A 144,179-nucleotide genomic window follows, 5' to 3' on the forward strand; every position below is an offset into this window, starting at 1 on the left:
TCTTTGTCTTTAAGGGATTTAAGGGTGAGGTATTGGTTCCTGGTAAGATTGGGGGTAATATGGTGTTGTTCGCGTTCAAGTATTCTGAGGATTTTATGCTTTAACCTTGAAAGTTTTAGATCTAGTGGAATATTATTAGGAGGTGGGTATAAAGGGTGATCAAGCTGAAAAACAGGAAAAGAGGTGTTGTGATTACCTGAGAGGTTGAGAGGGGTGTCCTTGTTATCGTGCGGGGCAAAAGCGTGCAGCCATTTAAGGTGGTAAGCAGTTCTGCAGAACTGCGTTTCTATGTTGAGTTTAGCTTTATCCGTCAGTTTCATTGTGGTGATAAACTTAGGGCCAAGTGAAAGGAGATCCGTTTCAGTTGTGGAAAGAGAGTTAGTGAGGTCAGTTACGAGAAGATGATCTTTAAGGGACTTGTCGGTGGAAGAATCCTGTGAATTATGTATGTGTCTGTTGTAGACCGGTATATTAGTTTTCTGTTTAAGCCAAGTAAATTTGCGTATGAGACGTTTCTGTTCATTGTTGAAGCTGGAATGGTATGCGCGGTCGATCAGAGATTGGATGTTGTTTAGCGAATGACCGTTAGGGGTAGATGAAGTGAGTGAATTCCGGAGGTTCTTGACTGAATTAATATGGCCATGTAGAGTCCGGTGGTGTTGCTTAATGATTATTTTGAAGCAATAGTCATATATAAATTGTCGTGAAGTGTGTAGAACACGGAAACATGTTGGCAGATTTATGTTCCTGATTGTATTAGGAATAATTTTGTTTTTACGGCATTTTTTCAAAAAGTAGATTTGGCAGTTGACTCTAGCGCGTTTTTCCGTAGTTTTGAAGATGCTCTTCATGAGTGCAAACTCTGTCTGGCTGACAAACTCGAAAGACACACCCTTAGTACCTGCTATTCTTATCTCCTTTTTACTAGATATATCGATGACATTTTAATTATCACATACTCCCGCGAAGAAGCTATTAACATTTTCCACAAATTCAATAACGCCGACCCAAACTTAAAATTTACTATAGAACACCCAGACTCTTCGGAATCTCTTTCTCTACTTGATTTTAAAATACAAATAAAAAAAATGGTGCCATATGCACTGAATTCTACAGAAAACCCGCCAGCAGACGCCTCTTCGTACATTTCAAATCTGCGCTACCTCTCAAGGACAAACTAAACTACGCACATGCCGAAATCTCACGCATACAAGACAAATGCACTAACATCTCCGACAAACATACGCACACTAACAATTTCCTACAGACCCTCTCACTAAACGGCTACCCTAATACGATCCTATCCTCACTTAAAAAGAAAAAACGCAACACCCGACCCTTCTCTAACAATTGTTTTCTAAAACTACGCTTCCTCAGTGAAAAAATCTCATCTTCAATCCGAAAAGCCATCCGCAGCGAGGGGCTCAACATTCAACTCATCCACACTGGATCTACTTTAAGACAACAGCTCAACCGAAAACATCCATCGCATACACCTTCCCCTTGTTCACTCTCTAATTGCCCAATATCACACACAGCTTTATGCTTTAAGAACCACGTTGTTTACGACCTACAATGCGCTAAATGCAGTGCATCTTACATCGGAAGCACTACCAGATTGCTTCATCACCGCATTAAAGAGCACTTAAACACTACTGCTTCGCCGTTCTATAAACATATTCGCACTTGCATTAATTCAGAACCAGATTTTCACATCAACATTCTTGCTTCTTCAAGAAACGTAGGTCAACTTCGTATCCTCGAATCTTTAATTATTTAAAAAAATACTCCCACACTAAACAATAGACTGGAATTGAGCTCCGCTTTTATAATATAAGTTTAAAACATAAGAAAAACAATAATTAAAAAAAAAAAAAAAACCTTGCTTGAATAGTCATCTCCCTTGATTCACAAACGCAACAAGTATTTCAAACATCAACTGATTTATTTTAACGTTCTCCTAACGTCATTTTTTGTTCTATATTTCGCGGTATCACGTGGCAAACTCTGCGGCTACTTTTCCAATTTTGAACACTCTTCCGCTGTCTTCTCTTGAAAATGGACTAATAAGTCTGAAATATATTGAGATTTATATCACCATTGAATACAACAGAAAAAAAAAATTACTGTTGTTTAGAGTTAAAATTTGTGTGAAAAAGAAAAAACAAACAACAAAAAAAAAGAACTTTATTTCTTTTGTTTGCATTTAATTTTACTCTATATAAAAAAAAAATCTCGCATTGTTCTTGGCTTTTAATTTTACCTTATAATTTTCTTCAACAATGCTTAAAGCAAACTACAACCTACTTATATATATATATATAGTATATGTTGATATATATATAGTATATGTTGATATATATATATATAGTATATGTTGATATATATATATATAGTATATGTTGATATATATATATATATATATGGTATACGTTGATATATATATATATAGTATATGTTGATATATATATAGTATATGTTGATATATATATATAGTATATGTTGATATATATATCAACATATACTATATATATATCTGTATATCAACATATACTATATATATATATCAACATATACTATATATATATATATATCAACATATACTATATATATATATATATATCAACATATACTATATATATATGTATATATCAACATATACTATATATATATCAACATATACTATATATATATATCAACATATACTATATATATATATATATCAACATATACTATATATATATCAACATATACTATGTATATATATATATCAACATATACTATATATATCAACATATACTATGTATATATATATCAACATATACTATGTATATATATATATCAACATATACTATGTATATATATATATCAACATATACTATATATATATATATCAACATATACTATGTATATATATATATATATCAACATATACTATATATATCAACATATACTATATATATATCAACATATACTATGTATATATATATCAACATATACTATGTATATATATATATATATCAACATATACTATATATATATATATACATCAACATATACTATATATATATATATCAACATATACTATATATATATATATCAACATATACTATATATACATATATATATATATATATATCAACATATACTATATATATATCAACATATACTATATATATATACATATATATATATATATATATATCTCAACATATACTATATATATATATACATATATATATGTCAATATATACTATATATATATATATACATATATATATATATATATCAACATATACTATATATATATATCAACATATACTATATATATATATATCAACATATACTATATATATATATCAACATATACTATATATATATCAACATATACTATATATATATATATCAACATATACTATATATATATATATCAACATATACTATATATATATATATCAACATATACTATATATATATATCAACATATACTATATATATATATCTATATATACTATATATATATATCAACATATACTATATATATATATCAACATATACTATATATATATATATATATATATATATATATCTATATATATATATCTATATCTATATATATATATATATATATATATCAGCATACATATGACATAATTCATAATATTTTAAAAATAATAAATAAATAAATAAATAATACGTTCAAATAAAATTGGGCGACTTTCTAAGAAAATCACCGGTTCCCGAGGCGGAGACATAAACATTACTATCGTTTAAAAAATCAAAACAAAAACCACTTAAACATATACATATATATATATATTATATATATATATATCAACATATACATAAGACACATATATATATCAACATATAAATATGACATAAATATGACATATATATATATATATCAACATATACATATGACATACATATGACATATATATCAAAATATACATATGACATATATATATATACATCAACATATACATATGATATATATATCAAAATATACATGACATAATCATATCAATATATACATGACATATATACATATCAATATATACATATATATATATATCAACATATACGTATGACATATATTTGTATCAATATATACATATGACAATATATGCATACATAACATATAAACATAAATATATACTTATGACACACGCACACACATATATATATATATATATATGGCACACATATATATGACACACACACACACACGCACATATGACCCACATATATATATATTATTCAAACACGGTAGTATTTGAATATATATATTGAATAAGTGACAGTTTTTGTCATTGTGAACTGCTTTAAAGCTGCATTGCTCAGTCATTTATCGACAAAATTCCAGACACTTAATACAGTTTATATATCACCTTCGTAGTTATATTGTTAAAAAAAATTGTAATCTTGGTTCAGTAAAACAAAAGTTATGATGAATTTACTGATGTCCTAAATAGTAAAAAAAAAAAAAAAAACGTAGAGGTGAGCAACGTTTTTTATGACTGGTTCGATAGGAACCACGTAGCTTCAGTGACTACATTTACTACGATTGGGGGATTTTATTGAAATGAGACGTTTACCGTACATTGTTATTTACATATGTGACTTATGTTTATGGCGGCAAAAAAATTTAAAACTGAAATTAAACTAGTGAATTTACTGGAAGCCTAGAAAAATCATGGATTACAATAGAAAAATACGAGAATGAAAAGTAATATAGATAAGCTTAAACATGGAAAAGTAAAGAACTAGTTGTTAAAACTGGAAAAGAAAAGGACAAGATATTCTATTAAAAAATATAATAAATTTATAACTTTATATATATATATATATATATATATATATATATATATATATACATATACACACACACACATGACAGAATATTACAAGGTCGCTCCTATAATAAAGCCTTTTAATTCTTTTTTTTTTTTTCATTCAAAAAGGTGAAGGCGTGCGAAGACGGTAGTGGTGCCGTTAAAACGAGCGACCTTTTCAGTCCCAGAATTTATTGTTCTACATAGTTACCACCAGTCTCAATGCACTTTTACTAACGATAAAAGATGATTGTGAATGGGTGACGGAGCACGTGTTTTAATACGTTAGTTGTTTCAAAATAAAGTCTGCTATTTTTTTTTGGGGGGGGGGCTAAAAATGTTGAAGAGCTACAAAGACGGGGGTATTACTATTGACGCGAGCGACCTTTTGTGTCTAAGGATAATATTTTTCTACAAAGTCACCATCATTTCCAATACAGTTTCGTCAGGAATTCAGTGGCGCATGTCTGCTTTTGATGCACGTCCATCGTATGGGTTGCTTTCTTAGCGTCTCAAACCGTTAATATCTGGAACAGAGATCTGAAACTTTCAGGTCATGAATGAATAAGTTTAGTTATCATGACAATGGAATTTGTAACCTCCTCTGATCGATTCTGGCGGAATAAAAATAGGAGGCATTACTTTTGGAACGCCCCTCGTATATAACTTCTCTACATATTTGAAACTCACGTATGCATCCATGTTCTCTTTCTTCCATTCTAACTCATAATCTCTATCTCCTTCTCTTAATATATTTTGCTATCGCAGATGGACTCAAATTCACACATGTGATGTCTTTTGAACGAGTCGAGGAAGGCAGCTGATGAAACTGATGCATGTTTATCGCACCTGGGTCGTATTTAGTCGCCATCACCGTTCCCACACTGCGATGCACTTAATCGACCACAGCTGTCCAATCCTGAATCGCAAGAATTACATGCAATTTATCAAGCTTGTCACAATATTTATCTTTCAAATTTCAACTGTACAAAAGAAATCGAGTAGGCAATTTCTGAAACGTAGTAAAAAAACATGAAACTTTTCCATGTTTTAATAATTGTTTCTGCTAAATTGAAAACAGCACGAGAATTCCTACTTAAAATAAATGTGATTATATATATATTCTAGCAGTTCAGCCCGGCTTTGCTCAGGCTCTTTGTACTGTTCATAACTTTATGTGCATATGTATATATATATATATATTAAAAAGGTTGACTTATGTCCAGGTGACCTACATCTAAACTTTCAAGTGTTTAGACCCAAAATTGGCGGAGGAGTTTGGTAGAGTCTGCCAAGGTCTCAACTCTTTCAACTTTTACCTCTTGGCAGCCAAATTTTCGCCCAAAATCTGATTGAAAAGCTTGCTGCATATCTGAATACTCTTTATGCAAAATTTCAAATGTTTAGACCCAAAATTGGCTGAATAGTTTTCTAAGGACCGCAAAGGTCAAATCTTTTAAACTTTGACCCCTTTGTAGCCAAATTTTTGGCCAAAACCGATTAAAAAGCTTGCCCTATGTCTGAATACCCTTTATGTAAAATTTCAAATGTTTAGACCAAAAATTGTCTGAGTAATTTGGTAGAGACCGCAGAGATCAATTTTTTTGAAACTTTGACCCCCATTTTGACCCTTTAAAATTTATTGTTTTGGGCTCAAATTAAATTATAAATTTGGATCCATGTCCACGTAACCTACATCAAAAATTTCAAGTGTTTATACCCAAAATTGGCGGAGAAGTTTGATAGAGTTGTCAATGGTCAAATCGTTAATCTTTGACCCCTTTCACAGTCAAATTTCATGCCGAAAACCGATTAAAAAGATTTTCCCAAATCTCAATACCCCTTGTGTCAAATCTCGAGTCTGCAGACTGAAAATTGACAGAGTAATTTGATAGTGAAATATGCACACACAGACACACACTTTCACAGATATATAGATAGATATATATAAGGTGGTAAAAGACACTTTAACCACTTTAGTTAACCAGCTTTCCCTTCTCAATATTTATAATGTTTACATTCTACCTTAGAACCCCCATTATTTCGTTCCTAATGTATTATCGCAAGATGTTATATTTCTAATCTGTTATCTAGTACCTCCTCTTCTGATGAGAAGCATTAGGCTTCGAAATACCTAGGTATACAGCGCATATGTATCTCGCACACCTAATGATGTAATCTCCCTATTGAATGAATGATTAAATTTATATGCATTAGTTTATATTGTCGTTTTTTTTTTTAATCTTTTCTTTCTTTATATGAGCTCCACGTCAAATGTTGAACTTTGTATTATCCCGATAAGGGTATTTTCGAAGAATTTCTCTAATTCTTCTTGGTTCTCTCCACACACACACACTAATATATATATATATATATATATATATATATATATATATATATATATATATATATATATATATATATATATATATAAAATTGTATTATGATGACTTTTTTTGAAAAAGAGAATTTGGAATGTTGATAAGCTATACACAACCTGAATCAGTATTTCGGCGTTCGATATTCTATTAAAATAATAAAACTTCAATTTTGCAGTTTTAAACGTTGCATTTGTATAGAAAAAAACACGTATGAAAGAAAAAGAATTGATATTCAATTACATTTTTATAAATGTTGTTATATTTTAGATTGCGATGTCATTTTTAACATGATCAATCGAATAATCGTATTAATATAGCGTTCTTTGAAACAAGAATTTTGGACAGACTTGATTCTGTTATTGTCATTAGTTTCTCTTATTCTTTCTAAGGAGCCCTAGAGTCGCAGAGGCTCACTACTTGGTCCATATTGTAACTTATGAAGTCCAACATCTTATATGAACATGACCTTCAAAATTCAGTCGTAGTCGAAATTTTTATGGAATTTCAATGTCCAAATTTGATGTATAGATCGGATACTTTTTGATAACTGTGACAATAAGCTTCTATGACTAACGCTTACTCCAGACTAGCAATAGAAGATTTCCATCACATTTAACCAGGGAGAATTTGTGTCGACATGAATGATTTCTTTTCTTCTTTTCATCAATCTTTAGTCTGAAACTCAAACTATAATACATTTTCATGGCATTTGGACTAGGATTGACGTGTAATATCTGTTCTGTCTTCGATTGGAAGAGGGAAATCCTATTTTGATTTGAGAAAGAGATAGAGTGAAGGGATAGAGTGTGAGGGGGAGAGAGTGTAAGGGAACAGAATGTTAAGGGGAGAGGGAAGAGATAGGGGAGAGAAAGAGGCAGAAAAGAAGAAAGATGGGAGAGTATGAGCTGGATAGAGAGAGAGAGAGAGAGAGAGAGAAAGGAATGCTGTACACTTTTTATTACTCTTTTATTTTTGCTATCTGCGTCCACGGGCAATGCCAGATACCCTCCATCCATCCATAGCCTTGAGCCCCTAAGGGGCATAGGCCATCTACAACTTTGTAGATGCTTTTGTAATTCATTTTACAGGGTGAGGGTGCTGGCCCCATGCCCAACCTTCCCAGAACGTACATACAGTGCCTAGCCTTTCCAAATGGTCACCCATCTGGTACTGGTCAGGCTCAACGTTGCTTAACTTCGGTGATCTAGCGAGAACCGGTGTGTGAACGTGATTGTGCCGTACCCAGATACCCTGCTAATTATAATATAAAGCTTAATTGTGTTCTAACGCTACTGATACAAGGGGCGTGCAATAAGTAATGCCGCTGACCCACTTCCCATAGCAGTAGAGCAACGAAACTTGGCACAGTTATTAGTCTTTCTCTACATAGGAAACACCCAGAGTTATGCATTTCTCCCATCGTTTGATGCAGCTCTGGAGACCGTTTTTGTAGAACACCCCAGGTTGGTCCTCCAACCACGACATGACTTCAGAAATCAAGGCTGCATCATCTGGGAAACGCTTTCCTTTCAAAAACAACTTCATGGCTGGGAAGAGATGAAAGTCAGAGGGTGCAAGGTCAGAAGAATAGGGAGGATGGGGAAGGATTTCATAACGACACGCCCATGCTTCCGATCTGGCGACATGCGAGTTGTGGACTGGAGCGTTGTCCTGCAGGAGGAGGGTAACTTTGCTGATCTTGCCCCACTTCTTGATTTTGATAGCTTCCCTTAATTTCCTCAAAAGTGAAGCATAATAGGCTCCTGTAATTGTGGTACCGTTTGCCAGGAAATCTGTCATCACTACTCCAGAAGACTGTGAGCATGACCTTGCCAGCGGAGGGCTGCACCCTTGCCTTCTTTGGAGGTGGTGAGTCCAAGTGCTTCCACTGCATTGACTAGGCTTTGGTCTTTGGATCATAGTGATGGACATGCGTTTCATCCTGTGTAATCAGTCTTTTGAAAAACTTTGACTCATCTTCTTGGCACAGCTTCAAATTCATCCTCGAACACTCGACACGTTCTTGCTTCTGGAATGGTGTGAGCAACCTGAGAATCCATCTGGCAAACACCTTATGCATATGCAAATGGTCATGAATGATAGTTTCCACCAACCCTGTACTAATCTTGACATCTTGGGCTATTTGGCGAATAGTAATGCGCCGATCTTCCAAAATGGCAGCCTCAACTTGACAGACACATGCCTCATCAATGGCAGAAGGGGGGGGCGACCAGGTCTGGGAGCTGTTTCCACAGTCTTCCGGCCATGTTTGAATTCACAATGCCAGCGTTTTACAAGGTCATATGATGAGGCATTATCACCATAAGTTTCTTTCATCAAAAGTCTCCTGTGGTGTGCGTCCTTTCAAATACAAAAACCGGATCACTGCTCGACATTCAACAGGCTCCATTTCACACCTAACTCAGTTCAAACACCTGCAAAACAGAAACCGTAATTAGTTCAGAGCTGTAATTTGCCACATAACCCATAGAGATATAAATCATTGACCATGCAGAATTTCAGCTAGATCAGACAACTCGAAGTGAGTCAGTGGCATTACTTATTGCACGCCCCTCGTAGAACGATCTGATCTTTTCATTTGAAGGATAATGCCCCGCATTTACTCCACTGTTCTTTTTTTTGAAGCTAAGCTTATCTGATGCAGACATTTTCTATTCTTGGCTTTGATTACATTAACAATCAACAATGGTTCTTCAATTAATTTTGGATCAATACACTTTGTCCCATCCGACCGTTTATTTATTACTCACATTGTAGTCCAAATTCTAAAGCAAAATACTTTTTCAGATCAGTCAAATTAAGTGATAAAACATTCCACCCATCCGTGTACATACTTGACATATTGGTCATCTTAAGTGTGCATACATTATTATTGATATCCCACGTTGTCATTGTTATTTCATCAACTTGACTCGAACGCTGAGTTATTTTCAATTGAAGATTTATTAGTAGAGCTAGGACAACAGCATATTCTTTTTCTTGTTTTAACTCTCGAGTGTGCATCCGTTGATATCTTATATGCTTTTATATAGAGTGATGTGGTTCTAGGTTGATTAACTGTGTCTAACTGTATCGGATATATGCTCGAGAGTCAAAACAATGAAAAGAATATGCTGTTGTCATGGACTTATTTATTAGTTAAAAAGGGTGGACAATTACAAGGGGTGAGAGAGATATATAATTTTAAAAGCGAGTTACTGCATCAGAGAGAGAATGTGTGTGAGAGAGATGAGGGTGGTTGCATTCTATGTATTTAGTTAACATAGTGCACCCGTCACCGCATCACCGAAATTTAACATGGCAATTTTTTGGTGCCAAATGTGCACTAGGTGTTACTATTGGAAATAAAATTATAGCAGCTACATTTTGATGGTTTATTTTCTTTCCATCAATTTTTCAATTTTTCTATGTGGAGTAATTGATTAATTATCTAATGAAAACCATGACAAGTAAAATGCACTGCACTAGTGCACTACTGATACATTTTTCCCCCCGCCTCAACATCTGAGTTAGTTGAATTGCATGCCTTGTCCACCTCACAGCAACATGAGGCCCTATTTTAACATTTGATAAAAAATATTTTGTTAACTTGTTCTGATGCTGCACTTAATCTGGTTTGTCCTCGGTCAGTGAAGAAATCTTTCTAGACTGAGGCAATTTTTTTTTTTTTTTTTCCGATCCAGACTATTATGTGCTGATTGGATAACTGGTGGCTTGGTTGGTTGTTATAGTTTTACGGCATATCAACCCTTTTTAGGTTATTTAATGCCAAATCCAGTAATTTTGAAGAAAAATATTTTAATAGGATATATTTGTTTATTTTTTTGTTTTTTCAAGTCAGTTTTTATTTAACCTATAATAGGGACCCTAACAGGTACTATCACTCCGGGTCAGAGTGAAGCTGGGAGCAATGGCAATTAAGGGGTGGCTCCACACTTCCCAAAGCCCACAAGCTTTTATTTTTGCTCAACACACACCTCCAAACACCCGGGCTAGTTTTATATAAAAACATATAAGATATCAACGGATACACACTCGAGAGTCAAAACAATGAAAAGAATATGCTGTTGTCCTAGCCCTAGTTATCATTATCTATTAATACACGTCCATGCATCACAGAGCATGACAAAAGTAACTCGAAATTTATGTAAGGAGTTGACTGGTGATTGGATCCGAAAAAAAAAAACAAAAAAAAACACTCCATCAGTTCTTGTTTGTCTTCTTTTTTTCTTTTCTAAGAAATTGTGCATGCAGGAATATGGAAAAGCTTACAAAACTGGGTGCAACATTGGTGCACCAATTGTGACAAGCTGCATAGTTGACATGGATAAGTGCAATGGTGATTGGGTTCGAGAAAATCACTCCATCAATCCCTATGCATCTCCTTCCCTCACTCATCCGACCTGCGCACTCATCACCAAGGCAGGGTCATGTTGACACACCAGTTCTTGTAAGATCACCAAAGTTAAGCAGTTGAACCTGATCGGTACACGAGGGTTAACTATATGGAAATACCAGGTGTTGTATATGGGAAGACATCGACACCTCCTTGCAAGAACTGCAAAAAGATAATGTCATCATCTCCCCTAATCAGGATACATATGCGACGTGGAACCGTTTCTAGACTTAATGTTCACTTGACACTTCCTTCTCTGGAGGAAACCGGTTTAACTTGCCAGCACCTAATATATAATTATTATTTTTTTTTTTTTGACAAAATTTTACACAAATGTACTTTATGTATCTGGCAATCTTCTTAGAAAGGTTTTGTGATGGAATGCCTCCGATAAGTATTGATAATCAAAATAATCCGATGAAAGAAGGAAGAGGCGATTTTGACCAAAGTTTACACCTTATACAGCCTAACATCACAAGTGCATTTGAGAAGTTTTATTATCACAGAAGCAGAAAGGGTCAGCATATAAAATCAACAGTAGGTTCTTTGATATAACAGGGGCGCATTTGAAATGAATGTTTCTGCTTAGAGCACCATTGGACCCTGATACTTGACGTTTGCATTTTCAATCAAGCCGTTATATATAAAAAAAATAATTTTATAAAATCAACAGCAGGTTCTCTACAGTGCAATGTAAACCAGAATGTATTACAAACAAAGTCACTGCAGGGAGGCATGCAAAACTTTCTTCCAGTGTACTATAATGGGTCCCCAACTAGAGCAGGCAATCAATCGATTTGATTTTAAAAAATGGTCGATTTCACCAATTTCAATGACAATAAAAATATGGGAGTGTGAAACATTCATTGATCCTCATTAAATTCCAGGCAATATCAGGTTTCCTTGTTAGAAAAATTTGAAAGTTACTTGAATTCGCCAATTCAAAATGGCTAACAATATTCTTTTCTACTTAGACAATACTAGCAGAGTTACCCAGTGTTTCCCGGGTTTGAATATGGAATAACATATATTAAAGAGAGTTTACTTTAATTGCAAACTCGATGTTATCAGTCTAATATCTTAACCACTAAGCTATATATATATATGTGTGTGTGTGTGTGTGTGTGTGTGTGTGTGTTAATGCTCTTAAAATAATGTATAAATAGATGAATTTCAATATGAAATGTGTGAGAAAAAAGGCCTTCAGCTCCCATAATAATACAACTATAGACACAAAATTATTTCTTCATGTTTCCAGGATAATTTTACATGTGAAACGCTTATATTTAAAGTACAATTCATAGTTTGTTTTCAGATTAAAGGACATACAGACACACGTACAGACAGACGTTTTCTTTTAGAAAAAAAAAATGTTGCAAGTTTATCTCTGATCTTTCATTATTTTCATGGCAGTTGCTCAACTGAGCTTCAATCTATTGCCCCCACCTTTTGTTAAACATTCACAATAGACGCTTGTCTAGCTACAACCACTATTAGCAATTTCCCCTACTCTATCTGTGCCTAAAACTAAATGCAAATTTGACGAAAAAAAGTTTATTCCTAGAATTGCCTGCCTATGGAACTCTATGCTGCGGAACTGCTTTCCAACTGATTACAACATGGTCATTTTAAAGTCTAATGTAAACAATTTCTTGTTGTGCCACCCTCTTAAATAATCAAGTCCTACCCAATTTCCACTCAAATTGATCATTAGTGTTGTCTCACCAACCACCTGACACTCTTATCCTGGAGTGGCCTTCGGGCCTTGATAAGTGTTGACTCTCTTGTACAAAAAAAAAATTAATAAATAAATAAAAAATAAAAAATATATACATATGAGAGAGAAAGAGGGAGGGGTGGCAGAAGTACAGATGAACAGCAAGATAGACATAGAGTTAGACTTAGTACCTAATTTCTAAGATATTCTTCACTAGAATTATATCTATATATTAATACGATAGCGTGTGTGTTCTTTTGTGTGTCACACTTACATCCGGGTCATTTAATTGTTATGTTCTTCTATTTCTTGTCATAAATAATTTTACCAAGAATTTTTCATAAGCTTTGGTTTCAGCTTTGATTATGGCTCGAATTTTGATAAAAATGCACTTTTGTAAATAATTGAATTCATTCAAAACGTATCGCAAAAACAAAAACAAATAACATCTCTCTCTCTCTCTCTATATATATATATATATATATATATATATTCATAAGTTTTTATTTCGGTTTCGATTCAAGCTAATGCATCCATATGGATATATTTTTTTTATTTTTTAAATTCCAACTTTAAGACATATAAAAGTCGATAGAACATTAACTCTATAATAATATATATGAAATCTGCAGGAATTAAAATATATTTAAGCGTACTTTACGACCGGGCGTTTGTGCTAGCTTAGATAAATACTTTTGCAGTTTTAACAAAAAAGCTACAATAATATCAGCGCGTCTCCATTTACACTGAACATCTACAGAATGCCAACATCAATATATTACATCTGAATGAGTCCCCTGTGGAATTTCCACAGGTCCCACTAGTTGTATTATTAAAACAACAAAAAATAAAAAGAAAAAGAAAGGATATCTTTGGTATTCATGTAAAAAAAAAAAAATCAATCTGAAGCAAGATCGAAACAGCACAATCGAGGTTATCCGAGTCTTTCCCAACTGAGCAACTGGAATATTTAAATCATCTTTTTAAATAACACTCAATTATATTTCTCATGCAAAATGTTAGAAAAGGGTTCATAGAATGCCAGGACTAATCCAATCATGGTCCTAGGAAAATTCTTAGCTCTTATACTCTAGAAAGACAGACGAGAGTTTTCCTAAACACAAACATTCTCGTATTATGTAATCTTTAAACAAACTGATCACAGTAAGAAAAGAAAATGGAAAATATCCTTTTAGTAAGATCGGATTAAAAGTAGGATTTTATATCGCGTTTCCTTTTATTAAAGGGAGGTAATTCTGTCAAGTCTTCTATATATATATAAATCTCACTTGTCTGTTTAAATGTATGTATGTATGTTTGTATATCTCGCAAAAACTTTCGACAGAGGGAACAAATTTTTACCAGATCAGTATCATTTTGACGTTCAACCCGTCGGACGACAAATATTGAAAAATTAGCCAAAAACATAAACTCCTTCGCCCTCAACTGGGAACTTTTCTACAGGGAGGGGTTGCTTTTTCACCAATATTTTCGAAAGTCATTGCCTCTTTTCGATTGTCTAGCCTTAATTTAAACCTACATCACTTCTGGTTTTCCGATGGGCACAGCAGCTAATGCATCACGTTTTTTTTTTTTTTTTTTTTTTTTTTTCCCACATTCTTTTTCTCCTTCACTGTACGGGTTCAAGCCTGCCAGCCTACTACCACTTTTTTTTTTTTTTTTTTTTGTTCAACACACATCTACAAACACCCGGGCAACGCCAGGCACCCAGGCTAGTGTACAATAAAAAAATGCAAATGTATGTCATACTATGTCTTTTGAATTTTTGAGATGAGGATTGATAATTTATATTATTCAGACTATAATTCTCATCTTGGTTGTTATTTTCACGGTTTCTGTCAATATAATCTCTCTTTCTTCAGGTGCATCTAATCGTCTAACTTTGAAAACTTTATCTCAAACTCTGAAACTTATAGAGAATTTCGAACCAAACCTTTTATTTGATCCACGTTCTCATTTAATCAGGTAGAAGTGTTAATTGTTATATTATTTTTGGTTATTAATACTTTTGATAAGTAAATAAAACTTCATAAAACTATCACTAAAAACTATCACTAAAAACTGTTTGTTAATGATTAACATGATGGGTCCGTGTTATGCCAAATTTAAATGTAGGGTTTAACAAGTATTTGTGGACATTAGACTTGATGACACCCATGTTATAGTCCACGGGGAGAACGTCTTGTAATAATGTGTTCCACAGATGAGAAGTTCTAATACTATAAATATTCTATATTGCTTGAAGTCATCAATTTAGTCCAGGCAGAAAGATGAGATTTAAAACAGCGACCCAGATTTTATTGGACGTTGAATCCACATAGAGTCACATCGATATGTTGGAGTGATTGGAAAATACTGGGATGACACTATAGCTTCATGCATGTAAGTGAGAAAAACTATAGAATTTTCTTTTTAATGGAAATTGCTCCAGACAAGGCATGAAGCCACTTGATATAAGGAGCTTACAAGCATGAAAGATGATTATTACAAAGACAAGAGATGCCTATTGGCCTTAGTCTTGAAAAGGCTAGGGTTATAGATAGGAGGAAAACAGTCTGCAGGAAGAAAGTTCCACAAGCCAGAAGGTTTTGGAAAGAAGCTACTGGAATAAGAAGCTGTATTACAACGAGGTATCAAAACAATGAATTGATGGAGACAACTAGACCAGCAAGTTAAATGAGCTGGAACAAAGGAAGCAAGGAGTAGAAGAACATATGTCATAATAGTATTTACCAAAAAGACTGAGACTAGCAAAATTATGTCTCTGACAGAGAGGTTGTGAAGAAGAAAAACAAGGTGGGGGGGGGGGTCAATCAAATTACAGATACACTTCTGCACCTTATCAAAAACCCTCAAATTGGGGCAGAGATTCACCAGTTCAAAAATGCCGACCATATTCGATAAATTGTCCGATATTAGATTTGTAAAAATAAATATCATCAAGTGTTTGGAGTGATAGAGGAAACTGATTTTATGAGAAGCAAAAACAGCAATAGATCTAATGCATCAACTCTAAGATTCGATGAAAAAGAAAAACCAATGCATTTATTACATAGTATGACATGACAGAATAATACATAAACATATTCGCTTTAGTGTTAGAAAAAAATTCCTTATAAAGAAAAGATGAAAAAAAAAAAAAAATTACAATAGAAAAATGAGAGCATGAAAAGTAATATGGTTAAGCTTAAACATGGAAAAGTAAAGAACTAGTTGTTAAAACTGGAAAAGAAAAGGACACGATATTCTAGTAAAGAATATAATAAATTTATAACTTAAAATATTGCAGCTTCAATTTTTTTTTAAATTCAATTTAACATTATATAATCAATTCTTAATGCTGCAATATTTTAAGTCATAAATTTATATTTATTTACTAAAATATCGTCCTTTTTTTTTCCAGTTTTAACAACTAGTTCTTTACTTTTCCATGTTTAAGCTTAACCATATTACTTTTTATGCTCGCATTTTTCTATTGTACCCCATGATTTTTCCAGGCTTCCAATAAATTCACTTGTTCTTTGTTTAATTTCAGTCTTATTTTTTTGCCCCCATAAACACAACATACACACATGTAATAACAATGTATGGCACTCGTCTGCTTTCAATAAAATCCCCCATTTATCTCCCTTTCATTCTTTCATTCTGTCTGTTTCACTTGTTACTTCTCTTTTTGTGACAGCAGTGAATTAGTAGCAACACTAGTCGCTGAAGCGACGTGGTTGCTACGAAAACCAGTCATAAAAAAACGTTGTTTACCTCCTTATGTTTTTTCATGATTTTTGAACACCAGTAAATACATCATAACTGCTGTTTTACTGAACGAACATTGAACATTTTTTTTTTCATAATATAGCTGACAAGATGATCTATAAATTGTTGGAAATTTAGTCAAAACATAAATGAGCAATCAAGCTTTAGAGCAGTTCTAAACGACTAAAACTGCCACTTAACACGGTAGTGTTTGAATGAAATTATTTTATTTTGTGGAATCCTTTGAAATGAGGCTTAATAATTTGTGTATTAATTTTTTTTTTTTTTTTTTACGGATATCCTCATCTTCATATTGTTGTTTCACATTTTGCACAACTCATCATGGTGTTACAAAACACAACGCACTGATTTTGGAACAACAAGGAATAATTTCTACAAAAAAAAAATATATTAAGGATTTATTCAATAAAAACAATCCCCACATTATAACTTTCATATCTTAAAAAAAAAAAAAAATAGCCTTTATCAAAAAATTGAAAAAGAGCCCTTTATACAACAGCTAGAGCAGGGGGGGGGCAAAGACTCTCTGAACCCATAGATACTCGGTATAAAATAACCCAAAGGGTTGACATGCAGTAAAACCCATCAAAAACAAACCAACTCATCTACCCGAAGAAAGTGGATGAGTTGGACAAAATCTGGTGAAACAACTGTGAAGATGCGGATAACAGTCTGCAATATAGAAAATGAATACACCGAGGAAAAAGTTTTTTTTTTTTTTACCCAAGGTTGCATGTTTTTCAAAGGTCGATTTTTTATAGGATTCGGTAGATAGTTGACAATGTTTAATACCCGTCAGTATCAAGAAATGGATGAGTAGATTGATTGGAATGTTTTTCAATGTTTCTAATATTAGAAATATTTTTACATTTTACTAAGTGGTAGATTCGTCAAAGTTCATTTCAAGAAAATACTATTTTGCATGTGTGCCAAGTAACAAATTCAAAACGCTTTTCAAGTTACAACAGTACATTCTGATCGACGCTAAGTGTTATTAAGCTTTCTTGAATGTTCTGATCTTGAGTATTATTTGTGCAACTGCAACGTTTTGATCGATGTAGCCTTCAACCTTTGTCAGGCATGTTGGTTGCCATCTTGGAAAACATGGAAGAAAAGTTACTGGCTCTGTAGATGGCTTTGTATTCTTGGAATTTTTTTTTTTTTTTCACCATGGTTTTGTGTGCACGAAAAAATTTGATTGACAAAGGAAGATAACTAATAAAGTTTGACAGGGGATTGTCTCCCTTTTATTGTTGAAATTTTATGGAAGGTTGTACAATTTTTTTTTTTTTTTTTTTAATAATTAAAGATTCCTATATACTGTTGATTTCTGTATTCAGTCTGCTTAGAAAATTTTTCTTTTTTTTTAAGCATATATGCCGCTTCTTTAAGTCGTCTTATCCTCTATCTTGCATCCCTGTGAATTATTTTGACTTATTTACATAACGGGAAGTGTCTTTCTTTTGCTTTCCATGTAATCAGCTAGTCCCAATTTTCGAGTCCTACCTCCCCAGCATAAAAAACAAAAACAACTCTAAGAATACAAAACCATCTATGGAGCCAGTAATTTTTCTCCTTTCTTTTCCAAGATGGCAACCAACATGTCTGACGAAGCTCGAAGACTACATCGACCGAAATGTTGCACAAATAACTCAAGATGAAAACAATAGTCCGATCAAAATAAGTAATACAATCAGCCCTCATCTAAAAAATTTAGAACTGTAATTTCTTGAATGAATTATATAATGGGCCAACAGAGATAGACTGGCAGCTGTATCCATTGGAATATATAGAACTGAGAATTAGGGTTCATCATTTTAGATTAGAAGTTATGTAGCTGCAGGTTGCTTCCTTTACCAAAAGTGTCATAATAATATTAGAAACGGATCAAACAAGCAGAGCGGTCATCAACATGGCGTTATGTTGTTGAATTCAACATCACGGAACAATTCCTGGAACACGATTTAGGGGATGGAGAGATTCAGACGAGATCGGAAAATCTGATTGTGGGTGTCAGAGAGAGCAGATCAAAAGAAGTTTGTCTCGGAATCTCAGAGAAAATGGATGGGAGAAGAGTTCTCGTAGTGCTACAGGAAGAAGCAAATGGCAGCTAAGATCATAGCAAAATAAAGACCCCCCCCCATCATCCTTCTGAGGGAACATGAAACAGCGACACAACTGTGACCATAGTAAAATCGTCATTGAATAAAACCCAATTGTCCAGAAAAGAATATGTGTTTCCAGATGCAATGAATGGCTGGACACAAGCAATTTAAGGACAAGAGGCACAAGAATAAAATAAAAAGGTACATTCGTTTTCGTTTTTATAAACTCACAGAATTGCTTATGTACCATAACTGTGATAACAATTTTTTGAATACAGCAATTTCTGTTTTGATTATTCTGTTTTGCATTCTTTCCTTACAGATGTTAAGTCAATTTTGTACCTGATATTAACTTGTTCTTTCATTTGCAGCTGTAATTCACTCTTCTCAATAAGTCTTTTTCAAAACCTTTTTTCTCCAACTAATTATCATTTGTAAACCATTCCAATTATTTTTCAAAACATTCATTCTAACCTAATCCTAAATATTAATCCTAACTAGCAGTCACTAAAATTAGGGATTAATTATTAAAAAAAAAAAAAAAACTGTTTACCCTAAAATGCTAGAATGGCACAGAATTGGGTAATGATTTTTAGTTTTATTTATTACGAAACTTATCCCCCCCACACACATACACTAAATTCTAAAATAATCAATGAAAAAGTAGAAGCTCATTTGGAGGGGAGGAGTAATGGAGGGTGTTAATATACAAATTAAAAAAAAAAAAAAATCTTGTCTTATTTTTTTTGAGGAGAAAAAAAACAAAGGTAACACTGTAGTAAAATGCAATGCAAAGATGTAAATTTAGTAAAGAAAATTCAAAATTACCAAATCTTACCAGCAACAAGTTTTAATTCTCTTTTGTCATCCCAATGAGTTTGTATTATTAGATCCATTCAGTTGTTGGCTCAGTATCAAATTCCTACCCTGAAAGCGATGTAAAAATTTGGGTTATAAGCAAGATTGTCTGCACTTTTTGATTTCTGTTATTCATTTGCCTAGATAATTAGATATGGTCAAATGGAGAAGAAAGCTATGCTACACCTGGGAAAAAGGTGGGAGCTTTCACGTTAGCTGAGAGGAAGAATCATTAATCAGAAAGGATCATATTTTGCTTGTCACCAGCATCTCCTGTGTGGAGCAGAAACCAAAAGTAAAAAAAAAAAAAAAAAAAAAAGCAGACAATCTTAACTATAACTAAAAATGTTGCTTTTTCACCATGGTTTCATATGCATGAAAAAAAAATTTGATTGACAAAGGAAGGTAACTCTAATAAAGTTTGACAGGGGATTATTTCCCTTCTACTGTTAAAGAAAGATTTTTTTTAAATGTTAAAACTTAATACTAAACAAGAATGGATTTATCATTTTAATTCTATATATATCAAATACTTACCTTGAAAAGTCATTGAAAAATGTTAATAAGTATCAAATATCTACCTTGAAGAGTGAATTATTAAATATTTAAATACTAAATATGTACTTACCTTGAAGATTAATTAAAAAACATTGTAAATAAATGAAGGCGTGCAATACATTTTATTATTTCATATTTATTCAGTTATCACCATACTATCGACTGAGAGCACTTTTCTCACTTTATCAAAAAAAAAAAAATGAGGAAAATAAAAACAACATAAAAAATCACATTTCAATAGAAAGGGAGGAATGGGGGGCACAAGGGACAATGTTTGTTTGGTTATCGTCTGCCAGTTTTTTGTATGTTATTTTTTCATTGTTTTTTTTTTGTACAAACATGCAGATAACAACAAAAAAAAAAAAATTGTAGAAATTCTTTTTAGTTTTTTTTTTTTCCAAACAACAATAAAATTTAATATATTTTTTTTATTATTTAATTTTTCGATTTTTTTGTTAATATTTTTCTTTTTTTATGAAAAAACACTTTTTTTTTTTAAAGGGGAAGGGGGTCAATTTTTAGAGGGTAGTCTCAACTGTTAAATAGTCTCGTTTTCATCTCCCAATCTATTGCAGTCGGTCAGGTGTCTACTGTAATCTAATTCTAAATATAGCTGAGTGTGCACACAATGTCCCACCAGAACATAACGTGGGTCCATTTGTATTCAAACTCTATAAAAGTTCTGCATTTAACAGTAAACACCCAACAAACCACGACACGACTAGACTCGTTTCTACAATCAAAGTCACATTAGCTTTTTTTTTTGTATTCGTTTGCATATTTTTTTGCTTTGTTTTTTTTTTTTTTTAAGTCCAAACAGAGTCATCTACAGGGAGAGAACGGCTTCTTCCAAGTTCATTCATTTTAATTGTTCATTCCAGTGTTTATTTCCATTGGTTTCGCTTTAACGTTACACATTTCCCTACAAACTTCTATTTATGAAAAGCAGACTTTTCATAGTTATGAATGGCTCTAATGAACTATAACTTCTTTCTCCATCATGTATAATTAATATTAAACCAGCACTGACAGGTGTGGAACATGAAATATAGATTTAAAGAAATTACATCCACAAATATATTAGAAAAGAAAGAAATATGGGTATCAAGAAGAAGCAAGCAGGACAAGAAGGAACAAAGAGAATTGATTGATTTGATTATGTTTTACAGCTCATTTAAGAGCCGAGAAGGTTATATTTACGATATTTCTTTTTATGAAGATGTTTTTTTTAAGACGTGGAATTTTTTTTAATGTTTCATTCACAATGTGGGAATGATTTTATTGAATTGTTGTGAACAATTTAGGATTGTAATTGTTTAGGATTTGTATTAACTCTTCATAATTTGACCCAAGAGGAACAGAGTTTATAAAGCAAGGAGGGAGAAGTACTAAAAGATTGAGATTACATATAGACTTGACTAAGGCATAATTGTGTTAACACACCAGTTCCCATTAGATCATTGAAGTTAAGCATTGTTGACCTTGGTTAGTACTAAAATGGGTGACCATTTGGGAATACCAGATGTTTTCTTCGAAAAGTCTCTCTGCTTATTTCAACATTGTTTCCAATTATCCTATTGGATTCTGCAATGCGGGTTCAGGAAAAAAAAAAAAAAAAAAGGTAAAAATAGAGTGCGAAAAGGAACAAGTGAAAATGACTCGTATAGAAAAATTGAGAGTACATTTGCTGGTTTTTTAGTATTATTTGACTGAATAAGTTTCTAGGAGAGCTGGAGAAACATAAAAGAGTATAGGTTATTAGGGCCTTTCATGGGAAAAAAAGTACAAACTGATTTTCAGAAATAAATCCCTGTAGTGTCCATAACCTTTGGTTGATTAATTTACTGATTTTTTTCACAAGTTCATTTTTTTTTTTTTTTTTTTTTTTAACTGTCTGATTTTTGGTTCATATTTTTTCACAAAGTCAGGATTATAAAACAACAACATTTCTTTTTCAAGGGGTTCAAATAGTCATATGACATGTTTTTAAGAAGTCAATATTTTTTCTTTTCTGTTTTGAAGCATTGAGGGATGAGGGGGCTTGGGTCCAACAATGTTTGTTACTAAAAAAAGCAAAACAAATGAGAAACAAAAACTATTTTAAAAAACAACAAAAACAAACGCTGGAAAAATGAGAAACAGTCTCAGTAATAATGAACATTTTTTGTTATAAATTTTCTTTTTGGAGGGTGGATCACACAAATATATATATATATATATATATATACATACATATATATTTGAGATAAGGATAAAATCTGACAGATTTCATAGTCAAAATAAAATAGGAAAAAAGGCAAACCATAAAATGAGACAAAACTCACATTAGTGAACATGCCATAGACAGCTTCATTCTCTTGAAATTTCCAATAAAATAAAATTAAATAATAATCTACAATATGACTTTTTAATGTGATTTTGTCTTATATTGTGTGGTTTGTCCTTTTTTCCATATACACATATATATGTGTGTGTGTGTGTGTGTGTGTGTGTGTGAGAGAGAGAGAGAGAGAGAGAGAGAAATAGAGATATGTGTATGTTATATATTATACTGCATTTTTCTTGAAACTAATGCTTGCAAGAGGAACATTACTAAATACACCATTTATCTATTCTATGAGTCTGGAGATAAACAAAGAATATCTCAAATTGTAAACTGAAACCTGCATAGGTGTATTAACTCCAGCCTCATGGACTAAATAAATAATTTGTTTAGCAATATTAGCCAAACAGGACAAGAAAAAAAAAAACAGCATAATACATAAAATAATGTCAGAAGTAAATCCCAATATTAAAACATGATACATACACGCACACACACACACATATATATATATATATATGCGTCCATATATACACACAAAATGATATATTTAAATATTTTGTTAGAATTATTCAGTATTCATTCAATACTGTTCAATATATTAATACTAGTTAATAAAATATGGTGAATAATGACACAGTATTTTATTATAATATATAAATATGTGTTTGTACGTTTGTATGTATGAATGCGTGTTCTGGATATGACGTCAAAACTGTACCTGATGATGAGGCCCCAATTCTTGAGTTTGGGAGCGGGAAGTGTCGTGTCAAGCTTTACTTGCCATTATTCTCAGGTCCTCTTTGACCAGAGTGGCAATATCACCAGGGTTCAATCGATGAATCAAGTAGAATCTCATATTCACATGTTTGTGTGTGTGTGTGTGTGTGTGTGTTGTATGCACAAGGACATAGAAATACCTGAGTTAGTGTCCATCTAGAGTGAAAGACCTCTAAGTCCTTGTCGGAATCATCTTTCTGAAAGAGGGAAACTCTAACAGAGTTACTTGCAGTTATAAGTCACCCAAACTTGCATTGCAGCATTAGTGTGAAACTGTCAAGTTACATAAAAGTGAATGCGGTGCTGTGAAAGCTGCACTCCTTGAAATCCTTTCATGCAACAAAAAAAAAAAAAATAAAAAAAACTTCCTGGGTTCAATGGAAATTTTCCAAGAAGTGGCTGTACTAATCAGACAAGTTTACATTCTTTTGTGTGTGTGTGAAAATAATACTGAGGAACGCTTTTCAATAGTTAATATTGTTTATATAAACAATGAAATTTCCCTTCCTAGTGGCTTGTGCTGATAGTTTAGCGATTATAATCTCTGTCTAAAAAGAAAAAAAAAACAATTAGTAATGTTTAAATCACACCTTGAAGTACTTGCTTGTCAACCTATGTTAAAAGAGCTGTCAGACAGCAAAACAATGTCTGTGAATGACTAATATATATATATATATATATTATATATATTGTGTGTGTGTGGGGGGTCAAAAAAGTATTGAAGGATTCTTTAAATGTAGACCTATCAAGATGTTAGAAGCTGAAGGTATAGGTATAAAGAACACTTATAACACCTCTCATTGATGTTTTTCTTATAAAATTAACAAATAAATCTATATATACCAATATATAACTTTCTCTTGTCTATAATTCTCTTCATACACCCATGCATATATACATATGCTCCTAGATCATCACACGACAGATATTCCAGGCTTTCATAAACATTTTTGTATGAAATTTGCAAAAGCATAAAACAGTTGTTATGAGATGATTATATTGACACATGCTTGTATATCAGAAACATAACTATACATGAGGTGTGTGTGTGTGTGAGTATGTGTGTGTCTATATCTATTACACATGTATGTATAAGTATACAGATGTGGGAGTATATATGGTCATTGTTGCAGCATTCACCCTAAGGCAGTTGGGCCAGCTCTTTCCAACAAGTTCACCATGTTAGTAACATAAATATGAGCATTATAATTTTCCTTAATTTGTGGCAAGTGTTATAGTGTAAAGCTAAGAATTCCTCATTGTTGACCAAACTATCAGGTTTTGAATTTAAACTTGAAACATTTGCCATATCTAGAAAATCCGTGTTTTTATGAATCTGCTCTCTGTGAATGATTGCGTGTGTGTGTGTGTGTGTGTGTGTGTGTGTGTGTGTGTGTGTGCATTTTTAATGATAGTATTCTGGTGATGCTGCTGTTGTATATTTTAGAAAATCCAATCAAAGTGAAGGAGATTAAGAAAGTTTGAAAAAGAAGATATGGGACAGAGAGAGAGAGAGAAAAGATTCTCCCTACTCTCTTTCTTTACAATAAGAAAGAAAGGAAGGAAGGAAGGAAGGACATTACAGTTGGATAAAAAGAGATCAGTTATATAAAAAAAAAAGACACCAAGAAGATCCAAAATAGTGAAAAACTGTAAGAATAAAACTGTCTTTTTTTTTTCATGTTTTTTTTTTTTCAGATTTAAAAGTTTTTTTTCTTTTTTTTTTTATATTGAAGCCAAGATTGAGTGAAGATGCTTTGGCAGATGAGGTGAGCGAAGGGCATCATACATTTTGGGGATAAGGCGCAGTGAAGTCTTTCCAGTTCATTTAGACAGCCAGACAAAACGTGAAGAGAGTGCTTGGTCCCTGCTCATATTGGGTATGTACAATTGTTGTGGCAGGGAAGGTGTGGCTGTTAAATAGACTTGAAGCAAGACATGGAGAGACAGAGGCAGAAAGATAGGCAATGAAGGATAAGTCAAACGGTGTGCACATCAATGAGCAGGTGGTCAGATGATGAAAAATGAGAAATATTTTGGGTTTCTTTTTTTTCTTTTTTGCTATTTAATATTAGAAACATTAATAAATCCACCTTATTTAAAGAAGCATTCTAAAATTTGATAAAATGTATTTTAATGGGGAAAAAAAACCATATTTGTAACATTTTTATACATAAAAAAAACATTTGTTCCATTTCATAAACATATCACATGAATTCTAATGGATACAATTTGAAAATAAAACAAAAACATTCTTTTCACGTCATAATTGCACACTATTTTTTAAATTCTAACAACTATGTCCTATTTGAAATAAAAAAAAATCTTTTCAGGTTACAGGATATCAATGTCAATAGTGTTGACCCTATTTTCTAATAGCAAAGGATACTGTTTTCCCCTCAAAAAAGGCTAATAAAATAAGAACATCAACCGATGAACAAAGTTTTGAAAGCAAGTAAGGAAAAAGAAAGAAAACGAACGCAATCTGTAAGGTTAAAAATAAAAGGAAATAAATTTAGTATCCTTCTTAGGAACCACAGGCTGAGAACCCTCGATATATGATGATTTCAAAGTAATGCTTAGAAACAGTATTATTGTTATATCATCAGACCAAAAAAACTACTCAAGCAGAAAATTTGATATATCACACAACCTGAGAGATCTTTATTTTCCTAAAATAATACTTCAATAATTCTAATATTCATGATATCAAAATTTCTTTCTCTTTTAAAAATAAATTTCCAACATCGATCAATTGTAAACATGAGTCCTTAGTTATAATTAAACTTTGTTATATTTTGAATGAAAAAAAGTGTATATTAATTTTTTAATTAAAATAATTCGAAATCTATTGCTCAAAATTTAAATTGAAACACTATATCTTCCAAGCCATAGTTTACTTCATGCATGTTTATTTATATAAGGTCATTTTTTTTTTACTCATCAAAAAAACAAATGGCGTTTCTATATCAAACAAACGAAAAAATATTGAATTTCAAGTATAACAAATGGTACCTACGTAACTGCCATATTGCAAAGAGTAACATATCAAAAATTATGGAAAACGATAAGGTAGAAAAATAGTTATTAATGAAAAACTACTTCTGATAAAGTCTGATTTTTAATTACGTTCACCACATAAGCAATAGAATTTAATTATCTCTCGTTAAATTATTATTTTTTTTTTTTGTAAGCGTAATATAGTGATATTGCTTTCTTTCACAATTTTTTTTCATTAACAATTATTTTTCTACTGTTTTTTTGTAATTTTTAAATATGTTACTATTTGCGACCTGACAATTACGTAGGTATCATTTGTTTTACTTTAAATTTTATATTTTTTTGTTTATGCAGTATAGAAACATCAAACAAAATTATCCAATATGAGAATACGTAAAAAAAAAAAAAAACTATCTTTTTTTACAAAAGTTCATAATCATAAAACAGATGTAAATTTTTATTTATTTACAATTACCTGCATTGCCCAAGATGTAGCAAAATCATTTTATTTTTTAATCTTCATTGGTTTTCACATTTTTAAAACTAATAAAAAATTTTTTTTAAATGTTAGAAACAACTCTTCATATTCTTAAATTAAAAAGGAGTTATTCCCCTTGCTCAATGTTCCTCCCTTGTTTGACTTGTATAATAAAGTCTGGTTTGGTTGACAACATCAAATATTACCAATGACTTTAGCTATTTCTTTAGTTTTTCTTTCATACTTTACACTGCTTTAAAAAGACACAAAATATAAATGTTGATACCAATCTAGTTAAGAAGTGGAACATAGAGTATATTAGCAGATAAAGAAAAGGGGGGGGGGTATACACTATTTACATATTTAGAATTTTTTCCTTATAATCGTCACAAAGTTTTAGCCATTTTACTTTCTATTTCCAAGTGTCTTTTATCATAGCTAATAACATTACCAAAATTTTGACTTGTTGTGAACACAAGTAACTATGAAATGGTTTGAAAATTCAATGTAGGTTACCATTTATGATCAGAAAGGAACCTGAAGGTGGTCAAGAGTACAATGGTTGAAACGTTATGAACATATAAATTATCAAGACGAGGACAACAATCCGAAAGATGTAAATACTAAAAATACAGAAATATCGCCAGAGGAAATTTAGATTATTCAGAGTCAGACTAATATATTCCAATTCTAAAAAAAAAAAAAAAAAAAAAAGTTTACACGAAATGAATAAGAAAAACAAGCAAGGCTATCAAAATCAAAGTTTGTTATGTCGAGACAAAATCAAGTCGTTCAAAACTAAACTCTTTAAGATGTAGATAACACTAAGAAAGCATAGAAAAAGGTAGAAAAATGAAGAATCTAAGAATTAAAAAATATGGGATCTGGTTTAAGAATATAAATAGAAACAAAACTGATAGTCTGGTGCTTCTTCCATTCAAGTATAAAAAAAATGTCTACTTTTGCAAACTTAAACCATTACAAAGATCTTATATAAAACAGTGGAAGAAAAACCTAGTTGCTGTGAATGAACAAAGAGTTTAGATGCTGTCGAAAAGAAGGGTCTAGTTGTGAGAAAAAAATGATTTAGTTGCAATGAGAAAAAAGAAGCGTTTAGTTGCTGTGAAAGAAAATGGGTCTAATTACTGTGAAAAAAAAAAAAAAAATGAAGGGCCTAATGCTCTACATTGAACAGAAGGTTCTAGCTGTCATGAAAAAATATGGGTCTAGTTGTGAAAAAAATAAGGGCTTAATGGTAATGAAAAAGAGGGACTATTTGACAAAAAACAAAAAGGTCTAGTTTTCATGAAAGCAAAGGCGTGCAGTTACTGTAAAACAGGAAGTGTCTAATGCTATAGATACAACCAGAAATTTGGTTCGAGCTTACAAGAGCGTTGTCAATTTTAATAAAACTCTGATGATCCAAGGATGCAACAGATAAAATGCTTTGCATGAAAAAACTAATTGACAGCACTAGGCTGACTATGAATAATGCAAGTATTAATTCCTCAACTTTAAAATCCTCACGGAAAAAAACTAACAATAAACAGCAATAACTATAGGCATTCTTCTGACAAAACTAAGCGGAGGCTTAAGAATCATTTCAGTTTGGTGGATTCTTTGCCTTCATACACTTGGGCCCAGTTTCTACAAAATTTGAACCAAATTAAAAGATTCTATTTGGTTACTGACAGAGAACAAACAACACTTAAGTTTCAACTAGAGAAACCTTGTCAACTAAAACAATCATTGTATTTTACAACATTAAGACAAATCTTTAATTATTACAAACTAGTTGTACAGATTAGGCGTTACACAGGATTCAATAATATAATGATGGGTTAAGATAATTTTTTTTGTTTAAGACGAGAAACACACACATACACACAGAAACATGTGGTCACAGAATTGTACTAAGATAGGGCTGGGAAAAAACATTATACTATAAGGGAGCTCTCATTTTAATATTCAAGTGAAAAAAAATTAAGACTTATATCCCATAATTTATAGGAAAAAGAAATCATGATGCATCTTCTTAGATCAATATTTAAATTTATGTCCATTGTAACAATCTCCCTAGACAGAATAATTATTTTTGGTTCAAGAAACCTAAGGGGAATTCATTATTTTCTTGCAAAGAACATGGTAGAAAGAAAATGAAAACCAATTGGCTTATCATCCAAACAGAAGTGGATACATAGAAGAAATTTAGGATAATCGCCAACACCCTACACATCATTTAGATTCAGACTTTTATTTAAATCTGATTTATATTTTTTTTAAAATATGAGTTGAAAATCATAACATGTTCCTGAAATGAAAACTCAGCCGATATATTATGTACATATCTAGATTTAAGTAAACTATATTTATGTTAACAAAACGTATACCAAGATTTCACAACCAAAATATCTAGAACTACATGGATTTTGAGAAAACACCCACATATATATATATATATATATATATGCACATACGGATAGCTGTGAGCATTGTTTTGTTTTTTTTTACTTATACTTGTATAAAGTGATAGAGACAGAGCTTCATAGTATTTAAAAGGATTATTAGGATCAATTTCTGCTTTGTTATCATTCTTCAGTATGAACATCTGGACATTCTGCACTAGAAGTTTCTGCATGGTAGTTATATTATTTTGTTTTGTCTTCCAAAAAATCTTCTTATTTGTTTAATTATTTATTTTTCCTTTTTATTTGATTTGTTTATTTAAAAAGAATTTTCTTCAATTTCTAGGTTGTGAATCAATATTTTTGCAACAAAGCGAGAAAGGATAACTCTTTTTCTTCATTCTATAATTGGCTAATTATCTTAATTATGATATATATATATATCTAAAGTTATGAAAATGTATGGCAATTAAGCTGCATAGAATTTTCCGCATTTCATCAGGTTAAAATATACATACATAAACATTTTCATAGTTTACTACTTAGCTACCTACTCTTGTACTGAGCACCATCAAAGTAAATACTGAAAATCTATACATAAAATATATTTCCTAATAAAATTTTGTGTGGATGCATAAAATAATAAATAAATATAATCTGAAATCAACTTAAAAAGTTGTTTAGACATAAATTTTAAAAAGTGAGCCAAATCAAGGGAGCAGATATTGACCATATATGATCGTTTGGAATTTCTCCTTGAATTTGGACATTATAAAAGTTTACCATATTTTCTCAAGCTGATATCTATTCTCATTTTTTGAAAAAAAAAAAAATTCATTTCTTAAGGTGTTATAGAATATTTAAATGCTGAAAGATGAATGTATCATTATGTCAACCAACATCTGCATTTCATGCACATCTAAGTATGCAATCAACATTATATATATATATATATTGATTGCACACTTGGATGTGCATGAAATGCAGATGTTGGTTGACATAATGATACATTCATCTTTCAGCATTTAAATATTCTATAACACCTTAAGAAATGAATTTTTTTGAATATATTGATATATATATATATATATGGATCACTTTAAAATTATATTCTTTCTATGTTCCTTTAAAAATATTTTAATTAATAATGTATGTGCTAAAAAGCAGAATTATGTTTATCAATAAAGAAATATTTGCTAAAGACATTAAGAGATTAGCCTTACATCGAAAATCCATAGATTAAGGAAAGAACTTTTCATATATTCCTTGTTCAATTAAGTTTTTGTTTTTAAAATTCTATATTTTACTACAAAAATTTTAAATGTAAAACCTACATTTTATATATATATATATATATATATATATATATATATATAAAGTTAATTTTTTTACAGACATCATAATAAAATATATTAAATAAAAGCGGAATGAGAACATCTGCATCGTGGGATTCCTTTGTACCACTTCTTTGTTCCAAACATATCGAAAAAAATGTCTGTATGGTGCTATGTAATCCACGCAAGACATTAAACTCATTTAGCGACTCAGGCAAGCATGCTAGAGCAGAACAATTTAATACATTGCTAAGTAACTTGGTAGTACTCAAAGCGTACAATCCAAAGTTGTACAATATTCAGAAATATAAACTAATGGTTTTAAACCCATACAGAAAAAGAAATATTAGTTGTAAAGGTGATAGGTTTTTTTATATTCTTCAATGAAAAATAAAAAGATCTGTTCATTCAACATAATAGAAGAATTCTAAATGTTTGCATATATATTTAGGTCCAAAATAAACATGGTCATACCTGTTGAACAGAATTGGCTAAGCAGAGTTCAAATTTCTCTGGATTTATTCCATTCACTTGCACTTCAATACAAACTAGTTGAACAAATCCGATGTTGCCTGGGACATGGTAAATTCATTTTATTATCTAATTTTAATTTTTTAATCTTATACAAAGAAAGGTATATTTTAGTTCTAAGGGAGATAACTCCATTTATATTCTTTAATTAAAAATATGTTATCGTTGAATTGGATTTTTCAGTGATTAGTTAAATTTGTTTATAATCTAAATTGTCTGGTCCAGACTAAGTAATTTTTTCAATAAATTGTAAAAAAAAAAAAAAAAAAAAAAAGTATATTATTGATTGTCAATAACATTGTACAAAATTAAATAAAAACTGGCTAGTCAGAAACGAAGTTTGATTTATTAACTAAAAGGCTATTTTGGTCTAATTTTGAAAATATAAGATAACTTTATAGATCTAGATGGTACAGTTATGAACGCCTTCAATAGGTAAGGGTAAAATAAGAACTTGTATTCAATGAATTGTTTCTCATAGGAATCATACTTTGGCATAAAATAACTCCAAAAAGGTTTGGTTTGTTTGTTATACAAGACATAAAATCTTTGCAGGTTATTTTAATGTTAAAGCACAATATTATATATAATTAACTGAAAATAAACTTATTATTTTACAGATAGAGGTGGGAGAGGATCATACTTTTTTCCAACAGTATTAAGATGTCAATAATATTGGAATATATCTGTGAGGATCTGAACTTGGCATACTGACTCTGTAGTCTGAAGAGGTATCAATTATGTACACTTTGACCCTATCAAAAGTTTTCATATGTCATAATAGACAAACCATAGTTTACCAGTAGAGTAAATTTAGCATCTAGTTTTCTTTTTACTTTTTCAATTTCATAAAAGAAAATTTCATTCATACATCATATATACAAAGGTGTTGTCATGAGCTTCAACGATGCCGACAAGAGTTTCAAATTAAAGGAATGAAAAACATAACAATGGCAGTGAATATGTAACAACAACTCATGTTGAGTAAAGCTGCAACTTTCTGGAGGTGGAGAGTCGAGTGTAAATATCCAATTCAATTTCAAAAGAGAAAACCACGACTTCAGATATTTGCAAAAAAAAAAAAAAAAAAAAAAAAAAAAGCCGACTTCCAACTTAATTCTCATCTATGAGGTTGTTCAAAAAAAAAAAAAATTTTGAGCAAGTTCAAAATAATTAAAAGAAAATGAGTCCAACTCCTTCAAAGGTTGCCAACTCTGCACAGTGTGGAATCAGCTGGAAAAAAAAAATACATTTTATACTCCACACTCCTTTAAAAATTGCTAATCCTCAACTCTGAAGTTGTTTTAAAAAAAAAAAAAAGTTGAACTCTAAAATTCTGCAAAACTCTTCAACTGATAACAAAAACTTGACTAACATATCATGACTCAACCGTTTTTTTATCATGCACATAATTCAAATAGAAACTAACAACCATATACAAACTGAAAGACACATTTACACAAGAAATTAAAAAAGTATATGCCTGAAGTAGAAAAAAGAAGAGTATAAACTCTGATGCTAAATATTTGAGAAGTTGAACTGTGTTTCTGGATTTTAACAGCCTCTAAGAGCACACATTCAAAAGGATGGACAGATTTCGTGTGTAAGAGCGAGAGGTGTAGAGTGATTAGAGAATACACAGCAACAACTCAAGTCCAGTGAACTGCAACTTAGAACAATGAGGAATTTATCAATATTATGACATGGCTAGCCCTCTCTCTTCGGGAGGGAGGGGGGAGTAAGAGAAGAAAATGGAAAAGAGAGAAACAATAAAAAAAAGAGAAGAGTAAAAAAAAAATAAAAAGGAAAAAGAAAATCTCAAAAGAAAAATGAAAAGAAAAATAGAAAAATGTGAATGAAAGAAAGACATGCTAAGACAAGAAAAAAGAAAAAAACAATAAAAAGGAGAAAAAACAAAAAAAGAAGTGAAGAAAATTGAAAAATTCAATCCTACAAAGTTTCAAGTGGAGCTTTGCCTAACGGCCATGAAAGGAACCAAGGAATTGTTATGCAAGCAGATGAAATTATAGTCATCTGAAAAAAGTGACTGCCAACTTAGTTTCAAAAGACCTCACTCCTGACAATTCATCACCCATAAATCTTTTATCATGTTCCAATAAGATATCCATATTATTATCACCAAAGATATAGCATGTATATGATATCACACAAAGGCACACCTTTACAAAAAATGGCGATTTTCAAATCAAATTGCTTTCATAATGAATTTTTTTACAATAATAAAAATTTTTTTGATAAAAAATTCGTACTTATAAATTTTTTAGCAAATTAAAAAATAAAATAAAGTTTAATCATTTTTCATCAAGTCTCATTAAAATATGATATTTGCATATTAATTTACTAATAATTTTTCATCTTGTTGAGGGCACACTGTACAAATAAAAATGTCTTGAAAAGGAAAAAGAAAGAGCAAGAGGGTAAGTAATGGTTGGAATGTACAAAAAGAAATGTGAAATTAAACGATGCATTTTCTTTTTCTTTTTTTAGAAATAAATTTTTCTTTTTAAGTAGAAACCGTTTCTAGCTGTACCAGTCCATTGTTGCCCGGGTTGCAGTAAAGTCATTATATTCTCTAAGTTTAAGTTTTTTTTAATCTTATACAGAGAAAGAAATAATATTTTAGTTGAACGGGAGACAACCTTCTTAATGAATAAAATGTTATTTTGAGACCAACTTAATTTGGAAATGAATTTTTTGTTTTTTTTCTTTTTGTTAATGCTTTTTTAGGCAAGGTGTGACTTATGAATGATATCAGATACGGTTCTGTGTTAAAGTGGTTTCTTTCAACTGCTAGCATAATAAAATGTGCTGAAAATACACTAGGTTTAAAAGAAATATACCACACATACAATTAACTGAAAGTGAAATATGCTTAAAGTAGGAACAAAAGATTATAAACCTTAACCCAAAATATTAGAGTAGTTAGATGAACTGTGTGTCTGGATGTTCACAGCCTCTACGAGCACACACATGAGAAGAAGGGACAGATTTAGTGTGTGTGTGTGTGTGTGTTTGTTTGTTTGTTTGCATGTAGGTAGCTGTATGAGAGAGTGATTGTAATGTATTATTTCACTTTTCTCCCTCATGCAAGTAGAAAGATTGCCTGTCATGGTTTAGCACACTTTTGGCCTTGAGTTGCCAAAGCAGGTATAAATACTCAATCATGTTCTTCCTTCAGGTATCTCCTCTCACAACTAAGCTTGGCCCTTTAAATATAAAAAAAAAAAAAAGAAAGAGATAAGGTCAAAATTCAAGCAACAGGAATTAGAAATATTCTTTAGGAAGATAATTATTTATGCATGTAAGAGTCTATTGAAAGTTTTCATGTCTTTCTCTCTCTCTCATATATATATATATATATATATATATATATATATATAAATAAATATATATATATGGTGATTAAAAAGTTACTTCCTATTTTAAAATTCTTGTAATTTATTTATGTATCATATATTTTTACAAAAAATTAATCCAAGAACACCATACATAATGTGACATTTTATTTAAAATTCAATATTCCCACCACCATTCACTTATTTTCTCAAGCTGCCCATATCACTTGATCTTTCTAGAAACTCTTATGGAATGACAGAATTCACTACATGTAGTTATTCTTCTAAAGTTGCTGGCTTCTTAGAGTGAATTTGTTCTCATCCCAAAGAAAAAGTTGCATAGTGTTAAATAAGGGCATCTAACCAGTCATTCATGTGGACAACATCGACTTAACCATCTGCCATGAATGACTGAATGAACACTGCCATATACCTACACCTAACTCAGAGTTTAAACAGGTTACAAAATTTTTTAAAAATCTTTTATCTCTTTATAAATCTAAAATAATTTTTCTCAAAGAAACAAAGGAAAGTTCAATTTTTAACATAAAAAGAGATATCAAATATATATACACAATGATTAAAAAAAAAAAAAACAACTTGTATGTATGTATGGCTAATAACAGAAAATAATTCTGAATAGAGTTTCGAGTTGTTTCTTTTTTTATATCTAAGTTAGTGAATAAAATTTTTGCTATTCAAAGTTGCAGTTCTGTGTCAATTTGTAATACCATATAGTCCCCACTCATCAACATTGCTAACCCTAATTTTGTTTCCACGTTTTTTTCTCCTTCATCTCTTCTTCTGGTTGTGTCGTTATCTCTCAGATTGGCGGCTGCCAAAGGGTTCGCAGTGGCTCACAAGTATACAAAACTAAAATAAAACAACTCAAAAATAAAACATTCTGTGGATGTCAGTTCGGCTCTGGGTGCATGTTCGACACCATCGTGGAAAACAATTCTCTAAACGCCAACGTCCATATCTTAGTTTTTTTGTTGAGGAAGTGTTTGTCAGTTGATATCAGCTCATGACGATCTCCCAATGCTCTACCGACCTGGTTCAAGCCATTATCTGGCCTCCACTGTATCAAGCTCGCAACTGTTCGCAACTCTGACGTCAACCAGTCACAAACCGTGCCCAACCGCCGTAAAACTCATTGCCAATCCTAAAACTCTAAAGATATCTCCCTTTGTGTCCAGTTTTTTATCCGTGACACCTTGATTAACAAATCTACACTAGCTTTCCTGTGTGTTCTCTGGTGAACTACTTTCTATCAATTGTTCTGCCAATAAACTCATAAACAGAAATTTTCCCAATGTTTAGGCTGGCTTGATCTAATTACTACTGCTTTCATTAAGATTAATTTTCATTTACCAAAACATGACATGATAAGGAGTTTTCACTGGTTTGAAGTCTGCATTTTTAGTTATAAATTGTAAAATTTGCCTTCTAGACATATTGCACACAAGATGGGAAATTTAATTTCCAATGAAAATGGATGATTATAATTTAGTGGCTAATTTAGATACGAAAATGAATTTGGTATCATTGTTTACGTTTTGCAGAGATCCATATGCATTAAAATGTTTTAGATATAATGTAAACAAAATTTTGGTTTGGGGTACCTAATTAGAGATGTTAAATTTGCATAAGATTATTTTATTTAAAAATATTATTCTTTTCTTTTTAAATATTTAGTACTATAATGCAACAGCAATGCAAGTGTGAAATATCACAATCTGTCATAGTCCAGTTTGAAATAGTCACAAGTTTTAAGTCGTTTCTTTTTAGAAGATATTTTTGCTTTTTTTCTATCTCTTATTATCAGTTTTTACACATTGTCAGATAAAGCCTCTTTTCAATTTACCTGCATTAACTTGTGTCAATTTTGTATTTTTTCTTCAAGTCATCACTGATGCTATTAAGGTCACAGTGTTCTAATGCTGCAATCAGTTCCTCCACTTTGTCCTTGTACGCCATCCCTTTGTCTTTATCCCTCCAATGTGTCAGCACCGTAAAGATCTGGCGGAAAGAGTCGGACGGGTTGTCCATCTGTATTTGCTCAATCTCGGCAACTTTGAGCCCTAATTGCAATCCGACACAGAACCAGTCGATGCCAAGCTGTGCTGAAAGGTAGCTCAGACCAATGTCACTCAGCAGACCTGAAATACAACAAAGTAGTAAATCATTATTTATATCGATTAGGTGATGCTAGGCATCTCTTATTTTAACTAATTTAAAATTTTATATTAAGTTGAAAAAGTAAATTATTTCATATATTAGAAGAATACCAATACCAGGACATGTAAAATAAATTCCTTCAACAAAACAATTTTGCACCACCTTTATATCTTCTTAGAAATATTAAAATCAAGACATGTTATTAAACCTTGTGACAAAAATTAAAATCAATCAGATTTGCATTGAATGTGCAAAATTTCCTAAATTTCAATTTCTTTTTCTCTCATAACCTTTAAGCTTAAGTCTTAAATTTTAGAGATTTTCTGGAATAAAAATCAGGTCAAGGATTTGGATCAAAAATTTTGGTTTGGGGTACCAAATTTTGCATATTTTTCAAAAATGTAACTTTAGTTCACATGATACATGTTTAACTTCTATTTTTTTTTTTTTTTTTAAATCTTCAGCTAGTATACTTTTAGGAGTTTTTGTTTTTACTGCTTCATAATTTTCTTTTTTCATCTTTCGTGCTAATTGGTGAATTGTTATTTTAGTTGATTTAGAAGGATGCTTAGAGGCTTCGAAGATCCTAATATTTTTCTAAGGGTAGTAATTCACGGTAAGAGAAATAACACACACTTATGTTAACTAATTCAAGGGAGTTAACTAATAGTTTATTAAGATTTTCATGAGAATGTAATAAAAACTTATTATGTATTTTTTTTTTCATTTTCTTCTACACCCAGCACAGGAACTTGGTGCAACTTTTATTATATCACTTATTGCATGTTCTTTTCAGCATCAGATATCATATGCTTCATCTTTTATCATTATTAACCCTAAAACTCCATTTTTCAAGTACTGATTTCCATCTGTTAAATACTGTACTCACTTCTGTTACACTGGGTGCATTAATAACAATATCATCTGCTTACATAATCTCTCACATTTCCCAAAGTTTTTGTCAGCTCGTCAAAAACAATTAGAACGAAAGTGGACTAAGAGAGGTGTACTCCTTTTATTTCAAGGAGTTCAGAGAGTAGACCAGGAAAGGTCATGGCATTTGTCGATTTGGAAACTGCATTCACTAATTGCCTGGGAACAAATTTTCACAGGAGGTTCTAAATGATAGCTATTCTCAGCATCTTAAAAACTTTTTCGAAATCAATAAAGTCAATAATTAATTTGTTCGTAAATATTTGTAAACTGAAACTAATTTTCTTTTCGTAACAAACAAAACAAAAATCATTTCAGACAAAATTTACTCATATTTTTTTTTTATTTTTCAGATTACTATTCTCATATTGGATGTTCAGCCAATGTAACCTTTGACTTTCTTCATGAGCATTCTGCCAAACTTGGGAATCTATAGAGAATTTAGAACTGAGTACATTCATTAATCTACAAATGAATAGCCATCTCAAGAAGATTGGTTGTTTTTGTTTCACGGCATATCAACCCTTTTCAGGTTATTTAATTCCGAATTCAGTGATTTTGAAGAAAACATTTTCAATAGAATACATTTGTTTTTTTCAAGTCGGTTTCTATTTAAACCATAGTTGGGATCCTAACAAGTACTACCACCCCGAGTCAGAGTGGACCTTGTAGCAATGGCAATTAAAGGGTTGCTCCACACTCCCCAAAGCCTGCAAGCTGGGGCCTAAACATCGGATATAGTATAAGGTCATATCCAGGACCGTCTCAAGAAGAGGAGCATTCATTTTTGGTGTAACAGATAAAGGTGTTACTTAAAACATTACACTTCTGGGCGTTAAAGTTCCAATCCTAATTACAGATGCTACCAAGAATAAAATAAAAAAATTACAAAAAACTCCTACTTGGTTATGGCTTACCAGACAAGAACAATCTACTCCCATGAATTAAATGAAAGGTTCAGTTTAAGATTTCTGAGTTTGACAAGATGTGCCTGAAGAAAGTTGGAAGTTATATTAGCAGAAACATTGTGAGAATAACATCCAAGATAATAATTTATTTTGTTTTTTTAGTGATTTTCACATGCGAAAATCACATTTCCAAATAAAAACATTTTGTATGCATTTGCATGTTACATATGTATTTTAGTAAATTAATAATGTTGTATGGTCAGACATGTCAATTTTTAAAAATAAATATTCTTTGAAGTTGAAAAATTTTATTTTATTTGTTATTAGTATAATTAATTTTAAAAAATTTTAATCTTCAACATTTATTTTACCTATTGACACGTGTTGAATGATTAACTTTCAAACTAACCTAGCTCTACCTAGGTCTTCATTCCTCTTTCTCACAAGTTCGTCCTTATCACTTCTGATTATGCTTTCCTTGGCTTTCCCCTGCCAACTGACCCTGCTTTCTCAACTGCTCTACATCTACTAACCTAATCACTCTCACCTATTATTTCAATGTGGCTATACCATCAAAGTTCTTTGTTCTGCACAATTCTCCCTTATACTGTCCAGATTTAATTTTTTTTCCTGAGATCATCAAATCTAGGTCTGCATTTAAGACTCACATTATACATCTATTGTATAATTCTCATATCATTTCTCATCATGCAACACATGTCCTCAACCATCACTGGCCAAATTTCATTTCTACACATCATTACACTGTGTATACATGTCTAATAGACTTTTCCTTTGGTTGACACTGGTAAAACTCTACTGTAAGTAGTGATAGAAGTTTCTTGAACGCACTTCTAATTTTTGCAATCACACAACCACCTGCTACTCCTCGGTGTCGTCAAGATGACAAAACTTCTTGACAACCTCAATCATTCAAACATATTTTCCTCACATCACAATTTTCATCTGTTTCCATTGCTTACAGTTTTTGCACATAGGTTATAGAATCTGTAACAAAAACACTTGGCTCCAACTCTTAAAATTTTAAAAGGTATGATTCAAGCTACAGTTAATACAATAAATTAACTCCACCTCAGACTCCATAGGCAGGGGGATCTGACGAACAATTTTGATACATACCTGCGTGAGCAGAATTTCCATCAATTGTATCATCGTCTGGCCGCAGTAATATGTCGCACTCTTGCATGAAGTTGATTGTGGCCTGGATGTGTTTTGGTAAATCATCTTGAAAATCTGGCAGAAAAGAGAAAAACAAATACATTGCTTTTGTCTTTTTTTTTTTTTGTTTTTTGAAGGGACGGTCTTTTTTTTCTTTCTTTTTAAAGAGAAATGCATCAAGGAGAGAAAATACTTCCAATGTATCTTTTGTATTTCTTCCAGCGACCATATTGAGAGTTCTAGGAGAGGAGTCAAAATACATGTTAGTAACATTTATTTAGCTTGATAAAAAATACAGAAAAAAAGCACAAGAAATAGGAGTTGTGTTTTAAAGCTAAAAGAATGCTGTGTGCTGCGTAAACTATGGGTAAAAGAGGTAAGAGCAGATTGTGTTATCATCTAACATATTTTGGGAAGATATAGCTAAAAGGAAAAAGAGAAGGAAGTGCTGTGGCCTTGCAGATCAGTAATAAGAAAGACAAATACAATGATTAACAAAAGTATGTTACAAGAGTACACATCATGATTCTGGGGCTTTAACTGTCAAAAAGTGCTGCCACAACGTTTATATGTTACTATATTTATTGTCTCTAGGCAAGTCCATTTATTCCTGAAATGGTTAAATCAACTTAACTCAAAACAAATATGAACTGTTGATGGAGATTTACGATTCTCTTATATTTTTAAGTTGAACTGTTTGTTTGAAGTGAGATTAATGCTGTCAAAAATTTATGATGAAAACGTCATAGAACTTTTCATAACATATTTAATATGATATACAAGAATTTTATTAACTACTTTAAAGGTAATCTTTATTTATCTTGATGAGTTTTCTTATTCCATCACATACATAGGTGCTGTCTGTTTGTTTCGAAACTTCGAGCCCATGATTAGTTATCTGTTTGCACTGTTGTGAAACTTTAGGCGCTGCGAGGTAACATTGTTTTCATTTGTGAGCAAAGTTTATTTGTGTATAAAACAGCCTAACTACATCGTCCAGTAAAAAGTTGTATACTTAACCCTTAGAGAAAAAAGATTTTACAGTGCTCTCAATGCGAGTAAATCATGCTTAAAAATCAGCGATTTTTCCAACTAGTGACTATCGGTGACTAAAAAAAAAAAAAAAAAAAAAAAATGAGGGGAGGGGTGCTTATCTTTTGGCGAGTTTTTTTTTTTTAACAGACACCCTTCCATTAGTAAATGAATGAAAAATCTCATTAGCAAATGAAAAATGTCTTGTCAACCTTTATATTTTTTAAAAATAAAACAAGTCAAATTATTTAAACAATAAAAGGTTTAATAGAACAATATATGTACTTTCTATTTTCTGAACAGAGGCTGTTTCAGGAAATATTTCTAAAACTAAAGTGAAACTGATCACATGGTATCAGTTCACAAAACTTTGAGTCGGTCGACTTTTTTAAAGTATCCAAAAACAAACGTATATAATATAAAAGGCTAAAAATTTTATCAAAGATTTAGATATTTTTAAATTTCATTTTGAAATAAGAATATTCTAGAAAGTGGAATAAAAATCAGTTAGCGATTGAAGGTGCAAAAAAAAGTTAAATTTTAAAGAGTTATCGAAGAAAATAAAACAAAAAAATGAATATCAAAAGATAAACAAAACATGTTATTCCCCTTGAAATTTGATGTTATTGTATTTTTGTTGAATTAATCATGACTTACTTTTTCTTTATATTTTTTAATATATAAAATAACTCTTTTAATTGATTGTTATTAATTTCATGGTGCATATTTAATTCATGGTTAAAATATTTGTTTGGACTTTTATCTTCAATGAAATAAATTTTACGAAAAAAAAATCAAACCGTTTTCGAAATTCCCTTAATTGTATTTCCACTTTTTCGCTGTACCAAATTTTTTCGCTAAACAAAAACTTTCGATTATATAATGGCATATTTCAAAACAACAATCGGAATCGTACTTGGTATCGGAATCGTTAATCAACATTTTCGTAGAATCGGAATAAATTTAGGAATCGTCGCAACACTAATTACAATATGGTAGCTTCAAGTCCAATGTAAACAAGTGGTTGTTGAGCAGTCTCCTTATTAGATAATACAAATTCTACCCAATCTGCACTATTACCAATTACTACACTACCACCTTACATTCATTAACCCTTATCCTCGAGTGGCCTTTGGACCTAGATAAGTGGTGACTCCTTTGAAATAAAATAATCTCTTTCTTTATTTTTCTATTATAAGAATGGCTCTCCCTTTAAGATTTTTCTGTCACAAATATTTCAGCAAACACTGCATTGTTTTTTGTTTGTTTGTTTTTTTAATACTTTTGTTTACACCTTTTCACCATGGCAATGCACCTGTTCTTATGATGACTGCACATCTGGCAGTTCATTACTGAAAAAAAATCAGACTGAACCAATCTTGTTTCATATAACATTTTTCTTTTCCTCCATGTTCAAAAAAAATCACCAAGCAGAACAGTTTTATAAGCGTGAAGGCCATTACAATGACCATAACAAAAGGGCTGAGAGGCATCCAATAAGAATCCTTCCAGCAGTTCATGGAAGCATGGCAGAGAAATATGGGAAAGTACACAAGACTCAAGGAAATGGGGGATACTTTGAAGGGGAAACCATTTAGTTTTTTGTAACACCAGTCTTGTAAGTTTTCAGACACACTTTTTATAATGAGGTGGAATAGTCCATCAAAAAGAAAATAACATTTTCCCGGTGCTTCACTTTAAAGAAAAATAAATGGGATCAATTGTACTTGAGGCACTCCACAACAACCAAAAAGACACATTTTGCTTTCATATTATTTGGATTAATCAGACTTGAGTGTGATTTTCACAACGTTTCGGCCGATGTAACCTCCGGCCTTCTTCAGGTGTATCTTATCGAACTCGAGAATGTTTCTGTTGAACTCAGGAATTTGGACGGAATTTTGAATGGAACCCTTTATTTACTTTGTGGAGGTAGCGTGCTCTCATTCCATCAGCCACGACTGGATAGAGGTCCTAAGTAATTCGCAATTGCATTTTTTGGTCACCTACACTGAGGATTGAACCTTCCAGAGAATATCATTTTTTATGATCGATTTTTCCAACTAATCTAACCACTGCACCACAAGTCCTTGCAAACTAAAAAAAATTTAAATAAAAAATATATTTATTAGATTGGTTTAAAAAAAAAAAAAAAAAAAAAAACATGCAGAAAATATCTTTTCAAATTGTGTGAGATCATTTCTGCAATGTGTTTTTTAATGTTTGTTTATACGCTTTGCTTAATGCTTTGTAAATAAAACTGTACTTGAAAAATCTTGTTTTATTATGCTCATAAATAACTAATTTTATAATGCTCGTAAATAAATAATTTTATAATGCTCGTAAGTAAATAATTTTATAATACTCTAATACTCCGTAAATAAATAATTTTATAATACTCGTAAATAAATAATTTTATTATGCTCGTAAATAAATAATTTTATTATGCTCATAAATAAATAATTTTATTAAATCAGCTATTTAGACCAAACCTCATAACTTTCACAATTGACAAAGATCCTCCTACAAAGATCTCAAATTGAGTGACTTTTATCATAAAAACTTTTTCTCCATATATATATTTTTTTTTTAACTAATAACCCTATTTCCACAAATTGGCAAATTGGCCCCCCTGTGAAGTAAAGGGTAGTAGGAGGGAAGAAACATAGGTTAAATAATAGTTTCAATCCACAAACATTGAAATAAAGTTACTACTTATTAAATTTTTGTTTGGAAATAAATTTTGGAGAGTTGGTTTACTTTCGGCAGCCTCATAACAATTGCTTTCCTTATTATGTCTTTTAGTTCTCACATTCCAATTACTGTTTTCTGGGTCAGAATCTGTCCATATAATACTTATCATTAACTAGTTTTTGACCTTGAAGTTTTTTTTGTTTTTTTTTAATTTTTAGCTCTTTAAGTGGCTTCATGCCATGTCTGAAGCGATTTACATAAAAAATAAATAATTTTCGTCAGAAGCACTTTTTTTAAAAAAGTTTGTAAGTAGCATTACAAGTGTATGTGGTATTTTCGTGGACATCGGCAATATTACATATCTAATGTGCTTCAACAAGTCATATCCTTTTTATTTGTGGGTCAATTTTTAAAAGAATTACATTGATGGAAAGAGAATAGAATAAGCATTCCAATGATGTTAATTTATTTTTCTTTTATGCGTTCAATGTTTTTATGCTCCAAGTTAAATATATTAAAAAAAAAAAAACGGTAAAAAATTACAACAAAAAGGGAAACTGTTTTGTCAGTGTTTACATTTCATACATTGCGTTTGGATACACATGCACAGGGTCAAATTTGATTGGATATGGCTGAAATTTTATAGACTATATAAACAAAGAAGTTCATCTCTACTGGACTTTGATTTATATTTTTACGACTACAGGAAGCAAAGTTACAACTGAGCAAAGTTGACGAAGAATATTTCAAAGTTGATTAGATAAATCGGCATATATCATCCATTTTCATATGGATAATAGTTTCAGAATTATTTTCATGTATAATGTGTAAATATTTGATAATTAATTGTGCGGATATTTCTTTAAAATGTTATCTTTTATAGAAATTCACATCCGCTTAATGGGGAAAACGGCTCGCTTTGCGCTAATGCACTGACCAGCACTCAGCTAACTAAAGTCAGCGCATTAACAAGTTTCATTCATATTCTCTTAAGAAATAAAAAACTGTTTTTTTCTGCTTTCAAAACGAAAGCAGAAAAATCAGTTTCATTTTTTATTCTGAGTTTGTCAATTTAAAATAATTATTTTCAAGTTTTTCAAGTTTGATTTCCAAACAATACTATTTCGTTGTTTTTAACGCTTTTAGTACATATGTACTAAAAGCGTTAAAAAACAACAAAATGTACAAAGTACATGCGTTTTTGTTTTCATTGTATTTATAACTTCTTATTTGTACTTAAGGTAGAATTGTGTTTGTTTGTGGTAAACAAAAAAAAAACAAATATATAACAAATAAAAGATACTTGTGCACTCATGCTACCATGCTGAAATAACATTATTATTTAGAAACCCATTCTTAACATGGGGAAGAAAGAGTGTTTTGTTAACTATTCTGTACTTTCACCTAACAATTAAATAAAATACATTATGAAACTTGAATTTATTTTAACTCATTGTCAAGACCATTTTTTCAAATCTGTAAAACAAACCCATTTTTTTTTTTAACTGAGGATATCTAATAATAATAAATTAGGAAGTTCGATAAAGAACTTCATTGTAATCCATTTTGTTAATTTTTACCTTATTTCTACCTTAACATTTTTCTTTAAAATTACTATCTTTTAAGGTTTTTGGGTATGCTGAAAACGAATATTGCATTTAAATTTTCCGCAAATAAGTAGCTTTCCAGATATTAAGCAATGTCATTTCTTATGTTATTGCCGGTGGCCATCTTGATATATGCATTCGTGCATAATTTCTTGGGGTTACGTTTGCGTGCTCGCATGTACCAAGATGGCCACCAGCGATAACCTAAGAAATGACATTGCTTAATATCTGGAAAACTACTTATTTGCAGAATATTTGAATGCGATATTCATTTTCAGCATACCCTAAAACCTAGAAAAGAAATCATTTTAAATATTAAAGTGGAAACAAGGTAAAAAATTACAGTTTTATTTCTTTGTTTACATAGTTGAATTTTCAGTAAAACAACAAAATAGAAATGACAAAAATTACCATCAACTGGTGAATGTAAAGTTGTTGCTTATCAGGATTCCTGGTATCCTGGTACTGTGAAAGCTACATCAAGGATTTATGTAGAGTATGATTTATGGTTGCATCTCAGAAAATAGGGGTATATTTTGGGCCAGATAGAGAGGATTTACAAAATTGAAAATTGCACTGGTCCGAAAATGCATGTTCTGGTCGACTATGGGAATTTCCATCTTTTACAGAAATCCAAAATCTATATGAAAAATTTTCTTCGATTTATTTCTGAGATTAATTCATATCTACTCATTTTTTTTTCTTTGAAGGTAGTTGTAAATCCTCTCTATCTGGCCCCAAAATATACCCCTATTTTCTGAGATGCAACCATAAATCATACTCTACATAAATCCTTGATGTAGCTTTCACAGTACCAGGATACCAGGAATCCTGATAAGCAACAACTTTACATTCACCAGTTGATGGTAATTTTTGTCATTTCTATTTTGTTGTTTTACTGAAAATTCAACTATGTAAACAAAGAAATAAAACTGTAATTTTTTACCTTGTTTCCACCTTAACATTTAAAATGATTTCTTTTCTAGGTTTTTAGGGTATGCTGAAAACAAATATCGCATTCAAATATTCTGCAAATAAGAGGGTAGTAGTAAATACAGGCCATGAATGCTCTTTAGGCGGTCCATGAGGAGGGGCAGGCGTTTCAGCTGGTTGTGGGTAAGGTTCAAATAATTATGGTTTGCAGTTCGCCAGTAGGAAGATAGTATCGGGGAGCTTGGTCAGTTGATTAAATGATGGATTCAAAGACTGCAGTGATTGACACTTGATTGATGCATGCTCTGACAAACTACAAGCACTTGTACCTTCTTGACGTGACTACCCCCGACGAACTTGACAAGCAACTAAGTCCCACCCCTTTACAGTAGAGATCCCTAGGTGTAAGAAAGCCTTTTACTCCAATAGTTTCTTCTCCAGAACTGCAAGACTTTAGAACTCCCTTCCGGGATTCTGTTTTCCTAACTGTACTGATATACAGAAGTTCAAGTGTAATGTGAACAAACATCTTGCTATTCATCTCCCTTTATAATGCTCCTGCAACTTATGTCCCCGATAGTAGCCCCTTACTTCAAAGTGGCACTGTGCCTTGTTTGGGGTTAAAATTGATCAAAAAAAAAAGAAAAGAAAATATGAGGTCAAGAAATAAAAAAAATTTAAAAATTGTCAGTGTGATAGTGTTTTCAGAAAAAATGAATTTTGTTTCTTGACATTGACTATTTCAGTTGTTCTATGGACCTAACCAATAATTATCCCTAGTGACCTCAGAAGGATGTGTTCAAAGTTTTTGTTTCGAAAATAAAATTCCTATGCAAGTTTAGTGTTACTTAAAATAGGAAAGAATTTGAAGTGCTCATCTAAACAAGAAAAAAATCCTGCTGCTGTAAAACAGGAAATAAATTTAACAAATATTTGGATAATTTTGTTTTTATTTAATTTTCTTTTTTCTCACACCAAATTTAAAAATATCAACAACTCCATCTTAAAATTCCAAACAAAATATAAATGAAAACTTAGGGGCTTAAGTGAAATATGCTCGTTAAAAATAAAATAACAGGAAAACTGGTGGATATATTTATTTACCAGTTAAAATATTAATGTACAACAAAAATTATGGAAAATTATCAAGTAAAATTGTTATAAAAAATAAAATTGATTTATTATTCAGAATATATCAATTCCGAACAAAGAGCCAGCGAGTAGTCGTCATATTAGAAGAAGGGAGATAATTTCCTATGACAAGCCTGCCTTGACAGGAATATCATTTGAAGTATTTGTGTATTCTAAATAGTAAAGTGATTTTATTTTTTATTACAATTTTACTCGCTAATTTTCCATAATTTTTGGTGTACATTAATATTTTTCACCGATATGTAAGTATATGCATAAGTTTCCCTGTTATTTTTAACTGTCATATTCAACTTGAGTTTTAATACAAATAAGCAACAAAACATTTTTTAAAAACAATTTGCTTACCTGGATCAAGGGAATATACGAAGCAGGCTGGTACGCGGTAATCTTCCTTCGGGCAGTTCAAATAATAAAAGCCCTTTGGGCATCGAATTTCCAAAACATTGCCAGGAAACTGAAACGGATCGTCCCGGCCGGTCATGATACAATGAGTGCAAAGAAGTTTGGTCTCGAAGCGAGCAAACGGCCATTCATGCAACAAACTAAGCATATCCTGCCACGGGTATTGAATAAGCGACCACATCTCTTGGAGGTCACTGCCTCGGACTGACAACGTCACTAACAGCATCACCTGGTTGTTGATATCTTTCTTCTCCTTTTGCAGGAGAATCTGGCTCATATTGTAAACAGCAAAGATTCCGTTCCGCCAACCATCACGATATGTTACGCAATTCTGTAGTCGTACTGTGATCTTTTCAAAAAAGTTTGGTGGACCTTTATTAGGGAACTGTAGTTGGATGGTAAGCTGTAACGTGTCCTTGGGGATACGGGTTGGCCATTTTAAGCTCAAGTCAGTTGGCGCAATGTCTGGCAAGAACCACGGGAATAAGAGCAGTTGTTTAAATGACAACAATGACGGGTTGTACTGATTTATTGGGATTTCATAACAAAGATCGAATTTAAGCATGAGAGATGTGAAAGTGCCCAATGCGTTTACGCCAAGATTAAAATTACAGAGAGTATAGCGAAGCAGTTCTATAGACATCATACCCTGCTCAAGGAAAAGCTTCTTGGCATTTAGAAACATTTCTTCGGACATGTTGATCTTTAAGCCGATGTTTACTTTGTAGACCATGACATCTTCGAAGTCATGTCGGAATATTGCTCGCAGCATGTCCACCAGAGTCTCTGGACGATGGAAGACCAGCTTATCAAGTCTGGGATTATCGTGATACCAAACAATTTCCCCCGTGGCATGGAGATATTTTAGAATAACCTTGAGACTTTCCTTAGCAGAACCTTCAAGGCTGATCATTGATTGACCAAGATTGTCCATTAAACGAACAAAAATTTCGAGAGCTTGGTCCCAGTAAAGAATTTTCTCTTCACGTTGCTGGATTTCCATAAGAAATTTGTACCACGACTTTGGCAATGGTCGTGGTTCCGTCGCTTTTAATGTGTTCATTAGGGTATCGATAAGCTCATCAATACCGATCAAATCTTCTGCACAACTGACCACCTGGATGTTATCTGGCAAGGTCACACGTGTATTGAGCATCCGCTGGAATTGTATCACTTTTTCTCTCGCTCTTTCCACCTCAATATCGGCAATTCCACTCATCCCTGATTCTGTGCTTTGTAAATTTTCTAAACTGTTTTGCAGTTGATGAATTTCATATTGCAAATTGTTGATTTTCGTATTTTCATTAGAGTGCATCCTTTCCAAGATGTAATCCTTCTTCTCTTTGATTTCTTCATCCGAGCAGAGATCGGCATGGGTACCGACCAACAGTATCGCAGCACCTGGCGCTCGGTCCATGATCCCTTCCAACCAATCGCCAATCCGATAGTCATAGGATTCATGATCCATTGAGAAAAGGCTAAGGTCGAAGACAAGGACATGCAATGCCTCTGGGGTGAGAAACATGTGGTGGGCAGCAGAATATATATGATGTCCTCCAAAATCAAGGATCTGTACCCGTAAACTCTCCTCGGGTTCCCAGAGATGCCGTTCCAGCACCCAGGTACGCTCATCTTCAGCAGTCAACCGCGAACGTCCCAGCAGTAAGGCATTACGCAAACTGGTTTTGCCAGCCTTCACAGCACCTGTAAGTATCATTTTTTTCCGATGGCTCGCTTCGCTGACTCTGATTTCTTTCAAGAAATTGAAGAGGGCATCGACACCCTGGTTGCAAATTTCCTGGGGTGGTCTTGTTAAGTAGTTGTCCCCCAAGAATAGGGCCTTCGTCCTTTCCAACCCAGTCAGGCGGTCCATGAGGAGGGGCAGGCGTTTCAGCTGGTTGTGGGTAAGGTTCAAATAATCAAGGTTCGCCAGTAGGAAGATAGTATCGGGGAGCTCAGTCAGTTGATTAAACGATAGGTTCAAAGACTGCAGTGATTGACACTTGCCGATTTCGTTTGGCAAAGATTTCAATCGGTTGTTGCACACACTCAATATGCGGAGAACGTGAAGTCGTTTCACATTGCCCGAAATACTTTCAAGATAATTGTCTGACATTTCAATCTCCTCCAACTGCTGAAGTTGGAAGAATTCTTCAGGCAGTTGGAGTAAAGCATTTTTCTGCATGAGAAATACTTTCAAATTTTCAAGTCCTTTAACTTCGGGGGGGATCTCTGTGAAATAGTTACCGCTTATGTTGAGCTTGGCCAGCCGCTTTAGGCTGAGCAGTGCTAACGGGATGGTTGGGATGAAGCGCATGGCGGCAGTCAGGTTGAGCTCCTGGAGGTTACCGCATTTGGCGATGTCCTGCGACACATACTTGAGGTGATTACCACGCAGGCTCAACACCTTCAGCTTTTGTAGGTTCCCTATCTCGTCAGGCAACGTGTCAATCTGGTGCCAACTGCAATCTAGGGTCAGCAGTTCGGTCAGGTTGCAAACGGGCTTTGGCAGCATACGCAGCCCACCCCGTGGACTCCACTTACCGGACAGATTAAGAACCTGCAACTTCTTGCACTGACCCATCGCATCCGGCACCTCGGACAACATGTTCCCACCAAGGTTCAAGTGTCGCAGATTCTTCAATTCACCAATCTCTGGCGGGATTGACTCGATGCAATTTTCACTGAGGTTCAGCTCGACAAGATTAGACAACGCAAAGAGAGAGGGCGACAGCTCGGATAGATTGTTGTAACTGAGGTTCAATCTTTGAAGGTCGGTGATTTGAGCAAATGAACTTGGCACACTCTGTAAATAATTTCCAACGGCGTGAAAAACTTTTAAGCTGGTCAAATTACCCAAACTGCTGCCACGGACCGGGAAGTTAGAAAGTCGCATGAACGGGAGATAGAGCTCGTCCAGCTCAAAGGTGTACAAAGACTTGGGGAGCCAGCCTTTGTACTTACCATCCGGTACTTGGAGGACCTTACGACCATTGGCCGTGGTGGTCATATACGACTTTAAAAGTTCAGAGGCTTGACTAGATGAAGACATTTTGTCTCCCCTTTCTATAGCTATGCTTCTTCTTCAAGTCTCCAGACTACGATTTTGTAGAGTTTCAAGGTTCTTTCGTTTTAGTAAATCAATATGAAAAGAAAAAGAAAAGGGAATTTCATAAGAATTAAAAAAATAATAAAGTTTATTACATAAGAGTTAAATAATAACAGTTTAATTCATAAGAATTAAAAAATAACTAAGTTAATTTTATAAGAATTAAAAAATAAAGTTTATAAGAATTAAAAAATAACAAAGTTTATAAGAATTAAAAAATAACAAAGTTTATAAGAATTAAAAAATAACAAAGTTTATAAGAATTAAAACATAACAAAGTTTATAATAAAAAGTAAAAAAAAACAACATTATTTTATAGTAATTAAAAAGCAAAAACAAAGTTAGCATAGATGAAAGTAACAATTTTCAAACAAACCTGAAAATATTTAAATTAAATAAAAATAGTTATTATTTGAAACTTTACTTAGGTGCGAGTTATTCAACCGATAAATTCTTTGATGTAAAATAGAAGGCTGTCCTAGTAATATCAAATTTTGCATTAATTTCAATTGGAAAAACAATTTCTTTTTCATAACAAAACCATATTTTTGTGAAATCAACACAACTAAAAATGAAGCTCATTCGTAAAATGATGCTCGATGTTGAAATTATAACTTCAAAAACGATATAAAATAAATTATTTTAAAAACTGTTTAGGAAATTACATTTTTTGTAAAAGTTCACACGGTAATGTTGACCACGAACCAACACATTGTAGCTTTGTAGCCTCAGTTGCAAAGGAGACTAAGAATAGAAAAGGACTTCAATTTATTATTTCTTTATTTCCTCATTGTTACGGCCATGATGTCACCCACATGATCATGCTCTTGCACGTCATTTACACCTCTGAAATGATCTCAAACATTCTCCCCATCTCTAATGTGATCTCCTTTTTAAAGTCTTTATTTATCCCTACCAGTGACTACAGCTGTGTTATGTGACAACACTTCAGCTAGTTGATTTTATTCATTTTTTTTAGCTTCATTTTCTCTTCATCTTTTGTGTTAGTTGGTGAACTGTTATTTTAGTTGAGGTCTCTTCGATTTTCAAGTGTTCTGCTTCTTTTTGCTTTCAATTTGAAGCCTTCAGTTATCTATAATATAAATTTCGCCTGTCTGTTTATATGTATGTATGTATGTATGCCTAAAACTTTTGACAGAGGTGACGGATTTTCACAAGATTGGTATTGTTTTGTAGCTCGACCCTTCGGACGACAAATATAAAAAAATTGGCTAAAAACATTAATTCCTTCACCCTCAACCGAGCAATTTTCTACAAGGATAAGGCCGCTTTTTTTGCTGATATTTTCAAAAGTCATCCCCTCTTTTCGATTGACTAGCCTTAATTTAAACCTTCGCCACTTCCGGTTTGACAATGTACACAACAGCAAAGACGTCACTTTTTTTTTCTTTTTGCTCAACATACATGCCTCCAAACACCTGGGCAACGCCGGGTACTCAGGCCAGTATCTGCTATATGATAAAATCTAAAATTCTAGAACACTTATAACTGGTTAGGTATCAATATATTCATTAATATATGTCAGTGATAATCACGATAACCTTGGACTCGAGTTATCCATCAACTGATGGTGAAACTTTTTTTTCTGAAGGTCGATTGTATATGTGGTATGTAGGACCTGCATATAGTACTCAACTGGAGTAGTTATGTCTTCCAATTGTTAAACGTATTGAATCATCAGCAGAGCCATGTTGTTCTCCTCAGAATGAGATCATTAATTTGTCAATGAGCACAACTGGAACAACTGCTTTATGTTAAATAACGGGATTTGTGGTCAATCTTTAATCCTCTAGATTTACTGTGCTTATGTATTCTTACAAGGTAACCTTGAGAATGATGTGACATCTCACCACACATGGACAGTTATTAGCTCCCTTTTGCATATAGTGCTCGAAATGCATAGAGACTAGTGGTGGGACGATTAATCGGAATCGGAATCGTTAATCGTAAGAATCGTGTATTTTGGGAGGTATCGGAATCGGAATCGCATCGTTAAAAAATACCTTAATTTTCCGATTCCTTCATTACGATTCTTTTAGTCTGATGTTGAAAAAAAGAAAAAAATTTCCTGATATTTCTAACCGCAAGAGAGAAATAAAAAGAAACCAAAGAAATTAATTATTAACAGGGCAATGCTTAGTGCCCCTCCCTTACAAGGTTCATTCATTCAGATCTATTGTAATCAAAACTACAAAAGAGTTAACTTGAAAAGAAGTATGCAGGGCTCTACATTGCCAGTAAAAATAAAAAAAACGCTTATCTTTTTGGCGATTGGTTTTTTTTACTGACAAATCTTCTAATAGTGAATGAAAATGCTTTTTCAACTTATATTTTCTTAAAATAAAACGAGCAAAGTCAAATTATCTAAACAGTAAAAGGTTTAAAAGAACAATATACTTTTTTTCTTTTTTTAAAAGAAGGCTTTTGAAAGAAATATCTCTAAAATGAAATTGATCACGTTGTATTATGTCGCAAAGTTTTGACAGTAGTCGGTTTCTTTTGAAGTTTAAAAAAAATCGACCCCATACCTATCTCTTCCAAACCTAAAGTTATTAAATAACCCCTTCGTTAATTTAAGGGTAATTAATTCAATTCAGTCAAATTTTTTTTTTAATTTCATTGAAATAAAATCCATTATTTTTTTTTTCTCCAGAAAGATAAAACCCTGAATTTGATTATATTAAAAGCAGAATAATATAATCTTTTTTTTAGAATTTTAAATTGAAAATTAAAAGTGTTTTGCGCAGTTTTTTGCCGAACGAAAAAGAAATTAATATATATATTTTTAAAAGGTTTTGTAATCAATTAATTTTTATGTCTAAATAATATTTACGATTAATTAAATAATTTCATTTTAAAAAGTATTTATAAATAGAATTTTACTAAGGACGTATAGTTTAGCAATATTGAACCGCATCAACCATTTGTGAATTGAACACAGTCAACCAAAAAAAAAATTCAAAAGAAAATGCAAATTAGTTACAACTAAAACAGTCTATAGCTACGTACAATAACTTTATGGAATGAGGATATAAGGCGGATGTAGTTCTTCATATTTTATTCATCATCCCAAAGATGAAGACGAGTGAATAAGTCTGGAAAGAGAATTTCTAGAGTGACCAAGATACAGACGAGGACTGCTATGTCAAGGAAGGTGAATGCTGTGGAGGTGAAACATATAAATGATTTGGAAGCAATTTTACCCCTATAATGCTTCCAAGGGAGGGCCACCAGAGTTATCCGGGAAAATCCATTCTAGCAAAAATTTACTTTCGCCATGACGGATGTTTGTGCAAAATTTTTTTTAAATCCTAGGCATGGTTATTGAGAAAAGTGTGAACGGATGAACGGGGGTGAATTACTAGGTCCAATCTCTCCTTTTTTGTCGGGGAACCAACAATACAAAGACGGTACATATCACAAATTCATAAATACATGAATATATTATAATAGATTACAATGAATATATCAAAAGAATTCAACTTTGAGTCCTCTTAATCTTTTTTGAATGGATATATGGAATTTTTATAGCATTACAGTATATTTATGTGCATTTACTGCAGATTACTTGGACAGAAATACAGTTCTATAGCAAATTCTATTTCTTAATATTGTGTTTTAACAAAGATATAACATTTTTATTGAAAAAAATGGTGTAAAAAATGTGACAAAATACATATGGTCTTAAAGATGGAAAAATATTCAAATGCACAAGGCATAAAAATAGTCATAACTGCCTAATTTTTAGTCAAATTTTTAAAATTTGACTAAAAATTCTTTCTTAGATTATTGAGCTCATCTTTGTATACCCATGGAGATATTTTAAGCAATTTCAATTATTTTCATGTTTGTTGCTAATTCTGGTGCTTCCTGGCTTCATTCTCCTCCACTCAATACTTTGTGCACCTCCAAATCAAATATTATAAATGTGTTGTACTGTTGTAGCTTAATTCAAAGGGTGACAGAGGACGTCAGATGTTTGGAAAGAAGTCGAAATTCGACTTGTAAGAATTCCGAGTCAGAAGCACACACCTATAGCAGCATCTCATTTTCTTTTCAATTTTCTTATTTTATTTTTGTTAAGGATGAGGCATCCTACTGGATGCCAGACATTCTCCTGCTATTTCAGACACTCTTTCTAAGATTTTAACTATCTCTTTAAGTACTATTGCCTTGCACTTGTTTCACCAGGTATATTCACCACATAGTTTTTGAAATGTTTCATCAGTTCAGTTACTTCTATAATTAATGGAATGATGGAGATCTTAAAAGATTCCAGTTTTTTTTTTTTACATATTGTACATAAGACCTTGGTATTTGGTTATCTTCATCCTTTCAACTTCAACTGGAATTGCTACTCTTTCCCTTTTGTCTCGTATTACTACGTCAGGTTTAACAGCTTGATATGCATTCTTAGTACGTAGTTATCAGAATTGTATAATTATAGTGGATAGTGTATGGCTTATTCCGAACAGGTCTTTCTGGTATATGTTCCCAGGATTTGCTGCTACTGTTGGATAATAAACATTGTTAAATGTTAATTAGTTATTATCGAACTATCTGCCTATCTATCTATTTCAATTCAATAATATTCTTAAATAGTTTATATTGGGAGTTATTTATTGTTTATAGAATTAAGTGTAGCAATGAATTTTAGCTGGAGATGTTCATATAAATTAGCTATGTTAAATATAAACAAAATAACCTTGGGCAGGCAGACAACCTCACACGTAAGGGATACATGTGCTTTTGAATGAGGACGTAACAAAACTGAGGTCAGAGGTCGGGAAGTTTAGAGTCGGGAGTTGGATTTTGATCACCAGAGTGAACAGACGACAGAGTTGGAGTATAGTCACGGGGGTGGCCAGTCAGCCAGGAAGCAGGCTGGAAGAATAACCATGTAGACGAAATGCAGACCCTGTGAAACCATTTGAGACAACTGAAATAAATTTATATTATAAAAATATAAAGTATTGTTCTCGTGGTTTCACAAGTGAAGAAAGAACAAATGTCTCAATTGGGTGGTAATTTCATGGTTCGTCACGGAGCTCAGCAGGAAGATAGAATTCTTGAAGAAAGAAGGTATGAAGCATATATTATTCTTCTTATATATGAACTGTAATATATACCCGTGTGATAACTCTGATACAATATGACTCAGTTTACAGGTTAATATCATATCTTCCTGGCTAAACAAATATACATATGATTAATATGTTTTAATACAGATTTTATAAGAAAATATCATTAACAAAATATTAGACCCAACATATAACATACAGGGCTCTACATTGCGAGTGAAACAAGTCACATTTGTGAGTGATTTTTCAAAGTGGCGACTAAAAATAATGCAATACTTATCTTTTGCCGATTGTATTCCTTTCACCGACACTCTTGCAAAGCTCACTACTGAGTAAAAATATTTTTTCAACTTTTTTTTTTTTTTAATAAAACGAGCAAAGTCAAATTATTTAAGCAATAAAAGGTTTAACAAAACAATATACTTTTATATCTTACTTATAACAAAGGCTATTTAAAAAACATCTGAAGAAATTCGAACATTTATACCTTCAAGCATCAGCATAAAATTCGGTATATATTTAGAATTACGCTTATTAAAAAAAAACACGGAAAAATCTTTGTTGTACATACGCATCACAGAACAAAGATATCATATTCTAAAAATCATGTGGCTTTGGCTAGTAACTTTTCTATTTGGCTAGAAAACGAAAATATTTAGTTGTCAACGGTCAACTAAAGATAAATTTGTCCATAGAGCCCTGACATATGACGCGTTTTATATTATCAAATCCACCTGACCATATAACACTACACTAGATATTCAACTTATCAAAAATGGTCCAATGGAGATATTTACACACTCCATTGTGTTGCACTCTATAGTAGCTATCCCCCAGTTGAATCTTACAACTGGATGTCGGGTAGCTCACTCGCTCTATTTCTGTGTGGCCGAACCTGTACTTGTTATCGTCGCCGAGACCATTTTTAACAATTGAAATCTCTTTTAAAAAGATTCTTACCATAAAATAATTGTCAGCTACATATTTATGAAACAAGACAAACTTTAGATTTGGGAACAATTCATTTCGAAATGTAGAAAATCACAATTTTTTGGTGGTCAGCAACACTAGATAATTATCAATTACATTTTTATATTTTATCTTTAGTAATAGGGTAATCTCATTTTTTTTTAATGGGTAATCTCATTTTTTTTTAATGGGTAGTCTCATTTTTTTTAATGGGTACGGAAAGTTGCAGTCTTATGTATTATACAGATTTGGTAAAAGTTATTTTCATTTTTAAGTATTAGGTATTTTCATAATGTTCAGAATTCAAAAAATAAAATAAAGCTTACCTAAACTACATTTATATATATATATATGTATACATATACTTATATGCATATATATATATATATATATATATTAAATTTGAGTTGATGTTTTTACGGTGATAGTTCTTTTGTTCTTAACATGTTTACACAGAAGCATGGACCCTTCTCACGGAAGCCATCTGGAAAGAAAGCAAAGTTTAGAAAATTGATTTTTGAAGTAAAGACAAAGAAAAAAATTTTAATTTATCGTAAATGTTAACTATATAACAGATGTATAGGAATTACAAGAATTACACTAATCATATTAAAGTTTAATAGATAAGAATTTTACTTAAAAAAATAAAGTTTTCATAAAAGGTTAGTTAAAAAAAAAATGGCCAATTGTTTTTTAAAAACAACTCTAACTCTCAAAGAAATAACTGACTTTCGAAATTTTTCCGTTTCTTCAGAACAGTATTAACTTAAGCATTTTGAAATGGATAAAATCCATTCATCTAGAAAATCTATCTCAAAGTGAAATAACTCTGAACCTTAAAATTATCTCCGTTACCAAAAGACATTTTCAAGAAAATTGATTTGCCCTTTGTGAGAGCACTTGGGTAGGATTATCTTCTCCTGAATTAGACCAGGTAACACAACAAAGAGAGAATTCAAAGTAAGTAGGTGCTACTGAAATTGACTTGGTGACAGACACTCCCTCCTTATTCATAATAATTCTTTAAGTTGAAAAATTGTTAAATAAATCATTTTATAATGTTGATCTCCATATAATCGTTTTCATCCATTTATTTCTTCATATTTGCACTAAAGACAGAGTAATAAAATGATGTACTCTCTTTCATGTTGCAATTGTTTTAATTATTGTGTTGGCAACAAAATACCCACAGTTTTATTTCATTAATTTACTTTAAAAGGTTTAATAAAAACAAAATGATTAATTAATCGATAATGTATTTTCTCTTGTTTATAACCTCAAGATTTTCAATATCTCGTTGGTAGAAAACAAAAAGCGAAAAAATAAAAATATTTAGTTTCAATCCTACCCAAGCAGATCAGAGAATTAGTTGGCAAAAAATGTGGTGAGACAACTATGGAAGGCAGTAATTACTGGGGATAAGTTACAAGCCTCGGCATTCTTTTCCCGTCATGAGTAATCACCTGAAGAAGGCCAGAGGACAGGTTGGCCAAGATGTGGTGAAAAACAACAACTATGAAGATGAGGATAACAGTCCACAAAAAGAATGAATGCACAAAGGAGAACAGTAGTTCAAAATACTCCAACTAATACTATTTACCTCGTTTAAAATTAACGTACTCTGCAGCGGCTTAATATAACTAGCAACTAGTATATATAATGCCTGGCATTATTCAACATATTCTTTTTAAATAATCACAGTCTGGCTACAAGCATACAGACACAAAATCTCCATTGTACAGATCTTGGTGATCTTACAAAATTTGACAGGTATTCTCATTGAAATAAGCACGTTTTGGAATTTTTGAGATAAGGATTGATGATTTGTATTATTTAGACTACTGTTCTCATCTTTGATGTTATCTTCATAATGTTTCAGCTGATGCGGTCTCTTCTTCAAGGCATGTCATGTCAAATTCTGTTGGATTGCTCTCATTCCATCAGCCATGACCCACATAGAAGTTTTAAGTAATTCATGATTATATTCTTAATATCACCCGTACCAAGAACTGAATCTTCAACCTTCAGAAGACTGTCATTTAGAACTCATTATGACTTTTATCCGTTGTGCCTTTATCAGCAAGAAGCTGTGGTGCAACAAAATTTTAACAAAGTTCCAATCAATAGTTGATTATAGTCAGCTAACGTACTTCCTAACTTCCAGCATAGTGCTACCGGAAGCGGTGACAAGGCAAATTAGTTCCTTCACTTTTATTGTTCCTCAGCATTTCTATCGGGAAGCGATTTATTGAAATAAAATATAAGAAAAAGACATTATTGAAAAATATACAATAAAAATTAACAAAATCATACAGATAAAAATAACACAATTTGTCATTATTTGCATTTTTAATAACAAAATTAAACAAATAAAGGCTTTTATTTTATTAGAAATTTTATCAGAAATATGTTTATGAAAAGAGAAGTTGTTTTTTTTTTTTACAAAGGAATCACCATGTATCAAGGCCTAGAGGCCACTTGAGGATAAGGGTTAAAGAGGTTACATTGGTGAAATGGACAATATAGAATTGTTAGAAATGTAAATTTGGTAAATTGGATTACTTATAAGAGGAACGGCTCATCAAGAACTTGTTTACATTGGACTTGCTATTGTAGTCAGCTGAAAAGCAGATAAATGGAAGAGTTTTTTTTTATTTGAATTCATACAATAAATATATGTTTACAAAAGTATAAAAATAAAATTACTGAAATCAAAATAAGAAATAATTTATAGGTGTGAGAGAAAAAAGTTAAGGAACTTATATGTCTTGTCATCGCTTCCGGTAGCATAGCGCTATGCAGGAAATTAGGAAGTATATTAGCTGACTATAACCCAATAGGTATCACATGGAATTGCAAAAAGAAAAGAAAATAAATAAATGAAATAAAATTAAAAAAATATGCAGAGACTAGTTAGAACATGGACTCTTCCATAGGTAGTAAGAGGTCAGGAGATTCAAAATACCAATCTGTTTGTTATCCTTATAGTACATCATTTCTCTTCCCCCTTCCCTTTCCTATATAATGACATATGTGGGGTGGGCATACAAATACAAAAATAAATAAAACCTGCATTCACATATACTGATTTAAGCATCCAGATTATCATGGATAATTGTCTGTAGTCGTTCTTTAATCAATAAATTATATTTAGAATATGTAAGATACCTGCCAGCAAATTATATATACATTAGTAGGGCTACTCTGCCTTGCCCAGAACAAAAGTATAAAATATTTCTATTAAAACTTCTATTTCTTTACCTCTCTCTATCTTTCTAGTTTTCCTTTTCCCTCTCTACCCTTCTCTTCCACCCAGCCTATTCCTCACTCTGAACACACAGATACATACAAACTCTCCTTTATATAAACTTGTTGAGGAATGAATTAAAATTTTTGTTCCAAATTAAGTACATAAAATGAGTAAAAACCCGATTCATCGTCCTGACAAAAATCCGCACCAGCTTAGGGTAAAAAAAAACAGATTATTTTTTTTCTAAATTTTAAATATTATTCATCCAGAGCAATGATAATCATGAATATACCAACTTTATGGCTATTTGTGTTATAGTTTCTGACTTTTAGCTGGACATGGACACACACACACACACACACACACATATATAGTCAACTGCTTTTTTTAAAACAGTAGATGTATATACATGTGTGTGTGTGTGTGTGTGTGTGTAAATATTTAATAAACTCTTAAACTACTGGTCAAATTAACAATGTTATATAATGAATAAATCTTTGTTTGCATGGATGAATAACACAGAAATATGTTGACAAGTTGAAATGCAAAATGTTCATTTGATTTTACACATTTTTCTTATTCTGTCGATAGCTCAAATGATAGGGAACATGGCTGCAGCACTAAATATTTTGGTTTTGATTCTAGCTGATAGCAACCACATCAACTTGAAATCAGTACTATATACTAGCATATATAGAATTCAATATAGAATTGGCTCTAATAATAAATATGAAATCTGCATGAATTAAAATACATTTCAGCGTATTTTAAAGGCCCCCCCTCCACACACAAGTATAAGATTAATTACAATGGCTGAAAACTTGTGTTCGAGCATAGCAATTGTTTGACTAATAAGAACTTGCATGCAATGTGCCTGTGTGTGAATTTTTTTTTTTTTTAAGGAGGAAATGCTCTGCACAGAACCAATTAAACTCTGTAATCCCAAACCATTCTAATCCAAAAAGAGGAAGTCTACATCATCTTGTCATTCAAAAGTTTTCTCCTTTGATATGCTTTTCTTAAACGAAGGCTGAAGGAGATGTCTCTTCTGGTAGTTTTACGACGTCCTTAGACACCAACAGATATACTTTATATAAATGTACCGCTTTACCAGGAATAGGGACATATTTTATTGTTCATTTAAAAAATTTAGACTTTTATTGGCAATATTTGCATACAATTGTTTCAGTCCGTTGCTGGTATAAATATATAATAGTTCTCAATTATCATTATACCAACTTAAAAAAATATTTACGGCTCTAGCTTATACTCCACTGTTAAAAAGGGAAACCTTTTCATTTTTATATCTACACGGTTAGATTTCATTAGATATTTTGAAGATTTCCTAAACTGTTTAAACCTACATGATTAATCATAGCGTCATGTGATGTGGGTTTTTAGTACTACTAGAACCGAACAATTTTGACCAATCAAAATCACTAAAAATATTTTGAAACTGATAAGGTATATCAACGTACATCATTACGTTAAGTATAGAGAGTAGTTTCAGGATTATTTTCATATATTTGAAAATTTTTAAATCGTGCAGTAATTTTTTAAAAACCTTATACTAGCGAAATAGTGACCATCAATTTTGCCACAGCCACATACAGTTTGATTTCTCTTCCAAAAATAGGAAACGTTTTCATATTATTTGGATTCTTCAGACTACTGTTCTCATCTTGAGTGTCATTTTCACAACGTTTCGATCGATGTGACTTCTTCAGATGTATCTTGTTGAACTCTGGAATGTGCACAAAATTTTGAACATAACCCTTTATTTAACTGGGTAGAATTCCTAATTCACAACTGTATTTTGAGTGTTACACATGCTGAGGATTAAACCTTCAACCTCTAGAAGAGTAACTTTACAACTGAATTTTATCACATAGTGTTTGTATGAATTTTAGGAGCCTTAAATCTATTTTGTTTTCTATATGTACAATCTTACTACTTATTACGACATATACACATATGTGTGTGTGTGTGTGTGTGTGTGTGTGTGTGTGTGTGTGTGTGTGTGTGTGTGTGTGTGTGTGTGTGTGTTTTGTTATTTTTAAATGGATTAAAGAAAGGGTTCTGTTCAAAATTCTGTGCAGATTCCAGAGTGCAACAGAAAGATTCCTGAGTTTGACAAAATACACCTGAAGAAGGTCAGGGGTTACATCAACAGAAACGTTGTTAAAAAATACTTAAGATGAGAACAGTAGTCCAAATAATCCAAATAATCAATCGTCATTTCTAAAATTCTGAAACGTTTTTTATATCAATAATTAATTGCGTATTAATAACTACTGCTTTTTATATGAGTCTTCATTTTAATAGACTATTCTTTTACTCTGATGTTAACAATTCAAAAAGTAATTTCTATTCAAGTTTTTCAAATTTTATTGTGAAAAAATAATGGGCCAACTGTTTCAGGGTTGGTTTTTTTTTTTATTATTTTTATCAAATCCTTCTAGACTGAAGTAATTTAAATTTTTGCTCCAATCCAGGGTGCACCTTTTATGACGGAGCTAGATCTCCCCATATTAAAAACTACGTTGTGTCTACTTCTATTTGCGTGAGGAGAAGCAAAATAAATAGGCATTCTATTGTATTTTTTATGCTAACAACACACGTCATACACACATGATAAAGTGTTTGCGTTATCATACTGTTAATAATTCCTTACATCTTAGAATTAATTATTTTTAAAAAATGATGCATTATGAATAAAGAGATGCAAAGTGCAAATTCAGAATTCAATCTAATTAAAAAAAAAATACAGAAAAAAAATCTTTGTAATGTATATACCTATCATGGAATGAAAATGTCATATTCCAAAAATCACATAAATTTATTAAGTATTTTTTTTTAATTAAGTAAATCAAATTTTAGAAATGAGATCCTGTGTTTTAATCTGCCAAGTTTATAAATAAGGGGGAGACAACTCAATCTGAACTATCGAGATCAAAATCAGTCTTGTAATTTCTAAAATTTACTATTAAAAAACAAACAAATAAATCTCAATATAAAAATAATATTTGATCAATTTACGTAATTTTTGAAATATGACATTTTCATTCCATGCTGGGTACCTACATCAATGATTTTTTTTTTTTAATTACCTTGAATTCTGGATAACAACTAGATACAACTGTATTATCTATACTCCTATAAATTTGGATTTTTTGTGCATTAATATTCATATTAAAAATCTTTTCTCTATTTATTTAAAAAGAAAATATAACTTTCTTATATATGGGTCATGTAATTGTATTCATCGGCAAAAGATCTAGCTAATTTGCATATTCTTTTAAACATTCATTTTAATTAATTCCCTATTAGCTTCTTCGGTTTTCTTATAGGATAACCATCTTTAGTAAACTATAATGTGTAATTACATTCATGCAAATATTCTACATGATTTATTCTTGCGTAACATTTGCATAAAAACACAAACCTCTTTCTGTATATATTTATGTATGCGTATATATATTTGTCTACAGACATGAAACTTAATATATAAGTTATTTGAACCCATGCAAAACTTTATATTTGGGTTTTAGTCAGAGAAAATCAGTGCAAAAGTGTGAAAATTAAAGAAATGTTGCCAGGTGATGGTCAAACGATGACATTACAAATATGTATGCGTAACATAGTTGCAATTTTGTTCATGTTTTAATTCTTAGTCTTACAGCAAACACGTTTTCATAGCTCAGGCATTAATGTCAAAGAAAAAAGTGGTTTCAATTCTCGGTGGTAGCGCACAAGTCAATTTTTTAAAAACTTTAAATCGTTACTATATATTGGGTCCAAATATCATATTTAAGCGTATTTTATGGCCGAGCAATGCCAGGCAGCCTGCTAGTTTTTAATAAAAATAACGATATAATAGTAAAAAAAGACGTTTCTTCACTTTTTTTAATGTATCAGAAAACATTTTCCCAATATTTAAGAACATTTCTTGTTTATATAGATTACATATTTTAAAATAAAATGACAAGAACAACTATTAATACTTTACATTCATATTTGTCATTGTTTTATATTTATTTATCTATCGGTTTGTGTTTGTATTCTATGTCTTTATTTTGTTTACAGAGTTAGTTATTAGTAAAATACAATTTAAAAGTCTGATCAAATTTAAATATTTTTTTATTATACTTTAAATTCTCAATCACGATTTACTTACCTCTCCACGATGTCAGGTTAAAAAAAAATAAATAAATAAAATTAGCATTGCTATTCTTTTTTTTTATTGTTAAAAAAAAAATTTGTAAATGTGCAAAAAAGGAAAAAAAAAATGCTCATTTTCGACTTAAAATATATTTTTTTCTGATGAGTAATAGGGCACAGTAAAAATATGACAAGTGAATAATTAAAAATGTCACGAAGCAAAAGCACAGAAAAATGATAAGCATAATAAATATCTGTCCTGTGTAAAAAAAAAAAAAATGAATCATTCAATTGTCAATGAATTATTAAATAGAAATTGGACCTAGAAGTATGTGTTGTTATAATTTATATGTTACTAGTTGTCGTTGTATAATACTGTGTGGAAAATGATCACTCACATTCTGACCAGATAGCGTTTGAATCATATAACCATTAGCTGTAACCATGTTCTTGATTTTCTTGAGAGGAATGCCACCTGGCTTAGGGTCTGGGTTTGCAGTACAAGGGTTACAAATTTTATCCAATCTTATTTTTTTCCAATAAATTATAGAAGAAATATATACAATATGTCACTGTGAAACACTGAAACTAACCTGCCACAACCATGTTGAAAGAAACATTTTAAAGCAGTGTAATGCTTTAAAAAAAGCTAAAAAAAATGGCTTTCTCCTCAAGCTAAAATTGCTTTAAAACAGATATTAATAGTATGATGGTTACTATTATACAGAGATTATGTTGTTACTTAATGAAATGAAAACTGTACAATTACTTTACAATCACTATCATACTATGTGCTACTTTTAAAAACTTTGAAATTTAGACATTTAATTGATAATTCATAGCTTAAAACAAAGAGATACAGAAAAGCTGAGTGCATGATCAGAAAGAGCACATAATCTATATGCACCGATAAAGTTGTTTTGTTTTTTTCCTCGTTCTGACATTGATATTAAGACACTACTTTTTCTATTTAAAAATTATTAAAACAAACTTCTTAATATACTCAGTCATGGATATTCAAGCTTCCTCATGAAGATTAACTAATTTGCATATTTCTTTGAAAAACGTGCATTCATTAATTACTAGCGAGGGTACCCGGCGTTGTCCGGGTGTTTGGGGGTGTGTGTAGTGTAAATAAAAAAGAAACCGGGGGTGAGGGGTAAAGTTGGTAGGATCGAACTCAAAGCCCTAAGGCGAAGTTTGAAAATAAAATCGGCTAGCCAGAATGAGTTACTGAAAGATGTTTGAATTTATTTAAGTAAGAACCAAATTGACAGGTGCGCGCACGGCTATTCAGCAAATGAGGTCAATGACCAGGTTTGTTTGTTATAAGCAAAGTAAAAAAAGAAAACAATAAGCGGCGGGGGGGGGGGGGGGATCAAAACATTGAAAAAAAAAAACAAAAAAAACTAACGTAAGGCAAACGAACGATGTTAAATGTAAAAATCGAAAAAAAAGAAATGGCTTAAATAAGCCTGTTTCGATATTAAAATTTTTAAAATCGGTGGGTACCTGGGTGTTTTTGGGTGTGTGATTGGGGGTGGATAAGCGAAGTAAAAAAAAAAAAAAAAAAAAAAAAAAAACAGAAAAACGAACGTTACGTGAAAAATGGCTTAAATAACACTGGTTCAATATTTAAATTTAAAAAATTAAAAAAAAAAAAGAAGACATCTCACACCACGATTCGAACCCAAAACGTTTAAATAATGAACCAACGCGCTAACCAACTGACCTAACGTGATGTACATGAAATTTAATCAGTTTTTCAACTATTTAAAGTAAATCAGGTCATGACGTCATCTGACGCATGCGTAGAACTTGTAGATTTTGGGGTGAAAAAAATGAACGTTTTTGGCCAATTTTTCGATATTTTTTGAGCGAAGGATGGAGCTTCGATATGATACTGAGTTTGTGAATTTTCATCGTGTCTGTAGAAAGTTTTTAGCAGACACACAAACACACATACAAAATTACATACACACATTTTCCCTTTTATATTTATAGACTTATTTTTATGGTTTCTTATTAAATGATTGGTTCTATTTTACCATTAGGCTGAATTCTATTTATGCATCATTCTTACATTCTATATAATTGCATAGAATTTATGATGAAAACGTTCTAACACACCAGAACCACATCACTCTATATATATAAAAGGCAAAATGTGTGTTAGTGTGTGTGCATTTTTTGTGTATGTCCGGTAAAGGCTTTTTTCTGGGGGGCACTCGGGGTGGTCACTCATTCTTAAAGCTTTCTATATACTGTCTAAATTATAATATCTACGATTTACGAAGGGAGGTCGCATTTATCTTTTATTTGAACGACTTTTACATGCTATTTTTGCGATTTTTCTTGGTCTACACATGTTTCTTTGGCTTTTTTGTATAAAAGCGAAACTGAATCTGTAGCGTAATCAAACTCCCTGGCACTCATCCAGAAAAGCAATGAGGTTTGATCAATGTAGGGTAAACCCCTTGTATCAGACAACTACTAACTCCCCTTTTTATGGGGAGCTGGTTTTTCTCCCCAACCAAAAAAACTACCGCATAGCCAAAGTTGGGTAAACAAACCCCAAAAAACTGCCTCGCAGCAAAAGTTAAGTGTGTGATTTCATTCCCTCTATGGCGTGAGATTTGACCCCATTAAATTCATGCACCTGTCAATTGAGTTTTTAATCCTTAAATTCAAACGTTTTTATGTTACTCTCCTTTGCTGGCCAAGCGGTAACATGTCAGGTTTTTTTCACACTTTATTTTCTATCTTCGTCTTAAGGCTTCTGGCTCAATCCTACTTACCTACCAAAACTTTTTTTTGTTTTGCCGATTTTATAAAGAAGTTTAACATCGTTTTGTTTTTTTTATTTTATCATATTTGTTTTGATCTACCCCCCTCCAACACACCTACCTCTAAACACCTGGGCAATGCCGGGCACCCCCGCTAGTCTATATATATATAGATATATATATATCTATATATATAAAAGCAAAAATGTGTGTATGTTTGTATGTATGTATGTGTGTTTGTATGTCTCGCAAAAACTTTCGACTCGGGTCACGGATTTTCACGAGATTGGTATCATTTGTAAAGTTCCAATCTTCTCTTGACAAATATCGAAAAATTGGCCAAAAACATTAATTTCTTCACCCTAAAATTATCAATTTTCTACAGGGAGGGGTCAGCAAAAACCGTCCTCTCATGACCAGTTCGCTTCTACACATGCGCAAATGACGTCGGAACATGATTTAGTCTAAATTTAAAAAAAACGATCCCATTTCGTCGACGTCGTCTTAGCTCAGTTGCTTAGAGCGCCACCTCATTATCTAAATGTTTTGGGTTCGAATCATGGTGTGCGGTGTCTTTTTTCGATTTTTTAAATTTTAATATTGAAACAGGGTTATTTAAGCCAGTGTTTTTTTTTTTGGTTTTTATTTTTCAGATTTTTTAAAGAAGTTTTAATCATCGTTTTTCTGTTTTCTTTTTCCATCACATTCGCGTTTTCTTTTTTGTTTTTCCGATTTTTACATTTAACATCGTTCGTTTGCCTCACGTTAGTTTTTTTTGTTTTTTTCAATTTTTTAAAGTTTTAACATTTATTTTTTTTTAAATATTTACTTTGCTTATTGTTATGTTTTGATTACCCCCCCCTCCTCCCGCACAAGCACACACACCTCTAAACACCCGGGCAACGCCGGGTACCCCCGTTAGTATATATATATATATATATATATATATATAAAGGACAAAATGTGTGTGTGTGCCTCACAAAACTTTTGACAGAGACGATGGATCCTGACAAGATTGATATCGTTTTCAAGCTCGACCCTTCGGAGGACAAATATCGAAAAATTGGTAAAACATTAATTCCTTCACCCTAAACTCGTCCATTTTGTACCAGGAAGAGTTGATTTTTGCATCACCATTTTAGCAAATCATCGTCTTCTTTTTGATTGATTATGCTTAATTTCAACATTCTCCACTTCCGGTCAAGCCATGGAGACATCGGCTAAGACATCAAGTTTTTTTAACCTTTTTTTTTTCTCTCCTTCGCTTGCCTGCCTACTACCACTTTTTTAACACCTGCCTACTGTACTGTTGTTTTGATCCCCTCCCCCCCACTACTACCACTTTTTTAACATCTCTGCCTACTGTTGTTTTCATCCCCTCCCCCCACTACTACCACTTTTTTCTTCAGGGTTCCTTACTACACCACCTACACACACCTTGCTACTATTGTTTTGACCTCCCCTCCGAGTGGGAGGGGGGGGTCCTTACTACACCACTTAAATACCCAGGCAATGCCGGGCACCCCTGTTAGTATATATATATATATATATATATATATATATATATATATATATATATATAAAAGAGAACTTGTTGATGTGTGTGCAAAAAGTCTCTACGAAACTCCTTTCAGAATACTTGGTCTACAGAGTTGAAATTTGACATATAGGGCATTTGGACTTGTAGCACACTTTTGATTTGGTTTTTAGCCTGTAAAATAGCTGCTAAATGGGTCAAAATTGTAAAAGAGACATTGATCTTGGCTTGGTGTAAGTCGACAATACCCAGTATTTTTTTTTTATGCACATGCAATAGGTTAAACAACGTTACTTTTTTTTTTCAATTTTTGTATACATATGGATAAGGGTGGACAGCTATACGTTTTAGTTTTGATTCTATCTAACGGCACACAAGTCATTTTTTTTTTTTTACTTTTGAAATCACTACTATATATTAGGTACAAAATTATAATCCAAAGAGAATTGATTCTATAATAATATGAAATCTGCATGAATTAAAATATAAATTTAAGCACATGTTACAACCGGGAAACGCTGGGCAGCCTGCTAGTTTCATATAAGAGTATAAGTTTTTTGGGAGAATGACTTCAAAACCAAACAAATAGTGGAAAAATTACTGAATTACTTAAAATGATTTTGGCCCATTTTTTTTAAGGATTATTAAAGAAAAATATTCAATGAAAAACAATTTCAGAATTTTAAATTCTTATAATTTTTTGATATTTGCAGAATTCAAACGTTTTTCAGCTTCTTTATTCGCCAAGTTGATGAAATAATTAGTTAAAAAGAAAAAAAAATCAACTTGTAATGCTAAGTTATGGGATTGAGTTATGTTTGAAAAAGAATTGGTTTTATTTTTTTTTTTCATGTACTATTAAATCACTAATCAAGGCCTATAGGCCATTTGAGGATAAAATTTAATGAATTTGTCATGACAGTGAAACAAGAATGTGAGGATTGGTAACACTGGTTGAAACTAATTCGAATTAGATAATCTAAGCGGACAGCTCTGTAAGAATTTGTTAACATTAGACATGAAAATGATCATGCTATAGTCAGCTGGGAAACACCTTTTTAGTATTGAGTTCCAAAGACAAATAGTTCTTAGAAAGAAACTCTGCCCATGGAATCTTTGCTTAGCTCTAGATACATAGAGGAAGAAATGAAAATTATTCAAAGTATGTTTTAAATGCTTTACAGGGGAAGGGAACCATAGTCTGAAGCTCAGTTGAGCACTCACTATCAAAACAATGATAGAGCAGAGATTAATTAGCAACCTCTCTGCTGCGAGTTTTAATTGTTCTAATTAACTAGACAAGTAATCTATCTCCGTCTTCGCTATATATTTCTCATAGTGCTTTCATTCTATATTGATTTAACCACTTTCTAATATTTGTTAACCAATGAATGAAATGATTGATTTGTTTTTGTTCTGCAATTATTTTTAATGATCAGAGTATCAGCTGACGCCATGTTTTTTTTTTAATGAAAGTTTTTTGTAAGTGTTCTACAAATATACTCTCATAATCTGTTCAATGTTTGTTATCAACCAATCACATTGCCCCAAAATTAAGAAAGAAAGCATAAGGGAGTGGTGCATATTACCTAGGGTAGGTGTAATGGGTGAAAGATAACAGCACATAATGTAAAGACAAAGCAATGACAGCTTTCTCTGAGAAATGATTCTAATGAAGCAAATTTACCAGTGACTAATTGGAGAGTGGCAGCAGATTTTTGTAACAGAATGAAATCTACACCCACTTCTTCAAATATGACTTCTTTGGGAGAGTAAGTTGGGTTGGAATTAAAATAGGAAATCACAAAGTTGAATGAAATTGAGTAATAATTTCTGGAAGTATGCATCAAGTATTGGCAAGAAGGGTGACCATATCTGAATAGTGTAGCACCTGTGTTTACAGTTCAATAAAGTTTGATTGGAGCAGGGTAAAATAACTCTACTTTATTAATATAAGTGAAGTTATAATCTCTGTGAGCATTTAGAGAAAGAGCAACTATTTTTCAACATAGTCATCTAATTTAGATACTTGTTTGTAAACACCACAACACACATGTAACTAAACACAGAAAACTGACTGAGAAATATTTGGGAGAAGGGAAGGGGATCTCTCTAATGCATCAAAATAACTTTTTAAAAATACATAAAACTTCCTAAGTTAAAATTAATGGTTCATTGCAAAGAACATAGTCACATTGTAACAGTTGTTGTATCCTTATGCTCGTTTTACAAGTATTTCAACAGAATGTTCTGAGCTAGTACTCCATTCTCAATATAAATATCCCCAATTCACTAGACTAGCAGTAAAATCCCACTACATTATAGAGGTCTCTAGACAAAATTTCTTACTCCGGCTTCTTTTCCTCAGACCATTTGTTTTCGTCAGTTTTTGTTGTGTCACTGCTCCTGACTGTACCAACATGTAGAAATTTAAATGTAATGTGAACAAACATCTTGCTGCTCAACTCCTCATTGGGATTCCCTCTTTATAAATCTGATTCTTATCAGGATAGTCCTTTACATCTATGTGACAATATACCTTTTGGGGATTTTTAAAATTAAAAAGACTGAAAAAAAATTACCCTTAAAATTTTCAAAAATAAAATAAAATACATTTTTTTAGGATTAGGAAAAAAAAAAAATAGGTAAGAAAGCAACAAAAAAAATAAATGTCTTATCTACGAAAAATACAAACTCAAAAGATAATTTTATTAATTGATGATCAAAAGAATGCATGTTACAGGTGAGATACAAACACACAAAAGTTGAACATTCACCTGCTAACATAAAATACGTAATTAGGCCAATACACTTGAATAAAACACAAAATCGGTGGCCAAATTCTGCTTAATTATCTATTGAATAGCAACAGTACCTAACATTGCCTAGGTGGGAATTTAAATATTCCAAAAAAAAAAAAAATTCACTTTGTTAGAGGATACATTAACTGGTGGAGCTGCTCTTACAAATATTCATATATATATATATATATATATATATATATATATATATATATGAAGGTCATTCCAAAAGTAATACATCCTATTTAACTAAAAAAAAAAAAAAAAGTTGAAGAGCTACGAAGATGGGAGTATTACCATTAAAACGAGTGACTTTTGTGCCAAAAAAGTTTATTTTTTCTACATAGTAAACACCATTCTCAATGTACTTTGTTGGGGTTGGTGGTTATGCATGGAAATCCCAGAGCGCACTTTGTTACATCTCAGTTGCCACTCTGAAAACAACGAATCCATCTCCTAACTGTGCTGATAACAATGGTAAATATTGATCCATGCAATTTTTTTTTTTTACATGGAAGAATTCAATGATGTATCTCTGCTTCTTATGCATTCAATGATGTATCTATGCTTCTTATGACAGGGGTTGCTTGAAACTTTCAGGTCATGAATGCAATTTGCAATCCTTTACTTTTGGAACGCCCACTCATATTATTTATTACTAGTTGCATTTTCTAGACATTGTCTGGGGATATTTTTACTTTCATTTTTGTTTTAAACAATCACTAAGTTTTTCATTAAACAAATAGGTCTATGAATAAATTACTTTAATTGTGATGTTATACATCGCTTTTATTTAAAAACTAGCAGGAGTACATGGCGTTGCCCGGTGTATGGAGGTGTAGTAAGGAACTCGGGGGGGGGGGATAAAAAAGTGGTAGTAGGAGAGGGTCGAAACCTCAGTAGGCAGTTTGGATGTAGAGAGGCGTTTAAAAAAGAAAAAAAAAAGCGGTAGTAGGCAGGGTGACTCGAACCTGAAGGAGGTATAAAAAAAAAAGAAATGTAATGTCTTAGCCGATGGCTCTATCATGCAACTGGTGAGCTTTGAATTTAAGCATAGTCAGTCGAAAGGAGATGATGACTTGCTATAATGTCGGCAAAAAAAGCGACCCCCTCCTTGAACAAAACCGCTGAGTTGAAGCTGAAGGAATTAATGTTTTCATTAAATTATTAAAGGAATTAATGTCGTCCAAGACCTCCAACTTTAAAATGATACCGATCTCGTGAGGATCCATCGCGTGTGTGGAAAGTTTTTGGCAGACATACAAACGTATACACATATTTTGCTTATATAGATAGATAGATAGATAGATAGATAGATAGATAAAAAATTAGCAGGGGGTGTCTGGCATTGCTCAGTTGTAAAATACGATATTTTAATTTATGCAGATTTTGTACATATCATCATAGAGTCAATTCACTATCAATTATTACATATTATCTCGTACCCAATATATAGTAGTAATTTCAAAAGTAAAATAAATATGACTGGGTTGTCAACAGCTAGAATTGAAACAGAAATTAAAACTTACAGCACTCCAGCCAGAGTCATTACCATTTGAGGTATCATCACTTAGATAAGAAATAGCTAAAAATGAACTGAACAGCATATAAATGTGAGGAAGTTTCGAAATAAAGACGAAACGTTGATGAACACATAATACGGTTTGTTCCTTTTTATTTCTCTATAAATGTATATGTATATATGTATATCCATAAAAGTGAAAGTAAGTGTGTGTGTGTGTGTGTGTGTGTGTGAGATGCAATTTGAAAAAATGAAGACAGACAAACATAGCGAGTTTTATAAATTATTAGATAAGATTAGATTTCACCACCTAAAGAAAACAATTTAGAGCAATTCCAAAGTTCTCTCTAATTTTTTTTTAAATTAACGATAAAGTATAGAAAAATCAATGATGTATGTCATTTCTGGTGAGAATGAAAATTTATTAGCAAAAATTGCGTATTATGATTCATTTGTGCTGATGGAAAGCAAACAGAAAACGTATTTCGTGGAAAAAACAAAAATGAATTCCTTGAAAATAGGTTGTTTCACTTGACTAATTTCAAGGTAATTCTTAAATTTATCTTCATAATAACACTGTCAGATAAAATATTGTCTGTGAAAATTCATGTTCAAACACAACTGTGTAAATCTAACATTTTAAATCTATATATCTTTAAAAGTGAAAATGTCTGTCTGTGAACATTTCCCTTTCAAATAACTCAATTTTCAGTCTACAGACTCGAAATTTGACATAACGGGTATTGAAATTTGTGAAAATCATTTTGATCGGTTTTCGGACAGAAATTTGGCTGTTAAGGGGTCAAAGTTCAACGATTTGACCTTTGAGAACTCTACTAAACTCCTCCGCCTATTTTGGGTCTAAACACTTGAAATTTTAGATATAGGTTACTTGGATATGGATCTAACTTTATTATTTGATTTGAGCCCAAAACAAAAAAGTTAAGGGGTCATAATTGGGGTCAAAGTTTTTAAAAAATGACCACTGCGGTCTCAAATTACTCAGCCAATTTTTGGTCTAAACATTTGAAATTTTACATAAAGTGTATTCAAATATATGGCAAGCTTTCTAGTCGTTTTTTTTTTTGCTGAAAATTTGGCTTCCAAGAGGTCAAAGTTCAAAAGATTTTACCTTTACAGTCTATCTATCAAACTATTAAGCCAATTTTGGGTCTAAACATTTGAAATTTTACATAAAGAGTATTCAGACATGCAGCAAGCTTTTGTATCAGTTTGAGGCAAAAATTTGGCTGGCAAGAGGTCAAAGTTTACAGAATTGACCTTTTCAGACTCTACCAAACTCCTCTGCCAATTTTGTGTTTAAACACTTGAAATTTTAGATGTAGGTTACTTGGACATTGGTCAAACATTTCAATTTAATTTGAGCCCAAAACAATGTTAAGGGGTCAAAGTTAAAAAAATTAAGGAAGCCTATTGAATAGAAAGGCATTATCGTACATATTCACACTTTTTAATATAAACAAAACAGATAAAATTATGAACACTACATAGGGCCCGAGCAAAGCCGGGCGGAACTGCTAGTATTTTATTATTTTTAAATAATTTTATTTCATTGATGTAATGACCAAACGATAAGCTAAGTAATTCAACTTTACAAAAAATAAGGGGAAAAAATAAATTGGTATTTGGGAGGAGGGGGGGGGTACTCTTTTTACACCAGACAGGACATATTGCCACTTGGATGCCACTTTGGGATTCTATCTAACAGAGAACTGTGGGGAGTTAAGCAATGAGATGTCTGTTCACATTATATTTAAAGTTAGTACAGTCAGGAAAGCAGGAAACTGAGGAAATTTCAATTATTAGAGTAGATTTGGTTGGTTGGTTGTTTTTGTTTTACGGCATATCAACCCTTTTCGGGTTATTTAATGTCGAATCCAAAGATTTTGAAGAAAAAATTTTTTTAATAGAATATATTTGTTGTTTTCACGTCTCTATTTAACCCATAGTTGGGACCCTAACAGGTACTACCACTCCGGGTCAGAGTGGACCTGGGAGCAATGGTAATTAAAGGGTGGCTCCACACTCCTCAAAGCCCACAAGCTGGGGCCTCACCACTGGATATAGTTTAAGGTCATATCCAGGATCCCCACTGAGGGACTTTTACTGTCTGCAGGGGGGCAGTCAGCGTATTCTAATGCCCCACCGACAGGGCCTATTAGAGTAGAAGGTTTTCTGGCATCTAGAGACCTCAACAGTGAAGGGGAGGGATTTTGTTGCTTATAAGGAGTATGCATGCCAAGGAAGCACAAGTGCTATGAGTTTATCAGAGCACATTCCATTAAAGTTTTCGTAAAACAGACAAGTATGCAACATTGTGTTGCATAGTTGGAGCTTCAATAGCAATTGAAGATATATATATATATATATATATATATATATATATATATTAATGGCCTCTGTTTTGTCTCAAGAGACAATTGATATCCCCTGCACATATCATTATGAAGCAAGGGTTGCGCAATCCCTATCCACATCTTTCCTAAGTCGGTACTACCTGATTCCAGTAGCAAAGAGAAGTTTGTTTAGGATAACTCGAAACAATGCGAAGATAAGTGGAAAGCACATACAGCTATTTCCAAATGATCACCCATTTTAGTATGCGCCAAATTCAACAGGAACCGGTGTGTTAGTGTGATTATGCTGTGTGTGTGTGTGTATATATATATATATATATATACACTCCTATAAATTTGTGTTTTTTTGTGTGTGTATTGATATTCATATTAAAAACTCTCTTCTCTATTTATTTAAAAAGAAAATACAATTTTCTTATATATGGGTCGTGGAATTGAATTCACTACCAAAGATCTAGCTAATTTGCATATTCTTTTAAACATTTATTTTAATTCCGTAATAGTTTTTTTCGGTTTTCTCATGGGATGATCATCTTTAGTTAACTATTACGTGTAATTATATTCATGCAGATATTATACTTGATTTGCATAATATTTGCGTAAAAAGGTTACAGCAAACACAAAATTGTTTCCATACATATTTATGTATACATATATATATAAAAGTGAAAGTGTTTGTCTGTCTGTGTGTACAGTTCCCTACGCAATAACTCTGTCAATTTTTAGTCTACAGACTCAAAATTTGATATACAGGGTATTGAGATTTGGGAAAATCTTTGTAATCGGTTTTCGGCGAGAAATTTGGCTGTTAAGTGGTCAAAGTCTTTGTTTTATTGCTGTTCAGTGATATGGGGGTGGGGCACTTTAATGATATCTCATCAGGTATTATTCTAAACACTTCCACATCCAGCAGACTAACTCCTTCCCCTCCCAATTTTTTTTCTGATCTGTAGAATTACCACATGTTTTGGTGCTTATCTAGTTTACAACCCAATCTCCAACAACTTCACATTGGCATCTTCTGGCAAGTTAAGCAAGCAGCTGAAAGATACTGAAGCAAAGATTGGCAGATAATTCAAAACGCGGTGTCCCTTCCTTCCTCATGTTAAGAATAGTTTTCTATTTGGAAAGCCATTCTTAAGATGGGGAAAAAGGAGGATTTCATGCCAAGATAGCATGTTGAAAGTAATTTTTGATTTAAAAAAAAAATTTTTTTAATTCTTGATTTAATGAAATTCACACTTTCATTGAAAATTATCTTCTAACAGCTGATTGGCTAATAGCTTCAGCATCTTCCGGATGCTTACATAACCTGTCGCAAGATGCCAATGATGCAGAGTTCTCAGAGATTGAGTTGTAAACTGGATAAGCACCTCAAGTTTTTGACAATTACCTTAGTGGCATCTTTAAGGAGTTAAGTATTTATATTAATAGCTACTTAATTTCTGCTAAAAAAAAAATAAAAAATAACTTGCATATCCCTTTGTTATTCATCAATTAATTGCTGCATGAGAGGGAGGATGGTGTTGCAGTGAGGCCTGAAGGTGGTTACTGGATCAGCGGGGCAGAAAGGTTAATCTCCGGCTCTGTGCTTTCTGCCATCTTCTCTGCCTGACTGTTTTTCCAAGCCTGTGTCTGTAGATCACGTCGGGGTCACCACTTGTTGCAGTGAAGCCTGAAGGTGGTTAGCCAACTGACCGTGCAACTAAATAGACATCAGACACAAGGACAAGGAAGAAAACAACAGAACAAAGAAGAATGACAAACGTGGGTAGTTTAGTTTAAAGACGAAGTTTCGCCTTTTATTTAGGCAGACAAAAGGGTGGTAAATGCGAATTTTTTCACTGGGCGACGTTGGTCCGGGGTCCGTCGCCGGTGTATTCCGTCAGGGGGATGCTTGTCGGTTCGCCGTGAGCTGGAATGCTGGGATGACGTCGGAGAAGTCGGCGTGGTAACTGGTGCGGGTGATTGGTCGACTTGGGTCCGACTGGGACCGTACTGATGTGTAGGCCTCAGGTTATGAGAGGAATGGACGGACGAATTGGCAACACTGAGGGTTCATTGTTCATCAGGTACGGACGGGCGCTCGGATCGGACAGTCACTGAGAAAGGTGTCAGTGTATGAGAGGTACGGACGGACGAATTGGCAACACTGAGGGTTCAGTATTCATCAGGTACGGACGGGCGCTCGGATCAGACAGTCACTGAGAAAGGTGTCAGTGTATGAGAGGTGCGGACGACATGGAGACCGGAGTCGTAGTGATGAGGTGGACTTCTACGGCGTGGAGACCGGAGCCACCTACGGCGTGGAGACCGGAGCCACCTACGGCGTGGAGACCGGAGCCACAGCAGTGGTGGTGGACTTCTACGGCGTGGAGACCGGAGCCACAGCAGTGGTGGTGGACTGGACTGCTACAGTGAAGAGACTGGAGTCACAGTAATTGCGCGAGCGTCGAACGGTGAGGGGACCGTGAGCAAGTGCAGAGCTTTGCCGAGACCAAGCTGCCGAGCGGTGAAAAATATCGCCGTAATATTCAGGGGACTGCTAGTCACCGGGAGCGGGCCGGAAGTTGTTTCTAAACAACAGTTAATATTAATTCTCGGATGTGTTCTTTACAAACAGTCGATGCTGAAGGAGTTCGTTGTTTGTATTTCACAAAGTTTTTCTAGGAAATTAAAGTTTGTTGTTTTGTTTTTTTTGTAGAAAAGATGTCTTTTTTAAATTTCTTTTCTAAAACGGGGCTCTGGAATCACGTGACGGCTGCTGATATTACTTGCTACTGCTGATTTCGGCGGAGGCTGTCAGTGGCTGGTCGTCTGTTGTGCTGTTGTTGTTGGTTACTTGCTACTGCTGATTTCGGCGGAGGCTGTCAGTGGCTGGTCGTCTGTTGTGCTGTTGTTGTTGTTGTTGTTGTTGTTAGTGGCCAAGTCGCGACAATGGCAATAACTTTTTTTTTTTTTTTCAAACCGAGTAAAATAAATATTTATAAAAAGTCAAAATTTTTTTGCTTGATATAAAATGACAAGTGTCCATTGTGATAAAATTAATTTTGAAGAGTAAGACAGAAATAGTTTGTTGTTTTAATGTGAATTGTGAATAAAACTTTAATGTAAAAAGTTTGCCTATTTTTTCAATGCTTAATTTATTTGTTAAAAAAAAAAAAATTCTAACATTTTTCCCAATCATTTTTGATAAACAGAGTATTCTAGTATTCAACAAAAAAGTATCTTCAGTTGTTTTTACAAATCGAAAAAGACAGGAAATATATCTATGAAAAGCTGGTAATCACTTATATTAAGCTACTAGAGCCATTGCTTTGAGACATCTCATAGGAAATAGACAGTGTTAACCAATTTGGTGTCCCCGCCAAAATATACTGACATGATTTCCTGTTTGTTTCATTTCAACATAATCTTTAAATATAAATAAGCATATTCGTAAACATATTTTTAAAATAAATATGTTTATTTACTTTTATTAATTTTTCACATATTTTTTTCCCAAATATGTTTATTTGTATATATTTGTTAAAAATATCTATTTACAGACACATTTAAAAAAAAAAAAAAAAAATGAATAGTAAACGTATTATATGAATATTTTTCAACAAATTTGTCAAATATGTTTCTTTACTTTTATGAATTTATCCAATATAACTGTTTTGAATATATTTACAGACGCATTTTCACAGAAATGAATGAATGAATGTCTACTTACAGTTCCAAAAATTATATCTGTAATATTTGAAAAAAAAAAAAAGAAACGTAAACATTTGCAAAAAAAATGTAAATAAACATTTATTGGAAAAAAGAAAAAATATTATGAATATCCCTGTTTATTATATTCAAAAACAATATTTTTTATCAAAAACTTGTGCGAAAATGAAATGACACAAATTTGTGCCCCCTGAACGTACATAACTTCAACAAACCCTCTTAGAAACAAAATCTTAGCCCTTCACTATTGAGGTCCCTAAATGCCAGAAAGCTTTCTACTCTAACAGTTTCTTCCCTTTAACAGCTAGACTTTGGTATTCCCTTTTTGCTACCTGCTTCCCTGATTGTACTGGTATGCAGAAATTTAAATGTAATGTAAACCAGCATCTTGTTAATCTTTCCTAGGCATGGTCTCAAATAGTAGCCTCTTACATCCAAGTGGCGATATGCATTGTTAGGGGTGAATGTGAATAAAAAAAAAAAAAATTTAATTGTGGAACGTAATTGGGTGAAGTGAATATTTGGGACAAAAAAAAAATCATAAAAGTAAATAAAAATATTTATTTAAAAAAAAAAAAATTTAATTGTGGAACGTAATTGGGTGAAGTGAATATTTGGGACAAAAAAAAATCATAAAAGTAAATAAAAATATTTATTTAAAAAAAAAAAATTTAATTGTGGAACGTAATTCGGTGAAGTGAATATTTGGGACAAAAAAAAATCATAAAAGTAAATAAAAATATTTATTTAAAAAAAAAAAAATTTAATTGTGGAACGTAATTGGGTGAAGTGAATATTTGGGACAAAAAAAATCATAAAAGTAAATAAAAATATTTATTTAAAAAAAAAAAAAAAAGTCATATAGAAATGAAACTATTTCAACAGGGAGACCGAATTTGCTGATACTGTCTATTTCCTATGAAAAGTCATGAAGCAATGGATAGAGGAGGTTAAGCTATCCAAAGTATGTCAAGTGATGGGGAAATAATTCAAAGCTAATCCATATTAATCAGCTAATAGTGGAATGTGCATTCAGATTCATAGTTTTCCTACAATGAGGACAAGATTTTAAACAAACGCAAATCGTATATAATAAAACGTGAATAAAACCACAAGACATATCATCAAATTCACTTATATATGGTGAGATTTTTGTAATATTTTATCTTTATCATCATCAGATTTTCTGAGGATCGAGTGAAGATATTTTTTTAATCTTTACATAGACATAAGAGATAAAGGGAAGGGAAAACAGACAAGAAAAAAAGATAGACTCATGTAAGAGGAAAAAAGGCTAAAGTAATGAGTGGGTCAAATTACTTTTAAACTTACAAAGTTCATGGGAGGAGGAGGCAAAGAAGGGATAAAAACAGACTAAAAATAAGAAAGAGTACAGAACAGCAAGAAAAGAAGGGGAGGGGGCATTTTATGTGTTTTGATAGCATGCTCTAAGCCACCAACATAAAGCAGGTTTTCCATTAAAGTCATGTGATCTGCTGACATCACAGAATAAGGTACCATGGCCACAGTGTTAAGTGATAGACAACTACTATGAAGGACGGTCATTTTCTGGTTTAATTCTTAAAGAAATTGCTGAAGGATTTATAAAACTGGTCCAAAAATCACAATATTTTCTGTTCCAAAAGATAAAGAATTATTTCATATTTGAACACATGCAATTAAAAAAAGTATTTTTTGGCAGGAAAATACTGTGAAGTTTAATATTTTTGAAAAATGTATTTAATTATTCATTTATATGCTACTTCAATATTGGGTTAAAAATGCACCAGTTTTCAAATAATTGTTTTTTACAACCCTTTTTCTTGATAGAAAGTTACAAATTTTAATTTATATCATTTTTTTTTAATTTTAAAATTTGTTAAATAATTTTTCAATCTATTCTCTTAATAATAATTTTTTTTTTCATAAAGTATCATAAATATATTTTGGAGATATCTCTAGTTTTCAATACGGCGGAGGTGGATTAATAAACTTTTAAATTTTAGTCTTGATCATAATTTTATGTTACGTTAATTTCTTTCTTTTAAATTCATTAAATTCTGTTAAAACTTTTTGTGTGTATGTATAAAAAATAATGTTCCAAGCTTATTTCTATCAGGAAGTTTCTTTTGCTTTGTATAATAATATTTTTTGAAACTATTTCAAAAGTATTTAGCAAAGAAAGGCAAACATATTTCCATAAAAAGTGTTTATCCCATTAGGTGTATATATATTCATTTCTAAATAGTTTTAGGTTTGCTGTATCAACTAGTTTTATAAAACTTGAAAAATTAATCAGTTTTTGATAATTATGCAGAATACAGATCATGCTGAAATAATCTTATAATTTAAAAACCCATTTTTAATTAAATTATTCAGATTTTTCTATGAATTTGATTAAAAAAATATTTCTGCATTAGCATTTTTTGTATTTAAATTATGTTTAAATTTAAACTGTTTATATATTTGGTAATTTATCGTTCATTTTGATTTTGTAAAATTATTGTTTATTTTTAATTTGTTTGTTTAATTATTATTTGTTTAGTGCTTAAATGTATGATTTAGTTTTTGCAATATTGTGCTCCAAACATACATAATTGTACATATATAATTTTTTTTTTTAATACTGAACTAGCAGGACCCGTGTACTGGCATTGCCCAGAGAAAATATAGCACAAACCCACAACAGCTACATTTACCCCTCCCACTCCCCAAAAAACGAAATAACTTTTGCTTGTCTAGTGCATTATCGTGAGTCACATACATTACAGACTATTGATAGACAGCTAAAAAATATTAACACAAAATACAGGTAGATAGCGGCGGCTGCAGGTGGTAGTCATTCCCAGCTTAAGAAAATTGCAGGCACTGGTGGTATTGGTCAAAATGAAAGCATCTGGATTTCAGTCTTGCATTGTCTGGCAGTGGTACTGTCATCTAGTGGCGGTTATTACCGTTATCTGTGATAACTAGGGGATAGTGATCTTTTTAGGTGGTTACTGTTAGTTGATAGCACAGATAGATTCTGGTGGGAACTGTCAGTTATTGCTGTATTTGAGGCGGTTAGTTGTGGGCACTGGCTGCCCTAACTTTTTGTCACAGTCATCAAGTGTTGGTGAATGGCAGCCATGATTGATGTAAAGTCTGCTGCGTTGGTGTAGATGTTATATTGCAACATGTGTTTTGTAAGTATGCAAAATATGGACTGTGCCATACTGTACTTATACTGTATACGTTGGGCATTATTTACTTAATTGTTAGATGCCTCCCATGTTAAGACTGGGTCAATAAATAATAACATTAGCATTTCAGCATGGTCTGTATTCTGCATAAGTACCCGTGTGTAAAATGGTAAGAGCCTAAATGTGAGCTAGTATGTTTATCTATGTATAAATTGTAACAGTATATGTATCTATTAATTATAAAGTTATCTTGAGGGATTTCTTGATATGCCCAATCAGGCTTCGTTGATGAAGGTAAAAACCTGCACAAACAATGGCGGCAATCCAAAAATCTTGCCGATAGTAAATTATGCGTGTACATTTCGGAAAAATTGAAAGGAATTTTGAAGTATTTAACTGGTGAATCGGAAGTGATACATGAGAAAAGCCCTTTATTAAATTAAGAACATGTCCCATTTGGAAAACTTAAAAGAAATTTTTAAGCAAAATCCCTTTATGCAATCAATAATGCAAGAAATTATCTATAAGTTTTACGTAGGAGAGGAGGAAGAAAGAAGGAAATGACAGAAACAAATAAAAAAAAAAAAACAGCATTTGTATTTACATACGAGCATTGAAGAATGACTGAATGGCGAAAAAAATGAAAAAGACGGCAAAGAATATAAAAAAAGACGAAGATGAAAAATACAAAGATGTTGAAGAAGACGAAAAAGATAAAGAAGAAAATAGTGTGTCCCTTAAATATCCCATAAGAAACTGTGTGTAAGTTTTGTGTAAGGGAAGAGGACAAAAAAAAAACGAAGAAAATGACCAATAGCACATCTGGTTAGCATCCCGTAAGAAATTCTGTGATGTAAATAATCTTATAATCGATGTAGTATGACTGTTTGATTTATGTCATCTCGTTTTGTTTTTAACCGTTCGAAAAATACTGAAAACTGATATTCTCTAAATCCGAAAAAAGCAAGCGGACATAAAGGAATGAACAAACTTTTCGAAGGGAGCATTCGTTATTTCATGAACTGGAAACAAAAGCTAATGTCAAATGTATCTATCGATGACCCAAATACGGACGATGAAGTAACAAAACTTCCAGACCACGTAGAGAACTTCCTGGTTACGAATGAGTAAGAATAGAAAATAATTAAGGAGAAAAAGTTTTGCTACCTCTGATAACTAAGATGTAGTTTGGATTGTGACGCTTCTAGGAATTAATATAAGATTTTATAATGGATGAATGCAGCTACAAATACGTGCAAAAGCTACATGAGAAAGTGGCTAATAGTCCGATCATAATGAATTTATATGTAGCAAATATTTAATGATTTTCTTAAATGCCTAAAAGAAAAAAAACACATTAAATTGAATAATCGTACAGAATGGACTCATTTTAAAACAAGAAATTATTTGATACACACCATCTCTATGTTTGTTTATCGACAAGTTATCTTATGAAAAAGGAAAGCCCCTCCCATTCAGAATAAAACGCACCCTACATAAAAAATATATCTCCCACCTCTTTTCTTTAAATCTTTCCTTAATATTAAAAATCAACAAATAAAACAACTGTATATTGTGTATATTTGTTTACAAATGATATGTGCGCTGGCAGTCAACCAGTGTCGATTGCGATGCTCGTGATTTCTGGGGTCCTTGTTTCGTACTTTGTCCATATCACCCTACTGTAATTTACCAATAAAGAAAACCATAGGCGAATTTTCTCGCCTTCTTATTTGATAAGGGCTTTGGCATCTTCCAACTGTTTACATAAACGGTCAAGAAAAAAAAAAACAAATGAAAAGTCAGTTTTGTTTGGTTAAAATAAAAGCTGTACCAGTACCACCTGAAAAACAAATTGTGTTTACAAAATCTAACAAAATATTAGAGTTACTGCCCTTTTCAGGTGATATGTCTACCTTTACGCTTCGTCATCAGAATCTGTTTATGCTCAATTTTAATACTAGTAAACAAAGCGTCTTCTAAAAATAAAATAAATCAGTATTTTATTCAATAAAATTTATTTTAAAAAAGAAGGCCAAAATAGTTTTAAACAAATAAAAACTAGAAAAGAATACATCTATTTTTAACTTTTTGAGAAATTCCGCAATGGCATCTCAAAATAATCTTCGACAGTTTGGTTACAGGTTTTCCAATGCTTTCTAAATTTCTTTCGATAAAAAAAAAAAAAAATTTTTTAAATGCATGTTAATATCTCAATTTTTTTTTTTTTTTTTCATGAATAAGAATACCAGATTGAAGACTAGATACAAAATTGCGCACATGTGATTTAAAGAAAAAGTAGAGGAGAAAAAGCGACAATTGCGGTTATTTGAAAGAAAATGGCATTATTTAAGTTTGGACATAATTCAAAACAACGTCAGGGAAGACACTCTTTCTGGCATTGGACCAAAGTGTAGTGTATGTTCTAAGACAGAGGCAAGAATCCTTCTAGACCGAGGCAATTTTTATCTTTGTTTCCAATCCACCCCCCTCCTCCAATAAAAATAACCTTTTATGGATACCTTTGACTTTATAGAGAGGATTTTTTTTTTTCCACAATGGTCACCACTTATCAAGGCCCGGAAGCCACTCAGGGATAAGGATTATTGCAAGTACATTACGTTAGTGTGGAGATTTGATGAAGTGTTTACTTAAGGGGGCGGTTCATTAGGAATTTGTTAACTTTGGACTCGAAGACATCCAAGTTGTAGTCAGGTGGGAAGCAAGCAGACGGAACAGAGTTCCACAGGTGTGCAGTTCTAAGAAAGAAGCTTTGTTCATGGAATCCACGTTTTGATTTAGGCACAGATAAAGAGCGGGGGAAATTTTTCACAGTGGATTAGGCTAGACGGGTGTTTTTCGTGAGAGATTGGCGAGGGGGGACCAGAGATTGGAGTTCAGACGAGCACCTGCCATGGAAATAACGATAAAACAAGGATAGGCTCGCAACATCTCTTCTGTGGGAGAGAGGTTGCAGGCTAGAGAAAAGGGCATCCCCCACAGTTGGTTAAATAAGTGCAAATCACAGGCTATTTCAAGTCATTCTTTAAAAAGGGGCACCGGGTAGAAACAAAAATATCTGTAGACCCCCCCCCCAAAAAAAAAAAAAAATGACTGCACGGAGGGTAGGAACAATAATGCCTAAGATTATGGTATCTTCAGATTGAACAGATACTATGCATTGATTATTTTTTTTTAAATAACTTGGTGTGTATGTTATTAAAAAATAATACTAAAAACATGAAGGTTTTAGTTCAACAGTGTAACATTAGAAAAAAAAAATAACCAAATATATCTCCTCTTTGCCTTGATTCGTCAGATTTTTCTTTCTGAAGTAGGGTATACAAAACAGATTACTTACAATTAATATTTACAATAAGTAAATTATAATGATAATGTGCGTATACATATATATTATACACACAGAAGGACAAAAGAAAAACGACAATATAAAGATATATACTAATGCATATACACTTAATCCTTCATACAATAGGGAGATTAAATTAATTAGGGGTTAAGAGATATATATGCTTTTTATACATATTTCAAAGCCTAATGCTTCTCATCAGAAAAGGAGAGAAGGTGTTAGGTAACGTATTAGAAATGTGACGTCACGTACCCTTAATTGATGTAATCACCATATTGAATGAAGAATTAAATTTATATGCATTAGCATATCTATTTATTATAATATGGAACTCAAATTGTGCGTTAAAACCATCTATCCAGTTTACAGCTTCGAGTTTGAAAAATTCTGCGCATGTATAAATAAATAAAATCAAAGCCATGAAAGCTTTCTTTTTAAAAAAAAACGACATTTTTTTTTTCACGTTTAAAATATGCAAATAAAAACAAAACTGTAAATGCCTTTTGCTTTTTTTTCACATCGGCATTTTACAAATTTTATTTGCATTTTTCATTGCAAGTTGGAATTGTTTTCAAACAAAAACAAAACAAACGTTTATGATTTAAACTATTTTAAAGTCTTTTATATATTCTGCAATTGACAGTTTAAAGACGTTAAAATTACTTGTGTATATATCAGATCAGCCTGCCTAGTCATTGAAACAGTTAATAAAAAGAAACTACTTAACTATAAACACATATCATCTAACTTTTTTATAAATGGAACATAACAAAAAATCGTACAATAAGTAACTGTTACCAAAGGCAATATATATGATATCTAATAGTTAACCAGTTGGTTAAAAAAAAGGAAGAAATTAAAACCATTTAACCAGTAAATCCTATTTCAGATCCTTTTAATTTCTCACTGTAGCTGTAACCAAATGCAATAGCAGTTACTTTTCTAAGTATTTGCTTTAGTTTTTTTACGATTTAAACTATTTTTAAGTCATTTTATTGCATTAGATTCTGTAATTGGCAGTTTAATAATGTTACAATTAGTTGCAAACTTTTATTAATACTTTGGAGCTAATACAAACAATACTTTTTAATGTGTTAAAAACAGGCAAAAGTTATAGTGGTTGAATTATGATAAGTGTTTTATGTCACACTTATAGAGTAATGTGGTATTGTGGTGACTAACGCATATTAATTCCTAACTGTGCATCGAACGGATACCATAATACTTAATTCACTGCACTTTATCATAACAATAAAACATTTGTCAATTAATAATTTTTAATTATATATATGAAATCAAGTGAGGATAATCAATCACAGACACACCTGAATATACTGAATCTATCTTGAATCTTGTAAATAATCGTTCCTCTTCAGTGCTTTACTTTTTTTTTTCATTTAAAATCATAAAATACACAATTTTTTTTTCATAATTTTCCAGTGAATGTTGAAACTAAAATACTAAGTAAATTTTATGTGTTACAAAAATAGAATAGAAAAAAAAATCATATTTACTTGTATCCCCACGAGAGCAAAAGCTGGATTGTGCGATTAAACATGTGCTAAGTTTATTTTTCGCGTTTAAAATATGCAAATAAAAACAAAACTGTAAATGCCTTTTGCTTTTTTTTTTTTTTGTATTTTTCATTGCAAGTTAAGATCGTTTTCAAACAAAAACAAAATAAGTTTACATTTTAAAGTCTTTTATATATCCTGTAATTGACAGTTTAAAAACGTTAATTACTCCAATCAGCTTGCCCAGTCATTATACCATGTTAATAAAAGAAACTACTTAACTATCAACACATAATAAAATCTAACTTTTTTCTTATTAATGGAACATAACAAAAAATCAAAGGCAATAAAAATGACATCTCATAGTTATAGAAAAAAAAAAAAATGAAGAAATTAAAACCATTTAACAACTAAATCCTATTTTTCACGGTAACCGTAACTAAACGCAATAGCAATTACTTTTCTTATGCATTTGCTTTAGTTTTTTACAATTTAAACTATTTTTAAGTCTCTTTTATTGCATTAGATATCATAATTGGCAGTTTAAAGACGTTAAAATTACTTGCAAATGTTTATTAATACTTTAAAGATTTTGCAAACAATAGGCAAAAGTTATAAGCCGTTGATTTATGATAAGTGCTTTATGTCATACCGGCTTTCGTTAAGAGTTGTACTTCTTTGTTTATAAAGCCATTCAGCGGAAGTGACAGACAAATTTTAAAGTATGGATGACCAACACTGTATATAATATAACTTCTTTGTTTTTTAAATCAAATATAAAAGTAGAAGTTTTGGTAAATTTTTACTTGGTTTCCACCTTAACATTTCCCCTTAAAATGACAACTTCTGAAGGTTTTCAGATATGCTGAAAACTAATATCAGAATTAAATTTTCCGCAAATTAGTTTTCCAGATATTAAGCAATGTAATTTCTCATGTTAAAAGTGGTGTTCATTGCTGTATGCACAAACGCGCATATTTTAGGCATAATTAATATACTCACTGTTCCATAGATAGCTATAACATATACTGACCAAACGGGTCACAGGGATTCTAGTATCTTTATATTGTTATTTTTTCCTTTTTCCTGCTATACATAAGTTCCACCTCAATTGTTGAGCTTAAAGAATTTCTTTAATTCTTCTTGGTTCCCCCATATTTATATATATTGTCTGGATTTTCCTGAAGACCCTTTAAGAATCGAAAATTCAAATTTAATTTTAATAAATATATTCACTATCAAAAAATTCTGCACTTGCTTGGTCATTTAAAACCGTTAAATTTTGAATTCCAACATCAACAGCGCTATTTAAACATCAATTTTCTATTATTTCACATGTTAATATTTTCAATTAATTATTTTTAAGGCAAATAAGTCACATATGAAAGGTAAACCAAAATAAATTGGTTGGTTTTAATTTTCCAACTGCATTTAGTTAAAAAAAATGAAAAAAAAAAAAAAATGTCACTAACAATAACGTTTACAGGTGCTTGTTTATATTGGCAATCTTTTAAAACCAACGCATTTTAGGTGAAAACATTATGTACTTACATGTAATGCCAAAATTAGTACAAATTCCAAATATTACGAAAAATGATCCAGTAGATGTGCTAGTATTTCTTTTAAATAATCCACAATGACCTTCTGTTTAAACATTGCAAACTTTTAATTTAAGCCAAAAGAAATAAGTCAGTTTGTCATACTGAATTGGTTGCACAGCTCTTCCACATTAAAACATATGATAAAACTCTTTAATCCAATAAATTCTATTTTTACTTGTAATTATTTTGCGGCGTTTATTTAAAATTGCATTTATTAAAAAAGAAAAAAACAATAGAGAAAAATCTTTATGATGTATATACTCATCACTAAACAAAGATGTCATATTCCAAAAATTACGTAAATTAAGTAGTTTTTTTTAGTGCTTATTCAGAATTGCACTCATGGAGGAAATTAAAAGTAAAGAAAATACAGAAGTCTGTATAATGTCCATATCAGCCAAAGAACAGGTATATTCAAGTACAAAGGTGATAGATCAAAGTTATTTAGCTATCGTCCAATTTCTCTGATCTCTTGTCTGGGCAAGGTCATGGAGCACATTGTGAACGACTGCCTTCACATAAAATAAGCTCATCCATCCGTCTCAATTCAGTTTTCTAAAATTGCACACTGCTGTGGAATAAGCTGGCTGTCTTTATTGGAACCGTTTCTCACTCGGTATTGCAGCAGAAACTACCCTCATTTGGCATCAGAGGCAGGCTTTTTTCTTGAATCTGCCACCATTTGTCTGATCGGCTGCAGGGAACTTTGATTGCTGGCTGTTTATCAAATGAGTTTTCTGTCTCAGCCAGGATGCCACAGGAAAGTGTTATTGCTTTTGCTCCTCATCAACAACCTGCTGACATTAATGGACAGGGCAACATCTCATTTTAACTGTGATGACGACTATTTCCAAGCTTTTATGCCAATGATACAAATTTCTGAATCACACCCAGAACCCTTACATAGTGTCAGTATACTTGCAGTCACTACTTGTTTTTGCATTTGAGTGGGCAAGGGACTGGGGTATACTATTCAGCTCTGCAAAAACAGTTGCACTATTGTCCTCTAGATTCCTCTCTCCTGTCCCTATCCATGAGATTTGGTTTCAAGACATATTTGTGCCATTCTCAAAATGTCATAACTATTTGGGAGTAATATCTTGTAATCTCAGGTTTGATGAGCACTTGTCTTATGTATCCAACAGGGTTAATAGGGAGCTTTACGTGTTGCATATCCTGAATGACCAAATTTCTCATGAATGGTATTTGCTGACTAGACTTTACAAGGCAATGATTCGTACCCATTTGGAATACGAGTCCCTATTATTCGCTGGAGTTGGCAGTGTGCTCTGATTCTCTTGAGTGTCTACAACGTTGTGCCATCAGATATACACTACATATTCCCTGCAGTAACCCTATTACCTCTGGAGTATATGATCTGCTTGAATTAGATCTGCTGTCTAATCACCAACATCTGACAGTTGCATCTGTTGCCTACAGATTATTTCATGATTCTTGCTGCACCACAATGCTTAAATATTGTCCTGCGCTATAGCTGAACATACCAAATCTGTGACAATATACATTCACATTAGACCCTCTGCATAATCACACTGTTTTTTGCTCAGAAATGTACTGACAATCTCCTCTTGCATTGTGTTCTGCAATCCTGAATGTGCTGCCTCAGAACTGTGTGAATGAAGATGTATCATTGTCACATTTTCGGAGTTCTATATTGTATAACTAGTGTATGTTCCTAAGTTTTATGCATTCCCTAATTAGCTAAGTAGCCTCTGTCTATTGCTAACGGCTTTTATAACCATCTATAATATAAATCTCACCTGTCTGTTTAAATGTATGTATGTATGTTTGTATATCTGGCTAAAACTTTTGATAGACGCGTCGGAATGTGACGAAACCGGTATCGTTTTAAACCTCAAACTTTTGGACAACAAATATCGAAAAATTGGCCAAAAACTTCGATTCCTTCACCCTGAATGGGGCAGTTTTCTACAAGGAGGGGGGGCGTCGGTTTTTCCACAGATATTTTCGGAAGTCATCCATTCTTTTCGATTGACTAGCCTTTATTTTGACGTTCATCACTTTCTGTTTTTCGATCGACGCAACAGCAAAGATGTCACTTTTTTTTTCACGTTCATTTCCTCCTTCGCGGTACAGGTTCAAACCTGTCTGCCTGCCTAGTACCATATTTTTTTTTTTGCTCAACACACACCTCCAAACAACCGGGCAACGCCAGGCACCCAGGCTAATCGCTTAATAAAAGGAAAAAAAATAAAATATAAAAAATAAAATAAATAACAAAAAATGCAAAATGCGACAATATTGAATGTTTTGTTTGATAAAAAGTTACAAGTAATCAAAAGAAAAAATTTGATTTTTTTTTTTTAACTATGTTGACAGTTTTATAACAAAAAATATATATAAGCTTCAACCTTACAAAAAAAGAAAATGAATGCAGCGGAATAGTAATTTAATGAATAAAAAAAAAAAGTTGCAACAACGTTTTTGGCAATTCAGTATCTTAACTCACTGTTCTAAAGGAGACCCTTAGAACAATGGGTTAAGGCATTCTTTTACTAAAGTAGTTGAAAATTCTTTTTTTTTCTTTTAATAACTCGAATGTTTTTAAAAAAATAGCGGAGGGTCCCAGCGTTGCCCGGGTGTTTAGAGGTGTGGATGTGGGGTGGGGTGATTTTTTAATTATTACTAGTTTATTTTAAGCTTCTTTTAAATGGTACAAAACTTATGATGATAATATTAACTTACATTACAGTTACATTGTGTTACATATAGCAGGTAATTCTGTGGCATGCTTTCGAGGTATCTATCTATAAGATAACTTCATGTATATGTTTAGTCTTTATGTCATTTACACATTTTTTTTTAATTTAGTATTAGTCAAGATAATCATATAGTTTTCCGACCTAGTAAAAGATATATACTTTTAACGTGTGTGTGAATATATATATATAATAATTTATAAAATACACTTAATATTCCGCGTTTTATCCACTCTAGGATTCTTCAGTGTAGCTAAATCGCCATATATATTTTATAAATTACTAACTAGCTCTACCTACGTATTGAGCACTTTTGAAGTAAATACTTAAAGTTTACGCATAAATTTATACTTTCGTATATTAATTTTATGTGAGTAAATGAAGTAGTTATATATATATATATACTAGCATGGGTGCCCGGCGTTGCCCGGGTGTTTGGAGGTGTGTGTGGAGCAAAAGAAAAAAAAGTGGTAGTAGGAAGGCAGGCTCGAACCCGTACCGCGAAGGAGGAAAAGAATGGGAAAAAACATGACGTCTTTGCTGTTACGATCACCGGCAAACCGGAAGTGACATAGGTTTAAATTAAGGCTAGACAATCGAAAAGAAGGGATGACTTTCGAAAAATATCAACAAAAAAAGCGACCCCTTCCTGTAGAAAAATGCCCAGTTAAGGGTGAAGAAATGAATGTTTTTAGCCAATTTTTCTGTATTTGTTATCTGAAGGGTCGAGCATCAAAACGATACTGATCTTGTGAAAATCCGTCACCTCTGTCGAAAGTTTTAGGCAAACATGCAAACATACATACATTTATATATTAGTAACTCAAATTTTTGACCCAAACCGATTAAAAAAGCTTGCCCTATCTCTGAATACCCTTTATGCAAAATTTCAAATGTTTAGACCAAAAATTGTCTGAGTAATTTGGTAGAGACCAAAGCGGTCAAATTTTTTTTAATTTGACCCCTATTATGACCCCATAACATTTATTGTTTTGGGCTCAAATCAAGTTATTAAGTTAGATCCATGTCCAAGGAACTTATATCTAAAATTTCAAGTGTTTAGACCAAAAATTGGCAAAGGAGTTTAGTAGAGTTCTCAAAGGTCAAATCGTTGAACTTTGACTCCTTAACAGCCAAATTTCTGGCTGAAAACCGATCACATAGATTTTCCCAAATCTCAGTACCCTGTATATCAAATTTCCAGTCTGTAGACTAAAAATTGACAGCGTTATTGTGTAGGGAAATGTACACACACAGACACACACGTTCACTTTTATAGATATATAGATAGATATATAGACTAATAGATTAAATAAAAATATATGCGTATACATAAATATATATGGAAAGAATTTTTTGTTTACTGCAAAGATTTTACACAAGTATTATGCAAGTATAAATCATATAGAATATCTGCATGAATATAATTACACGTAACAGTTAACTCTAGATGATCATTCCATAAGAAACCCGAAAAAACTAATAGGGAATTAATTAAAATGAATGTTTAAAAGAATATGCAAATTAGCTACATCTTTTTCTAATGAATGCATTTCCACAACCCATACATAAGAAAATTGTATTTTCTTTTTAAATAAATAGAAAAGAGGGTTTTTAATATGAATATCAATACACACAAAAGAAAAACGAATTTATAGGAGTATAGATTAGCATGGGTGCCCGGCCTTGCCCGGGTGTTTGGAAGTGTATGCTGAACAAAAAAAAAAAAGTCAATTTTTTTTAAACTTTGACCCCTATTATGACCCCTTAAGGTTTATTGTTTTGGGCTTAAATCAAGTTATTAAGTTAGATCCATATCAAAGGAACCTATAACTAAAATTTCAAGTGTTTAAACCAAAAATTGGCGTAGGAGTTTGGTAGAGTTCTCAAAGGTCAATTCCTTGAACTTTGACCTCTTAACAGCCAAATTTCTGGCCGAAAACCGACCACATACATTTTCCTAAATCTCAGTACCCTGTATATCAAATTTCGAGTCTGTAGATTAAAAATTGACAGACATGATGTAACTTCAGGTGTATCTTGTCGAACTTGGACTTTTAAGACTCCCAAAATCCATACTAGAACTGTCTGCAAGAAACCGTGGTGCAGTAATTAGAGTATTTGGAAAAATCAATAGTAAAAGTGATATTCTCCTGAAGATTGAAGGTTCAATTGTCAGTGTGGGTAACCAAAAAATAGAATTGCAAATTACTTAGGACCTGCACCCAGTCATGGCTGATGGAATGAGAGCATGCTACTCCCATGAAGTAAATAAACGGTTCCGTCTGAAATTCCGTCCAGCCTGAAGAAGGTCCAAGGTTATACGGACTAAAACATTGTAAAAATGACACTCAAAATGAGAACAGTAGTCCAAAGAATCCAAATAATACAAATATGTAGTTTCTATGAAAGTCATCTTTATACAAAATCTACTTTATTTTGGGCTAACATGTAATCAACTATGTAATGATTGGTATGTGGTTCGGTTGGATAACGCAAACATGTCAAAACACATAGTGATACATCGGACGATTAGAACACTCTAGCATATACCTTGCACATGCATGACTTTTAGCCATTTCCGTCCAAAGCTCTTTTGCGTCTAATATAAACAGTACCAGTCGAGATGCCAATGTAACAAGATGTCATGCTTGCCCCCTTGTCTCTCATCATGAATGACAAGAAATGAGATTCAAGACCAAGACCCAAATATCTAAACTCAGTTCTTTTTCTCTAACACATACCGGCCGAACCAACCTGTATTATTACGTTGATGAAACTCTTAAAGTTAATATAAATTGTAAGGATGTTTGTCTTTTTAACTGAAACTTCGTCTTCTCCATCTCAAGGCCAGTCAGCTGCATACAGACGTTCTGTGATCCTAATACACAAAATGCCAATCTCAACATTCCCACCCCCACCCCCACCCCATCAACTCTACAGCACATTCTGATTCTAGGGTCTGGCTTTTGTTTGAATGAGGTATTGTTTGATTCAGTCCTAGGAGGCCATCCTCCCAGAAGTTACCTTCTTTGAAAGGATGGAGGCGGGGGGGGGGGATCTAAAGGAATTCGACTTTTCCATTCTTGACCATTAGTACTTGCAAAGAACGGGTACCCAGAGTCTTTCAGTTCTGATGAAGTTAGTTCCAAATATTGATAGAGAATCTAAAGTAAGTTCCGGAAATGACCAACACAGTTTACGATTTGAAAATTGTTTAAAAAAATATATAAAAAAGTAGATGACACTAAATATGTGAAGGGTTGGGTTGTTTGTTTTTGTTTGTTTCTTCAAATTTAGCACCTAAAAGAAATAATAAAAAAAATAAACTTTTTAAAAAAAAATCTTTAAAATAAATCTATACTCCTATAAATTCGTTTTTGTTTTTTTGTGTATTGATATTCATATTAAAACTCCTTTTTTCCATTTATTTAAAAAGAAAATATAACTTTGTTATATAAATGTCAGGGAATTGCATTCATTTGCAAAAGATGTAGCTAATTTGCATATTCTTTTAAACATTCATTTTAATTAATTCCTATTAGTTTATTTATGCAGATATTCTACATGATTTATACTTGCATAATATTTGTGTAAAAAGGTTATAGCAAACACAAACCTATATATGCGTATATATATTTTGTCTAAAAATGTTGCCTACTAAACTCCTGTCAGTTTTTGGTCTACAGACATGAAACTTAATATATAGAGTATTCAGACCCATGCAAAACTTTATATTTGGGTTTTAACCAGGAAAATTGGTGCAGAAGTGTGAAAATTATAAAAATGGAATTTGCCTGATGACGGTCGAACGACGGTATTACGAATATGCATGCATAACGTAATAGCTATTAGTTCATGTTTAAAATTTGAGTCTTGCAGCAAACATGTCTTCATAGCTCAGGCATTAAAGTCAAAGGAAAAAGTAAATCGTAAGCTAAACATTTTAGTTTCGATTCTCAGTGGTGGCACACAAGTCATTTTTTTTTTTTTTACTTTTTAAATCGTTACTATATATTGGGTCCAATATAATATAATAATAAATATGAAATCTGCATTAATCAAAAAATTACGACCAAGCAATGCTAGGAAGCCTGCTAGTAAAATAAATAAATAAAACAAAATAAAAAGACAAGAAGGTAGCTTGCAAATCATCAACTGCTTTATTGATTTCCAGGATTAATGAAATTCTCCATCAGTATTAAAATCTTCTGGGTGTCCATTCCTTACAAGTAACTGGCTATTATTGTACCCTTCAAGAATGCCCCCTCTGGGGTGATGAATGACTCCAACCCGTTAAACTAATCATATCTAGTCATGCTGAAAGTAGGAAGAAGGTATTGGCCCCTGCCTACTGAGTTGCCTGAACTAGTTTATATGTGTAGATCCTACCATGGAGCATTCATAAATATTTATGAGTGGGCTATAGGTAATCCTACGAAGGGCCATATGTCATACTAGTAGACAAGATTCATCGACTTGACAAATTATTGCCAACAGATGGAACCCAAGATATTCTCCAAAACAATCTATTCCTAAATTCAGTAATAATTCTAACTATGCAGGTGATTTGTGGAAAGTTAAAAAAAAAAAAAAAAAAAAAAGAATGACTCTTACAATTGCACACCACACGACATTATAATTAGTGTATTGTACTTAATTAATAGTTTTACACATTTAATTCAATATACATGTAATTGATAACACTTATTACAGACTATTATTTTCACGTACAATAGTTTCGCTTTTATTTTTTGGTTTATTTTTTCTGCATTTAGTGCAATACTAAATGATAAGGTCACCTCAACAGTAAATAATCATTCTTTCCTAAAAAAAAAAAAAAAAAAATTTTTAAATACGTATTAACTGTAACATAATTAATGTTGCTATTGTTGATATAAATTTATTTTTAAGAAAATACACAGTAGGAGATGGTCATTTTATAGTATAGACAACAAAATGTAAAAGTGTTAAAAAAAAAAAAAAAAAGAAAAAAAAAAACAACAGAAAAAACAAATAAATGTTACCAAAAGCAAGATAAGTTATTCTTCTACTTATCTGGATAAGTTTTTTTTTTTATATGTGTTTTTGTTTTGTTTTTACTCAAGTTCATCACAAACAAGGCATGTCGCCACTTGGACTTAAGGGGGCTAATATTTGGGACCATGCCTAGGAAAGATTAACAAGATGTTGGTTTACATTACATTTAAACTTCTGCATATCAGTACAGTCAGGGAAGCAGGTAGCAGAGAGGGAATTCCAAAGTCTAGCTATTCAAGGCAAGAAACTATTACAGTAGAAAGTTTTTTGGCATTTAGGGACCTAACAGTGAGGGGGGGGGCGGGTAATTTTGTAGCTAAGGAAGTTTGTAAGGGATAGGTACGTCAAGGGGCACAAGTGCAACGAGTTTATCAGAGCACATTCCATTAAAATATTTGTAAAACAGGTACAGTGATGCAGCATTGGGGGGGATGGCACAAGGATTGGAGCTTAGTTGACAAAGTAGGAACAATTAGATTGAAGATTCTTTTTTGCACCAGCCCAGATGTGGCAACAGTACTTCATGCATGGGTGAATAGTGGCTTTGTAGAGGTATACTCTCAGGTATTAGTAGTCTTCTAACACAACTGAGAGAACCCATTTTCTTTGCAGCAGCCTTCGCAATGTCCTCAATGTATTTGTTCCAGTTCATATCTCCTGTGAATGTTAAGCCAAGGAGTTTGAAGGAAGAATTCTCAGGTAGGGTTTTATTTGTCATGGATATTGGTGGTTGGAGAGGCGTCTTGTAATTGTTAAAGGAGAACAGCTTAGTCTTACTAGCGTTAAATGTTACCATTCATTTATGGACCAATTCCACTACAGTGTGGAGATCATTTTCTAAGGATTTTGCGATTGTCTTAGATTTGTGTACGTCTGTTCTTCTCTCGTGAATGTTATAGAGGGTTATATTATCAGCAAATATACTCATCTTTGACACAATAATACCAGAGAAGTTGTTAATGAATATCAGGAATAATAGTGGTTCAAGAATCGACTCCCGCATTAACGTTATGCTGTCAGGATGTACGTCCATCAATGACAACCTGAATTATAAAATTATAATTATCTAGGAAGGATCTAATTATATTTAGTACTCGTCCAGTTATACGGTATGATTAAATTTTCATTAGCAGCCCTTCATACCAGATTCTGTCAAAGGCTTTGAATATATCAAGGGCTACAACCCTGGCTTAACCTGCCTTATTCAGTGCATGGTATATGCATTCAGAGCCGACTGTTAAAATATCTGCAGTAGAACAACATTGCCTAAATCCACACTGTTTGTCAGAGAGAAGATTAGCTTTTGCGAGGTGGTGGACTAGTGAAACTCTTCATTGATCAAGGTCTCAAAGATTTTAACGAAGAGGGGGGGGGGAGACTGACAGGATGATAATTGAGAGGGTCAGTCCTTTCACAAGAATTCTTGTACATTGGTTCCACAGAGGCCATCTTCCAGCTATTAGGGAAACAAGATTCAGCAAGGCATTTGTTATAGAGTTTGGAAAGTATGGGGTTAGCTCAGCTGAGCATTTTTCAATTAGTATAGCAGGGATACGATCAAGCTCACATGCCATGGAAGTGTCTAAAGGTTTTATGATATTGCGGACATGAGAATGGGCGATTTTCAAATCATCAAGTGTGGCTTCAGTCCATAAAGGGAAATTTTGGAGACAGTTGGATGCGAATCACTGGGCATGTGACCTTCTAGTTGTTGGATAATGGAGGAATTACTGATTGCCCTTTACACTATTATAAATTTTCCAGAAATCATGAGTTCCTATCTTCTGTGATTCTATGCGTTCTCTGGTTATTTCAACATGTTTTCTTTTGGCTGTGGCTATTTCTCCTTTACAATGATTCTAGCATCTATAAATTTTTGCCTATTTGTATTTGATTTATGACATACAAGCCAGCAGAATGCATGCAATGACAGCTGCACAATCTGTAGTGAACCATGAGGGTGAGTGGAGCTTGCTATAATGCTTAATACTTTTAACTTATTTTAAAACGTTTATTTACTTCAAAACACATCCAATAAATCATACCATGACATTTATTGTGAGAGTTTCTAGTAATATTTTGTTCAATTTTAAAGTTTGGAGCGCTTATCAAGACTCTCAGTGTTAGCCATTTTGTTCTTGTTCTAACTTAAGCAGTTGACACTACTCATGTTTTGATTTAATTAAACACTTTTAAATAAGTTAATATAAACAAAACGGGTTTGTTTTACCTTAGGCATCAAACCGAAAACGTGGTATCTATGTGGATAGAAAAGTAACTTGTTTTGCCTTTGATAACATTTTAGCATTTTTTCACTTTAATTGCAACTCAACATTCACTGTTAAATTGATCACTTTTATAGGTTTTCGAGTACGCTGAAAATGAATATCACATTTAAATTTTGGGTAGACAAGTAGTTTTGTAGATATTAAGACCTTTATTATCCAATGTAATCCTTTATGTTTTCACTGGTGGCTTTGCTGTTTACTTAACTGAACAAGTACTAATGCATATGCGTGTTACAAAACACTCCCCTCCCCATGTTAAGAATGGTGATGACCACTGAAATTCATTAAGTAATACATAGGAATTAAATGTCTTAATATCCAGAAAACTGCTACTTGTCTGTCCCAAATTTGAATATGATATTCGTTTTCAGCAGACCCCAAAGTCATCAATTTAAAGATAAGGGTTGAGTTGTAGTTAAAGTAAAAATTTACCAACATTTTAATATTCATAGTAGTGCATTCTTAAGTTCCGTGATTATTGGTTGTGAGTAGAGTAATAAGGCGTTAGATATTTTGTTTATTCACAGAAAGTAAGATCTTTTATCACTTTACTCCCAATAGGTATTTACGGAACTTAAAATGCTTATAACTTCCATTAATTTTAAATGCAAATAGGTCACAAATTAAAATAAACTGATTTTGATTAATTTTTCTCATTTGTTTTGTTTTTTGTTTTTTATTGCATTTTCACCCCAAACAAGGCAAAGTGCCACTTTGATGTAAGGGCTACTATCTGGGACATAATTTGTAGGGGTACTAAGGAGTTGAGCGTAGACACAATCACGTTGACACACCGGTTCTCGCCAGATCACCAAAATTAAGCAACGTTGAGCCTGGCCAGTACCAAATGGGTGACCATTTGGGAAGGCTAAGCGCTGTATGTACCTTCTGGGAAGGTTGGGCGTGGGGCCAGCACCCTTACCCCGTAAAAAGAACTCAGCCGCTACAAAAGCATCTACAAAAAGTTGTAGATGGCCTATGCCCCTTAGGGACTCAAGGCTATGGATGGAAGGAGTTGAGCAGCAAGATGTTTTTATATTACACTTGAACTTCTGCATGTGAATACAGTCCGGGAAGCAGGAACCTGGAAGGAAATTCCAAAGTCTAACAGTTCTAGGGAAAAAACTATTAGAGTAAAAGGCTTTCTTACATCTAGAGAATTCTACTTTGTAGGGATGGGATTTTGCTGCTTGTTGGGGGTATTTACGTTGGAGCATCTACCATTAAAATATTCATGAAACATGTAAAGGGATGCAACATTTCATCACTGAGACAGCAGTTGAAGCCAACTTGATAGTGCGGGACCTATTAAGTTGATGACTCTTTAGAACCCTGTAGGGAGAGACTAGTAGCAACTGCACCGGCCAAAATGTGGCAACAATACTCCATACATGAGCGAATGGTGGCTTTGTAGAAGCACAGAATATTCTCAGGTGTATGTAATTTTCTAGCATGGTAGAGAGAGCCCACCTTTTTTTCAGTAGCCTTAGCAATACCCTCAATGCATCTGTTCCAACTTGTTCTCAGTGAATGTTAAGGCGAGGAGTTTAAACAAAGTACTTTTAGCTAATGTATCATTAGCCATGGCTTATTAATGATTGAACTAGTTTCTTGTAGTTATTAAAGGAAAGAAGTTTAGTCTTGACAGCATTGAATGTGACCATCGATTTTTGTCCCCATTCCACTACAGACTAAAGGTGTCCCTCTAGTGTTTCTGACATTACCTATACATGTTCATTAATTTTTTCTCCTTATGTCTGTTATATAGCATGGTGTCATCAGCAAACATACCCATCTCAGAGACAATTTTATCAGGGAGGTCATTTATGAATATCAAGAATAATAAACGTCCAAGGATCGATCCCTGAGATACATCTACATTTATATCATTGCTTTGACATACGATCAGTGAGGAAAACCTGGATTCTTCTCTTATTTAAGAAGGATTTAATTATGTTAAGTATTCGTCCAGTAATACCATAGGATCTGATTTTTATGAGAAGACCATCATACCATACCCTGTCAAAGGCCCTAGGGCTACCGCCCTAGACTCCCCTACTTTATCCAGTGCATGGTAAAACCCACACTGTTGGTCGGACAGAAGTTTAGTAGCTGTGAGAGGTGATCTTCAGATCAGCCAGTGTGGTTTCTGTCCACAGAGGAAAATCTAGGAGGGAGTAGTTTGCTGGGTCCAAGGAATTGGAGGCAAACCAACACGTTAGCAGATTAACCTTCTCAGTTGCCATGCAAACAACTTGTTGGATGATGGGGGAATTGTTGATTGCCCGTTATTTACTACACTGTTATAGCTTTTCCAGAAGTCATAAGACCCTAATTTCCATGCTTCGATGCATTTTCTGGCGGTTTCAGTATTTTCTCCCTGGGCAGCGGTTATTTCCTACTTCTAGCTTCTCTATACTTTTTTTCTATTTGTACAGGATTTATATCAGATAAATCTGCGGTATGCATGCTGCTTTTGAGCAATGGCAAATGCACAAATAGAAGTAAACCATTGGGGAGAGGGGTTTGCTATAGAACTTACGTGTTGGAACATGTGCTTCAATTGCCGCTTTGAACCCTTTAGTGGTCTCATTTGCACACCGTTCAGCAGAAAGAGAAAAGATATTTCTCCATGGAGCTTCTCTGATGTGATCCCTGATGGCATCCCAGTCAGCTTCATTGTAGTACCTTGTTGTTTTGAGCAGTGGCTCTTCAACTTGGGATTGAAAGTTTAGTGTGATGATAATCATCATCACAGCATGATCAGTATTCCTGAGAGGGCAAGGGGCATTTGTTATACAATCCTCAGGAACTGTGGTCAGAAATAGGTGCAGAAGCCAGACTTGCTGATCCAGACGATCTGGGAAACAGGTTGGAAACGTTACTGTGTCAAGGAATTGGGTATAGAAAATTTATGCGTGATGCTAACAGCTGTTATGTATTTCCTTTAAAAATATATCTTGCCGATATTAACGTTTACGAAATAAAGATATTAAATATAATTCTAACTTATTTATTTGGTGCTTCTACATAATTTGGACAAAACTAAACCTAAAAGTTAGGTTAGGGTTATGTTAGGCTTTAAAAAGACAAAAAAAAAGTTTGGTTCAAATTCTGTAGAAATATTTATTTTAATTTGTTGATTTACAAAAAAAAAATTTTTTAATCTTTACAAATCAAACAAATCAACCAACTTCGTTTTCTAGTTAAAAAAAAAAAAAAAAATCCTTGTGAGGAGGAGAGGGATCGCCATTGGAGCCTCCTCCCCAAAAGAACTTACTTAAATTATAAATGAGAGCAAAAAAAGCAAATCTGAATCCCCCCTCCAAAACAAAAAGAAAAAAAAAAAAAGAGAAATTAAAAATGAACCGCCCTCATCTATAATAAAAAATAATTCACCTTGCGCAGACGGAACTCTTCAATAGCGATTTCCCTCCCCACCTCCAAAAACAATTTTTTTTTTTTTTTTTTTTTTTGAGAAAACGAAGCTGGGTTGACTTGTTGGATTTGTAAACAATATTTATTTAAAATGACGACCAGTGAATTTATCGGGCAAAACATCGGAAGGTCTTAATATCATAAGAACTACTTGCGGCAAGAATTTAAATGTGATATTTGTTCGAAACAGACCCAAATACACTTTTAAAAAAAATCAGCTTTTTAATGCTAAGTCTTTATTTGCTAAAAAAAGCCACAATACCTTTATTATTATTATTTATTTTATTATTATTATCATTATTATTATTACTATTATTATTTTGTAAATAGCTGCTGTTTTTGTAATTGGTTTACTTTAATCACGCGCACTGTCGTTATTTGTTGCATTATTAAAGAATGATAGCGGTATGTGGTATTATGGTGACTGATGATTATAGTTAGGAGTGGAATAGACATTTTCTAATCATGGTGAGAAAGATGATCATTAACACCCATATTTTCTCACACTTTTGAATGGCCTTGTGCCTAATTTGTTGTAACTTTATTATATTTCTGCAAATCAAGACTTCAAGGGTGACAGGAGTTTGGTCAACACAAACTTGAATGAATTTATGTAGGCAATACAAAATTCGGACTGATCCCTAAATATCTACATATTTCCCGATTTTCTTGAATATTTCAACTCTGTTACGGCTGTCAAATGTTTTATCACCCATGTCGATTAATGTAAAGGTCAAAATAATACGATGTATTATTTTGACCTTTTTTTTTTTTTTTGCAAATAATTTGGAAATTTCCCTTTTCCAAAAATGTAAAAAAAATAAATTATATATATATATATATATATATATATATATATATATATATATCGTGGTTTCTGACTGAAGGTGAACCCTTCCTTGCATTTTGTTAACTCAAATAAAATAAAATGTCCGCATGATTAAAAAGAAATAACAATAATAATAATAATAATAATAATAATAATAATAATAAATTACACAAAGTATAATCCGATTAAATCAGGTGTTTGATTAACTATACACACAGATTCGAAAAAGTTGTCAAAAAACAAATGTTATCAATGTCAAGGCAACATTTATTGCATGAGTTTCTAACACCATTTGTTTTATTTATTATTGTGAAGTGATTATCGAGTCTCCACAGACATCATGGCCATCTTTTCTTGTTCTCCAGCAGCGTTCAACATTACTCGTTTTTCGAACTGAATAAACATTTTACATTAAATAACAACACTAAAAACTTATCCAGATAGGTAAAAAAAATTATCTTGCCATTGATAATGTTTATCTGTTATACATTTGATTTTTGACAACTTTCTCATACTTCTGTGTATTGAAATACAAACCCCGGTATTTTTTGTTTAAATTATTAGGTGAAAATATAGAATAATTAACAAAGCCTTTAAATGTTAAGAATGGGTTTATAAATAACTTATTATTTCAGCACGGTCCGTAAACTGCCGAAGTACTGATATTATTTGGTTTTCTGTTTCCCGTTTCAGGAACTTGGTTTCATTTTGTGTGATCGCTTTTGGCCTGTTGCAGTAAATCGTTACCGGATTTTACCCAGCCGATGGTCATGCATGAGGAGAGGGACTGATCTATAATTATTATTACCAAGTCAATCACGAAATCAAATAAACATTTTTTTTTTTAACGATAAATGTTAATTTGTTAAGAAATGGTTTAGAGGATGAATTAAAAAAATATTTTTAGATATTAAAATTCAATGATCTTATTGAATATTTTTTTTTTTAAATAATTATGCAAGTCAGATTTTTTGTTGTTGTTGTTGTTTTTTTTTTGTTTTTTTACAAATAAGAATTTTATATTTCAAATATATCTAAAGTAGGTTTGTGTTCAGGAATCTGTATAATAACTACAGAAGCAAAATCACCTGTGTTCGTTTATAAGAAGAATTTCTCAATGAAATCACAGACAAAATCAGCCATACCAAGATTGCCATTGCCTAATAAGACTTAAAACTGTTTAATAAATGTAAATTTCGAGTTGTTATTCGTTGATAAAGTTTTTATCTATCTTTACTTATTACAAAATTAGGAGACCTTTTCGTACCAAGGTGATTGCTACTATATAGCATAAGTGTGCGCGTGTGTGTAAAGAAAAAAGATGGACGTTGCTCGCATTTTCAGGCAATTCATACTATCCACCTTTCTCGATGGACAGCGATTATTTATCACTAAAAAGATAGCATTAGAATGATCTTAATCTATGTGTATATACCTACCATGATGTTTGACAGCGTATCGTGATCCGTGTCATGGAATCGGGCCCACAGCCTTCGTTATTAACAGACTGCATTTTCGTTAACTATATGTTCTTTTTTCAGTGTCATGTCAAGGATGTCTGCAAAGGAGCTGTAAAGGGAGGGGGAGAGTGAAACGACACCGACACTGATTGGATTAGGGAGGGGTGCTTCAGATAGGGGGAAAAGAGGGAGGAACAAACAAGGGAGGTAATTACAAACAGATTATCTCCCTTGAGTAAAATGTTATCTCTATTAAAGGGAGTTAAAAAACGAGCAAAGTCTGATTTTATTTTATCTTGTTGAATTTTTAAAAAATAAAATCATTTTTCACGCTTGCATTAGACCTTTCAATGAATTAAATTTAGAGAATCTTCAAAAAGAGGACTTCTACAGATTTGAACCGAACTGTGCGCTTTTGTCCTAACCCCAACATAGACCTAAGCTAACTCTTTATAGTTTAGTTGGTTTAGTTCTATTCAAATTTTATAGTAGCGCCAAAAATGATTTTTTTTCTTTAAACAAAACAACCTAGATAATTGATATAAAGCTAAAATTTTAGATTCAACTAAACATATATTTTAAAATAGCACATTCGACTAAACGCACTCACTTTAACACACGTATGCGCACACACACACACACACACACACACACACACACACACATAGATATGCATAAAAAATACTGTGTCTATATGCGTGGGTGTGAGAGTCCATTCCTTATGAACTCCGAATTGGTTGGGATGATTTTTTTAATTTTACACAATGTACTTTATGTGTCTGAGAATGTTCTTGGGTAGGTTTTGTATCAGAATGTCTCCACTGCATATTGAAAATTAATAATAGAAAAAATCTTCGATATTTATCAGACATTTAAATTTTTGTATTCTTTGACAAAAAAATAAATTTGTTGTAAAATTTTGAATTTACTGAATTTAATTACAAATTTTCATTTATAAATATCATTAAAAAAAAATTCTGCACTTGTCTTTTAACCATTAAATTTGGAATTCTGATATATTACAATGCTTTTGACCAAGCGGAAAAAAAACATACAGCTATGAAGAAACTGATATCAAGGATCTAGAAGAGCAGGAAAGATACAAATACAAATATTTTGGCATAAAAGAGAACAATTCAATTCAGTATGCCAAAATGAGAGAAAAAATTGGCAGTAAATATATACGTTGTGTAAAGAAAATCTGTAAAACAGAGCTTACAAACATAGACAAGATAACTGCCATTAACCAACTAGCCATGCACGTGATAACATACAGTTTTGGCATTTTTTACTGGCCACAAAGGAACATAAACAGATGGGACACTAAAACACGGAAAATGTTGACACTGTATTGAATAACATACAAAAATCAATGTCTCCTTAGGCTGTATCTGCCCAGAGGAGCAGAAGGTATGGGTCTCTCAGAAATTGATTATCAGCATCGTACCAGTATTGTGAACACGGGGCAATATATGATGAACTCTAAAAATCCCAACCTCAAAATGATGACTCAACATCACGAAACAAGAGCCAGCAGAACAACTTCCATCATGAACTAGCCAAAGATTTTGAACAAGACTCTATTATAAATGAAATAAAATCAGCAAACAAGTCTGCTACAGAAATAGTCTAAAAGTTATCAAAAATACACCAAGAACTTTCATTGCAAAAAACTGGAAGCATGGACCAACCAATAGTATGCCAAATATTTTCTGAGGGAATTCATTCAGGACTACATAGATAAGGAAGGCTAAAAAGATGATCGCTCCACTATGATCAAGAGAGGATTATAATGACTGCTCGAGATCAAGGCTTAATGATCAATGCTTTTAAGAAAATGAGCAATCTCAGCCATAACAAGTTCAGGTTCTGCCACACAGAAGTAGAGAGTGTGAGCCACATGACGATTCTGCTGGAGGACCACTGTTGCACAATGGCACACAATGGAGTGTGTAAATATCTTCACTGGACAATCTGTAAAATGTTAAATATTAAAAGCAGCAGCAACATCTGGGAACATATACCAGAGAGAACAGTTGAAAATAAGTCATAGACCATCAAGTATGACTATGCAATTAGTACAACCCACACCTTTATACCTAGAAAACAGAGCTAATATAGTGATATGAGACAAAAAGGAGAAAGAAGCAACCTTAGGAGAAGTTAGTGGCCCCAATGATGCTGGGTTAAAACAGAGCTTAGAGGGAAAATATAACAAAATACCAAGGTTTTATGTATGACATGGAAAGAAACTTGAATCTTAGTAAAATCTCCATCATTCCAGTAATTATCAGAGCAAAGGGACTCATGAAAAAGAATTTCAAAAACTACTTGGCAAATATAACTGGTAAACCAAGTGCAAGATATATTCAAACAGTTACACTTAAAGGGGCGGATAGAATCTTAAAAAGATTTCGCGGTTGGAATATATGAGATAAATGAATGTCTGGCATCTGGTAGAATGCCCCCATCCCCAGCTTGAAAAATGATAAGAAAATTTTTTTAAAAAGTAGATTTTCTTTTATATATATATATATATATATATATTATTTTTTAAAACAGTAATCTATGGACATGCATGTTTCAGGGCCCTACTCCTCTTCAGCGTAGCTTGACTGTTACTAGAAATCAAACCCCAGACCTTATATATTAGAATGCAGCGTCTAATCCATTATGCTCTGAAGCCATAGACAATTCTACTGTTTGCGTTATCGCTTATATATTTTATGTAATATATATATATATATATATATATATATATATATATATATATATATATATATATATATATATATATACTTCGGAATAGTTTTTATTTAACAATCAGTGGTTATGTAAACGTGAGATTGTAGGTTTACAAAATATTACTGGCAGTAATATTCTATAAGTTATCCCATCTAAACAAGAATTGCTCGATATGCAAGATAGAGCAAATAAATTAAATTGTAATTCAATGAATTTCAAAAAACTCTCATTGAAATGAAATGAAGTGGTTGAGTTTCATATCAAAGAATTTTTATTATTCTAAGCAAGACAAAGAATGTTTTAGAAAATTAATCTCCTTAACCTATAGGGTTTCGATGTCTACCATCTCATCAGAGGAGAGAAAATATTAGCAAATAGTTATAAAGGTATGCACCCTATTTGCTAAAGTCAGTGAGACATGGAAAGTCAAAGTGAAATAATACATTTATCAGAAGTCCTGTAGCAGGAGGATTTGTAGAAAAAGGATATGAATGTTTTTGTTGATCCAACTTGCTTGGTAAAATCCATATTATACGTTCTTTACATCCGTTTGGTAATAATTTCCAAGCTATATACTGGGTAATCCGCATAGCTGTGTATATATCCGAATCGGGCAAGTGCTTGTTTGAATTTGTTTTGGGTCCAGCGATAATAAATTCAAAGTCTGGTGGAAACCTTTTCATTAGTCATTGAGATCAATTATTACATGCTTCCAGCATTTCAACTTTTCCATCGCCACAGGACCACTTTTATAGACAAATGCCTGAGGGAGTATCTATACACAGATGATGTTACAGAGCCTTAGCTTTGTACGACAGCTAAGTCTCTCTCTCGGTTCAAAATGTTAAGATCCAGCAACAAGCAAGAGCAAGATAGCCAGCAACAAGTTAAACTGCAGACCAGCTTAATGCGGGTTCTGGTCTCCCGCTTTATGGTTTTTTAAATCAGAGATTTGCTTCTCCTAGAAAGGTTGTCTTCACCACGGCTTACAGGAGTCCTCTCCACTCCAACACACACATACACACAAACACACACGGTGCTAGTTGTCCATTGACCCCGAAAAAGGGTTCATTCGCCCTTTGGAAGGTCTTGTTTTTAATCCTTCAGGGAGACTAGCCACCCTCCTCACCAAACAAGTCTGGTGGGGGTACCAGTTTAGTCGCCGGTGACCCGACCATGAGGCAGGTAGTACTGAGTTACATGGTACCAGTAGCATATGATATGACCTGACATATATATACATATATATATACACACACACACACACACACATATATATATATATATATATATATTCTATTATATCTATTTTTAGTTTTTTGCTCAACATACATATCCAAACACCCAGGTAACGCCAGGCTGAAATGTTAGTATATATATATATATATATATATATATATATATATATATATATATATATATATATATATATATATATATGGGATAGGATTGATATGTAGTTTGCTTGAAGCATTGTGTGGGATAGATGTGTAAAAGAGATTTAGAAGGCTGTCACAATGTGAGGAATGAATTATAGTCGCTGTTGGTATGCTTTGAATCGACCTGTTACGCACACCATTTGAAAAGGGAAAATTTTTCCGAAATTAATAATGGAATACGTCACATGGACTTACAAGTAAGACATTTTACCATACAACTGAATAAATATATATATATAAAAAAAATATATATATATGTATGTACTTATTGATTTGTAAATCGCCACTTGTTCTCGTCTCCTCTTACCAGCAGCGACTATAATTCATTCCCCGCATTGTGACAGCCTTTTAAATCTCTTTTACACACACATATATATATATACGGCACAATCACGTTTACACAACAGTTCTCGCCAGATCACCAAAGTTAAGCAATGTTTAGCCTGGCCAGTACCAGATGGGTGACCATTTGGGAAGGTTAGATGCTGTATGTACCATGCCGAATCGTAGAAATTTCCAGATTGGTGTCTGGGGGCGCATTAATTCACTGAGAGAGGTGCACCCTCAGTCTTCGTTAAGACTTAAGAGAAGGAAACTGATCTAAAAAACTGCCATCTACTGTATACTCTTTCTTATGGCATTCATCTGCACTGAAAAGTATTAGCAGTAGTACCACAAAGTGTGGTTGGTTCTACACAAAATCTTCACCACTATAAACAAACAATCTGTGTGGATTTCCAAGCAACTTAGTTGTTGTAGTGGAAGCTCGTATGTCAAAATCGACGGGAGAGTCCATCATATATATATATATATATATATATATATATATATATGATGGACTCTCCCGTCGCCATATATATTTTATAAATTACTAACTAGCTCTACCTACGTATTGAGCACTTTTGAAGTAAATACTTAAAGTTTACGCATAAATCTATACTTTCGTATATTAAATTTATATGAGTAAATGAAGTATATATATATATATATATATATATATATATATATATATATAATATAAAGCTGAACGTCTGTGTGTGTCTGGTCACAAATAGGCTCCTATATGGTTGACTATTATAGAAAACTGATCACATATAATGATAGAAGATGTATCGAGACACAGGAATAGGCATGTTTGATCTGGCACAATGATTATTCATTAAAATTGTGAGGTCTACGTACGCGCCTGGTCCACAAAGTATGGAAATAAAAATTTTAAAAGTTAAAAAAAAACGTTTACAAGTGTTTTTGATATAGATGTACATAATAATACATTGATAAGTATGTTTTAACTTAAATAGGGATGGTATAATAAAATTGTGGGGTCTGCGTTCGTGCCTGGCCTCCATAGAATGGAAATAGGCACAAACTTTAATAACGACTTTTCATATCTATCTGCGTAAGTATACTTTGATAATTATGTTTCAGTTTGAAGAAATATGGTATAATAAAATTATGGGGTGTTCGTTTGTGCCTGACCTCCATGTCACAAAGTTTAACAAGGTTTTTTTCAATATAGATCCACAGAATACTGTGATAAGTTTTTCAGTGTGAGCAGGTATGGTATAATAAATTATGGGGTGATCTATTTTATTTTTACTTTCATCATATTTTGATTTGGTTTTGATACTCCCAAATTGGAAGCTATCTCTTTACAACCCTTCCTTTTCATAACCTGTCATACTTTCATAAATCAGAGTCCATTTTCTGTAGGCTGATTTTGAACCCAGTCAACGACAGGTACGTTTGCTAGTATATATATATACATATATATATTTTATTATCTCTATAAAAGTGAAAATGTCTGTCTGTGTGTGTGTGTCTGTCTGTCTTTCTGTGTACATTTCTCTACCAAATAACTCTGTCAATTTTCAGTCTACAGACTCGAGATTTGACATAAGGGGTATTAAGATTTTGAGAAATTTTTTTAATCCGTTTTCAGCCAAAAATTTGGCTGTTAAGGGGTCAAAGTTCAACGATTTGACCTTTGAAAACTCTACCAAACTCCTCTGCCAATTTTGGGTCAAAACACTTGAAATTTTAGATATAGGTTACTTGGACATGGATCTAACTTTATAATTTGATTTGAGTCCAAAACAATAAACGCTTATTTAAAAAAATTGACCTCTGCGATTTCTACCAAATTACTCAGCCAGTTTTTGGTCTACACATCTGAAATGTAACATGAAGTGTATTCAGACATAGGTCAAGCTTTTTAATTGGTTTTTGGCCGAAAAGTTGGCTGCCAAGTGGTCACAGTTCAACAGATTTGACCTTTGCGGTTTGAAATTTTACATAAAGAGTATTTAGATATGCAGAAAACTTTTTAATCAGTTTTTGGGTGAATATTTTGCAGATTCTACCAACTCCTCTGCCAATTTTGTGTCCAAAGACTTGAAATGGGTCAAACTTTTTTTATTTTGATTTGAGACGAAAATAATACATGTTAAGGGGTAAAAATTGGGGCCAAAGTTTAAAAAAATTTACCTCTGCGGTTTCTATTAGATTACTCAGACAATTTTTGGTCTAAATATTTGAAATCTTACATAATGTAGGGCAAGTTTTGAACAGTACATAGGGTCCGGGCAAAGCCAGGCTGAACTGCTAGTATATCTATAAAAGTGAAAATGTGTGTGTGTGTGTGTGTGTGTGTGTGTGTGTGTGTTTGTGCATGTCCCTACTAAATAACTCTATCAATTTTCAGTCTACAGACTCGAAATTTGACATAAGGGATATTGAGATTTGGAAAAATCTTTTTGATCGGTTTTCGGCAAAAAAGTTGGCTGTTAAGGGGTCAAAGTTCAACGATTTGACCTTTAAGAACTCTATCAAACTCCTCCGCCAATTTTGGGTCTAAACACTTGAAATTTTAGATATAGGTTACTTGGACATGAATCTAACTTTATAATTTGATTTAAACCCAAAACAATAAATGTTAATGGATCGTAATTGGTGTCAAAGTTTTAAAAAAGTTGACCCCTGAAGTCTCTACCAAATTAGTCAGCCAGTTTTTGGTCTAAATATTTGAAATTTTACATGAAGTGTATACAGACATAGGGCAAGATTTTAAATCGGGTTTTGGCCGAAAAGTTGGCTGCTAAGGAGTTCAAAAGATTTTACATTTACGGTCTCTAGCAAACTATTCAGCATTAAATTCTGTATGAAATTCTGAAGCGTTCAAGAAATTTCTTCAGTATCCTGTCTTTTACACCATAAAGCAGCCTATGCACATGCACAAGATTATGCTTTGTGTCTGGTGATTCATTATGAACTATTACCAACGTGCCAAACAATCACTGGAGACTTATACTCACAGCAATTGAAATGTGTGCAATATGTATTGCACCAGAAATAGCCAACACTGGTAAATCGCAAAGAAGTGCTTTTCTTCCATAATAGCACGAGGCCACTTGCCACATGAGTTGTCAGGAATACCATACAGCAACTTGGGTGAAAAACTTTGTGGCATCCACCTTATTCACCTGACCTTGCACCATCCGACTGCCCCTATGGGACATACAGGTTTTTTTTATCTGGAATATATACTAAAACATGATAGCGAGTGTTTGTCTTTTCTCTCTCCTTAGTCATTGTCCATACTGTTACTCCACCACGGTAGTAACCAATATTTAACAAGTGTTTGTGGTTGAACCAGCAGAGATGTTTCATCGGTTTAATAGTTAAATAGCTTTCATTTACAAGCTCAAAGCTGACTGACACAGGCACACAGCTTAACTCCTAGCTTACCCAATCATACGCCATGTCCCAGAAGAGTTGTGCACGTGACAAAGTAAATCAAAATGGTTGAAGTCAGACATTTTGCTCTCTTTTTCCCTCTCCTCTGTACTTGAATCCAGAACTGGCAGCTCACGTACAACACGTTGGGGACCTGAAGGCACTAAATAGATGATTAAAATCAATCGCAACTTAATGAATACACAGACACAGACACACACATTCAAACATTCTTTCAATTTCTTTCTAATAATATAAAAAGCAATAAACACTCTCTGTAATAACTTTTAATTAAGAAAATATCATTTATATAATTGAGCAGAGAAGTTTTGATACGATATTTCAGACCTATGCAATGCATGACACTAAAGCTGTCGACATCAGAACTATATCTCAACTAAAGATTCTTCCTTCGTCTACAATTATTTTACAATTTACAAACATTCACAAACAATTTATTTCCATACTGTAAAAATGTATTTTTGTTGCAGATATAAAAAATATAATTACAGTGAATTCATATCTGGGAATTCATATTTTGTTTGTTTTCACAATATGTTTTATTACAGGTTAAAGGCCCTAATAAAAATGAAGATTTTACAAGTGGCGACCCCTTCCCAAAACGACATCCCTAAATGGTGACTGACCAACGTGATGGAATATCAAAAACAAAAATATGCCATCCGAAAACAAAAAAACAAAATGGAAATCTTTTAACGTTCTAACTGTGCATTTCAACCATAAAAAAGAAAAAAAAACGAAAGAAGAAAGAAAGACCAAAGAAAAGCACAAGACGCAGTCATTAAGCAAGAGGTAATATCCGCTTTCGAAATAAAAGCCGACAGTCACTTTCTTCTGGAAACTGCTATCATACAACTAAAAAAATAAAAGAGAGGTAACCAAAAGAAATCTTTGATCGCCAAAAACTGCCATTGTGTGTATCAAACCACCGCTATTGTGTGTATCAAACAAAAACAGCAGCATAAATAGTCTCATGACCGCCCCATCATAAGCGTCATGATAACGACTCCTATTTTTTTTCTGGTTTGCAGATGAAAAAAAAAACATAAAACTTTGACTTTTCCCAAATAAGCAATGACAGCAGACCTTTGATTTCAGGCCGAACTTGAAGTAAACACAATCAATATACATCCAAAACTCTCTTGATTGTGACAAGTTCGGTTGGAAATTAATTTTAATCATGTTTGTTTACCAAGAGCATGCCTGTTATATCAACGCTCTTTCATAAAGACAGCGCTTCCTTGCCAAAAAAAAAAAGGGGGCAACCCAACTAGCCTCCCGAAATGCGATTACATCAATTACTTCCAATACCAAACCCCAACTACCCTGGATAATAATCTTCATGTGAAATCTTTTACAAATGAAGTACACTTGAGCCAAGCCCTCACAGACCTTTTTGTGTCCCAAACCCCCAAGTTCTATCGCAAGGTGATTGAATAGCTGGAGACACGTTGGATGCTGATGGCGATTGTTTTGAAGACTAAATATAACTTACACATACTATGTAGCGTTTTCTTTTTTCCTTTAAAAACAGAACTTATTTTATTACCTTATGTATCTTTCTATGTACAAATCTATCTATCTATCGAATCTCTCTCTCTCTCTCTCTCTCTCTCTCTCTATATATATATATATATATATATATATATATATATATATATATATATAATAATCATACAGTACTGTTTCATTGTAGACAAATAACTACCTCCAGCCAGAATCGAAACTCAACTGCTCAAACGACAGTCAGTGCTTCTAACTGTTATGCTATTCGGATGCTCCTATTCGGGTTGTGAATTAACAATGTTTTGACATTGTCCAAACACCTAAGCTCAATTTGTTTACACAAAGAGCATCGCTTAATACACTAATGGCAGTTTGTATATCACTTCCCAATATGCTCAACCCTAGATAGGGAGCATTATAGTTATTCACATACAGTAGTGTTTCACTGTATTACAGCGCATCAGTGTAATAAGACAAGCAATTACTTCAAGCCAAGATCGAAACTCGACCGCCCAAATGACAGTCAGTGCTTTTAACCATTACACTATCTGGCTGCTTGCTTGTTTGTTTGTTTGTTTGTTTGTTTGTTTGTTTGTTGACAAAATTCTTCAACAGTTTATGAGATAGTCTCCTATAGTCATATGTATTCTGAAACTACATTACCGAGAGTATTTGGATAAATATTGATAAAATATCAATTATATAAGAATCTTAATATAAACATTTCTTTCAGTCAATCAGAAATACAAAAAAAATATATGCCTCTGCAATACTTAAAAATAAATATTTAGTAATGGAAGCAGGTCAGTTTCATATAAAACCCATGTACAGTTTGGCACACTGAAATAGAAATTGCCAAGAAAAGAACAGAGCTTGCCCTGAGAAGTTGAAAACTGATAGAAATTGACAACACACTCTTTTCTGGAGTCAGCCGTAATTCGCACCATCTTTTAATTTGATTCTGTTCTCTTGGCTTCCTGCAACACATCATGCTTAAATGTAGGACGTGTGTACAACTTACCTTTCTCAAACACGAGCTTTTCTGTTCTTCAAACAACTTTGCTTATATACAGATCAAAATCGTCTAATCTGCATACGACTGGTAAAGAATTTTATGAAATTTTGGCATTTGTTCATGTGGCTATTGAAGACAAAATCACCTAGACATCACCATTTTGGTTTCTTCTATCATTCAGCAGCTGAACTGTACAAAACATGCAGACACAAGTCTATTTTCAGAGAAAAATGGACACTGGTTAATGGGTTCAATTCTATATCAGACAAAACTTGCCACCCCATCTCTTGGTCTATGAAATAACTGCTCCAATGCAAGTACATAAAGTAGAGGTGACAGCAGACAACTCTGACGCACTGACCAAATGGCTTTGAATGCTGTTGGCAAGCGATGTAGAATGAAAATCTATTTACAGAAGTCTACTTAAAAACCGACAGTCTCTAAAACAGATATGGGTATATTTGCTGATGACACTACACTTAATAATAATAGATATGAGGGGAAAATGAATGTACACATAGCCAAGGTAATGGCAGAAACCCTAGAAAACAACCTTTAGTCAGTAGTGGAATGGAGCTGTAAGTGGATGGAAACATTTAATGCTACTAAGACTTAGCTTCTTTCCTTTAACATCTATTTAAAAAAATATTCAAACACTGATTGCCATGACAAATAACACCCTACCTGAGAGTCCATCTTTCAAACTCATCTACTTCTTAACATTCACAGGCAACATGAATTGGAACAAATAAACTGAGGACATTGCCAAAGATGCTGCAAAGAAGGTGAGCTTCTTCTACCATGCTAGAAAATTACTCACACCTGAGAGTATCCTATATCTTTACAAGCTACTATTCCCCCATGCATGAAGTGTTGTTGCCACATCTGGGCTAGTTCATCTATTACCAATCATTTTTAGATGGAGTACCAAAAAGGGTCTCAAATCTTATACTGCATGCACTGTCAGCCAAGCTCCATTCTTTGTCCCATCACCACAGTGTTGCATCCTGTGCCTGCCTTACAAGTAATTCAATGGAATGTGCTCTGATGAACTCATAACACTTCTGCCCCCTTGACATACATACTCCTGACTAATTCAATAAGCAATAAAATCCCAACCCTTCACTGTTCAGGTCTCTAAATGTAAGAAAACCTTCTGCTCTAATAATTTCTTCCCTTAAACGTAATGTGACCAAACATCTTGCTGTTTGACTCCCCCACAGTTCCTTGTTAGACATGATCTCAAATAATAATCCCTTACATTCCAAGTGACAGTATGCTTTGTTTGGAGTGAAATAGAGTATAAAAAAACATTTAAAAAAAACAGAGGCGATTGTCAACTTTCTTAAAAGCTTCACTCTAATCCAAATTGATCTGAGCAACCTCTGTATTATCTTTATCTTCTCTATAATCGAAGAAATTAGATGCAAATTGTTATGTATTGATCCTTCACTGTAGTGAGATGTTTAGGCTTAATCATTTTCCTAATGACAACCTACATCCGGTTCAATAGGATCCATGTCCAAACCTTTAAACCTGTATTAACTTTGGGCCTCTAATAATCTAGTTATTTCCCACTATCGCTGCATGGTTTCTTCAGCAATGTGATCATTCTCTTAGTTATCTGATCAGGGATATATCTTTGATCAAATCAATGATAGAACACATCCATTAAAATTGGGATAAACATGTATGACAATCTCCAAAAAAAAAAAATGGTAGACAAACGTTCAAGTTACGGTAATTTACTGCAACTGACCTGTTTCCAGTTTTTCATCTTCTGTTAATGACCTCGAGGTTAACAGTGTCAGCTAAATAACTGCTTCCTGAATTGGATGTCTCAACAGTTTTTTGTTTTTTTGTTTGTTTTTTTTTACCTTGTTCATCCCAAATAAAGTGTATTGCTGCTTCGACATAAGGTGCTACTATTTGGGATCATTGACCGAAACGTTGTGTAAATAACAATAAAGATGAGAAGGCTAGTCCCAAAAATTCAAGTAATACAAATAATTCGCTTTTTTATTCAGATTTATGTGTTTGCTTATGTGTTAAAATATGCAATAACAATTCCGTACAAAATAAAATCGACAAGAAACACTTAACATTTGGGTTATCTTTTATGCACAATAAAATTTTGGTTCAAATTTGAATATTAAAAAGGCTCGATTTTATGCTTGGAAGGAAAGAGAATAGAAGGGGTTGAAAGACGAATGTTTTTAAGAGTAATTATTCCTTTTGCACGGGGGGTGGGGTATCTTCTCTTCAGTTTTTGGTGGTCTTTGACTTCTGATATGTCATGTATAAAGCTAAGAAAGCATTCAACAACCACCTGTTCTAGTTGGTGTCAGTTTATAAATATGAGCTATCTGCTCATATGTAAATTATACTTAATTTGCATATCACTACATCTCCCTATAACGGAGGGGCTTTATGCCACGAGTACTTCTTGTACCCTCCTGAACATCTTCCTTTATCTCTCTCCTTTCCCTTGGAGGTCTGGATCTATCACGTCTTTCCCTATGATCGCAGTGTTCCTCCTGCATATTCTGATGTTCCTCTTCTGCCTTGTCCCATTCTACTTCTTCCTCTTCTACCGCGTCCCTCTCTACTTCTTCCTCCGCAGTCTCATTCTGCAGTAACTCTTCTGTTACGTCAATAATGGGCAGCTCTAAAGGCATTTCCTCATCCGATTGTTCTACCTGGAATATTATTTGGTCAGCATGAGCTAGAACACTGTATCCATTTTCTTTATTTAATATTGCAGTATTATGGCCTTTCTGCATTATAAATTCTGCTGTCTCGGCTTTTTGTACCACATCTTTTGATTTGTGGCATATGACAGGCTCAAAAACGGATCTTAATTAAGCCCATTTAAGGTAGATGGACTTTCTGGCCTGCCTTCATGCAGAATTATTCTATAACTTAGTAATAATCTTGGTTGGAAAGCATCGATTTTCTCCTTCAGTTGCAACACATGCTTTTATGCCTTTCTTTACCGTCTGGACCATCCTTTCCGATATCCCGTTACTTTGAGGGTCGTAGGAGGTGGGTTTTGTAAGGTCTGCATCCTATTTTTCTTAACCATTCATGTAAATCAGCATCTGCAAATTTTGGCACGTTATCCATCACCAATGTTCTCAGTATCCCATTTCTCGAAAATATCACTCTTAATATTTGTTTTACGGTGATACTTTTTTTATCAGGTACTCTCGCCACTTCAGGCCAACCTGAATATGTGTCTACTAATATTAATAATAGTCCTATCTCATTGACATAGGCATGATTCATGTGTACTCTGCTCCACGGTTCTGCTTCTCGGGGCCACACATGTATTTTCTTTTGCTTGAAATTCCTGAGTTCTGTGCATTTTTTGCATCTTTTTATATAGTACTCTACATCTCTTGGGTACTCCGGCCACCATGCTTCCAATTTTAATCTTCTTTGCATAGCTGCTACTCCACAATGTACATCATCATGTACACTTTTTATAACCTGTCTCCTCTGTGTTTTGGTGGGGAACTACCAAGTCTCCATTACATATTACCCTATTTTCTATAGTCAGTTTATGTCTTATTCCTTTGAATGGTCTTTCAGCCATTGAACAATTTCCCCAGTAATTCTCTTTTATCCTCAATACTATTCTGTTTAACGCTGGGTCATTTGGAGTTTCAGTAGCCATTTTATCTACAGATATTACATCAGTTTCTACAAGGTGCAGGAATGTGTCTTCAAATTCCTTGTCGTTTTTGTCCTTATCCTCTCTATAAACCTCAATCTACATAAGGCATAAAGATGCGGTATTGTATTTCCTTTAACATACTCAATGTCAAAGTCGAATGCCATCAGTCTGATCGCCCAACATAATATTCTGGACGTTGTAACTTTCGGTAGTTCTTTTCTTGGGTTGAAAATAAATTCCAGTGGTCTGTAATAACTTTTCAACAATAATTTTTTGCCCATCAAGAACTGTCTTGCTCTGTCCGTTGTCCATACTATGGCTAGTGCCTCCTTTTCTATATTAGAATAATTGTGTTCAGTCATTGGTAATTTCCTCGATTCGATAAGTACATTATGGGATGACCATCGTGTGACAAAATGCCAGATATAGAATGCTCACTAGCATCAGTAGTTAGAGTTATGTTCTTCTTAGGGTAAAAAATTTGTACTATTGACTTTTTCGCCAGAATCTGTTTGAAGTTTCTAAAGGCTTTCTGTTGGTGTTCTAACCAAATGAATTCCACAATTTATTCTTAACTTCACAAATGGTTCTGTCAACTCATTATATTTTGGTACATATTTTCTATAAAAATTTACTAAACCCAAGAAAGACTCCAACTCTTTTTTTATTTTTTGGTGTAGCCACTTTTAAAATTTTCTCTATTAGTGCTTTATCTGGAGAGATCCCTTCCTTTGATATTGAGTAACCCAAAAATGATATTTCATTACTATTGGTTACACACTTTTTTTTATTTATTGTCATACAAGCGTCTCTTAGCCGGTTCAGTATATTTTCTTTTTTTTTCTTTAAATCATCTTCATTTAAATCTCCAACACATATATCGTCTTGATAACTGATGGCATTTTCAACATTTCCTATTACTTTTTTAATAGCTTCTTTTTTTTTTTTTTTTATGCCATGCGGCATCCTTTTCCACCTTAACAGGCCTATAGGTGTGTTTATGGTTGTCACTTCTTTAAAATTTTTATCTATGGGTATTTGGTGGTAAGCTGATTTTAGGTCTATCTTCAAAAATACTTTCATTCCTGCAAGTTTATGCAAAGCTACTTCCACATTTGAAATAGGGTACGAGTCAGCACAAACTTTATGGTTCACCCCTATTTTAAAAATCTCCACAAATTCTCAAGTCACCGTCCTTTTTTTTTTAATACTACAATGGGGTGATGCCCATTTACTTCCTCCTAAAGGGACATGTTCTAATAAATCTTCCTTTATTAAATTTCACAACTTAGCTATTACTAACGGTAATAAGTGCACTGGTACTTTTCTTGCTTCATAGTAGGAGGGGAGAACATTTTCTTTTAATTTCAGGCTAGCTTCATAATTTTTTAATTTTCCTGTTTTTTTCATTTCTATTTCATTAATCAACTTCGTTTATTTTTAATACATCATTCCACAATAGTCCATGCGTTTTTCAGCAATTTTAACTATAATGGGTACTACTTCATATTTTCTTTTAGTTTTATTGAACCTTCAAAGTAAATTTTAATTGCTATAATCGAGCCATCAAACTGGTGTAATTGTACGTTGCTTTTTTTTCTTTAAACGGTTTTCCCATTTTTCCCCACAAATTTCTGGGTATTATAGTCACTTTACTGCCAGTATCTATTTGCATTTCAACAACACAATTGTTGATTTTTATTTTTATTTTTGTATCTACATTGTTAGATCCAGTATTCTGTATATTATTTATTCTTCTTTACATTAAAAATTTGTCTATTTTCATTCGCTATGCTTTCCACATTTTTCGTTTTACATACTTCTTTGAAGTGATTCTTTTTTAAACACTTTGAACATGTTTTTCCAAATGCTGGAAATTTTTCTTTTTTCTTTTGATAAATTTTTCCACAGTACGTACAATTTTTTTCTTTTTGTTTCTACCATATACGTGTCAGCCATTATTTCTTCGTAGGAGTTTTTTTTAATTTTGGTTGTAAGTATGTATTAATTCCGGCTGTTGTATAAATTCTATACACATATTCAAGGGCACTTTGCATGTTGTAACTGTTCCATTAGCTTATATCTATGTGCCGAATTATGCATACCTTCAATTAATCTTAGTTGAATTAACTCTTCTTCTGTTGTCTGTTCTTTTGTTCCTAGTTTTTCTAAGTCACAGTATTTACTCGCACTTCTTAACCAGTGTAAATATTTTACTATCGGTTCATCCACTTCCTGCTTTATTGTCATAAACTTGGTCCTTTCTGCAATCACCAGTCTTTTCTTTGGCCTCATGTTTTCCTTGATAACCTGAATTATTTCTTCGAGGGTATACTATTGTAGCAACCTTCATAATTGCTTCTTCACAACCAACGTTAGCCATGAACAAGTCGGTGATTTAATTCTCCGCTCTTTGTTTTTTGTTATCTTTCAACTTTTTGATTCTCGGATTAACAGCGAAGCAACAAATCCACGTATTCCGGGTCTTCAAAGACCAGAGAGTATCCTATCATCGACGCCATTGATATGTTGTGTATAACGCTAAACAAGCGTTCAACAACTACTTGTTTTAGTTGGTGTCAGTTTATAAATATGTAAATTATACTTAATTTGCATATCACTACAACTTCGAAAGCAGATGTTCTTCTTGCTTGACGCAGTGTTTGTCTCTTGTTTTCTCTTGGTCCGTTTTCTGTCTTTTTTCTTTCAGTCCCAAAACTTCGGCTATTTATATCTCCTCACTGGCTCGCACAACATGCCGGTTGTCCATCCCTTTTTTCAGACATGCATGCTTCCCATTGGCCAGATTCATTTTTGACTGTTTTTCTTTTTCCGACCAGAAGTGTGCATAGAGTCGATGTGCAGAGACAATTGAGAGTTCTATTAATTTTACACATAGATTCTAAGAAAGCAAATAAAGAACTCTAACTCTTACTAAAATAATGAGAGTAATTACTGACAACTTGTGTATTTAACGAAATAAAGATGACAAATAAAGAAATACATTTATTTCTTTAGAACTGTGTTGTGGTTTGTGACAAAATGTCACAACTAATGAAAACATCAAATAAACATTATTGTTATTTTTTTTTATAAAGGAATCACCACTTATCAAGGCCCAGAGACCACTCGAGGATAAGAGTTAATGAGTGTACAGCTGTCAAAAGGACAATATCATAGTAATCGTTACGAAGTGTAAATTTGATAAATTGGATTACTTAAGGGGAACGGCTCATCAAGAACTTGTTTACATTGGACTTAAAGACGGCCATATTGAAGTCAGTTGGAAAGCAGGTAAACGGAAGAGAGTTCCACAGGTGTGCAGTTCTTAGAAAGAAGCTTTGTTTATGGAATCTACGTTTAGGTTTAGGCACTGATAAAGAGTGGGGGGAAATTCTTGAGAGTGTTTACAGCCAAGCGAGTGTTTCCCATGAATGTTTGGCGAGGGGGGACCATAGATTGGAACTCAAACAACCACTTGCCATGAAAATAACGATAAAACAGAGATAGGCTCGCAACATCTCTTCTGTGAGAAAGAGGTTGCAGGGAAGAAAAAAGGGCATCTCCCACTAGGCTACGAAGACTATTATGAACTTTGTCAAGGCAGGATAAGATTTTCCTAGCAGCTCCTGCCAAGATGTGACAGCAATACTTCATCCTTGGACGTACCTGGCTCTTATATAGGTAAAGAATTGCATCAGCAGTGAGATATCTACTGGATCGATAAACAGATCCCCTAATTTTTCCAGCGACCTTGGCAACAGATTTGATGTACGTGTTCCATTTAAGATCAGGAGTAAAGGTCAAGCCCAGAAGCTTGTCAAAACATGGAGCCTCCCCAAGACAAGAGCCATTCATTTCAATTGATGCCAGATATGGATCAGAACGTTGGTGATGTAAAGATAAAAGCTTGGTTTTAGATGCGATAAAAGTAACCAGCCACTCCTTACCCCATTGTACTACATGCTCAAGATCAGAGGAGAGAGAATTGGAGAAAACTTGGTCGTTTACGGCCTTTGATGTGCTGCCATAGATGATAGTGTCATCAGCAAAAATGTCTACGAAAGATCTAAGGATGTGATTTGGAAGATCATTAATATAGACCAGGAAGAGAGTTGGACCCAGAATGAACCATTCAGGAACTTCAGCATTAAGAGCTTCTGATTTCTGCCCATCAACCACTACTCTTGTGAACCTATCAGAGAGAAATGATTTAATAATTGAAAAGACATTTCGAGCTATATCATAGCTGGAGATCTTGTGAAGTAGACCTTTATGCCATACCCTATCAAAGGCCTTAGATATGTCAAGAGCAATTGCCCTAGAAAGGAAGCCTTCGTCGAGAGTTTCGCAAATCCTATGAGAAATAACTGTAAGCACATCTGCTGTAGATCTAGCAGAACGGAAACCATTAACATTATCATTATTGTTATTAACAAAACATGAACCTACCCAGAGATGGGTATTCTTCTAATTAATATATAATATGTAATAATCACAAAATACAGTTTTCATAGGCATCAGGGGTAGTCTTCAGTGATGCCCTGTCTTCATTGCTGAGTTTTGGGGTTCTGCATCATATCAGTTAAGACCTGCCACATTTTCATTTCTTAAAATTCTTTTTATGTAGATAATAAAGGAGACTAAGACATTCTTCGCGAGTTTTAATTTAGATTTAATTTACATGAGAGAAAGACTAGTTTTCACCTAACTAATTAGTTATCTTATCAAAGATAAATAGGTGGACACAGTGAACAGAGATCTTAAGTAGTATTTCACTCTTGCCGATTAACAAAGTTTTCCTTTCATTATTACAGTCTTTTGGTGATCTGTCCTCTGCCTGTTCCATAGCCAGACTAATCTCAAAACTTTATTCCTCTGATATATGTGATGTCGTCATGTCGAATGGATGTTGCTTTGCTTTTATTCTATTTTGATCTGCTGAATCTCATATCTAACACTCACGGCTCTCTGTCTCTTATCTTTCTGTTGTTATTTCTCAAAGTTTGTGTCTTTTCGATTTGTATTTAGTTGTATTCTTGTCAAATTTAACATTAGTTGGTTAATCACTATTCAACATAGGGTCATCCATTATGTAACAAGACAACAATCACAAACCTGACTCCTTGAAAGTGTTCAGCTGTTCACATCAACATTGCAAAAAATTTTCCATCTTATAAATAATGAAACGAAGAAAACCTAATTAAACATGTTCTTATTACATTTGGTTTAATGTATGCAGTGGTGGCAAAAAGAGAGAAAATATTTCTACGTATCAATCAATGTTTTGAGAACAACATCCTTCCGTTGTTTCTTGATATTGTTTCTAGAATTTTTTTCCGGTTATTATTTTAGCGTCATCGTTTCTTAAAATTTTTTATTTTTTGTTCTTTTATTATTTCTTACAGTTAAAAATAATAAATTTTAAAATTAAAAAATCTAAGAATAAGATAAGTTATCGCTCTTACTTTGACACCTTAAAATAAAGCAGAGACTTTGAGTCTCTATAGTGAGGTGTTATATTTAATTTCTTTTTCTTCTTCTCCTTTTTTTTTTTTTTTTTTTTGAAAGGAGCTGATGTCGTCTACGTATCCTTTCTCCTGGTCTTATTCTGGTGAATGGGGGGCGGGGGATAATATGTGCTCTGATATGCGATCCTGGTGCTGATAAATTATGCATTCAGCACATCTCCACATGGGGTATAATGGGGGGGGGGTTCACCTCAAATACACAAACGGAATGTTCAAGAAAGATTATCGCTACAGTCCTCTGTCTCTACTCTCGTTGCCTTCTCTCCTGCCTGATCGGGAACAATCCCCCAGCACCGAGAAATGAACATCGTTTTATAGTTTCCATCTTCACGCACACACAAGATTACGCGAGAACGGACGAAATAAAAATGCTGGCTGCCATGTTTGTTCTTCCTTTTCTTCGCCTGAACTCACTTGCTGAGCACCCACGGTAAGACTTGTCTTTCTTGCTTCAAACCACATGCCTCCCTGATCTCAAGATCACATTTCGTAGTCTCTCATCCACTGTGGCGGTCGCCTCTCTCTACTTGGCCTCTGAGGTGTCTCGTCCTCCTCCTGTGGCTGCACACTCCCCTCCACTGCTTCGCCCTCCACTGGTCTGACGTCGAGAATGTGCCTCGGGACTTCTTCCACCACAATGTTGTTACTAGTGTTCCTCCAAGTCACGCGACCTCTACTCCATTGTGTGGTGCAGCGCGCCCCCGTTGGCTTCACCCATACCTCGTCCCCGAGTTTAATTGTCCCTGTGGCATCTACTTCCCGGCTTGCCGGCTCCACCCGGGGATGTCTCCAGGAATATGCAAACGTTGACAGTTGCGGGACCGTCTCTGGTACTTGTCCCAGTTTAGGCGACATGTTATACCAGAAGACGGCTTGCTCAGGTGAGGTGCCTCCTTTTTCCGCAACTGCCTTTATGGTGCGGTGGTTTCTCTCCATGATCCCATTGCCACTCGGTTTGTAGGCAGCTCTGAAAAATTGTTGCATCTTCCATTTCTTCAGTACTTCTGTCACTGCTACTGACTTGAATGCAGTCCCGTTGTCGGTTAACAACTCTTCCATGGGGCCTCGCTCCAAAAACACCTCATCAAGGATTGCCGCTATTTCATTGCCTGTTCCTCCACGTAGCTTCTTCCATAGGGCAAATCGCCCGGGCCCACAGTCAATCATGGTCAGGTAAAGTCCACCCCTGTAATGGGTGACATCGCATGCCAGTCTCTCCCAGGTCCCACTCACCTCCAATTGGCCAGCTTCATGCGTGCTTGGAGCAGGATCAATCGACTGACATCTGTCGCATGTCCTGACCACTTGCCTCACTTGCTCCTTGGTGATCCTCGGGTTGACTTTTTTCACTAAGTACCAAGTCCTCTCTACCCCCATATGGTGCAAATTGTGCAGTTCTCGCACGCCAACATCATCTAGATCCGATGCAGCAACAACATCTTTCTTTGGCAACAGCCAACTCTTCTTCACTCTCGTGAGAGCATCTGCTCGGTTCTTTTCAGAAGCCACCATGTCTACGCGAAGCTTCAAACAAAACTCTTGCATCAGCTCAGCCAGCACCCCAAGCCTGCGCGTCACTAACATCTCTACAGCCCCTTTTGTTTTTATCCTTTTTTCGCTTGAAATGAAAGACTTTAGCCAAGCAAACACCGTGGCAGAGTCTGTTTAGATGCAGATGTCACGCAGTCCCCATTTCAAGGCCAGATTGACTCCTTTTATTGTTGCGTCTAATTCCGCCACATTGATGTGGCTGACATCATTGTTTTTCCTCAACCAGGCTGCATCTTCTGCAACTACTCCTCCAATTTCCAAAACGACCCCTGTTGCAATGCTGCTTGCATCGCACCACACGACTCCATCCAATGTTTGCGGTACGTTCCAGGTTCCCCGGACTAGGTCTTGCCGTTCTGCTTCTTTCATGAGCTCTTCCATGATGGCGACCGTTCTTTCTCCCACCTTATCATTCCATCCTCGTCCTTCGGCGTGTCTCTTTATGTAGCTGCATGCTGGTCTAAGCCAGCTAGCAATGGGGTAATGTCCAATCAACTTTCCGCATATGGAAAAAAGTTCACGTCTGTTGAGCTCCTGCTTCAGTTGTGGGATCTCGTTTCCCCTGCGAAACTCTAGGCCGCCTGATGCACCTCGTTTCAGTTTTAGGCCCAAAGCAGCCCCTCCGTCTAATTTTTCTGGCTCTTTGGCGACCAACCCGAACCTCTTCAAATGAGCTACCACCTCTTTGGCAGTTACCACAGTCTCATTCACCAGAATGTCGTCTATGTATGAGCTCACTACCCTATCTCCCTTTCCCATTGTCTCCAGAATCTTCCTAGTTGACATAATCTTGGGTGCCGAATTTAACCCGAACCCCACTCGCGTAAGGCAGTAGGTTTTGCCTTTGTACTTGACTAACTGATATTTCCAGAGCTTCTTGGCAACATGGAGTTGCAAATAGGCAGATTTTAGATCTACCAACGTAGATGCGCTATTCATCTGCCTCCATTCCCTAATGGTCTCACTGCACACATCTACGGGGTCGCCTCCCATATGGCACTTAACATGGCTGTTCAGCTCTCGGAAATCCAGGACCGGTCTTACTTTCCCTTTAGTTGTTTGCAGAATGGCCATCAATGGCAAAATGCCCGACTCCACGTCATCCGTCCAAGGCATCAGTATCCCCTCCTCAATCCATCGGTCGACTTCTTGCTCAAACTCCTTTCTCGCCCCTCCTCTAAGCAAATTTGTGTAGCACGCCACCCTGTTTGTCAGCGATGGCACTTGATGTTTCCATGCCCACTCCACCGTCCACTGCTCTCCGTCAAATTCGGCTCGGAAGTCCTGATCTTTGATCAACAATTTTCTTTCCTCCCCGGTCTTGTTGATTCCTCTGGGGGCTTGCTCCGTCACCGCGCACTCAGCTAGTCCAAATCTCACGTTGTTACATGTGATGGTAACACCTCCAAGGCGGCATATAACATCCATTCCAATGATGGCTTGGACGCCAGGCACCAGGCGATCAGTAACAATTGCATGGACCCTCATCCAACGTTCAGCAATATCAATAGTGACGGTCTTCCTTCCTCGACACTTCACTCGCGACGCATCGAATGCCACTACTTCACCCTTCCCGTTCCATCTTCCGACCAGAGTAGTGTGCACCATGGTAGTGGTGCAGCCAGTGTCAACCAGGGCCATAACTTCCCGTCCTTCCACCGCAATCTTCTGTTTGGGCATCTGCTGTGGGTGCGGCACTATTCTCGAATCGGGGCGGCCGCTGGCGCGTTGGCCTCCCCTCGCCAGTTTCCCGAACTTGTGCATTTTACTGCTAAATGGCCTCTCCGATTGCATTTGTAACACACTGTCTGTTGCAAAAAATTCCTGCAGTCTCTTCTCATGTGTGGTCCCCCACATTCGAAGCATGCCATCCCCGGGTTTGGCAGATTCCTGCCCACATTCTGCTGTACCATTGCTGTCGTTCCTCCAGGCTCCATGGGCTGGGAGCTCCCCAAGATTTTTGCAGTTTTAAGCAGTTCACTCACATCCAGCGTCTCCATTCCTGGGACCTGCTGCAACCTTTTCGATATCTCTTCCGGGAACCCGGTAACAAAAGTCATCTTGACTATGTGACTCGTGGCGTCCCCTGATGCCCGACAACTCAACCAATCTCCTTATCTCATTCGCGTAGACATCAACAGATTCACCAGTCCACCTCTTCTCTTTCAACTTATTAAAGGCCTCGAAAGGCCCCTCTGCAAAAGCTTCGATCAGTCGATTCTTAATGGCGTCCGCGTCACCCTGTTCCCGCTCGCTGAGCTCCAAATAGAGGGCCAGTGCGTCCCCTTCTAGAAACAGTGGTATTACAAATGCAATCGGAGAGGCCATTTAGCGGTAAAATGCACAAGTTCGGGAAACTAGCTTGAAGTATAATGGGGTGGGGGGTGGGGGTTCACCTCAAATACACAAACAGAATGTTCAAGAAAGATTATCGCTACAGTCCTCTGTCTCTACTCTCGTTGCCTTCTCTCCTGCCTGATCGGGAACAATCCCCCAGCACCGAGAAATGAACATCATTTTATAGTTTCCATCTTCACGCACACACGAGATTACGCGAGAACGGACGAAATAAAAATGCTGGCCACCATGTTTGTTCTTCCTTTTCTTCACCTGAACTCACTTGCTGAGCACCCACGGTAAGACTTGTCTTTCTTGCTTCTAACCACAGTGTGTTACCATTCAAAACAAATAGATGTTTCAACAGCAAAATAAATATTTTCATATTTAAACGTAAGCATTGCTATTGGTGAAATAAAATATTTGGTCCAGAATTCCCCTTATATTAAAAAATAAAATACTGAAAAATCTGTATGATGTTTATACTCGTGACAGAAAAAAAATTGTATTCCAAAAATCATGTAAATTGATCAAGTAGTTTTGTTTTTATAAAAACAAAAATCAAACTTTGTGGCAAAGCAAACAGCAATGATATTGTGCCACCTTCTTACAAAAAGGCTGTAAACAAGGGAGATAACTAAAAAATAATTCAAGCTTGCAAGATTTTAGACAGTCATTCCTAACCTGGTGACATTGGAAAAACTGCCACAGTGTACAAGCTCACCATTCTTATTTTGGAAACAACAATGATGTCACACCGACATCTTGAAAACAAGCTAAAAACAAGGGAGAAGATTAAAAAATAATTCAAACTTGTAAGATTATAGACAGTTGTATTAAAACAGTGACATTAGAAAAACTGAAATTCACTTAAAAATGTTTTTCTTTGCCAAAATAAAACTACTTGATCAATTTACGTAATTTTTAGAACATGATATTTTCTTTCCATCACACGTACTTACATCATACAGATTTTTCTTTAATCTTGTTTTTTAACGTAAGGATAATCTTCGACAAGTGTAGGAATTATTTTATGTCAAGCTAAAACTTTTTTCAACAGTTTGCATTCTGGAGACGGAAGTCTTTTTTGAGATAAGTGACTTCTATATTAATCTTTTTATCTTTAGATTCAAATATTAATTAACTGCATTTTATTTCAGTATTTAATTTATATATTTATTTTCTCATTGTTTTATTTAATGCTAGCATTTTCTCGTCTATAAATGTTTATTTATCTACCAAGTCGATCTTAAGGATAGCATAGACTTAACCATTATATTTTCTTTTCAGACCCCACCCTTCAATCCTGCTTTCATTTTATCTCGCAATTACTTATAACATCACCAGATGACTTTCTGAAGACCCCCCCCTCGCTTTTCTTTTATATCGCAAGTTTCTTAAAACGTCATTAGCTAAAGTCCAGAATATGATCATGCTTTTCTTTTAACGGTTAATTTAAAAAAAAATCTTTGGAACGCTAATGTTTTTAAAGCTAAAACTCTTTTCAACAGTTTGCATTCTGAAGACGGAAGTCTTTTTTCGAGATAAGTGACTTCTATATTAATCTTTTTATCTTTAGATTCAAATATTAATTAACTGCATTTTATTTCAGTATTTAATTTATATATTTATTTTCTGATTATTTTATTTAATGCTAGCGTTTTCTCGTCCATAAATGTTGTTTATTACATCTCCCAAGCTGATTGCAAAAATAGATTAGGAAATTGTATTAATTTTTAGATCGTGAGAGGGGAATCTATCACCATACGTTCCCTTAAACACGCCAGTTGGACTTTTATTAAGTACAATACTTAATATATATATATATATATATATATATATATATATTTTAATGGACAGTAGAAAACGTATTGTGTATGCGTTATCTGCAGCTCTCGTTACTCTCGCTTCTCTTTATTTGTCCCTCAGTCCTCATTTTTTAATGAGTGATTTTTCTGACAAAGGGAGAAGAAAAAGCTGTATTCTAGGTTGGCAGTATTTTGCGCAAACAGTTGGCAGAGGTGGCAGAAATTTTCTGTTTCTATGTCTATCCTTGTAGCCATGTCACTAGTAGGGTGCTGGAGGTAAACGTTTTATCTGGGCTGACTTTATCCGCCTGATAGTCAGGGACCCGAACCTTTGATTAACCACTAAGAAGGCTGTCCTATCAGCAGGTGCAAAGTACTGGGGCTGCTGTATTGCCATTTGGTGAATGGATTCTGGACCATGCAGTAGCTTCTGGCGGGGCCTCTCGATGCCATATTAGTGGGTAATTGTTACGGCTTTACCTTATCATGTTCTACAAAAAACAAAAAAAATTTCTTTGTTTCTTTTTCTCTCTTAGTTTCCCCTCTCTGTCCTTCTCTAAGCAAGTCTGATGTGGAATGGTTGACCCACTCAAACAAGACCGATGATGAGTTCTGTTATGATTTCTCCATTGCTTATGACCTCACTCAGATTGTTCACAAACCCACCCATGTGCCTGACAATGATGGCCAGTAAAAAACCAAAAACCTAACAGCCAGCCATGGTTCTCTCCAGAATGTGCTACTGTCATTGCGCACAGAAATCATTTTTTCCATTGCTTCTAATGTAATAGATGTATGGAGACTAAAGCAGCTTTCAGGACTGCTAGCAACCATTGTAAGAAAGTAATAAAGAATGCAAGAGAGTTGTATGCTCAGTCTGTCAAGTCCAAAGTAGCTGAGCAGCGGCTTGGTTCCCACCAATTTTGGCAAATAGCAAACAGAATCCTGAATAGAAGCGTGTGCTCTATCCCAACTATCATCAATGGACCTGAGGTAATCTCGTCAGCATCAAACAAAGCCAAACTCTTTGCCAAGAACTTTGCAGCTAATTCTACCCTTTGCGACCAAGGCCGCCAACCCCCAATATTTCCTCCTGTATCAGAAAACATGCTATGTGATATACATATATCTATATGTGATGTTGCCAAGCTAATCAAATAAAGCAACCGGCCCTGACGGTATTCCAATTATAGTACTCAAAAATCTTCAACCAGAACTAGTGCCCATAATTACAAAACTGTTTAAGCGTTGTCTTGAGAAGAATTGCTTCTCATCAGTATGCCCTGTATTTAAGAATTCAGGTGATCGCTCATCTCCCTCTCAGTACAGGCCAATACGTCTCCTGTGCGTCATGAGTAAGTTGCTGGAATCTGTGTTAAATAGAGAAGTAATCAACCATCTCAGCAAAAATAACCTTCTTAGTGACACACAATATGGTTTCCGTTCTGCTAGATTTACAGCAGAGGTGCTTACAGTTATATCTCATAGGATTAGCGAATCTCTCGACAGAGGCAACCTTTCTAGGGCAATTGCTCTTGATATATCTAAGGCCTTTGATAGTGTATGGCATAAAGGTTTACTTCACAAGATCTCTAGCTATGGTATAGCTGGGAATATCTTCTCAATTATTAAATCATTTCTTTCTGACAGGTTCATAAGAGTAGTAGTTGATGGGCAAAAATCAGAAGCTCACAGTATTAATGCTGGAGTCCCTCAGAGGTCCGTCCTAGGCTCAACTCTCTTCCTGATCTACATTAATGATCTTCCAAATCACATCCTTACATCATTTGTAGACATTTATGCTGATTATACTACCATGTATGGTAGCACATCTGTCAATAAACGACCAAGTTCTCTCCGATTCTGTTTCCTCTGATCTTGAGCATGTGGTACAATGGGAAAGGAGTGGCTGGTTACTTTTAATGCATATAAAACCAAGCTTCTCTCTTTACATCATCAACGTTCTGATCCTCATCTGGCATCAGTTGAAATGAATGGCTCTCGTCTTGAGGAGGCCTCAAGTTTTGACAAGCTTCTGGGCTTGACCTTTACTCCTGATATTAAATGGAACAGGTACATCAAATCTGTTGCCAAGGTTGCTGGAAAAATGGTGGGATCCTTCTATCGATCCAGTAGATATCTCACTGCTGATGCAATTCTCTATCTATATAAGAGCCAGGTACGTCCAAGGATAGAATACTGTTGCTCATCTGGGCAGGAGTTGCTAGAAAGGACTTGTCCTGCCTTGATAGAGTTCAAAATAGACTTCGTAGCCTCGTAGGAGATGTCCTTTTCTCCTCCTTGCAACCTCTATCTCACAGAAGAGATGTTGCGAGTTTGTCTCTGATGTATCGTTATTTTCATGGAAAGTGTTTGACTGAGCTTTAATCTATGGTCCCCCCCCCTTGCCAAATTTTCACAAGAAACACTTGTCTAGCTGAAAACACTATCAATAATTCCCCCCACTCGTTATCTGTGCCTAAACCTAAATGTAGATTCCATGAACAAAGCTTCTTTCTTAGAACTGCACACCTGTGGAATTGTCTTCCGTTTTCCTGCTTTCCAGCTAACTACAATATGGTTGTCTTCAAGTCTAACGTAAACAAGTTCCTGATGAGCCATTCCACTTGTTAACAAATTTACCGAATTTCCATTACTAACGATTACTATATTGTCCAATTTCAACTGTACACTCTTTAACCCTTATCCTTGAGTGACCGCTTGGCCTTGATAAGTGGTGATGCCTATGAAAAAAAAATGGGGATTTTATCTAACATGTTCGATGCTCTCTGTTGAAGGCAAGAAATAAGACAATCACAAAACAACAAACCTTACGAGGGGCGTGCAATAAGTAATGCCCCTGACCCACTTACCATCGCAGTAGAGCAACAAAACTTGGCGCAGTTATTAGTCTTTCTCTACATAGGAACCACTCAGAGTTATGCATTTCTCCCATTGTTTGATGCAGCTCTGGAGACTGTTTTTGTAGAAGACCCCAGGTTGGTCCTCCAACCACGACGTGACTTCAGAAACCAAGGCTGCATCATCTGGGAAACGCTTTCCTTTCAAAAACAACTTCATGGCTGGGAAGAGGTGAAAGTCAGAGGGTGCAAGGTCAGGAGAGTAGGGAGGATGGGGAAGGATTTCATAACCACACGACCGTGCTTCTGATCTGGCGACATGTGAGTTGTGGACCGGAGTGTTATTCTGCAGGAGGAGGGTACCTTTGCTGATCTTGCCCTGCTTCTTGATTTTGATAGCTTCCCTTAATTTCCTCAAAAGTGAAGCATAATAGACTCCTGTAATTGTAGTATCCTTTGCCAGGAAATCTGTCATCACTACTCCAGAAGACTGTGAGCATGACCTTGTCAGCGGAGGGATGCACCCTTGCCTTATTTGGAAGTGGTGAGTTCAAGTGCTTCCACTGCATTGACTGGGCTTTCGTCTCTGGATCATAGTGATGGACCCACGTTTCATCCTGTGTAATCAGTCTTCTGAAAAACTTTAACTCATCTTCTTGGCACATCTCTAAATTCATCCTCGAGTACTCGACACATTCTCACTTCTGGAATGGTGTGAGCAACCTGGGAATCTATCTGGCAGACACCTTATGCATATGCAAATGGTCATGAATTATAGTTTCCACAGACCCTGTACTAATCTTGATATCTTGGGCTATTTGGTGAATAGTAATGCGCCGATCTTCCAAAATGTCAACCTCAACTTGACGGACAGATGCCTCATCAGTGGCAGAAGGGAGGTGACCAGGTCTGGGAGCTGTTTCCACAAACTTCCGGGCATGTTTGAATTCACGATGCTAGCGTTTTACAAGGTCATATGGTGGGGCATTATCACCATAAGTTTCTTTCATTTCATCAAAAGTTTCCTGTGGTGTTCGTTCTTTCAAATACAAAAACCGGATCACTGCTTGACATTCAACAGGCTCCATTTCACACCTGACTCAGTTCAAACACCTGTAAAACAGAAACCACAATTAGTTCAGAGCTGTAATTTGCCACATAACCCCTAGAGATATAAATCATTGCACATGCAAAATTTCAGCTAGATCAGACAACTTGAAGTGGGTCATACTTATTGCATGCCCTTCGCACCTGTAATACAGGATACTATTGCAAAATAGTCTGCCCATCTTGCGTCCAGCATTGGAGTTGGTAGTTCGCTTCAATGAAGCGGTAGTTTAGTCCTTTTCCAACCCGCATGCTGTTGTAGTCTGTTGCAGGGAAGGATGAAATTATCCGTGTCCTATTGGACCGTATGGCTCTAAAAAATTGGTAGCAACGCAAACATGTTACATACCGAAGCTGGAAAGTTCACAATGATAAGAAAAATCTGTAATGTGGTTGTAGACCTTCTGTCTTATAAGTAAGGCTAATTCGTAGGCTTTTACAAATGTTCTATACTTCATCCACAGCTGAGATCTGAAGTATAGAAGACACTAATGTTAGCGCACAAGTCTCCTTCCTAGAAGACATAATGAAAATGAGTCCTTCCGCCTTCGCTGATCTGGAATGAACTGAAAAATCTGAAAAGGAAATAGAAATTGGCGCCAAAGGCACATGACATGTCGGGTTATATTCGACAAATCAAATCGATCGATACAATGGCAGTTAGTGCTTGTATTATGACTGAAAAATTTCTTGCACAAACACTAAATATTTTAAAAGAAAGTTGTGAAAGTAGTTAAAAAAAAAGCGATTTGGTATTTGTACTGGAATGGGATTCCCGATTCTAGCCTCCCTTTAAGTTTGGGAAAAAGTTAGGTCACGTGGTATTCAGCCAATGGTTTTGCAGCAAATAACAGCCTCCTCTTTTTTTTTTATCCACGCGGTCTTTCAAGATCCCCACCCTCATTAGAAGCCTCACCTGATTTATTGTTTTTGCAAACAGGAATTTTTGAGCATTTGTTACTACAATGTACATCATGTGCATTTAATTACTGGGGTCATATATGATAAAAATAAAAGTTGAATAAAAGTCTGTAATGGAGGCTGAACGCCTCCCAAAAATCTTGCTTGTTTTATGAAAATGTGCCAACAAAAAAATGGTTTTTGACCGTTTCACCTCTGTCATTTGTCTTTGATATACTGGACACAGAGAACTTTGTTTTTAATATCCCCTCCCTCTTAAAAGTGCTTTAGCCTTGTCAAATGTTCTTCAAAATTGGCTCTTTTGTTTGCGTTAATGTTAATTCAAAAGGGTAACTTAATGACATATCATTTGTCACGACACCGTTGGCTGAGTATCACGTGACCTAACTTCTCCAAACTGAAAGCGAGGCTAGAATTTCGGACCCCATCCCACTATAAGCACCAACGATTTTGTTTTATCTGCTTATTTGTGACTTATTTGCGTTAAGAAAGTAATATTTAATATGATGATGTAATGGAATAACCTAACATCCCTTTATAGATGAAATGAACTATACCCTCTCACGTGACTGAGAGAGAAGGAAAAAGACAGGAAGAGAATAAGACAAGATGTCGAGTAACTCTTATGTCACCTGATTTTCCTTGTAAATAAACCCCTTTGTCTTTCACCCATAACCCCGTGTTTCTTGCTGTATTCTTAATTAAAGTAAGGATATAACATATGAGATATAAGCATTTTAAGTTGTCGTAAATATCGTTTCTAGGCAAAGTAGCCATCTTATTTAGTCACGGCAAGTAAGGTTCGTAACATAAACAAGTGGCTAAACAAGATGCCTACTTTGCTCAGATCGGTATTTATGCCAACTCAAAATGTTAAAATCTTATGTTTACCAACTTCACCTTTAAAATAAATTTTTAAAACAATTCTTCTCGCTAATAGTAACTCTTATTGAAATGACACCCTAAATATCAATGTCCGTGAATAATAACACACACACACACACACACACACACACACACACACACACACACACACACACACACACACACACTATCAATGTTAAGAAAAATGATAAAATGTAAATAAAATAAGTTGCGATTATTAAAGGGAAATAATTTGCATAGCTTTTAAGAGTTATCCCCCTTGCACAAAACTGATCTAACTACAGTAGCGTCCAAAACTAGGGGTCAACAATTTAAACCCAATATTTGTTAGAAATAACAACTGTGAAAAGCTGAAATTTTGACAACTGGTAGTCATTATAATCTATAATAACATACTAAAATTTGAATCATTTGCAAAGGATAGGAAAAGAATTATAACAATTATTTATTTATTTTCAAAATAGGAAGTGTTGGGATTAATTTTACCTGAAATAAAGTTTAATTCTCACATAGGAGAACAACAAATCAGCAGTTCTTATCAGAAACAGTCTGCAAGAAGGGAACACAACCAATCAATTGATATTTAAGCAATTTAAGATTAAAAATAAAGCAAAATGAAATATAATGTAAAAAAGAAAACGGACTATTGTACAGAATGATGATGATTAAGGTTTTGCAAAAACGTGGTTCGCTAGAACTTATCTGAGTTCGGATAACAGATGCACTCATCACTCAATTCTAGCTCTTTTAGTGTGGACGGTCAACAGTTCTGCTTTGTCGTATAAACGGGGATGAATACTGGCTAACTTCTCACTGCCGTCTTCGGATGTCCGGGAAGAAGACAATATTCAAAGGGTAACGTGAAGTAGAAGTGGGGTGGCTTTCAGTGACTGCCATCGTGGGCTTCACACTGAAGTACCAATATCCAGCTGGGGGTCAAAAAAGAGCCGGACGCAAAATCTCCAAGGTTTTTATAGTGACCCCTAAGGGGATGGGGGTAGGAGATCACTGCTAGCCAATCCATAGAGCATAAGAGGGACAAGCACCATTAGCAGGAGGAGCTACATAAATAAATTCCAATAGAAGATCCAAAAGTAAGGGACAAAATTGAGAAAAACAATATAAACAGCCCCTTCCCCCCCCAAAAAAAAACAATAAAAATACATGTACAATCAATATTTAGCAAATGAGCCCTTGCTTTCAATGACAGCTGCACATCTTCGACTACAAGAACGAATCAGTTCTTGACAATCCTCGATACTAATTTTAGACCATTCTTCTTGACAGACAAGTCCTCCATGTTAGTGGGATTTCTTTCCATAACTTTCACTCCTAAGGTCTTCCAAAGATTTTCTATTGGATTTAAGTCAAGAATTTGTGGTGGCTAATCTATAATTTCGAAATCTTGCTCGCTAAGGTAACTTATTACCACCTTTGCCTTGTGACATGGGGTATTATCTTGCATAAAGGTAGCCCTATCGAAACCTGAATTCTGTATGATTGGCACAACATGATCTTGAATAATGTTTTTATAGATTTGCACGTTTACACGAGTTTGTAACCGGACAAGAGGCATTGTCTCTTGGCTAGAAAATATTCCAAATACCATAACGCTTCCATCCCCAAACTTGACAGTTTTCTTAGTACACTTTGCACTTAATTTTTCACCAATACGTCTCTTTAAATTGTTTTTCCAAATAAATTAAACTTGCTTTCATCACTTTTGGTCAATTTTCATGTGTCCAAATTACATACATGTTTGCAAACTCTAATCTCTTATTTTTATTCTTCGAACTAACAAGTGGTTTCTTTCCCTGGGGTTCGATTAAACAGCCCTATTTCTTGCAGTCATCTAGAAACGGTCTGTCTTTACACATTAACACATGAGGTACTATTCATAACCCTTTTAATTTCTGTGCAAGACTTAAAACGGTCCCATAATGACATACACTGCATTATTTGATTTTCTCTTGCCGAAGTTTTGTGGGGTCTGCCGGTTTTAAATGCACTATTTTGCCAGCATCATTGTAGGATTTAACAACCCTGCCTACAATACTCTTGGAACGTTTCACTTTTTCTGAAATCTCTCTAATCTTTTCCTTGTGTAGCTTCACAATAGCTTGTCTCACAGAGTAATCAAGTTTTTGGCGTTTCGCCATGGTGCCAGCTGATGCAACGTTTACAAATGACACATACAGCTTATTCTTTAGAGGAAATCAAAAAATTGGAATATAGCATGCTATTTACATTGTTTTTCTCAATTTTGTCCCTTACTTTTGGACGTTCCTATTTTCAAAATAAGTAAATAGTATGTTATTATGGATGATAAGGACTACGAGTTGTCAAAATTTCAGCTTTTCACAGTTGTTATTTCTAAAAAATATTAGGTTTTAAAATGTTGACCCTTAGTTTTGGACGCTACTGTATATAAGAACCAAATGGGGGTGACCGTAACTAACTGTTTAATAGTACAGACTGAGAACCTGGGTGTGCCAAGTTGTGTATTCAGTTCATTTCACAGAAACGCTTTCATCAAACCTATACCTAACTTAGAAAGGAGTAAGATAAAATAACTAAAACATTGTGACGATATTGAATTTTCTTGTGCACGTGTTCCTATTCAGATTTGTGGTCGTGGGCTGCCATCAGTCGACTGTTTCCTTTGTACCAAACAGTTATTAACAACATTTTAAGTTTAATTTAGACAGTTTCAAACCTATACAGATTATTTTAAAACAAAATCGGATTTTTTTTCAATTCAAATTATTTGAAGAGGAGATGACTTTCGACAATATTGGTGAAAAATCCCCCCCCCCCCGTGTAGAAAAATGCCCAGTTGAAGGTGAAAAAATTAATGTTTTTAGCCAATTTTTCGATATTTGTCGTCTGAGAGGGCGAGCTTGAAAACGATACTGATCTTGTGAAAATCTGCTGCTTCTGTTGAAAGTATAAGGCAGACATGCAAACATAAATACATACATTCATATATTGGTAGGTCAAATTTTCAACCCAAACCAATTAAAAAGCTTGCCCTATCTCTGAATTCCCTTTATGTAAAATTTCAAATGTTTAGACCAGAAAGTGTCTGAGTAATTTGGTAGAGACAGCAGTTGTCAATTTTTTCTTTTAACTTTGACCCCTATTATGATCCGTTAACTTTTATTGTTTTGAGCTCAAATCAAGTTATTTGAACTTTGACCTCTTAACAGCCAAATTTCTGGCCGAAAATGAATTACAAAGATTTTCCCAAATCTCCATATCCTGTATATCAAATTTTGAGTCTGTAAACTGAAAATTGACAAAGATATTGTGTAGGGAAATGTACACAGATAGACAGACAGACAGACAGACAGACACTTTAACTTTTATAGATTCTAGCATGAGTGCCTGGTGTTGCGTGGGTGTTTGTAGGTGTGTGTTGAGCAAAAAAAAAAAAAAAAATTTGGTAGTAGGAATGCAGGCTCGAACCCGTACCGCGAAGGAGGAAAACAACAGAAAAAAAAGCGACGTCTTTGCTGTTATGACCACCGATAAACCAGAAGTGACGTAGGTTTAAATTAAGGCTAGACAATCGAAAAGAGAGGATTACTTACAAAAATATCGGTGAAAAAAGCAATCCCTCCTCGAAAAAATGTGCCAAGTTGAGGCTGAATAAATTAATGTTTTTAGCCAATTTTTCGGTATTTGTCGTCTGAAGGGTCGAGCTTCAAAACGATATTGATCTTGTGAAAACCCGTCGCCTCTGTCGACAGTTTTAGGCAGACATAGAAACATACATACATACATTTATATATTTGTAGCTCAAATTTTCGATTTAAACCGATTGAAAAGCTTACCCTATCTCTGAATACCCTTTATGTAAAATTTCAAATGTTTAGACTAGAAATTGTCTGAGTAATTTGGTAGAGACCGCAGATATACTATTTTTTTAAACTTTGACCCTTATTATGACCCCTTAAGATTTATTGTTTTGGGCTCAAATCAAGTTATTAAGTTAGATCCATGTCCAAGGAACCTATATCTAAAATTTCAAGTGTTTATACCCAAAATTGGCAGAGGAGTTTGGTAGAGTTCTCAAAGGTCAAATCGTTTAACTTTGACCTCTTAACAGCCAAATTTTTGACTGAAAATGAATTACAAAAATTTTCCCAAATGTCCAATATCCTCTATATCAAATTTCTAGTCTGTAGACTGAAAATTGACAGAGTTATTGTGTAGGGAATGCACACACACACACACACACACACACACACACACACACACACACACACATTCACTTTTATAGATATATAGATATAGATTTAATTTTCACTTAAAAAACATTATACCAGGTAATACAAATTATAGCATTTATCATGAAAAAGATTTTATGTAACTTTTTGTAATTATTATTATTATTATTATTATTATTATTATTATATTTTACAAGCATGGGTGCCCGGCATTGTCCGGGTTTTTGGAGGTGTATGTTGAGCAAAAAAAAAATAGTGGTAGTAGGTAGGCAGGCTCGACCCCATACTGCAGAGGAGGAAAAGAACAGGAAAAAAACGTGACGTCTTTGCTGTTACGACCACCATCAAACTGGAAGTGACGTTCGTTTGAATTAAGGCTAGACAATCGAAAAGAGGGGATTATTATCGAAAATTATGGCGAAAAAAGCAACCCCTCCCTGTAGAAAAGTGCCCAGTTTAGGGTAAAGATATGTTTTTAGCCAATTTTTCGGTATTTGTCGTCTGAGAGGGATGAGCTTCAAAACAATCCTGATTTGTGAAAATCCGTCGCCTCTGTCGACAGTTTTAGGTAGACATGCAAACATAGATACATACATTTATATATTTGTAGCTCAAATTTTCGACTCAAGCCAATTAAAAAGCTTGTCGTATCTCTGAATACCCTTTATGTAAAATTTCAAATGTTTAGACCAGAAAGTGTCTGAGTAATTTGGTAGAGACAGCAGCTGTCAATTTTTTCTTTTAACTTTGACCCCTATTATGACCCCTTAACTTTTATTATTTTAGGCTCAAATCAAGTTATTAAGTTAGATTCATGTCCAAGGAACCTATATCTAAAATTTCAATTGTTTATACCCCAAATTGGCAGAGGAGTTTGGCAGAGTTTTCAAAGGTTAAATCGTTTAACTTTGATCTCTTAACAGCCAAATTTCTGGCCGAAAACGGATTACAAAGATGTTCCCAAATATCCATACCCTGTATATCAAATTTCGAGGCGGTAGACTGAAAATTTACATAGATATTGTGTAGGGAAATGTACACAGACAGACAAACTGACCTACAGACAGACAGACACACAGACACTTTCACTTTTATAGATATACTAGCATGGGTGCCAGGCGTTGCCCGAGTGTTTGGAGGTGTGCGTTGAGCAAAAAAAAAAAAAGTGGTAGTAGGAAGGCAGGCTCGAACCCGTACAGTGAAGGAGAAAAAGAATGGGAAAAAACGTGACATCTTTGCTGTTACGACCACCGTCAAACCGGAATTGACGTAGGTTCAAATAAAGTCTTGACAATCGAAAAGAGGGAATTATTTTCGAAAATATCGGTGAAAAAAGCAACCCCTCCCTGTAGAAAAGTGCCCAGTTTAGGGTGAAGAAATTAATCTTTTTAGCCAATTTTTCGGTATTTGTCATCTGAAGGGACGAGCTTCAAAGCGATACTGATCTTGTGAAAATATGTCGCCTCTGTTGAAGGTCTTAGGTAGACATGCAAACATACATACATTTATATATTTGTAGCTCAAATTTTCAACCCAAACTGATTAAAAAGCTTGCCCTATCTCTGAATACTCTTTATGTAAAATCTCAAATGTTTAGACTAGATTGTCTGAGTAATTTGGTAGAGGTAATTTTGTTTCTTTTAACTTTGACCCCTTTAACATTTATTGTTTCCGGCTCAAATCAAGTTATTAAGTTAGATCCATGTCCAAGAAACCTATATCTAAAATTTCAATTGTTTATACCCAAAATTGGCAGAGGAGTTTGGTAGAGTTCTCAAAGGTCAAATCGTTGAACTTTGACTCCTTAACAGCCAAATTTTTGACTGAAAATGAATTACAAAAATTTTCCCAAATGTCCAATATCCTCTATATCAAATTTCTAGTCTATAGACTGAAAATTGACAGAGTTATTGTGTAGGGAAATGTACACACACACACACACACACACACACACACACACACACACACACACACACACACACACACACTTTTATATATATATATATATAGAGAGAGAGAGAGAGAGAGAGAATTTTTTAACTTTTTTTTATGATCGATTTGTGCAGTAGATAGCAGCCATTACCACAAATTTAAAATAGGAGCGTGTGATTAAGAAAATTCAATATCACCAACAGATTTTTATAATTAACGAAATGTTTGTGTGAATTGAAAACAAATTGAATGTAAACGTTTGCCATGACTGTGAACTTTGCGGACGGAAACTTTGTTTTCATCACCGTGGGCACGTCCCTTGTTATTCATGGCAATCCAGTGATGCATTTTGAGGGTGCTAGCAATGGCCCTGTAGTCATAACTTAGATCGGTAGAGAGCATGAGTTGTATATTTTCAGACATGATAGAAGACTCCTATCACTGTTGGGATTTGTACACAACTGGCAAACTTGTATGTGGTCTGCAACAAAAAAAGAAAACCGGTTTTCATCAAACGGAAATGGAATTATGTCGTCTTTTCTAGAGCGACAATTCTATCTTTCTACACTGTACTTAAATATGAGAGAACAGGAGAAATCTTATATGATAAACACAAACAAAATTAATGAGTTCAAAAACATAAATTCACAAAAGAGATATTTTATATGGGTTTAAAATAGAAGTTTAGATAGATAAAAAAAAACAGAATGTTCATTTATAATTTGAAGAATCCTTGCAAAAAAGGGAGATTCATTTGTATTATTTGAATTCTTTGGTCTACTGTTCTTGAGTGTTATTTTCATAACGTTTGGGTTGATGCAACCTCCAATCTTCTTCAGGTGTATCTTGTCAAACTCGACAATGTTTATGTTGTAGTAGTTAGAATAATTGGGAACATTAATTGTAAACGTAATATTCTCCTAAAGGTTGAAGATCGACCAAAAAATACAATTGTGAATTACTTAGGACCTCTATCCAGCTGGCTGACGGAACGAGAGCATGCTACCCTTATGAAGTAAATAAAGGGGTTCGTTTTAAATTCTATCCAGATTTCCGAGTTTGACTAAAACAGTCCCAAGTTTGACAAGATACAATTAATTGATTTAATGATTAAATAAAAGCTTCCGTTCGACATTCCGTGCAGATTCCTGAGTTTGATAAAAAGATTCCTGAATTTGACAAGACGCACTTGAAAAAGCTTGAAAGTTACATCGACTGAAATATTGTAAAAAACAAAAATAAACACTCAAGATGGGAACAGTAGTCCAAAGAATCCAAATAATACGAATAATCAATCCTCATCTTAGAAATTCAGAAACTTAAGGGAGATTCATTAGCTGAAAAATTGAGGAAGTTTGAGTCGATAATTTAAGGACCATGAATTATCCATGGATAAAAAAATTGTAATCAAAACTTCACTACTCAATTAAACAAATTACATTTGCTTAAAAGTTATTAATAACCATCAATGTTCATTTGTTTTCAAAATTTCAGTGAGAAAAGTTAGGAGAATAAAAATAAATAAGTTAATACATTTGTTTTCGATGAGCAGACGATAGTGTGAAATAGTTAATGCATTCTGTGTGCATGTGTGTGTGCGTGAGTTGTGAAATTTATTATTGATTATTAGCTTTGCCAATGCTCGAAAGAGGGGCAAGGAAAGCTGGCGTAAAGTAGATGTTAGCTCTATCGTGCGTGGACTTTGGCTCAAACCTTTCATTGAAGGAAAATGGAAATTTTTATGCACTTGGGGAGGATCAAAATGGCAAATTTTATAATTTCAGACAAATACATTTGATTAGCCTGAAATGTTTTTTTTTTTTTTTTTAATTCAGAATTGTCTATGTGTTGAGTTACATATGCAGAAAAGATTTTAAGAGTTTTCATATTGGACATCTAAGAGTAAACTTTCTTATTTTGGACACCTAAAAGTAAACTTCGTTGCTCATAACGCATACAGCTCAGCTGATTAAATAATTATTGTATAGGTAACAGACAATGCCAGAAAAATATCGGAGCCAAGCAAAACCAGATCTACACCAGATTGCTGGTAATGACGTCACTCTACATTCCAACTGAAGAATGGAGGTCATGAAACAATGAGAGAAATATTTAACTTCGGATTGAAATTGCTAAAAGGCCAAAGCAAAATACAATATACAAAGAATGCCAAAATAAGTGA

General features: G+C 33.6%; 1 protein-coding gene across 3 annotated transcripts; it reads right to left on the reverse strand.

The window, feature by feature from the left end:
- Positions 1-34,008: 34,008 nt before the first annotated feature.
- Positions 34,009-104,789, reverse strand: LOC145292056 (malignant fibrous histiocytoma-amplified sequence 1 homolog). Of its 3 annotated transcripts, XM_080138100.1 has the most exons (7): positions 104,672-104,789; positions 79,231-79,247; positions 57,404-57,561; positions 47,841-51,021; positions 40,039-40,152; positions 36,744-37,038; positions 34,009-34,747 (listed from the first exon to the last, which is right to left on the reverse strand). In XM_080138100.1, the coding sequence occupies exons 4-6, from the start codon at positions 50,947-50,949 to the stop codon at positions 36,749-36,751; spliced, it is 3,513 nt and encodes a 1,170-aa protein (XP_079994226.1). In that variant the 5' UTR covers positions 50,950-51,021; positions 57,404-57,561; positions 79,231-79,247; positions 104,672-104,789; the 3' UTR covers positions 34,009-34,747; positions 36,744-36,748. The 3 variants fall into 3 exon arrangements, with proteins under 3 accessions (XP_079994226.1, XP_079994225.1, XP_079994227.1); XM_080138099.1 differs by lacking the exon at positions 79,231-79,247; XM_080138101.1 differs by lacking the exons at positions 57,404-57,561; positions 79,231-79,247.
- Between the last annotated feature and the right edge of the window lie 39,390 nt (positions 104,790-144,179).

Source organism: Euprymna scolopes, chromosome 13, assembly GCF_053919585.1.
Source record: "Euprymna scolopes isolate OS-2025 chromosome 13, ASM5391958v1, whole genome shotgun sequence".
In the NCBI taxonomy this organism is placed as follows: Eukaryota; Metazoa; Mollusca; class Cephalopoda; order Sepiida; family Sepiolidae; genus Euprymna; species Euprymna scolopes.

What these genes read in the sequence shown, in the direction of transcription:
- LOC145292056 (XM_080138101.1), bottom strand. Translation starts at nt 50,949, where the DNA reads ATGTCTTCATCTAGTCAAGCCTCTGAACTTTTAAAGTCGTATATGACC. An exon ending in CGTATATTCCCTTGATCCAG is followed by an intron (nt 40,153 to 47,840) that starts GTAAGCAAATTG and finishes CTTTTCTGCCAG; the next exon opens with ATTTTCAAGATGATTTACCA. An exon ending in TGGAAATTCTGCTCACGCAG is followed by an intron (nt 37,039 to 40,038) that starts GTATGTATCAAA and finishes GTTGTATTTCAG; the next exon opens with GTCTGCTGAGTGACATTGGT.